Genomic DNA, 135,241 nt, shown 5'->3' on the forward strand with positions numbered 1-135,241 from the left:
TCGTTGATGAAGTGCTTAAAGACAAGAGGAAACTCACAGTCTGACAGCCAAGATATGCACTCATGTGTGTAGGATGATTGCAATTAGGTAGGAAATCCACACGTGGCCTGGTGTTGCTGGATTGTGGGCCATTTTTCTGTAGACTCCATCCTGGCTTGCTGTCTCAAACTTTCCAAAGCGGCTACAAAATGCATGCCTTGATTTTTTAAAATTAAAAACATCTGCTTGAAGCAAACACAACCTCCCCCACCCCTCCAGCAGGTGCTATAATAAAGACCAAATGAGGTCATCTTCCAAGGCTCCTTAGAAAGCAATGCCTAGGACAGAAGGCGAGAGACTCGAGGCCCTGGGAGGGGGTGGGGGGTCCCTCCTAGGGGCTGGGGCGAGACTCACCGCCTCCTTGCCCACCTCTCCCCTGGCCTCTGCTCCTGGTTCTTCCCTAAAGAACTTCCCTTCTGTTATTTGCTGGATGACAACCATGGCAAGTCTCCTTCTCTGGGTCTCAGTTTCCTCATCTGTAAAATGGGCGGGGAGGGGCGGGGCGGGGGCAGGAGGATTTTCTAAGGTTCCAGTCCTTCTCCTCTGAGGGTCACAGGCCAAAGAGAACTTTGTATCCAGCCCCCCATTTTTCTGAAAAGGAAACTGAGACTGGAGAGGAAGCTGCATATTAGCCAGAGGCTCAGCCAGGACATAGTGGGGCCAGAGCTTTGCATGTCTAGGCCCCAGAGGCGTTTCAACCACTTGTTTCTCCTCCGGGCCGGCTGGGGCTCTGGTGGAAAAGGTGGGTTGGGGGATGGGGTGTTCCTGAAACAGCTCAGATGGAGGAGCGTGGATGCCTGGGGCCGTGCAGGGCCTGCCCCTCACCCTCCTGCCTCCTGTGCCACCTGACCTTACCCCAGCCACCTGGCTCCTTGGAGGGAGGGGCATCTGAGATGTGTGGGGGGAGGGAGTGGCTAGGAAGAGACTTAGATGTGAGTGTCCGGGTCCTGGGGGGGAAACGACTGGCTGCTGATCGGCTCCTGAGCTGGGAGAGGAGTCGACTGGAAGGACGGGTATCTGCCAGGCAATTCTGATGTCAAGTCGGGAAAAGGTGAGCCGACAGCATCAATACATGGAACAGAGGTGGCCAAGGTCCTACAGGGGACAAAACGGTACCCAGACCCCATCTCCCGACTCCCAGTCCCGTGCTCCTTCCAAGACGCTGAGCTGTAAGAAGGTCCAAGGACGCTTCCTGGGTGGAGTCCCGGTCAGGAGGGCTGAGCCCAGGCAGGAGGCCGGCAGGACGGGCTGAGTGAGCTCCGGGTGCTCCAGAGGTGGGAGCCATGGTCTCAGCCCCAGGCCCAGCGAAGAGGCACCTCGGTCAGAGGAGCAATTCCACGGGGATGGTGGGTGGGCCCAGGGGCTGGCACAGCCAGGCCAGGTGACCCAGCACTGGCCCAGTGCTTGGGGAGGGCAGGCCACAGGCCTCTGACGAAGCCTCCTGCAGGCCCTGGGCCCGGCCCTGGGTCCGGCTGAGTGAGCTCTGGAGGCAGCTGGGACCCAGGTGGGGTCTGGGGAGGCGCCCGCTCACTGCGCCTCCAGTGAGAGTGCAGTCAGCCCGGAGGCCGGAGGCTCCAGCGGGAGCCGGGGCTGTGGGAGCTGGCCCTGGAGTGGGAATGGCGTCAGGGCTACAGGCACCGGAGCGTCAGCACAATCCAGGCTATTTCGTCGTCATCTTGTGTTAAATCCCAAAGCAAACCCATCCGCGGGCGTCTGGTCGGCGCGGCAGCCGCGTGCCTGGTGTAAAAGCGGGGCGGCTCTGAGGGTGAGTGTTCAAGAAACTCTAAACCGGCTCCAGAGTTTCATCCTCCCACGGGGTCCTTTTCCGAGACGCGGTCTGCGTGGCGGTGGCTTCCCCACTCAGAGTGGCCTCCTGCCAAAGGGCCCCGGCTGCTCAGCCACAGCCTGCGAGGCTCCTAGCACGGATGTGCGTCCGTCCGTCCGACACGGTGCCCCGGAACCAGTGTCTGCGGCCTGCAGGCTCAGCTGGGAGCAGCCGGGTTCCCAGAAAGGGGCGGGGGGACGCGGGGATGAAGAGCCGGATTCGACCTCCAGTCCCGTGGCCGATGGCCCCCAGGAGGCCAGGGCCACTCCTGCCCCTGCCATGGCTACTGCTGCTCAGGGCCGGCCGTCTTCGTGGTCACCAGCTCGGTGGAGCCCAGCTCCGTGGCTGGCACGGGGACGCTGTGGGCAGGGGGCATGGCGGCTGGGTTTTCTCCGGGTGGAGGCCAGACGGGCGCTGTGGCATCAAGGGGTCCGGAAGAGAGGACGATGACGCTGTCCAGGGGCTCTGAGGGGGGGACACAGGGTCAGGAATGGCCCAGCCTCCCCCGCCTGTCCTGGACCTCCCTGCAGGCCAGCCGCCCGGGAGGGAAGTGGATGAAGGCTCCCTGCGGTGACGTGATGGGCCCGCAGGACAGGAAGTGCTGAGAGGGCAGCAGAGTGGGGGTGCTGACGAGGAGAGAGGAAGTATGGCAGCCAGTCTGCCCACCCGGAGACCAGGACAGACCCTCTCACCGGGCCCCCCGCCTGGGACTTCCTCACGTGGGTCTGGTAGCCACAGCGGTCCCCCCCCCCCCAACACACACACATAGGACTCTCAGCCTGAGACCCTCAGAGCAGCTCTTCCCCCTGTTGGTACCCCCCCCCCCCCAGCCCTGCCGACCCCCTGGGCCCTCCCCACTCTCACCCCCATCCCCTCCGGCCGGGCAGTGCCCCTCGGGCCCCTGGCGCAGAACTTACCGTCCAGCTCCGTGTCCGGGGCCTTGGGGGGCGCGGGCCGGCGCAGCCGCCGCCAGCCCAGCGCGGCCACCAGCACCAGGGCCAGCGCCAGGCCCAGCAGCGCGGGGGCGCCCAGCAGCAGCGCGGGCAGCGGCAGCGCCTCGGCCCCGGCGCCCGCGCCCACCGACTCCTGCGGCTGCACCGCCGTCCCGGGCGCCGGGCTGCTCGGCTCGGCCGCTAGAGGGGGGGGCGGGGAGCGGGGGTAGGGGCCGGGGAGCGGGGAGGGGCGGGCGGGGAGGAGGCGGGGGTCGGAGGGAGGCGAGGCTGGACGAGGGAGGCAGGGGGGGGGGCGGGGGTGCACAGAGACGGGGAGAGGGACGGTGAGGGCCACGCGGGACGCTGGTCCCCACCCAGGCCCCGGCCCACGACCCCCCATTCGTCGCCCCCCCTCCGTTCTGGGACGAGGGGTGCTGTGCCTGGGCTCTGGCAGGGGGTGACCCCCCTCTCCCCTCTCCCGTTCCCCCCCCCCCCCCCAGGCCACCCGCGAGCAGCCGTCGCGGGGTCGCTCCTACCCGGCCGGGGCTCCGGCGTGCGGAGGAGGCTGCAGGCCACGCACACGCGGACCAGCGGGTCGAAGCACTGGGTCCGCACGCACTGCGGGGGCGCCGGCCCGCTCCGGCCCCGCCGGCTCCGCGCCCGCCCCATGCTGCCCGCCGCGCGCCCCGCTGGCACTGAGGCGCCTCGCTGCCCCGGGAGGAAACGGGGGGCCGCCAATCACTGCCCGGCCCCGCCCTCCTGCCTGCTGGGTGGGACCACTCGCGGCCGGGGCCCCGGGGCCCCGGGGCCCTGCACCCCAGGCCGTGCTACCTGTGGTTCCTCCATTCGAGCACTCAGCCATCACCCGGTGGGTCCCCACTGGCGGGGCCTCTGCGGGACCGGGCCCAGGGCCCAGGGACCGCGCTGGGCAGCAGAGGAAGGGCCTGCAGCCGGGACAGACTCCGGGTGGCCCCCTCAGTCCTGCTCCCAAGGCCAGCTGATGGCCACAGGCAATCTGCTGCAGCCAGCTCCCCCACCTGCCTCCTCCTCTGGGGAGCCCTCCTGCCTTTCCCAGGCAGAGCTGGCTCAGGTCATCCATCACAGCCCGAGGCCCACATGGATGTGCCCCCAGGGGACTCCCACACTGCCCGTGTGGCGGCCACGCTGCTGGTCACCACCACGGAGGGCGCAGGAGGGCTTCGTGGAGATGGAGAGGCGGGTGCTGGGTGGAGGGGGGTCTGGTTAGAGAAGTTTGATAGGGAAGGGGCCCCGGGTGCGCAAAGGCCTCCAGGCCCAAACACGAAGGCCAGGGAGTGCCAGGGAGGGTGGCCTGGGGCCTTGACGTCTGGCCGGAAGGCGCGGGAACTACCAGGCTTTAAGCAGGGAATGTCACACATTGTATGCCACGAGGAACCTCAGGCTGGAGCGGAGGGCACAGGGGGAGCGGGCAGCCAAGGGCCCAGAGAGAGCTGTCTCCAGACCCTAAGCAGGAGGGAGGCTCAGACCAACAGATGGACGTGCAGACCGAGACCCAGTAGGCGCCCCCCTCTCCCCCAACTGCTTTTTCCCGGGACTGTGTGCCCGGGCTGCTCACCCCTCTGCCTCACGGAGGTCCCTCAGGTCTGTCTTTCTTTCCCAGTGTTTGGATCCCCCACCTTGTCTCTCACCCCTCTCTCTCAGACTGAGTCTCACACACACACACACACACACACACACACACACGCACCCCCTCAGCCATCCTTCACTTCTGCTGCCCTCCCTGGGGCAGGGGCTGGCGGAGACCCTCGGCGTGGAGCTCAGCTTAGTGCCTCCTGGTGGGCCCACCAGCCCCTAAGCACCCAGGGCTGGAGACACAGAGGAAGGAGGAACTGCCAGGGGACGGGGAGCCAGCTTGGGGGCAGGAGTGGTTCTCTAGCAGATACGGGGGCCGGGGACCTGCCAGGCAGAGGGACTAGTGGGGGCAAAGGCCTGGAGTGGTGCAAGGGGCGCTCTCGGGGGACAGGCCTGGCCCCTGCCTCAGGCAATGCGGGGGGTGGGGTGGGCAGGGAGGGAAGGGGCCTGAGGGAGGAGCCCAGGAGGTGTCTGGCTGGAGGGACAGGCCCTCTGAGTTGTGCTTAGAAGGGACCGTGTCTCTGGCTGCCGTGGAGTTGGAGACTGGACAGGTGAGGAGGCTGGCACCAGGGTCCAGGGCAGAGAGCCATGTCCCCGTCCTTTAGGAGGAAGGGATGATGCTGTGGAGTAGGGGGAGCAAGACTCGCCCCAGGTTCTGTCTTGGGGGCCTCTAGGACTCACGCAGAACCCCAAGTGGGCCAACCTTGAGAAGCCCTGGTCCACTGCCTCCCCAGCCCCTGCCCACGGGCCAGCGACTCCGTGGCAGGAAGGTGTAGGTGGTGGAGCAGCTGCGAAGGAGAAGTGGGTGTGGGGTGGTGGGTGTGGGTGTGGGCGTGTGATGAGGGGGTGGAGGAGCCAGGAGCCTGCACAGGAACCAGGCAGGGAAGGCCCTCCGATAGGGCAGAGGAGTGGGGGTGAGGGGAGAAGACTGGGCCCCCCTCCCCACCCCCATCCCCACTGGTGTTATTACCCGTCACCCTCAGGCCTGCAGAGCCCTCACCTAAACCCCGTACCAGACACTGGGGCAGGGCAGGCGGAGGCCGATCCGGGAGAGGGTGGGCCCGGGCTGAGGTCACTCGTATGAGCACCTCTGACTCCCAGGCAGAGAGCAGAGGAGGGGGGCCCTCAGGGTCCCCAAGCCCGAGCGGGAGAGTTGGCCCGGGCAGCCCCGAGGGGGAAGCAGGGGCTCTCATTGGACACCGATGTCTGCGGTGCCTCCTTCTGCCCGCACAGGGCAGGTGCCAAGGACAAAGCGGGCAGCCCGGAAAGGCCTGTGGATTCGTGTGAGTGGTGTGTGCCGGCGCCTGACCCCCCACAACCCTTCTCACTGTGTCTCCTAAATGGGGGGGGGGGGGCTCGCAGCTCTGCTCGGACGCTTCGCAGTTAAGGGAAATGTCACCCTCAGCCGAAGGTGGGGAACGGGAGGTCACTCCTCAATGGAGTCTTTTCTTTTTCGTAGCAATTAAGTTTGTTCATTGCTTCGTTCACGTCTTCAACATCACCTTTTGATTGCGAGATGTGACCGAGAGGGAGGAGTTAAAGTTTCTAAAATTGATGTGGTTCTTGCAAATTTTCCTTGTTCTTTTAATAGTGTTGGCTTTAAATAACGGCGTCACCTCAACGCATTCTTGGGAAGACAATCAGGGACTTGGTTGCTGAAAAGCCCTTCGCACCGAATCTGTCTCCTCGTTTTCTCGAGTTTTCAGTCCCCGATGAAGTTTTTTTTTTATGAACTTGTTTAAAAGGATGATTCATTTGGGGTCTGTCAGGGAGAAGGGAGTCTCCCTTGGTCTCTGTCCCCAAATTCCCCTCAAAGCGCCCTCCCAGCGCCTCTGGCCCTGGCCCTGGAACGAGGCCTGTCTTTTCAGATGGGAAATGGGGCTCCGAGGGGCAGAGGGATGACCCAGCACATCTGAGGGGGCCCCCGGCTGGGGTCTGTGTTCAGCCAACTGTGTAGCGTGGCCTGCCCTTCATGCCTCAGGGACAGGGTGGGGAAGTGAGGAAACTCAGGGCCTGCTGGACAAGCTCGGTGTTATGGGGGGGCAGTCCCTCAGGGCAGAGCGGCCCAGCCCCCCAGATCTGGATATGAAAGCGCCGAGACCCGGATACACTGTGTACTTGGCTAAAAATACGTTTTGTATGTGATTCTGTGAGTAATACCTGAACACATTCTCATGGAAAAACCCTCCAACAGCACGGAGCCTGAGTAAGAGGGCATTCCCCTGGGCCCCCGCCCCCGTGGGAGCCTCTCCTCACGGTGAGGTCTTCCATCCCAGCCTGGGGTTGTGCGTGTAAACTCCGGGCCCTGCAGGCTCTGGCCCTGGGGGGGAGGGGGGTGCAGGGCAGGCTCCCCGTGCCGACACCGCCACTCATTCCCAAATACTCACCGACACCTACTCGCTCCGGCGCTGTCCCAGGCTCTGGGGACAGAGCAGGCAACCAGAGACCAAACCCAAACTGCCGCCCTTTAGCCTGTGAGGACCTGGGAGAAACGTTCCGGAGGGAAGGGTGCCTGGCCAGACCTTGGAACAGGAGGACAGAAATGAAGGTGACCCCTGAGGACACCTGGGGAGGAGGGGGCAAGGCCCGGGGCCACACCGTTCACGGAGAATCGAACCGCCCTGGCCCTGTGCCCGCACCCCTGGCCTCACCGATGTGGGGAGGTGGCATCAGATTCTACTTTATTTATTTTTTAAAAAATATATTTTTCTTATTGATTTTTTACTGAGAGGAAGGGAGAGGGATAGAGTTAGAAACATCGATCCGCTGCCTCCTGCACACCCACTACTGGGGATGTGCCCGCAACCAAGGTACATGCCCTTGACCGGAATTGAACCTGGGATCCTTGAGTCCACAGGCCGACGCTCTATCCACTGAGCCACACCGGTCAGGGCAGATCCTACTTTACAAAGAGGAAAGCAAGCTCAGAAGGATAAGGGCTGAGCCAGGCAGCCCCGGGGCCCTGTTCTCCCAACGCCCCTCAACCGACACCCGTCTGGGGTCCTCGCCCCCTCAGCAGAGGATGGCCCTGGAGGGGCCTGCGGCCGAGCATAGTAGAGGGGAACCCCTCTGGCCTTGGCTTTGCAGGGTCATCATCAGTCAAACCAGGCAAGTACCAGATGTTAGCCCCCTAACTCCCGCCCCAAGCGTTTGGCTTTAGCCCCAAGGAAGGCTGCCTCCCACCCAGGTCAGGGGCACTGGGGACTGCCCGCCCACTGTCCCTCCCAGAGCTGGTCCTCAGAGACCCCCAGTCCATAGGGTCACACTCGGGAGGGACTCAGCTTCGGGGGTGCAGGGCCTGGTAGCCCACCCGTCTCCTTCGGCCCCTCCTCCCCCACCCCTCGGGTCTGCAAGTGTCTGAATGAAGTCCTTTCACAATGACTCACTGCCTGCCCGCTAGGGCCCCCGGGGAGGCTGCGGGAAGGGGGTGACGCCAGCGGGGCACCGTGGAGAGGGTCCCTTTGTATCGGAGTCCCGCCAGGTGGGCCTGGCCCAGCACAAGCTGTGGGGGTGGGGTACACTGTGGCGGGGCTTCAGCTCTGAACTCCCAGCTCCCCTCGCCTACCACAGACCCTCCGGGGCCACTGTCTGCGGACAGACATGGGACAGCGGGCGGGGGGGTGGGTCAGACTCGGGCTTCCTGAGCCTCACAAGAACCTCGAGGCTCTGGGGTTCAGGGACGGGAAGTGGCTGCACCAGGTGACACTGCAGGTCGGCCAGACCCCGAGGGAGGCCCGGAGGCCAGGCCTTTCCCACTGCATCACTTCCCCTCCGACAGCCCAGGCTGCCCTGCCTTTGCCCGGGGCGGGGAGACAGGTGCCATGCTGAGCCCCCTCCTCACCGTGAGGCCCTGCCGCCTTAGCAGCTGGGAAGTACCCAAGGCCGGGATCCTTGGGCCTGGGCCGTCCTAGCAAACCCAGTCCTGGGCAGGCCTGGGCGGGGGGGGGGGGAGCTGCCCACACCAGGTGGCCGGAGGTGACAAAAGAACCTGTGACCCTGCCCGCCCGAGGCCCTGGCTGCGGGAGGGGGCTCAGCTCCATGGGAGGCGAGGTGGCTGCTGGGTCCCAGCCCGCAGGCTCACAGGTGCTGGCAGCAGGGACAGCATTGTGTCTCCCCTCCCCCCCCCGTCCCCCCCCTCCGCCTGACACTTGGATGGCTTCCAGGTCCTCGGCTGAGGTGCCACTTCTCTCGTTCCAGGGCACCAGGTGGCAAAGAAAACATGGCACAGGACTGGAGAGAGGTGTGCCCGCGCTGGCTGGGGAGCTGGGGAGGAGGGAAGCTCCCTGGTCTCCAGCAAAAAGTGACGCCCGGGGGCAGGCTGGCTGGTCCACCGTCTGGCTCGGGCTCCTTCCCTGCTCACCCTCTCTGCCTCGAAGGCTCCCCTGTGCCGGGGGCCCCGCAGTCCTGTCCTGGGGGGCAGACCCCCATGGGGGAGCGACGGTTAGACTGCCCCCCCCCCGCCCCAGCGGCCGCTTTCCCAGGCACAGGCCCCAGGCCCACGTCTCCACCTCTGTGTTCCCAGCTCAGGGCCTGCCGAGCAGATGCCCAAGCCTTGGTTCACCAGCCAGCCAAGTAAGACAGCAACTAGAGCCGGCCGGTGTGGCTCAGTGGCCGAGCTTCGACCTGTGAGCCAGGAGGTCACGGTTCAATTCCCAGTCAGGGCACACGCGGGTCGCGGGCTCGATCTCCAGGGTGGGGTGTGCGGGAGGCATGTGATAGAGAGAGGATTCTCTCTCGTCGTTGATGCTCCTATCTCCCTCTCCCTTTCTCTCTGAAATCAATACGAACGTTAAAAACTAACAAGAAAACAACTGCAGGAAAAAGCCGAGGGCTGCGGCCAGGGGGGGGGCTCTGCCGCCGAGCGGCTGAGGCTGTGGACACGCCTCTGATCACACGTCTCAGTTTCGCTCACTGTGAAATGGGGAACATCCAGCTCGCAGGCCTGCTGGGAGGAGACGGGTGACTGAGAAGGGCTCCGCAGAGCGTGACGTGCCCTCCGAGGTCCGGGGACATCGGGGCCTCAGCCGGAAGCCTACGCAGCTGAGGCGCTCGGCGGGGCGCAGGAGGCTGCCTCCGAGACAGGCAGGTGTCTGCAACCTGAGCACGGGGTGGGCGCGGGGCTGGTTCTGGAAGAACGCCATGGCGAGGGCAAGGCGGGCCCCACCCTCAGAACAGTTTCAAGTTGGCCCCTCCAATGAGACCACGAGCGCTGGCTGGGATGCTGCCGCCAGAGCAGGGCCCCTGCGGGGCTGGCACTGCCCGGGGCATCAAGCAGGATCCCTCCAGACGCCCGAGGGTGGAGGGCAGGTCCCGGCGCAGACCTCCTACCCGCCCCCGGCTCCGTCTGGCTGACAGGGTTCCTGACTCCAGCCCTGGCACTCCCCCAGGTTCTACTCAGACCCCAGGGGGAAGGCGGGCAGTGGTCCCGCACAGCCTCCCGCTGCCAACCCAGAAACCAGCTCCCCTCACTCCCCTCGCGCACCGGGGAACCCCACGTGCCATCCCGGGTTTGCACTTAGCTCTGTGTGAAACCAAATAATAGTCACCATTCGTCGAGTGCTTCCCTGGGCCCGTGCGAGGCATTAACAGTTTATCATCCGCACACGAGCAAGCACAGGGCACACCAGCTCGGGCCCGTGGCCGCTGTCATTTCATTCAGTCCCCACAGCGCGACAAGGGAGAACAAGCTCGTTTCACCCGGGGAAACTGAGGCTCCAAGGGGCAACAAGCAGGTTCTCCAAGAATGGCAGGGCCCGGGTGTGGCGTCAGCCTGGGCTCCTGGAGGCCGGGGTCCCCTCCCCGACCCTACGCGTAATTGTTCTCAGTCAGTTCATCTGCAAAATCAAAGCGGTGGATGAGACCAATGCATTTCTAACTGTTTTTAGTCACAGGCTCTTTGTTCAAATGAAGCCTTGAGTGGAAATGGACCGTGTCCGATGGATAGAGACAGGCTCCGCTGGAGAGAGCGTGGGAGTGGGGGTGGCCTGCTCCACCCGTGGGGCTCCCCGGCCCTCCTGCGGGAGCAGAGTTCGGGTCCTGTGGGGAAGTGACCGCTGCCCCCGGCCCTCACAGGTCCTCCAGGCAGGGGTTCTCTGAGCTCCTCATCAGGGACAGCAGGTTCAGGGCCGAGACGCCGGGCACGTGGCCCGCGCAGATCTGCAGCATGCGGACCAGGCGCTGCGCCATGGTGACTCGAAAGCTTTCCACCTGCGGGGAGAGCAGAGCAGGTCAGAGCGGCCACACAGGCTGCCCGAGGGGGCTGGGGTCGGAGACGTGGGGACAGCTCAGGGCACCACGGCCCATCACAGCCATGACCCTGTCCACAGCACACCTCTCCACGCAGCTTGCACCATCTCAGCTTGAGTCCCTCCAGCACCCTCAGGGACAGCTGAGACGACGAGCCCTTCTCTGCATGGACGACATGTCGGTCCGGCTCACTGCATTCTGAGAGGAGGCCAGTGCCTGACTCATTTGTGCTCTCAGGGAGCAGCACGGGGCCCTATGGGCGGGCTAGAACCTCATTTCACTGGGCGCATCCCACACCTCGCCGAGTGGGTTTCCTCATGTGTAAAATGGGGTGATAATTCTGCCACACAAAGGCCTCAAACGATGGCGAGGCCCAAACTTGGTTACGCAGAGGCGTGTGCCCGGAAAGACCACACGGGCAGGAGGGGAAGGCCGTCCCGCACTGGGGCTTCCTCCCGGGGAAGCCAGGTCCGTTCTCAGCGGTCTGCGGCTGCAAACAGACAGCAGGCCGCAGACCTGCTCTCAATTCTCAGGCGCAGGGTAGCCCAGGGCTGGCGTGGCCTGCCACCTACTGGCCACACACAGAACGGCACCACCCGCCACAAGGTCAGCACCCACATGCACCTGCCGTTTCTTTTGGCAAAAGTCACAGATTCTGCTAAAACTAACGACGGCTCTTGCCTACACCCAGGATGCTCAGTTTCACTGAGAGGTCAGTAAAGTAAAATAAGTTTTTCTCGCCCAAGTTCACAGGTCCCCTGAATTCTACTCTCAGATCAGAGGGGTCCACAGGCTCCAGAACCCCTGGTCCCCGATACTCGGGATCCTCCAAGCAGCCCCGAGCGCTGGCTGCCCGTTCCCTGCGCCCGGACCAGTCCTCACCTCCAGGTCACAGAAGAGCAGGGGGCTCCGGTAGGCTCGGGCCAGCTTCAGCACGGTGCTCCGGTGGACGCTGCAGTGGCTGTCCCGCCCGGCTGCAAAGAGGCGGAGAGGGCTACGCTGTGAGCGCCCCCTGCCGGCGGCCACTGAGGAACCCTGGGCAAAGCAGCCCATCTGACTAGTCAGGGGTGACAATCCTGTCACCTTCCCTTCAGGGCTCTGAGATCAAGTTAGCAGACAAGGCGGAAAGGGCTCTGAAAACATGGCTTCCTCGTCTATAAAGTGAGGATGGCAGCAGCCCCACTGAGTTACTATGGAGACTCGGTGAACTGATATATAAGTGACCTGGCACTCATTTATTCACCAACGCTTTTTATTTTCATTAAAAAATATTTTTTTAAATTGAGTTTTTTAGAGAGGGGGAAGGAACAGGGAGAGAGAGAGAAACGATGTGAAAGCGAAATATCCATTGGCTGCCTCCTGCACACCCCCTACTGGGGATCGAGCCCACAACCTGGGCATGTGCCCCGACCCGGAATGGAACCTGGTGCAAGGGATGATGCCCAACCAACTGTGCCACACTGGCCAGGGCTACCAATGCTTTTGAAAATAAACCGTGCCAGGCCCTCCCCAAAAGGGGCTCACAGTTCAGCTCAGACACACCATCCGTGCGGGACGGGTACCCGCAGGGCCCAGATTGCAGGGCTGGTCAGGGAGGCCTTCCCCAGGACGTGGAAAAGAGGGGTTAGCTAGACGGACGAGGAAGAGTGCCTGAGAGAAGCAGCATGGCTCAGGAATATGACTATGTAGGTGTGAACCTCAGCTCTCCCACTTTCTGCTCTGGGGCCCTGGGCAGGTTGCGTCACCTCCTGACCAGTCTCCTCAGCTTCAGAGGAGAGAGAACTCCCACTTCGAAGGGTTGCTTGTGAAGAGGAGTGACACAGAAGCACGTGCTCAGAGCAGTGTCTGGGCGGTGAGAGCTCAGGGAAGGTTAGCGGGCACTGTCCCCACTGCTAGGAACAGCCGCGGAGGCAGCAGGACTTGCTCAGAGAGCCACGGGCTGAACCAGAGCGGGAGAGTCAGGAGGGGAGGCGGGCGGGAAGGCAGAGGCCACGCTGCAGAACACGCTGCGCCTTGACAGGAGTTTGGGTTTTACTGAAACCACTCGGCCACTCCAAGCAAGGATCAGCAGAATTAACTCCGCGGAATGCCCTGCTCAGCGGTGCTCTTAGAAAGACCGACGGCAGGTCAGATTCCAAGGCCCGTTCCTCCCATCGGCCAGGCGCCTCAGCAAGGAGGGCACACGGCACACGGCCCTCGGCGGGCGAGGGGCGCACTTACCACCTGTGACCAGGAAGCCCACCTTCCCCAGGAAGAAGGTGGCGTCCACATGGCGCAGGGACTCCTCCACGTTCTGCAGGCTGGGAGGCCAGGCCAGGGCGAGAAAACAAACCTTACAACAGAGAAGGCAGTGCCCCACCCGTCCCCACCTCCTCTCATCCCATCCAGAGCGGCCAGAGACTGAGGAGGTGACAGGACTCTGCCCAGAGTATTGGAATACTGTCCTTTCATTGTGCCAAACTACTTTTAATTACACCTCCGTCTGCGTCCCCCAGGAGGGAGAGGGCCGACCTTCCCCCTGCGCTCCACAGGCCGGCTGCAGTCCTGTCCCCAGGGTTGCCAGCACCAGAGGGAGGCCAGGCCAGGCCACTCCTGCTGCCACGGCCATGGCCCCACACTAGACTGGGCTCCTGATCCCCCACAGGCCTTAATAGTCTTTCTTCTAAACACACTATCCTTTTTACATGAACTCTTCACCTGGAACATGGTGCTCACTCCCATCTTTACCTGGCCAAGTCCGTCTCATCTATCAGGTGTCACCTCCACCAGAAAGTCTACCCTGACTAAGTCCTGAGCGTCAGAGGTCTTGTGTGGGCTCTCACAAGTGTTCGAAAGTCCCGCCTCCTCCTGCAATGGACTAGGAGCACACTGAGGCCAGGGGTCTGTTTCTTTCATCTCTGTGCCCGCTGCCAGGGACCGAGTGAACCTCAGAGGGCATTAGTTAAACGACAGGGGACCCTGCTGGGATTCAGCAGTGTCTTCCAAACATCTTGCACTGGCCACTGGCTCCCCCTCCTCACCCTCTAGGTTAACCCCAGGCAGCCTCTCCCTCCTCTCCTTCCCACCATAAGTGACGTCGCTGTCCCAGCACACCCCTAAGCCAGGGCCACCTGAGCCCCGACAGCCCCACCGCCTGGCTCTCACCTGTATTTGCTGTGAAGGTTGATCACAAACACAATCAGGTCAATCCGGGGGCGGTTCACATTGGAGGGCAAAGGGAGGGAATGGGCCAAGTGGCTGAAAAACAAGAAACCGCGGGACTAGAGATACACGCACCCACATTCCCGTGACCTTTCACACGCTGTCCGAGGCGCCCGACCTCTTCAACGGATGCCCTTCTGGGCAAGGCTCCTCAGGCGAGCAGAGGGCAGGGCTGCTCCCCCCAGATTACTTTCTCCTGACGCCTCTGGCAGAAAGGAGTTCTGTTCAGTAGCCGCCTTGGTAAGAGGGAGCTTTGGGTAGAAGATGGCATGGGCTAGCCAGCAACGCTGCATGCTGGGAGGGAGGCCAGGCTCAGAGACGAGTGCTGAACTGTGAAGATTAGGGGCTGAGACTGAACTCCTTTGCAGGGCGACAGAAGGGGGGTCAAATCTCAGTTCTGCAAATTACCAGCTGTGTGACCTCGGATAAATCACCTCATCATTCTCCTGGACTTGGGCCCTGGCTGTCAGATGCCCAGCTGAAGGTTTCTCTTGAGCCCTCCATTTCTGTCTATTGCCCAGCTCCTCCCATCCCCTACCTTATAATTCAAGAAACATCAAAAAGGACTGCCCAGCCGGTCTGGCTCAGTGGTTGAGCCTGGTCACCTGAACCAGGAAGTCACAGTTCAATTTCTGGTCAGGGCACACACCTGGGTTGCCGGCTTGATCCCCAGTAGGGGGCATGTAGGAGGCAGCCAATTAATGATTCTCTCTCATCATTGATATTTCTCTCTCTCTCCCTCTCCTTTCCTCTCTGAAATCAATAAAAATATATTTAAAAAACGAACAAAAACACCACACACTCCTAAAGTCCAGTTACCTAGAAATTACTATTAATTAACATTAGAGCATTTTTCTAAACATCTCTTCATGTACACAACATACTATACACATTCAGACATTAGAATAGATATAATCTAAAAATAGGATAATAGGCCCTGATCCGTTTGGCTCAGTGGATAGAGCATCGGCCTGCGGACTGAAGGGTCGCAGGTTCGATTCCGGTCAAGGACATGTACCTTGGTTGCGGGCACATCCTCAGTAGGGGGTGTGCAGGAGGCAGTTGATAAATGTTTCTCTCTCTCATCGATGTTTATAATTCTCTCTCCCTCTCCCTTCCTCTCTGTAAAAAATTAATAAAATATAAAAAAATAGGATAATAGTATTAATTTAATTTTATTTGCATTTAATGAAAGCAAAATAACTAAAGTAGAACTGAAAAAATTACATGAACTTAGATAAGTTATTTTATTTTATTAAAAAAATATTTTATTGATTTTTTTAGAGAGGAAGGGAGAGAGATAGAGAGTTAGAAACATCGATGAGAGAGAAACATCGATCAGCTGCCTCCTGCACACCCCCTACCAGGGATGTGCCCGCAACCAAGGTACATGCCCTTGACCGGAATCGAACCTGGGACCCCTCAGTCCACAGGCTGACGCTCTATCCACTGAGCCAAACCGGTTTCGGCTAGATAAGTTATTTTTTAATCACAAAGATTGTTTCCTGAAAGAACTGAATTAAGAAAAAATTATGAAAAAAATTAATAACTCGTTATCTTTTGAAACTATGTTTCAATTTTATCTATATTGGCTTGAGTCTCTATTATGAAAAATGAGAGCTATTAGTATATATGCTTACATTTTGCTCTAGCTATAACCTTGGATCTAGGCTGATGAAGCTGCCACTCTGGAACACTGCTGGTCGCCATGGGAGAGGCAAAGGGCTCTGAGGAGGCTCTCACTATCAATTAAATAGCTCACCAATAAAGAGACGATCATTTTTCTTTTTATTTTTTTTTTAAATGAATCTTTATTGTTCAGATTACAATTGTTTCTCCTTTTTCCCCACATATCTACCCACCACCCAGTTCCTACCCCCCCCTCTTCCCTTACCTCCCCCCCCCGCTGTCCTTATCCATAGGTGTATGATTTTTGTCCAGTCTCTTCCCATACTCCCCACACAGACACCCCTTTCCCCCTGAGAATTATCAATCCACTCCCATTCTATGCCTGATTCTATTAAGTTCACCAGTTTATTCTGTTCCTCAGATTTTTAATTCACTTGACTTTTAGATTCACTTGTTGATAGATATGTATTTGTTGTTCATAATTTTTATCTTTCTTCTTCTTTTTCCTCTTTTTAAATAATACCTTTCAGCATTTCATATAATGCTGGTTTGGTGGTGATGAACTCCTTTAGCTTTTTCTTATCTGCGAAGCTCTTTATCTGCCCTTCAATTCTGAATGATAACTTTGCTGGGTAGAGTAGTCTTGGTTGTAGGTTCCTGCTATTCATCACTTTGAATATTTCTTGCCACTCCCGTCTGGCCTGCATGGTTTCTGTTGAGAAATTAGCTGATAATCGTATGGGAGCTCCCTTGTAGGTAACTAACTGTTTTTCTCTTGCTGCTTGTAAGATTCTCTCTTTGTCTTTTGCTCTTGGCATTTTAATTATGATGTGTCTTGGTGTGGTCCTCTTTGGATTCCTTTTGTTTGGGGTTCTGTGCGCTTCCTGGACTTGTAAGTCTATTTCTTTCATCAGGTGGGGGAAGTTTTCGTTCATTATTTCTTCAAATAGGTTTTCAGCATCTTGCTCTCTCTCTTCTTCTGGTACCCCCATAATTCTGATGTTGGTACGCTTGAAGTTGTCCCAGAGGCTTCTTACACTATCTTCAACTTTCTGAATTCTCTTCTCTTCATGCTTCTCTGGAGGAGTGTCCTTGGCCTCTTTGTATTCCAAATCTTTGAGTTGATTCTTGCAATCCTCTAGTCTGCTTTTAGGTCTCTGTATAATATTTTTTATCTCAGTCAGTGTATGTTTAATTTCTAGTTGGTCCTCATGGAATTTATCGGCCTTTTCCATGAAATTCTTAAAAAACCTTATAACCGTGGTTTTGAACTCTATGTCCAGTCGCTTGTTCTCCTCCATTTCTTTGGTTTGTGATCTGTTTCCTTGCCTTCTCATATTCTCTGCTTCCCTAAGTTGGTAGGGTAGTTTTGTGTACTAGGTGTCCTATTGGTTCAACGGGTCAGCCTCCCAGTTACTTGAGGTGGACACTCTTGGTGTACCCTTGTGTACTGTGTGTCCCCCAGCAGGAGCTACAGCAAGGGCTAGTTTTCTCCTCCTTTGCTTGGGCGGTTTTGGAGCAGTCTGACTGGAGCTGCAGTTGGTTAAGCTGCTCCAGAACAGGCCATTTATATGCAAAAGCCGCTGTGTGGAGCTGGGGCGGGTTTGTAGAATGTGCGGGGCGGGGCCTCAGGGAGGGGCCTCAGGGCTGGGCGGGGTCTCAGGGCGTCACTAGGCTGGGGCGTGGCCAACGGCAATGGCTGCCGTCAGCCGTCTCTGCCTTTCCACGTTTCCAAGTCCCTGCGCCCCGCGCTCCAGCGCAGTAAACAATGATTGCTGGGCGCACCTCTGCAAAAAAGTCACTCTCACTTTCCGACCCGATGGCCGAGAGTCCAGCTTCTCCCCGTAGGTGCCTGGGTCCCCCGAGTGTCCCCAGAAACTGGATTTCAGAGTGATCAGGAGCTTGTCTCCCTGCGGGTTGAAGAAAAGCCGCGCACCCAGCCGCCCGCCGCCGGCCCGATTTGCGTGCCTCCGTACCTCAGCTTTTCAGCGATTGTGCTTCTTTCTCTTCTTAGTTGTAAATCTTCCACTCAGCCAGCTTTCCCGTGGTTCTGGGTGGTAGATGTTATTGTCTTTTAGTTGTATTTTTGAAATTGTTGTGTGAGGCAGCAGATTAGTTGTTTAACTATGCCGCCATCTTGGTTCCTCCCCGAGACGATCATTTTTCTGCTTATACCTCATTGGCCAGAACCAGTCACATGGCTCCACACAACCACAAAAGGTCAAAAAGTGCAATTCCTAAACCTGCTACAGGCTCCAAATGCAGAAGCTGGGAATACCTGGCAACAGCATGAACAGATGATCACGTGGATGATTTGCCTTTCCTGCCGAAAAGTCTGAAGAATCATTTACCCTTGAAGTTCAACAATTTAACTTGACATAAATGCTGTGTCTGTTTTTCCTGGAATAAGATATATATTCCCTTTTTTAAATTACTTTTTGTTATATTCCCTTTTTAATGGAAAAATTAAACTCTTCACTCACTTCAGGGGAGTTTTCTTCTATTACATCTTTGAATACTTTTGCTGTGATTTTCTCAAATCTTCCTTCTTTGTAAGCAATTAAGTGCTCAACCACATCTATTCTGATTCTTGCTGTTCCTATTTGTTAGATCCCATAGGATATTATTTTTGGTCCTTTTTTGCCCTTAGCTCAGCAACCTCCCTTTTCCTCTCATTTCGTTGTTTTATTATTTGGTCTTTGAATGACTCTTAAACATCCAGGTTCGTATTACATTTCTCAATGGCACAAAATACTCAAAAAGGAGCTTTCTTCTTTTTCCAGAGTGGGTTCTTCATCAGATTTCTGCATGTCATGTGACTTACCCTTTTTGGCAAGAGTTTCCACGACACTTCTTTCCGTCTTGCTCAATGCAGGCAATTTTGTCCACATTTTCCATTTACCCTGATGCCAATTAAATGAATTATTTTTAAAAATCCTTTCCTATTTCTAAGCTATGGCTTTGAGGTTGTTGGTGGTGTTTGACGTTCTGCAGCCCAAGAGACTGGCAAGATGGGTCAAGAGCAGATACTTAGAAGATCATGTTCCCTCATCAGAGATCATTCAAGTGCTGTAACAGGTTTATTCTACCTAGCAAGGGCCATTTCCAGTTCCCATGGAGGAAATGCCCTTTAGATCTGGGTCATTCTCCTTCAACATGGACCTGGACGCTTATCTTCCTACCGGGGCAAACAACACCCACAGACATACTCACTTGACTCCCATAGTCTTCTACTTCCCCTCAGTTAGAAGAATGAAAACAAAGTATACTTCCTTAGTCATTTTTTCTCCAGATTTGGAGGGTACATCCACACTGCTCAAGACACTGGGGAGTCACCAGAGAACAAAAGTCAAAGTCCCTGCCCTCAAGGGACTGGCCTTGGGGTCCGTGGCCTGGTAGACTGGAAACAAATGAACAGCGACCAAGGAAGTTTCTTATGGTGCCGAGTGTTAGAGGAGAACCAGTGCGTGCCCGGGAGTGATGGAGGAGGATACCTTAGACAGGGCCCTACCAGGTGCGGGCAGGGTCAGCGAGGCAGACCGCGCGGCTCAGGAAGGTTAAGGGGTTGGCCCACCCGCTCCACCGGGGCCCACCTCTCCACCCGGGCGGCTCCTCGGCTCTCCCTCCCGCCCAGGCCAGAGCTCAGACCACAGCCGAGCGATCGGACACCCCCAGCCTCTGCTACTTACACCTTCAGCGAGGAGGCGCAGTCCTCCTTGAGCATCGAGTCGGCCAGCTGCTGCAGAAGAGCATCCTCCTTGCCCACCAGCTGCCCAGAGAGAGAAGGCGGCCGATGTCCCTCTGGAGGACATGGGGATCCGGGCACCGACCGAAGGTGGCCACGACCCCCGGCAATCTGGCTCCTGCGCACAGGGCGCCATTTACCGAAAGAAGACTCCGCCAGGCACAGGCTGAGCGCCTGAGGTCTACACTAAGGTGACCAGACGTCCCGCTTTTTAACAATTTGTCCCGCGTCCCGCGGCGTTTTAAAAACGTCCCGATTTTTGGAAAGAATGCACGACAAGCTAGGGAACAGCGGGAGAACGGGAAGGGAATATACGGTTTTCGGCGGCCTTGTGGCTATTTAGCCAGGATATGAGTTTTATATTATTTTTGTTAATTTTATAATGTTAAACTTAATAACAAATAATTGTTGAGAACTGATTATCGAGAACTGCTTATCAAAATTCGCATTGTTGATCAGTTGTTAGAATTCGACCACCATTGTTTGGACTTAATGACCAATGGCATTTTTTGGGATTGGCAACGACGAAAACACTTTGTAACTGTCTCTCAGACGATACACATCGTACTGCGTGCTAGTAAGCTCATTAAACAAGTGATGTCATTACAAATCAGCTATTCAGATAATTTAGGTAAGTAACTTATTTATTTATTTCATAAATACATAAATTTCCTTTAATTTAGCAGACAGTACTCGTATTATTTATATTTTATAGTGGCAGCAAAAAGTCTAGCGCTGGCCTTGAAAGTGACACTTACGACTTATGTTACGGCAAATTCATGACCTTTTATTTATTATTATTTTTAAAAAAATATATTTTATTGATCCTTCACAGAGAGGAAGAGAGAGGGATAGAGAGCCAGAAACATCAATCAGCTGCCTCTTGCACACCCCCTACTGGGGATGTGCCCACAACCAAGGTACATGCCCTTGACCGGAATCGAACCTGGGACCTTTCAGTCCGCAGGCTGACGCTCCATCCACTGAGCCAAACCGGTTTTGGCAAATTCATGACCTTTTAAACGACAGCAATCTACTAAAAAAAAAAATTCACTCAAATGAGAAATATGCCAAAGAATAAAATAATACCATACATAATTTTTTATTTATTATATTTTTAAATTGTACTTATGTTGAAATTAAAAAAAATATTACAATACTATTTTTGCGTTCTATGAAAATTTTTGTTGCTCCATATAGACCAAATTTTTAATCAAGAATCCCCCCCTCGTCCAATGGTGTCCCGCTTTACCAATGTTAAAATCTGGTCACCTTAGTCTACTCCCTCTCCGAGCCTTCCCGCTGGGCACTTGCTACTTTCCGGACCCTCCTCTGACAGCATGGCCGCTCAGGGAGGCCGGACTCAGACTCAGAAATAGCCTAGTCCCTGCCCGGCTTGGAACGCGGCCTCCGGGCCAGAAACCAACCAGAAACCGGGGAAAAAGCCCGCCGCGCACCTATTGGTGGGGGCGTCCTTCCGCCTCAGAGAGCGGCTATTCCGATTGGGGCAGAATATGGCTATTCCCGCCCACCACCTCTTCCGGAACAGCGCGCGCCCGCCTCCCGAAGAGCGCAGAGGACGGGGCCCCTGAAGCACCGCCAGGGAGGGGAGGCCCGCGGGGGAAGCGGGGCTGCTGGCGCCTACCAAGATGGTGGCCGCGTTCAGGCCAGGCAGCTGGTCCTGCGGCCGCAACACCGACATCCCAGCCGCTGGCCGAACCGCCGCTCCAGTCGTGCGTGCCTCACGTTCAAACCCCGCTGTGGCCCCGCCCTAGTGCTCCCGAGGGGCACGTGACCCTCCCGGGGCGGGGTTTCCCGTCGCGGCGCCCTTTAAAGGAACCGCTACCTCCTTTTCGGAGCCGGTGCTCCAGCCCTGGCCCCGACTCTGAAGGTGCTGTCCGTGGGGCAGGCCTTCTATTTCACGCCGCGGAGAAAGAAGGTGTGCGGTGACCCAGTCGTTCATTTATGCTCATCCACCGACCTTGCAGCTGCTCAGAACAAAACCGTGGGGTCGTTCTTGGCTCCTCTTCGCCTCAACCCACAACCAGTCCTTAATTAAGCCCGTGGACTCTCATCTTAAAATGGATCCAGAAGCTGACCATTTCTCACCGCCTCGCCTACGACCTCCACTACCACCAGGCAAGCCGCGGCCTTCGCCTACTGGGACTGTTATCACTGGCTCCCCGATTGCAGCCTGGTCCCCAGGGCTCCAGGCTGTTCTCCACACAGCAATCAGAGCCACACTTCTACCGCAGAAATCCGAATAGGCCACGTCTCTCATCAAAACCCACCAGGACTTCCCATCTCACAGTACACGCACTCACCGCTGCACAGGCTTTGAGGCTCCGCGTGTTCTGGCCGCAGCCTCATCTCCTGCTCATCTCCCTGACCTCGTCTTCAGCTCCTCTCTGTCTAACAGGCCCTCTAGCCACAGGGGCCATCCGGCTGTTTCTCAAATGTTCAGAGTGTCCTCTTACCTCAGGACCTTTGCCCCTGGGGTCCCCTCTGGCTGAAATGCTCTTCTCTCAGGTAGTCACATTGCTTGTTTCCTCACTTATTCATGCTTCCGCTGCAGTGTCACCTTATCAGAGGGGTCTTTCTTAATTACCTCTCTCTAATAGCAAGTCCCACGCCCTGGCCGGGTAGCCGAGTTGCTTAGAGCATCTTCTGAATAAGCCAAGGTTGTGGGTTCGATCCCCAGTCAGGGCACATATAAGAGTCAACCAATGAATGCATAAATAAGCGGAACAACAAACTTCTCACTCGCTCACTCTCTCCTCCTTTCTCTCTCTAAAATCAATTATGACTAAATAAATAAAATAGCAAGCAAGCCCCTCCATACTCCCTATCGACCCTTTTCTGCTCTGTTTTCTCAATAGCTCTAATCCCCACTTAATACATCATCAAAAACTGTGCAGCCTCTGAGACTTTACCATACTTACAAACTAACGAACTGCTCACTATGGTTTGGTCATGGTCTTACGATTCCAGGGATGCTGGCAGAAGCCATGCGGCTCCTTGGTAAGAGACAAAGGACTTTATTACTCGGTAAAAGCAGTAGCCAGGGCTTTGTGTTTGTGTCAGTTCCCCATGTCCTGCAGCCCCCACAAAGGACCCGTCACGGATGCCTGTGCACCTGTGGGTGACATTACAGGATCTGAGGGTCGCTGCTTTCATAGTGAGTGGGAGGCCTGTTCTTTTCCCCGGGGGAGACGTTACCTCATTCCTTAACGTTGCCGGCTGTAAACACAGCCCTGAGAAATGGCCTGGGCAAAGAGCTTTCAGGGTCTTGCTGGGGTTTGTTTTTTTTTAAATGTTTTTTAAAAATATATATTTTATTGACTTTTTACAGAGAGGAAGAGAGAGGGATAGAGAGCTAGAAACATCGATGAGAGAGAAACATCAATCAGCTGCCCCCTGCACACCTCCTATTGAGGATGTGCCCGCAACCAAGGTACATGCCCTTGACCGGAACTGAACCTGGGACCTTTCAGTCCGCAAGCCGACGCTCTATCCACTGAGCCACACCGGTTAGAGCAGGGGTCTTGCTTTTTTGGCAGACTCAGGGATGCTCAGGGCCCACGGCAGATGGCTCCTCCCAACAGTTATATAATTACTTGCTCCTTATCTTTGCAACGAGAGCACAAGAGGGCAGAGACTGTGCCAGTTTGTATGCCCAGCACTTTAAAAAGTGTCTGGTACAGCCCTGACCAGTGTGCTCAGTGGTTAGAGCGCTGAAAGGTCACTGATTCAATTCCTGGTCAAGGGCAAGTACCTGGGTTGCAGGTTTGATCCCTGGCCCCAGTTGGGGCTTGTTCAGTAGTCAACCAATTGATGTGTCTCTCTCACATCGATGTTTCTCTCTCTCCTCTGTCTCTCTTCCCCTCCCTCCCTTTTTTCTAATCTCTCTGAAAAGCAGTGTGTGGGGGGGATGTGTGTGTCTGATGCATGGTAGTTGCTCAATAAATATTTGTGGAATGAATGGATTGATTTATAGTCAATGCTCCGCCCTAAGAACACGGATGGATCGGACATTATTGTGCTGGGGAAGTCAGACCGAGACCTCCAGTGTGCGCATTGCTGTGACATCTGGGAGAGCAGATGCACCCTCTCGGTTGAACCTAAATTCTTCTCACTGCAGATGAAAGTAATACCTCGCTTAGAAAGAGCTGGAAGTTAATGGCTTCATGGAACCCAGCACAGAGGAGGCTTTGATTCCCTAATGGCAAGAGGGCCGGAGGGGACTCCGGGAGTCAGGTGGTCATGAGTGCTCTGAAAGTAAAGTAGGGCAGGCGAGGGGATAGGCAGAGGTGCGTGGGAAGACGCTGCGTTAGGTCCGAGGAGGCCTCTGGAAGCGGGTGACCTTGGAGCAGATGCCTGAACGCAGTGAGAGGAGCCAATGGCCTGTATTGAAGCAGCATCCTCAGGCTGAAGGAGCAGCCAGTGCTGAGACACCAGCGAGCATTCCTGACACTTTTGAGGAACAGCAAGGAGGCTGGGGCCGATGCCCAGGTGACTGAGGCCCTTAGAGAAAAACTCTGGACCCTGGTCAGCACTTTCTAGAAGGGACAGAGCTGAGAGCCCTGCAGTCGAAGTGTGCTGAGTGCCTGCTTTGGGCCAGGCCGGGTGCTGGGCGAGTGACCCTGGCACCAGAGGTGTCATCCCTGCTCCAGGGAGCTGTCGGTGTGGGCAGATGACGACAGCCAAATGCAGCACAGGGGTGACAGCCACCGGAGCAGCAGGGCGAAGACGTGTGACGGATCCCTTGGAGCCCCTGCAACACTGCGCTGGGAGCTGATGCTGGCTGAGGCGTCCAGGTGGCCTGGTGCTTGTCACATGGACAGTGCAACAGAAGACAGTTGTGTGTAGCATCCACTGCGATGGAAGGTAGGGATTGGCAGGAAGGCCAACCTAGGCCTGGAGGTTTAGTATCAAGAACACACTGAGCTGCCCGGCCGGCGTGGCTCAGTGGTTGAGCGTCAACCTCTGAACCAGGAGGTCACGGTTTGGTTCCCGGTCAGGGAATATGCCTGGGTTGCAGGCTCGGTTGTAGAGTGAGACATGCAGGAGGCAGCTGATCAGTGTTTCTCTCTCATCATTGATGTTTCTATCTCTCTCTCTCTCCCTTCCTCTCTGAGATCAATAAAAATATATATATATATTTTAAGAAAGAACATCCTGAGCTGGCCCTAGCTTGTTAGGCACAGTGGATAGAGTGTCGACCTGCAGACCAAAGGGTCCTGGGTTCGATTCTGATCAAGGGCAGGTACCTTGATTGCAGGCTCCTCCCTGGCCTGGGCCCTGGTCAGGGCTCATGCAGGAGGCAACCAATCAATGTGGTTCTCTCACATCGATGTTTCTCTCTGTCTTTCCCTCTCTCTTCTACCCTCCCTAAAAATCGATGGGAAAAATATCCTCAGGAGAAGATTAACAAAACAAAACAAAAAAAAAGGAATCATGAGGCTAAAAGAATATCTAAAGGCCACCAATTCAATTTTTTACAGATTTATTTAAGTACCAGAGCCTGGTGCACGAATTCGTGCATGGGTGGGGTCTGGTGGCCTGCCCCAATGGGGGCCATCGGGCCTGCGGGTAGGGGAGAGGGGCTGTGGGTGGTTGGCTGGCTGGCCCTGCCCCTGATCAGGATGGGGGGCCGGTCGGGGGTGGGGCTGGCCAGGGAAGGGGCCACAGGAGGTTGCAGGGAGGCCAACTGGGGCCCAGATCGGGCCGGTTGGTTGCCACAGTGTGCACCATAGCAACCGGTTTTTCTGCCATTCTGGTTGCTGGGCTTTTATATATATAGACTAGAGGCCCGGTGCACGAAATTCGTGCACGGAGGGGGGTTGTCCCTCAGCCCAGCCTGTACCCTCTCCAATCTGGGACCCCTCAAGGGATGTCCGACTGCCCGTTTAGGCCCGATCCCTGAGATCGTGCCTAAACGGGCAGTCGGACATCCCTCTCACAATCCAGGACTGCTGGCTCCCAACTGCTTGCCTGCCTGCCTTCCTGATTGCCCCTAACCGCTTCTGCCTGTCAGCCTGATCACCCCCTAACCACTCTGCTGCCAGCATGTTTGCCCCCAACTTCCCTCCTCTGCCGGCCTGGTCACCCCTAACTGCCCTCTCCTGCAGGGTTGATCACCTCCAACTGCCCTTCCTTGCAGGCCTGGTCCTTCTCAACTGCCCTCCCTTGCAGGCCGGGTGCCTCCCAACTGCCCTCTCCTGCTGGCCATCTTGTGGTGGCCATCTTGTGTCCACATGGGGGCAGGATCTTTGATCACATGGGGGCAGCTATATTGTGTGTTGCAGTGATGATCAATCTGCATATTACTCTTTTATTAGATAGGATAGAGGCCTGGTACAGGGGTGGGGGCCAGCTAGTTTGCCCTGAAGGGTGTCCTGGATCAGGTGGGGGTTCCCTTGGGGCGTGGGGCGGCCTGAGCTAGGGGCCTGTGGTGGTTTGCAGGCCGGCCACACCCCCTGGCAACGCAAGCAGAGGCCCTGGTATCTGGAATTTATTTTCATTCTACAATTGAAACTTTGTAGCCTGGAGCGGAGCCAAACCTGGGGCTCCCTCTGAGGCAGGCCGGCAGCCATTTGTGTTGGGGTTATAATTGAAACTTTGTTGCCTTAAGCGGGTGGGCCTGGCCAGGGTGTGTGGAAAGCTTTGCTTCCCCTGTTGCCGGCAGCAACCCTGGCCTGCCCTCTCAAGCTCCATTCTGCTGCCATTTGTTTGAATTTGTTTACCTTCTATAATTGAAACTTTGTAGCTTGAGTGGAGGCTTAGGCCTGCAACGGCTGGCAGAAAGCTTGGCTTCCTCCGTTACCTAGGAAACCTTGCTCTCTGTGGCTGTAGCCATCTTGGTTTGGGTTAATTTGCATAGTCGCTCTGATTGGGTGGTGGGCGTGGCTTCTGGGTGTATCGGAGGTATGGTCAATTTGCATATTTGTCTATTATTAGATTAGATAGTTGACATATAATAAGCTATACATATTTAAAGTATATACTTTGATAAGTTAGGACATATATATACACCTAGAAAGCTACCACTAAGGTCAGGATAATGAGCAAAACCATCTCCGCCCCCCCCCCCCCGAGTTTCTCTCTGCCCCTTTGTCATCCGTCCCCCAACTCCTCTCTGCCCTCCCACTCCAAGCTGTGGGAAAGCGCCGTGGCAGCTTTGCCCACAGTGGCCCAGCGCTGGAAACAGCCCAAACACCCTTCCATGGTGAAGAGAGAAGCAAGTTGTGGTACACTGATCCGTGCCTCATCAATGAGGGGAGAAGCATTGTGCCGAGCCACAAGCCAGACACCAAAGAGTGACCCCATGGATATGAAATTCCAATACAGGCAAAATTAATCTATGGTGATAGAAGTCAGATCAGCGAGTGCCTGTGGGAAGGAGGTATTGATTGGCAAAGGCAGGCGGGAGCTGCCTAGGGTGACGGAAACATACCAGACATTGATCTGGGTGGTGGTTGCACAAGTGCGTGCATTTAAGATTAGCATTTAAAAATTCATCACTGAAGATTTGCATTTTTTTGCCCTGGCTAGTTTGGCTCAGTGGTTAAATTGTCAGGCCCATGAACCAAAGGATCTCAGGTTCGAGTCCCAGTCAAGGTCACGGACCTGGGTTATTGGTTTGATCCCCAGCCCTGGTCGGTTGGAGTGGGTGCAAGAAGCAACCAATCGATGTGTTTCTTTTACATTGATGTTTTGTTTTTTTTTTCTCCCTCTCTCTCCCCCTCCCACTCTCTCTAAAAGTCAATGGAAAAACATCCTTGGATGAGGATTAACAAAAAAATAAAATAAAATAAAGATTTGCATTTTCCTGTATGCACCTTATATGTCAATGAAAATCTCTCTGTGAAAATCAACTTATTCTCTTTGCCCCACCGATGCTGGAGAGGACCCCCACCCTTGTAGGGGCCCAGATGCTCTCAGAGCTGGCAGGGTGTCTGTGGGTGGGGGACCCAGAGTCATCTCATTCACACCTTCCCCACCAGCCTTCCCTCACTGGCTGCACTGCTTGTGTCCCCACCACTTGCCAGGGCCCAATCTCTCCCTATTTTCAAAGGGCAAGCCTCCAGACCCTCCCAGTTATCTCAGTCGGGGTCCCCTCCTCTCCAGACCTCCAGCTGGAGGGCCCAGCGGCCTGCTGGGTGGCTCCCACTCCTGTCCGGATTCCCCCAAACCCGCCCTGCCTGTCATCTCTGTACCCCGTGCACAGTGCGAGGGATCCAGAAGAGAAGGCTGGTTGCCTGGGCAACGGAGGATAAAGCCCTTGCTCTGCTAGGCTGCTGATTGGCTGAGACAGGTCCCGCCTCCTGCCATCCTGAGGTTTGGGGCCAGAAGGAAGGGTCTCTGATGGACAGGGCGAGGTACCAGGGTGCCCAGCCAGTCCAGGACTGTCCCCTTCTGGCCTCCCCCCCGCCCCTGCCAAGCCCTGGGCCTGGGAAGCTCTATCTCCCGTGGGGGACATTGGCCTCGCCCTTTCTCTGCCTCCAGCACCCAGGATGGCCGCAGCCGGCAGTGACTCTGGGGATAGCAGCCGTGACTAAGTCCACGGGCCAGTGCCGAGCCGCTGAGCCAAGCCAAGGCGGTGTGCTGAGTGCAGAGCCCCCGGAACAGGCACCTGCAGGGCGTGAGGTGGGTCTGTGGGCACGCGGGGGGGTGGGGCGCCCCGTGGTGTCAATGGCTCGGGAGGCAGGGAGAGGGGCTCTGCCACCTCACACTGTTCTGTGCAGAACCGTGGCTGGAATGGGACTGGAAATTCCTTCTAGATCATCCGACAACCCCCACCCCTACCCGTCACCGTGCATGGGGAACCCTGGGGTCCAGAGAGGGTGAGGATCGGCCCAAGGTCACACAGGAGGCCTGTGAGTGTTCTGCTTCGACTCGGCCAGCCCACCGAGAGCCGGGCGCAGGGCCGGGGCCCCTCAGGCTGCCCCTGAGTGCCTGGGGTTCTGTTCCGAGGGCTGGAGAGGTTGGGGGACCCTGGGCTCCGCTCCACAGGGAATGACTTCTGCTCTGCGGGGCCCCCCTGCTCATGTTTAAGCTGAAAGGAGACTGGGGTCCTGGCTGGGGCCAGGGGAGGGGGCACCAACCACCTTGGTTTTAGTCAGGCTCGTTCGGAGCAGCCTGTCTGCTTGGGGACCCCCTGTCCCACCTCCCCCCACCCAGGCAGCACCAGGCAGCTCTGAACTTTCTCTGGGGTTCCAGCAAGGCAGCGGGAAAGGAGGCCGCCGTGCTGGCCTGACTCCGCGCCATCAAAGCTCTCTTCGCTTGATTGCTCCCTGAGCAGGGCACCTGGGGAACGTGAAGCCAGGCCTGCGCTTCAGACAGACAGCCGGGACCCCGGGGGCAGGGACGGGCTTCGATGGACGCAGGACAGGCAGGCAGCATCTCCCTCCTCTGGGTCACAGCCCACCTCGCAGACCCACCTGCAAGCAGGGTGCAAGGGGCCTGGAGCTTGGAGAGGAGCTCCCAGAAGTTGGGGCTGCACTCAGCCTGCCCTGGGGGCCATCCATGCCGCCCCTTCCCTCCCTGCAGGCCGAGGTGGGCCTCTGCTCGTGTCTTCCCCTCCCAGGAGGACTCAGACCTCAGGACGTCACCGGGGTTTGGGGTCTGGCTGTCGCCTCCCAGTTGGGTAACCCAGACCAAGTGAGGGAACCTCTCTGGGCCCGTTTCTGTGAGTGTGGACAGCCACACCCAGCCATCGGCCTTGGTCAGGGTAGTGAGCGCTTTCCCATAGTTTCTCCCTTCCCTGCGGGCGGGCGGCAGGCAGAGGGCTCCTCGCCCCCGCCCTTCCTTACAGCTCAGGAAGGGTTTGAGGGTGGGTCAAATGGTCCTGCTTTACCCCATTTCTGGAGATGATCTGTGATCTGGCTTTTGAAGTATGAATAGGAGTTTGCCAGGTGAACGTGAATGCAAAGGCCATTGCGGGGGGGGGGAGGGGGGGAAAGAAGGCACGTGCCGAGGCGGGGGCAGGGGACACACAGGTGCAGAGGTCTGAGCGCAGTTCCCCAGGACGGTGTTAGGATGGGCGGGGAGGCTGGGAGGTTGGCGGAGAGCGATGTGAGCACTCCGGGGCCGTCCTAACAGTCTGGGTGTCTGTAACGTTGGTTTGCCCGGCTCCTGACACCTGCTACCTCCCCCTTCCCTGCCTCTGGTTCCCTGGAAATGACAATACGGTAGCGACTCTTCATTGAGTGCTGGTTCCATGCCGGGCAGCTTGGTGCTCCATGCACTTCAGGCATTGTCTCGTGAAACATTCACGATGACCTTAGGAAGTGGGACCTACTTTGATACCCATTTTACAGGTAAGGAAACTGAGGCTCAGAGAATAAGAACAAACTTACTATATAACACTATGTGCCAGGCCCTGGCTCTAAGCATTTCACATAAATTAATTCGTTTAAAGGGTCACAATAGCCCTATGACCTTAGGTATTATTTTTGTTCCCATTTTACAGATGTGGAAACCAAGGCCCACGATTTTTGCCTGCATCCATACTCTCGTAATTATGAAATTGGGCATGGGCCTGAATTCCGGAGCCTCTGTGGCCCCTGTTAATCCCACCCTGGGGATGGGTGTTTTTTTCACCCCACTTTTACCAGCCACACCTGCCAGGATGTGTGGGTGGCCGGGGACCCACCATCTGTGAGGGCCTGGCAGGCGGCAGCTCCTGGGACTAACGGTGCAGTTGGGGCAGCTGAGAGGAGGCATCGCCCACGCTGTCCTTTACTGAGAGCTCTGAGGGGCAGTCACCTCCGTGACCCCCACGAGGCTCTGTTAGGGTCCCCTTCCTCGGGGAGGACTGAGGCCCAGAGAGGGCAGGCGCCTCGCCCGAGGCCATGTGCCCGAGCGGGCTGAGCCAGAGCCATCAGCCCCCCTTCACGGTGAGTAGGAGCCCGGGGGGCCCCTGTGATGGGGCAGCTCTGTGCTTGGTCAGGGGCCGGTCCTGATCAGACACTGCCCCCCACTCTCCTGAGCCTCGGCCTTCCCGTCTATGGAGTGACGCTCGGGCCCTGGCTCTGTGGACCTCGGATGGGCGGGCAGGACAAGGGTCGCTCTGCCGGCCCTCACCACCCGTGTCTCACAGCGAGGCCGCCGCGATGCCGCACTTCCTGGACTGGTTCGTGCCTGTGTACCTGGTCGTCTCTGTCCTCATCCTGGTGGGCTTCGGCGCCTGCATCTACTACTTCGAGCCCGGCCTGCAGGAGGCACACAAGTGGCGGATGCAGCGCCCCGTGGCGGACCGGGACCTCCGTAAGACACTGATGGTCCGCGACAACCTGGCCTTTGGTGGCCCGGAGGCCTGAGCTGCAGGCTCTGGGCTGGGGCTGGCACCGGGCACCCTCCCAGCCTGGAGGCCTGGGGCAGGGGGGGAACCACCTCAGGGCCCTAGGCCATCCCTCCGCAGATGGCCCTGGGTGCTCCGGGCAGACCCCGGCTGTGGAAAGATGGGCACCTAAGGTGTCACTGCCGCTGGCCCAGGGCTTGCTCCCCACCTCAAGCTAGCTCCCCCCTGCCCGCCTTCTCCAGCTCCGGGGACACCCCCAACTGCCCCCCAGTGCCTTTGTGCTGCCCAGCACTCCTGCCCCTCCCTCCACCTGAGTCCTGAGCCTCCCGGTCTCCCATTTCCCACCGAGTCCCCAGTTACCCTCAGATGGCACCCACCCCACAGCGGCCGCGCAGGCTGCCAAGCTCACCCAAGGAAAAGGCCCGCCTGGAGGGAGGTCGGCTGGGTCCAGACCAGCCCACCCCTCTGGACTCAGACTTGGCATAGGTGTGTGTGGAGGGGTGTGAGGGGGCAAGACCAGGGGGAAGGAGGAGTGTGTGTGTGTGTGTGTGTGTGTGTGTGTGAGAGAGAGAGAGAGAGAGAGAGAGAGAGAGAGAGAGAGAGAAAGAGAGGAGAGAGAGAGAGAGAGAGACCGAATAAAGTGGACAGACACGTGGCGGGGAGGCATGTGTGCAGGTGAGAGGGAAAGTGGGGGCCCCAGGCAAGGTGGGAGGTGTGGGGATGGGGTGGGCTCCGTGGGCAGTGTGGGGGCCAGCAGCAGCAGCTCCCCGCTCCCTCTGCTGGACTTCCCTATCCCTATTCTGCATTCCAGGGCTGAGCCCAGCACCCCTGAGCCAGGCCCCCAGCCCCCACCCCACCCTGGAGGCCCCCTCCCGTGTGGAGCCTCACGTGGCCCTCACTCTCCTCCTCGGGCTTCCATCTTAATTTATTGCAATAAAAGACTTGGCGCTGTCTTTGCGGGACTGTCTCCGTCCCTGAAGGTAGGGTCATGCCAATCATCTCGCTGGGTTGGACTCAGGATCGGGATGGATCTCCGAGGGGGCAGAGCAGAATTTCTCACAGCGGCACCGTGACGTTCCGGACCCGATCGCTCTCTGTCGTGGGGGCTGTCCCGGGTTGTAGGATGTTGAATACCTCGGGGTCTCCACCAGGAGCACTTGCCCCCCTCTCCCAGGAATCCCTGGGGTAGAGAACCCACTAGATTATAAATTCAGGAACAGAGATAAAAAAAAAAAAAACAGCAGGGCCCCATGGTACCCTCAGGGGGGGGCGGGCAGGGGAGGTTGTCCAGAGCTGGTGTAGTGGTCGGTTCCACGCAGTGGTCAGGGACCCGAGTGGCTCCCCTCTGGCTGCTTCACTGTACCGGGAAGTTGGCCCAATCCAGGGGCATCCTCTACATCCCCAGCAGCAGGGGGGTGGGGGATGGAATAGGCTGCCCCCTCCCTTGACAGACCCTCCCTGATAGGCCACACCCCCTACTTTCCCTTACTTTCCACTGTCAATACTTAGGCACGTGGCTACTCCTAGCTGCAAGGGAGGCTGGGAAGTGTAGTCTTTAGCTGGGTGGCTACATGTCCATGTGAAAAGTCCACTTCCTTGAGTGAGGGGGAACAGGTGAGACAGCTACCATTCCATTTGTGCAGGGGTTTGTCTGAGGCCACAGGGCAGTGGGCTGAGAGGGGGACTGGCTCTACTGACCCCAGACCAGGGCTCATTCTCACACATGTCCTCTAAGGAGCCAGGGAGGGCAGAGCTGCCTTCTCTCCCCTGGAGGGCCCTGCTGCTCTTCCTCCCTGGGGCAGAGGCAGGAGCTGTCTTACCGAGCAGGGTGAGGGTGAGGCCGAGGGGCCCTCAGGGTCACAGCTGAGCGTGTCCTTCAGTTCCCTGTCCTGGGCACCTCTCTGGCCGCACCCTGGCCGGCCCTGCTGCTCTGAGCCTCACAGCCGGGATCTCCTAACCCTCCCACCCCAGGCCGCGTCCCCTCACTACTGCCCGGGCTCTTACAGGCACACGAGACCAGACAGAAAACAGCGGGAATAAAAGGGGTCGGTTCTGGGCTCAAGCTGGACCTGGGGCTCCAGGCCGTCACCAGCTGCACCCTCTGTCCCTCTCAGTCCTGCTTCCTTCTCAGGTGGACCGTCTCCGCGCAGCTGCAGCCTAAGGTGTCCGGCCGTCCCAGCTCATGCAGACCTCAGAGCCTTGATTTCAGGGGATGGCACCTTGATTTCTTTCCTGCCAAAACCCAGGGTGTGGACTCCCATGGGCCCTCAGGGCTCATGAGCTCAGGGAATGGGGTGCCCAGATTGCCAGGCAGCTCTGGACCCCACGACTGTCACGAGCCTGAGGCTGTAGGTAGCGGCTACTACCTAAAGGAGGGAAGAGATGCTGGTGAAAAATGAGAAGTATTAGGTAAACACCTGAAACTAATATAATGATGTATGCCAATTGTAATGGAAAATAAGAAAATTATTTAAAAAAGAAAAAAAAACGCCCAAGAAGTATTGAGGACCCTGTTATATGGAGGAGGAAACCAGCACAGGGAGAAGCCGCCCAGGGTCCCCCGGGGTTACTGCCCCCCTGGGTTTGGGACTGGAAATCTGAAGCAGGGGGAGGGTAGACAGAAACCCCCCAAGTTTGGTGAGCATGTGAGCTGGGCTCTGAGTGCAGGCTGCCAGGTCGGGGTGTGGCAGAGGCAGGCGGGCAGGGGAGTGGGAACTCTGAGGAGCACCTTCCAGATCACCCCGCTCAGGAAGGGAGGGACCAGCCCAGCTCTGCCTCCGTTTCTCTTGCACTGCCGGCCCCAATGTATTCTGGGCTCCCGTCCCTGAAGGAATAAGCTTCTTACATTGGGAGGCTCTGGACTTGTGAGAGGCAACCGATTGACTGTCTCTCTCACATGGATGTTTTCTCTCTCTCTCCCCCTCCCTCCCTTCCCATCTCTCTAAAAATCAATGGGAAAAATATCCTTGGGTGAGGATTAACAACAACAAAGTCAACCAATGAATGCATCAGTAAGTGAAATAACAAATTGATGTTCCTCTCTCTCTCTGTCTCTCTTCCTCCCTCCTCCCTTCCTCTCTTTCTCTCTAAAATCAATAAAATAAAATAAGCAGAGAAGTGCCTAAGTTCTCCAAGGAAGAATGGGCGACAATCATAAGTAAATGAATGAGTGAATAGCATGACTTTGGGCGAGTTTCCTTAGCTCTCAGACTCATGAATTCACCCCTCAGTTCTGTGTGCCGGACACTGAGAATCACACACGATTAAAGTCCAGGAAAATGTCCCCTCCCAGAGCCTGGCATTGTGCTCAGCTCACGTCAACGTCTCCATAGAGACCTGGTGTTTGCCCATCGCTCCGGCCCCGCCTGCCTCACCGGGTTGTGGCAAATGTCAAAGGAGACGGGAAGAACGCCCTGTGTAGCCCTAACCGGTGTGGCTCAGTGGATAGAGCGTCGTCCTGCAGACTCAAGGGTCCCGGGTTCGATTCTGGTCAAGGGCATGTACCTTGGTTGCGGGCACCTACCCATAGTGGAGTGTGCAGGAGGCAGCTGATCAATGTTTCTAACTCTCTATCCCTCTCCCCTCCTCTCTGTAAAAAATCAATAAAATATATATATTTTTAAAAAAGAACGCCCTGTGTAGATGCGGTGCACATACAGCCCTGCACATACAGCCATGCAGAGGCGTGTCACGTACCTGCTCCACCCCAGCGCTCGGCCTGGCACCGAGAATGCAAAGACCAAGAAGACATGGCCCCTGAGTCAAAAGAGCTGACGAAGGGGAGGGGCAGATGGATGTGTGGACAAACTGTAAACCTGGTTGTAGCAGAGAAGCGTGTGTGAGGAACGGGAAAGCCCAGCTGAGGAGGTGCCTCACTCCGGGGGGGTGGGGGTGGGGACTCGCCCAGGAAGGCTGCCTGCAGGATGTAACTGCTGAGCTGGGTTTTGAAGGCTCAGTAAGAGTTTTCCCGGAAAGGGGCAAAGGAGCCGGCAAGAGACTAGAGAGAATCCCAGTCCTTTCTTAGACTGTGAGTGGTGTCCTGTGGGTGAAGCACGGAATGCCAGTAAGTGGTGGGAGGGGGAGACCGAACAGCCAGAAGGAAGGGTTAAGTCCAGGGAGAGGGCCTGCTGAACTCCCAGTTGCCACCTCTGCCAGGAGGCCTTCCGGACCCACCAGCAGCTCCCCCGACGCCAGCCTTAGTGTTGTGTTGTGAGTTTGCTCACGTGTCTGCGGAGAGCAGTGGCGGTGTCTTCCTGTCTCAGGGCAAAGCTCCTGGCACTGGGCTGGGCCTCCGGGAAGGAGTATGTTGGACGCCTGGGGCCAGTCTCTTTGGAAGTCTTGCCCAAAGCTACCCATCTGCGTAGAGACTGAGATTTAGAGAGACTTGCAGGCTTCCTGGGGGGTCAAGCTGTTGTGCAAGTTTTTAAAACGCCCTGGGCCCAGTCAGGGCACATGCCCGGGGTGTGGGCTCGATCCCTTGTAGGGGGCATGCAGGAGGCAGCCGACCATTGAGTCTCTCTCATCATTGATGTTTCCATCTCTCTCTTCCTCTCTGAAATCAATTAAAATGTATTAAAAAATAATAAAATGCCCTGGGGGGTTTTACAAAGTCCTGGGAGCTGTCGGGAAATGGTGGTTGTGTCTGGGCTGGGCCCAGAGCAGGAGGACAGGAGGGGGGATGTGCAGGGTCCCTGCCTAGGAATGGCTACAATGTTCGGACTCTGGCCTGTGGGGTGGCACAGGCTTCTCATTGTTCCGCCCCCTCGGCTCTCCACTCTGCCAGAGCCGAAGGGCTTGGGAAGGCTGAGAGACCAGCTCTGGGAGCAGGGCAGAGGGCCGTCCAATGTCCGTCAGCACCCTACAGAGAACCCGGGGCGGGGAAGACCCCCTCAGCCCCACCCGTCATGGGGGAGGGGCGCAGAATTCGGATCCTGGCGACTCGGTGTCCAGCAACTGGTTCACTGTGTGAACCTTGGCCAGTCCATGCCCCTCTCTGTCCTCAGCTGTGAACAGCCGGAATTGATCCCGAAGTCACAGGAAATCATGAGGATACATAAAAAAGGACATCAGAATTGCAAGGCAACGGTTTTAATGGCTCACATGGACTGAGCTCATTGCACCCCTCACCGCATTCTTACAACCATGGAGTGGGTCACCCAATACTGGCTCCTCAGCGCTCACACGCGGCAGGGTTACACCTCCTCGTGTTGGGTGGGGCCATGAGGCTAGTTCTCGCCAGCAAGTTGTGATCAGAAATGAACCCAGGCCAAAGCACCTAGTAGCTGGTGCGGGATTCAGCACTCTCCCTCCCCTCGGCCACAATGCCCAGCGGCTCCTGAAGGTGGCTGCTGGGCCCCAGAACGAAGATGACATGGAGCAGAGCCTCAGCTGTCCCAAACCACAGTGCACACGAAGCACGAATGAGAAGTAAACCTTAGTTGTTAAAAGCTACTGGGATTTGGGAATTGTTTGTTACTGCAGCATAATTTAACCCATCCTGACTGATACAATCCCCATTTCACAGACGGAGGAACTGGAGCTCAGAGAGACTGTGACTTGTTCAAAACCACACAGCTATAATAAACCCAGGTGTGAGACTCCACAACCTGTGCCACTTGTCTGGGAGGCCACCACAGTGATTTTTTTGCTTAGGTGGTCTGTCCTCCAAGGCCACTTCCAGGCATGTCAATCTTTTCTTGGGTGGGAAAGAAGGTTGTGTACACGAAGTAATTGTCACTTTGGGCCACTAGAGGGCAGCAGAACCCAGGTTTGTAATTACTGTGCTGGGCAGGTGCTGGAGGAGAGACCCAGGTGGGGGCGGGGCGGGGGAGGGTGGGGGGGATACAGAGATGAATGATACTCATTCCTTGCTCTTGAGGTCTTAACAGCCTGGCAGGGAGTGAGATGAAAGAATTCCAGAGTTCAAGCTAGAAGAGGCTACATGAGGACATCTGGTCCCTATTTGAAAAGGCAACTGAGGCCCAGAAGGGCAAGTGATCTGATAGAAGTTGCAGAATGAATTGTTGGCCAAAGTGGGGAGAGGACCAGGGCCCCTGGCTTCAGCTCAGGATTTCTGCACCTCTCCGGTCTCCCCTACCCTATCTGGCCAGGCCGCCCCTCCCTCAGACCCTCTGTTCTTCCTCAAGTCTGGCTGGCCCGCAGGCCTCAAAGCAAGAAGGGAAGGGGGTTAGAACTCCAGACGGCTCCCCTCCCCCACCCACTGGCCAGCCAGCAGGTTGCCCTGGTAACAAGAGCACAGGCAAGTTTGAAAACCTTTAGCTCCAATGGGAGGGAACGGATGAGGGGAAGGTCCTAGGTCCATATAGTCACCATTCATTCATTTATGGATTCATGGATTCTACAGAAATTTACTGAGGCTGATTCTTGCCAGGCCCTGGGACCCCGTGAAGAATGAATCCAGGCCCTTCAGAACTTCGCTGTGCAACATGATAGCCACTACATAAAACAAAATAAACAATTCACTCCCTCCCCGCGGTCGCCACATTGTAAGTGCTCAATTGCCACCTATGGCTAGCGCCTGTCGCATGGGACGGCATGGGTATAGAATATTTCCATTATCACAGAACGTTCCATTGGCCGGCGTGGCCCCAGCAGCGCCCTCGCTAAGGAGAGCAGTGCCCCGGGGAACAGACGGACCGCCCAGCGCGGTGTGGGCGGCGATGTCCTCGCCAGCACAAAGCAGGTGACAAGGCGGTGAGAGGAGATGCCGGGAGAACACAGCCCGGGCCCTGGTGCAGGGTGAGTGCCGGGAAGATGTGGCTGCGGTCCCCGGGGTCTGAGTTTCCGGAAGGAGCTGTCCACACGCCCGTCTTCTGAGCTCCTTCCCAGCCCTGGCACTTTGTAAGTGAAGCCAAGGGCAGCTCCGATCATCACCATCTTTATTTTCACGATTGCGTGGTCGAGGCAGAAGAGGGTGGCCAGCCCACAATGCCGAGCCAGGCGGGGTGGTCTTGTGGGCCCCACAGGCCAGGGCTGGGTTGTGCTCGGGTCCTCAGGGCCTCAGGGCAGGGGCCCTCGGAGCGAACAGGGCGGGGCTCAGGGAGCAGCCCCTCCTGTGGCCTCCAGGAGCTGGGGAAAGGCCTCAGCTGGCGGGCAAGGTGGCCCGAGGGTCACAGAACTGGGGATGTGGGGGCAATGCTGAGGGCAAGCAGAAGCGAGGTTGGCACTGGGATCACCTCACGGTATCAGGTTGGCCATGTTCGAAGTGTCCCCCTCTCCCTGCTGGAGGCATCCCTCCAGGCGACAGCGTCTGTGGGAGAGCAGATTCGGGGAGGGCAGGCAGCAGGCGCGGAGCCCCAGGTGGCCCTGACTCCAGGCAGCCCAGCCTGACTGTGAGGAGCCTCCATGGCCCTTCGGGATTCCAGAGCGCCATTCACGCCGCCCACTCCTGAGAGGCCAGCCTCTCCCTGCCCCGGAGCCCAGCCCAGCTGGGGTGCGGCTGCTGGGACAGGTCAGGAGAGGGCGGGGCCTCGGCCTGGAGACTGAGGGGACCACAGGGACAAGGCCCCTGAGCGTTGCCATGGCCACACTCGGGGCACAGAGCAGGTGAGGGGCCTGCACCAGCCTCAACTTCCCGGACCAAAGACCCGGGACCTTCTTGTTCTCTGATCAAGGTGGGTGGGGGTTTGTGTGTGTAGGGGGAGGGATAGGACCAAGACCAAGGGATCAATGAGGCGGGGGGGGGGGGGGCGGGGGGAGAGGAAAGGGGGTTGTGTCTGGAAATCCTGGCCTGGCCTGCTCGGTGTGGGTGTGCACCCTGAGGGCAGATGTTTACCGTGCAGGGTAAATGCATGTGCCCGGGTACGTGTGGTTGGGAATAAGGGCAGGAGGGCAGGGCTGCAGGGAAATGTCAAGCAGGGGGGCGATGGAGGTCAGCAGAGGGATGAAGGGTGAGGGATGGCGAAGGCCCCTGCTCCAGACCTTAGGGGTCTGGCTACAGCAGCCCCCTCTCCCAGCGCCCTCCTGCCGGCCCTGGCCTGGCCCCCGGCATCATGTTCCAGCCTCGTTCCAGAGGGAAGGGCTCTCATCCACGTAGACACCATCTGGAGCCCCCACCACCTCTTCTCTCCCCTACTCCCCACCTGCAGGCAGTCCTGTGGCTTCTCCCCGCGTTATGCCGCCTTCTCCGCCCCACTCCCAGCCCACAGTGTTTCCCAGTGTTCTTGCCGACCCCCTTGCCTCCACTCTGTTCCCCGTCCATGTCTCTGTCACACTGCTCCGGGGTGACGTTCCCACCTGCAGATCCGGCTGGTCAGCTCCCAGGACCTGAGCATCAGCGTGGCCTGGCCTGGGCTCCAGCGCACCTGCACCCCTGCCCTCCCCTCCCAGAGAGTCTGGAACCCCCAGGGTGGCTTTTCAGGAAGATGCCACCCTTCCTCACCTCTGGGCCTGCTGTGTGCACCACCCCACCCAGGCCCAGCCTCCCTGCCTTGACCCCAACACGCAGCTCTAGCATGGCCCTGCCTCTCCTCTGCCTGGCAGGTCCCCTGGGGGCAGGGACGGGGGCTGGCTCACTGCTCCTCCTGCGAGCACTTGTCACTTCTCCACTGAGGCCCACTTCCCCAGGGTCCTCCTCAGCTCAGGCTCCGGTCCCGGCTCCAGCAGCAGGCCAGCCCAGGGCTCTTTCCGGGTTCGGGGCAGGAGCCCCAGATGCAGACCCTGTTCCCAAGTAAATGCTCACCCCTCAGCCTCCTACCTGGACGCCTGACTCCTATTTTGGCTGCTGTGGGTGGGAACCCAGAGCCCTCTGGCACCTTCTAGAAGAGGCAGAGGTACATAACCATTGCCCTTCTCCGCAGTCCCCGAACACAGTGTGTGGCCTCCACGGAGTTGTCCATAGAGAGAGGGGACACGGCCCGGCCAGCGTGGCTCAGTAGTTGAGCACTGACCTATGAACCAGGAGGTCTGGGTTCGATTCCCAGTCAGGGCACATGCCTGGATTGTGGGCTCGATCCCCAGTAGGGGGCGTGCAGGAGGCAGCTAACTGATGATTCTCTCTCATCATTGATGTTTCTCTCTCTCTCTCACTCTCCCTTCCTCTCTGAAATCAATAAAAATATTTTTTAAAAAGAGAGGGGACACACTTGGGCCCCCAATCTCCCTCCTAACAGGAGCAGCCTGTTCCTGGAGGCCGTGTTGGTGGAACAGTCCGCATGTCCACGGTGTGGTACCTGGGCAGGTGTGTGAGGGCCGTGTGTGAGGTGTGCGGGTGGGTCACAGGCGGAGGCGGGAGGACTGCAGGAAGGGACATGTGTACTCCACCGAGGACCCCAGCGAGGCCCCTTCAGCCCTGCAGTGTGAGCTGCTGGCCAGGAGGGGAGGGCGGGCACTCCGAGCCCAGCCTCACGGCTGCCTGGCCCTCTCTGTTGACTGCCTCAGGGGAAGACGAACGTCCTGGAAGGACCACGACTTTGAGATGCAGCCACGTGGAGCTCCAGGGCCTGGACCCTCCTTCTCCCAAGGCAACCTGCTGGGGCGCCCTGCCCACCCCTCAAGGCTCCCCGGAAGGGTGTCCCCTCTCATCCCTGTCCTCAGGAAGACCGTCCGTCTGGATGCCTTCTCGCAAAGCTACATCCCACAGGCTCCCGGCCGGCCAGGTCTCGGAGCCCGGGCCCGGAGCGTGCTCCCGCAGGAGACGGGCAACAGCCTCGGGCCCAGGAAGCTCAGCTCCATCTCCTTAACGCTCCGGCCCAACAGCCAGGCCTGGGAAGAGGTGCCCACCCTGGGCAAGAAGGCTGCTGCCCATGGAAGAGGGACGATGCCCACTGCAGAGTCACCATCTCTGATCCTGGTGCCAGGGGGCAGGGTTCACTCTGAGGGCCCAGGGAACCCAGGGCTGGCCAAACCCAGCAGGATGCCCGTGATGGAGAAGCCCCTGGTGAGTTCCCACCTGGCCCTCCCCTTCCAACCCCGGCTGGCCCAGGATCCACCAGGCCCTGCAGGCCCAGGCCCAGCGGGCCAGAGGCACCCTGTCCCCGCGGCTGCCCAAGTGCCTGCCAGAGCTTCCCCAGGAAGAGGCAGGCCCAGGCCCAGGGGTACCCTGCGACCCCGGCTGCATCTCCAAAGGACCATCCCTACCATGGCGCCGGCGAGGGCCATGGATTTGGTGACTCTGGACACAATGGGAGGCACAGTCAGACATTCAGCCACTATGGCCACCAACAGCCCCAGCCTGGCTGTCAACTTAGCCACATCAAACACACCCAGACTGGACACAGGCACAGAGTTCCCTGCTCTGGATGCCAAACGGGGCACAGCCACAGAATTGGCTACAGAAGGCACAGCCAAGCAGGGCCTGGGCACGGATCCGGTAACGCCAGACCCAGACAAGCTGGGCAAAGCCATAGCCACAGCAGACACAGCCAAGCCATATACAACTACAGGGGCCACAGCCAAGGATTTGGCAACCCCAGACCCGGTCAAGTTGGGCACAGCCAGTCCAGACAGAGTCCTGGCTTTGGACAGAGCGGATCCAGCCAGGCGGGACATAACTACGGGTTCTCCTGCTTTGCACACAAGCAAGCTGGGCATACGCATGGGTTCCGTTGTGCCGGCCCCCCTAAACCCGGCCATTGGAGAGACCACACTTAACAGTGCCATTCACCTGACCACATTGGACACTACCACCTACCCACCGATGTCAAGCAGAGGCAGAGACTCAGCCCTGGGACATGCTACAGCAGATGCTGCCACAGACCCGGCCAGAAAAACCAAAGGTAAATGCACAGCACTTGGCTGGGATGCACTGGGCTACTGGGGGGAGGGGGGAAGGGACAGGACGGAGGTGGGAGAGTCTGGAGACAGATTACACTTGGATAGGTGGGAAAGTGGGGTGGACTCTAAAGTCAGAGTCAAATGCACTGGGGCGGGAGGGGGGGGGGCGGGGAGACAGGGTTGCAGGGCAGACCACAGGGGATGCACCAGGAGCCGGGTCCCAACCTGCCAGTCAGAATCAGGCTGAGGGAAGTCACCAGCAGGGAGGTTTACGGGGTAACTTGTGGAGGATCCATTGTGCCGAGTCCTTCCTTTAGCATCTTCCAGGGGAGGAGGGGGGGAGGGCGGCGGTGTAGGTGTTCCCAGGAGCTGGGTAATCAGGTGATTTATAGGTGAGCGCAGCTTTGAAGCAAACCAGCACGTCAATAAGTGGTGATTGACAGTTGTCACTGTGGCGTTCCTCCAGCTGTGAACAGGGACCTCCCCTGAGGCCTTCAGGGTTATTCGGGGCCAGCCTTTCAGGCAGACACCTGTTGCTTAAAGGCGCCTCACCTGGAATCCTCCCTTCCCTTTAGTCCTGAAAGGTGAGCTGGGAACTTGCACACATGGAAGTCCTACGCAGCAGGGCAATAGGTCAACACGAGCAGAGACCGCCACTGGGTCTCAGAGAGGCTGTGACATGCTCACAGTCATGAGCTGGCTGGTGGCAGTGAGTTAAGGGGGAACGCAGATGCTGGAATTCTGCTTCGGGCCATCTCATTCCCAACATTCCCAAGGCGCAGGGAGTCTGGATCTGGCGGATGCTGGGGAGGCACCCGTCCAACAGGCTCCCTGGGCTTCGGGTGCCAGACCCCTTCCCGTCACGCTGCACACTGGGTCTGGGGGAGCTCACCCAGCTTCAGTCTCCAGCCTCCCTCCGCGCCCGCAGCACTCGCTCCGCCTTCAGCCCCGCCCTCTCTCCTGAAGGGCAGGCGGCCAGGCCTGCTGGGCCCCTCTAGCCGGACGGCAGCCTTTTCTTCCAGAGCTACCTCCTGCCCTGCCTGGTCCCGCTCTCACCCAGAAACCTGGGTGTCCTCCTCCCGCCCCATCCAGTCTATTCCCAACGCTGTAGATTTACCACTGCTCCCCGCCCCCCCAAAAAACTGTCTGCCCCGCCTCTCCCTCGGTGTCGGTCCTGCCCTGCCACAGCCCCGCCCCCAGGGCGCTCCCTGCTGCTCACAGCGGCCACTCGGACTCCTGTGATGGCAGCGCTCACAGCTTAACAGGCTTCCCTTCAAGTCCAGCTCCGTAACCTGCTTCCAAGGCTGCGAACTCCCCGGCCTCTGAGCTCCATGTCCGCCTGGAGGTTCCCTGCGTCACTGCACCTGGGGGCGCTGAGCCCTGAGCCTCCACCCACACCGCGCAGCTCCCACCGCCGGCTCCTCACTCTGCCGCCCCCTCCGCAGAGCGCCCTTCCTTCTCCCCTCCCGCCTCCTCCCCTTCCGTCCAGGCCCTCGCTGCCTCCAAGAGGTCCTCCGCACGCCCTTCCTCAGGGTGCCCCCTCCATGCCCCACGGAACCCCGGGCATCCCCACCCCTGCATCAGGACAGTCCAGCTTTCTGTCTCCCCTCCCAGACCCGAGCCTTGGAGGACAGCGATGGTCACCCTCCTCCCGTCCCCCGGGGCCTGGCGCCGTGCTGGCATCAGTGCTGCTCGAATGCACAGCAGACTTTTCTGATGGGAAAATTAAGGCGCAGGGAAGTTCCCGAGCAGCGCAAGGTCACAGGCCCACCATCCCGGAGCCAGCCTGGAACCGGGGCCCCTGACTCAGAACCGCGGGCAGATCCGCGCCGACCCAGCGCCAGGTCCCAACCACCGCGTGACTCACGCGCGCGCCCCGCCGCCGCGGCCGCCACCGGTCCCTGCGCCGCCCGCCCCGCCCCAGCCCGGAGAGTAAGAGGCGGGAGCCGAGTCCAGGGAGGGGACCGGGGCCGGGATGCGGGCACTTTCCTGGGGCCGGCATCCCGAGCCTGCGAGTACAGCGCCCCCGGGTGCCTCCCGGGCCGCCTGCAGCCGGGGGCCCGCTCCCGCGTGCGGAGGCGCGGGGAGCGGGTGCCGGCGCGGGTGCGGTGGGCGGGGGAGGGGCTCTCGGCGGGGCCGGCGGGTCACGTGGTGCGGGTGGCAGCGGCGGCGGCGGCAGCGGCGGCGGCGGCAGCGGTGCGCGCGGGCAGGGGCAGCGCGGCGCCGAGAGAGCGGAGCGAGGTCCCGGGCGGGCGGGCGCGGCGGCACGGGGCGCAGGGGCAGCGCGGCCGGGCGCGGGCCGGGCGGGTGGGCAGAGCGCGCGGAGGGGCGAGGCCCGGCCGCAGGGGCGGCTCGGCCCGGGAGGAGCCCGCGCCCCGCTCAGCCTTGCAGCCCCGCGCCCTGAGCATCTCCCGGGAGGAACGGAGACAAAGGAGGATTCATGTCCAAAGGTAGGGCCTCTGGCCCGGCCACCGGCGCGCGCCGGGAAGAGGTTACGGCCCCCAAAAGCCCGGCTGGAGGTGCTACCAGGGGGAGGGGGGCTGCGCCGAGGAGCCCACGCGCGGTGACATATGCACGGGCACACGCACACACGGTGCACACACCCCGAGATAGACATTCCCGGAGAAATCCACCCACGGGAACGCGGGAGGCGCCGAGACCCTCCGACACACAAGTGGGGACCCAGATGCGCACAGCACGCCCCGCACTGGAGCACACCAAGACACGCACACACATGCACGCCACGCACAGGTATCAGGCCACCTGCACCAGATGCAGACCTGTGCGCTCACGCACAGACGACCCCTCCCCCCACACACCGCGGGCACCAGCTGGTGGTCTCCCGGGGAACCCGCTGGCCTCCAGAGAGCTGGGGTGGGGGAAGGGGGCACCCAGGGCCCTTCGCTCCTGCGAATAGGAAAGGACTAAGATAGCTTTTGTGATTCTTTTTCCGAGAGTGGGGGCTGGAGATGGGGTGGACTGGAATTGGCCTCTGCGGGTGCGGGTGCGGGTGCGGGTGGGGTCTGGGGAAGATCTTAAGCTCAGGAAGGAAGGAAGAGCCTCCCTACCCCCCACCCCACGAAGCGGAGGAGGCAGGTGCTCTTCCGGAAGGTCTCCTCCCCCTGCTGCCACCTTCCCAATTGAGGGGTGGGGTCCCCGTGCCAGACAAAGACAAAGCCACTCATTTGCCTGTAACGGAAAGCACCAGGTGCGCGCTGGGCAGGTGACGGAGGTGCTGTTTCTGGGGGGACTCAGAACGGAGTCAGGTGAACAACGCCTCTCCCGCCAGCGCGGATGGGGCAGGTGGCTCCTGGCAGGGGGTGCCGCAGGCAGATTCTCCTCCTCCGGGGCCCCTGGGACAGCTGGGAGCCTAGGCGGGGCTCCAAGGACCGTGGAGGCAGGGTGGCCTGCTTGAGCTATGTCCTGCTGTGACCCGGGCCTGAGCTCCACTCACCCTTGTTGTGGGGGAGGAAGCAGGTCTTGTACAGAGTCTACCCCTGGCCTGTGACCCACACACAGAGCCCGTGGCTGGCTGGGCGTCATCTGCTCCGCTAGAGGAGCTTCTGAGGGAGGAGAAAAGTGACACCTGACTCGCAGTGAGGCACTCATTCATTCATCATTCATTCATTCATTCATTCATTCATTCATTGCTGAGGACCTGTGTTATGCTAGGGACATTGGGGCACAGCGATGAGTATTTGCCCTGCACCCTGGAGGTCTTTGTGTACTTGTCAGGTACTCTCAGCAGAGAGTGGGCCCTCGGGGGCAATGACCTTGTCTGGGGTCCCAAAGTGTCCTTGACATTTAGTCTAGGGCTCGGCTGGAGTAGGCTCCCATCTGACAGCATGGGAAACGGCCTGGCGGGGATGGCTGGAATGCGTGATGCATGAACGAGTGGATGAGATGCGTACCGGGTGGGCTGAGGCAGCACAGAAGGGCGTCTGTACCCGGCGGGGGCGCAGCGGCGCTCCCGAGGGGTAGCCCTTGAGCTGACGGGGAAAGAGCAGGAATCGGCCAGCGGCTCAGTGGGCAGGTCCTTCAGCAAAGGCTGTGACACAGTGACGGCCCGGCCTTCCCAGTACTCATGGCTGGTGGTGGTTAGCATGTAACTGATGTGTAACTGGCATGTGTTGGGGGGACTTGCCAGCAGGTGCTCTTCACAGTGACACAGTAGGTGTTGGTGGGTACTTGCTGGGAGAAGGAAGGGGATGTCTGCTCACGTGGTGGCCCTGCCGCAGCCCCGAGGAGTTGCTGGGAATCTGGTCGGCGGGCCCCTCCTCGCAGCCAGGGTCTGTCTTCGGGGAATGCCCTTTTAGGAAGGTGCATTGACGGGCCAGGGCTAAGCAGACCACGGTGAGGACACCCACTTTATAAGGACACTTAGAAAAACTCCCATAAATAAGTGCAAGACTCACTTTCCAGGGTGTGAAATGGACTGCTCCCCCGGATCTCTCACAGCACAGGCTGAGGAGACCAGAGGGGCTCAGCTGAGAGGCACAAGGGAGTGGAAAGGGCTGCGTGTGAGCAGCCGGGCAGGAAAAATGCGCCTTGGCCCCAGCGCAGGGGTGCTGACTGGGAGCCACGTGTGGAGACTGGGGCACAGGCCGGGCCTGAGAGTCAGCTGCTGCGGGGCTGAGCCCATCTCTCGGCCAGCCGCCTGGCGAGCACCAGCTTCCTGGGAAGCAGGAGGGAGCCCAGCCAGGCCCTGGGGAGGCCCCGGAGCTTTGTCAGAGTTGGCTGTGTCTGAGAGTGACAAGGAAAGAACATTTTCCCATTGGGAGAGAGAGTCTTGCCAGGACCCAGGGAAGGACCAGGTGGTGGGGGATGAGAACAGACTCCTGGCTGGGTGTGGGGTACAGGAGGGCAGAGCTCCCATCCTCTTGCCCCCTGGCCCACCGGCTGTTCCATCAGCCCCCCTCCCCGGAAGCCTGAGCCTGCGGGGCGGGACCATCGGATTCTAGAATGGCAAACCGGAAGGGGTGCTGGAGCGAGCGTAGCGTCCAGTTAGCATCTGGATCCCTCCCTTGGACACGTGCTTTCACACGCACCACTTCACCGCCCCTCTGACAAGCCAGTGAACTTGAAAGTGGGAGGGGCAAGAGTGGCTGGAACTGGGAGGCGCTGTATGGGTGCTTCCAGGCATCATAGCTCATGTAATGCTCACCACAGCCTTAACCATGACCCTGAGCACTTTACAGACCAGGAAGTGGGCTCCTGGGGCAGGTGCCTCGCCCAAGCCCACAGAGCTGGCGAGTAGCTGAGCCAAGCTCTTCCCGCGTCACCACACACACCCCATCTTCTGGATGGGGAAATGGGGCTCCTGTCCGAAACCTAGCCTGGTGGACAGTGGTCCGATGGGGAAACGCCCAGGACCTGCCAGCCCCAGCGGGACGGGCGCCTCTCCCCACTGGAGCAGGGCTGTCCTCAGCGCCCCCTCTCTGCCACCCGCCATCCCAAGAACACACTGCGCCACCTCAGGCACGTGACTGCCCCTCCCTGGGTCTCCTCCTCTCCCTGCTGGTCAAAAGGGGAGACCTATTCTTCCCACAGATTCAAAACTCTAGGGAGGAGGGTGCCTGGGGCTCCTCAGGGCATAGACACCCTGATTTGCAGCGGTGCCCATGGAACAGAGGGCACGAGGCTGGGAGACAGGACTGACGCTCACTCTGCAGGGGGCTGGCGCTGTTGGCTTCTAAAGGACAAAGCTGCTGCGGTCCGTGGCAGGTGTCAGTTAAGTGAAGTCCAGCGTCCTAACTGGTCTTGGCCCTTTATTTGGGGAGGCAGGACTCAGGCAGGAACAACCCCAGATGTCTCTTAGACCAGGGGCTCTCCCCTCGGGCCACGCTGCCCCCGGGGACACTCGGCAGTGTCTAAATGGACCCTGGTTGTCACTCCTGGGGGGCTGTTCCATGTAGTAGAGGCCAGGGATGCCACTGAACATCCTACAAGGCGCAGGACAGCCCCCCGCAATAATCATCCTGCCCCAAATGGTCAGTGGTGCCAAGAGGACAGACCCCTGGGTCAGACCCCCAGATGTGGTGCTTCGGAGCGCGAGTGCGCGGGAGGCGGCCCCGGCAGCTGGAGAAGGGGCCTGGCCCAGACTCCGCACCGGACTTGCTCTGTGCCCTTAGGCAAGTCCTTTCCTCCAGGCCTCAGTTTCCTCGGGTGTGAAATGGACCCGCAGCGGATGACATCGAAGGCCCCTTCCAGTGCCCGCTCCGTGTGACCCGTATCGGTGAACAGCACTGCGGCTTCCGTGTGGCCTCCGCAGCCCACGCTCCCACCTTGGCTTTGCAGGGCTCCCAGAGACCAGGACGGACGCAGCCATGTCAGAGCTGGTGCCCGAGCCCAGGCCTAAGCCGGCAGTGCCCATGAAGCCCGTCAGCATCAACGCCAACCTGCTGGGCTACATCGGCATCGACACCATCATCGAGCAGATGCGGAAGAAGACCATGAAGACCGGGTTCGACTTCAACATCATGGTCGTCGGTATGGAAGGCCGCGGGGGGCCCCGGAGGCCCGGGTGGGGGTAGCACGGAGGATCCCGTTTCTGTCCCGGGGATGACCTCGGCCCTGGCTTCTGTAGGATGAGCTCCTTCTCGGAGGGAAGATTTCACTGCTGATCACAGAGGCTGACCCCCTCCTCCCCTTCAGGCTCGCTGACCTGGGGCGGGGAGCTGTGGGGGGTGGTCAGCCAGGCCCATCACCAGCTGGTGGACATCGGCAGCCGTTAGCCATGGTCAGCCTGCTTCCAGGGGTGTGCACGGGGGCTCATCAGTGTCCTCCCCCACCTTCGAGAGCCGGGGGAGGATCCGATGGAGGGTGGTCTCATTCCTGACCTTTAGTCGTGCTTTAAAGCTTAGGGGCTCTGAGCGGTCGCTAAGTAGTGTCACCAGGTCACAGGGCGATCTCAGTGAGGTACTCAGTCAGTTGCTGGGCTTCATCCTTCTTCCTTTGTGTCCTGATCCAATCGATCAAGTCCTGTGGGTTTTAGTTGTAACTCTCTCTCAAGTCTGCCTACTTCTCCCCATCGCCACTGCTGCCTCCCTGGCCGAGCCAGCCTCTCACCTGGCCCGCCACGGCCACCTGACTCAGTGCTGCTCAGAGTGGTTGCTAGTATGGCCCCGATGTGTGCTGGGCCAGAGTGCGAACATCTGGAAAACCGTGCTAATGTAAACACCGGCTAAACTGAACAGTGTACTTAGCGACATAGTTGACGTACTTTCTGGTGCAAACTTCTTCCCTCAAGAACCAGTAACAACTGGTTCACGGACCCTGGCTGCAAGCCACACTTTGAGGGGCATTGACCCCCTCCTGTCTCCCTTCCTGTTCAATCCATCGTCCACCAGAATCCGAATAATTTTTCCAACTGCGAGACTCATCAAGCCACCCATCAGCATGGTAAGTGTAAGGGTTTGAACTGCGAGGCTGGCCTGGTACTGCCTCTCCACACTTCTCTTACCACCTCCATGTAGCCTTCTACTCACAAGGGACAGTCCTCCGGGACGTTCTTGCCATACTCTTCCCTACCTCTGAGCCTTTGCACATGCTGTTCCCTCTGTCTAGAAACCCCTTCCGGCTTCTCATGGGTCATTCAAAGTCACTCTTCAGCTTTCGGCTTAGTCATCGCTTCTTCCTGGAAGTCCTCCTGGATCGCAGAGAGACTGGATTAGATTCCCTTCCCTTGGCTGTTGTAACATCCTGTGGTTATCGCGTTCGTAGTGGTCCTGGCAACATATTGTAATTGTCTGCGTATGTTTTGGTCTCTCTCACACTAAGGGGGTCCACTCTGTCTCCAACTCCAGCACAGCCCTCGGCACACAGGAATACCTAGTGAACAAACGACCTTAGAGGACGTCCGGGCGTGAATGGCGAGTGCAAGACGTGTGGGCCAGCTCTGTCCCCAGCAGCGCCACGGCAGACACTGCTGCTGAGTCCTGGCGCGTGTGCAGGCTGAGCCCAGGTGTAGCCTCTTTACCATACGGGTCTTGGTGGCTACCACCAGTCGATCAGCTGGAATGAGAAATGCAGCTTATTGGTGTTTGCCATCCTGGTCTCCTTCAGTCCCTTCCCTCCCATCACGTTATCAGTAAGGACACTAGAGGGGCAACCACGGCCGTCCCTAAGCACCCAGGAAACACAACAGCTGGGTCTGGAACTCGGGCTCTTGCCCCTGATCTCGAGCAGGAACGCCGACTCCCATCCGCCTGACTCTTCCGGAAGCCCGTTAAGATGCCGGTTCTGAAAATGCCAGGGCTGGGGGCCTGGGCTCCTGCGTTTCCTCCCAGCTCCAGGCGGTGCTGCGGCCACTCATGGGGGCAGGGCTTGCTGTGACCCTTGTGCGCGTTAGGATTTGAGAAGCACTGCTCAGACCAGGCACTTAAAAGGTTTCACATGCCTTTTGGTTGTGGAGCGCCTTTTCATTTGCACCCCGGAACGAAATCTGGAGACCTGTGCGTGTAAACGGGCAAAGGGGTGCCAGCGGGAAGGAGCGGAGGTGCGGGGCGGGCCCTGCCCCTGCCCACCCAGCTTCTTCCTCCTCTGGCAGGGCCCTCTCGGGCACTTCTCTCCATGAGATGCTAACCCTGCGCCATGGTGAAGGGTGGCTATGGGCCAGGAGGCCCCGTCTTGCATTTATGAGTGAGGTCGCCTTGCACATCTGTTACGTTAGGTGGGGCTCAATCTCTCCAGCACCCCTTCGGCGGGGATTGAAGGTGGCTCTGTTGTGGGATTTGCGGGGCTGAAGGAAGGCCGGGTGTGAAAGTGCGCACACACTGAGGCTGTATCGGTGCCAAGCAATTCCGCCATGACTTTTTGTATTAGTGAAGACGAGAAAGTTAAGCAAAAACACACACAAGTGCAGAGGTGGGCTCATTTTCTGACGGTCCTGGGGCTCCAGGAAGGAGCGTGTGGGCTCTACAGGTTGGCCCCAGGCCTTCTCCGCACACGGGAAACCATCCCCCCCAGTCTGCAATCCCCGCTCAGCCCCTCCTTCCCCGTCAAACAGGGCGTGGCCAGCTCCAGAATTCTGCAAACTCCTGGGAGAGAGAATGGGGCTCCGGACGCGGCCGTGGGGGACCCTGCCTTCTCACCCCCCTGTCTTGCTCAGGTCAGAGTGGACTGGGCAAGTCAACGCTGGTCAACACGCTCTTCAAATCCCAAGTGAGTCGCAAGTCCTCCAGCTGGAGCCGCGAGGAGAAGATCCCCAAGACCGTGGAGATCAAGGCTGTGGGGCACGGTGAGGGCGGGTGGGGACCCGGGGCATTGGCCAGAGGGGCCTCTGCCAGGGAGGCGGGAGAATGGGGCTTAGTGGGGAGTGAGGCAAATGAAAGGCAACCTGGACACAGAATAGAATTAAGCCCTAAACTGTATGGAGCCAACTCCTCAGACTGCAAGGCCAGAGCGCGGAGGAGGAGGGATTAGAAAGGGGAGCAGTGGGGCTCAGGCTGGACCCTAAGGCCAGCGTGGGATGTGGACAGGCAGAAGGAAGTAGGGAGGGATTGCAGGTGCAGGGAACAGCATGAACGAAGGCGTGGAGGTGAGGAAGTCGCCGAACTTGACTCTTCCAATGGTTGGTCATAAGAAGGAAGGAGCCCGGTCTCCCTGGCTGGGGTCTCCCTGGCGGGGGGGGGGGGGGGGGGGGGGGAGCGTGCAGCAGGAGTCCTGCGCCAGCTGGAGGAGTCACCCCCTGGTGCCTTTTCTGCTCGCCCCCCAGTGATAGAGGAAGGCGGTGTCAAAATGAAGCTGACCGTCATCGACACGCCTGGCTTTGGAGACCAGATCAACAATGAAAACTGGTACGTGTCTGCCTGTGCGCTCTCTGCCCTAAGGACCACAGGGCGGCGCTGGATGCGGTGCAGGCGCATCCACGTTGAGAACCATCTGCGCCAGCCCTCCACGCTGAGGGCTCCGTGTCTCCCTGGAGGATGGGAGAGGGGGTTGTAAGGAGGCGAGGGCAGAGGTCCGGAGGGGGGCTGGGCGAGGGGGTGGAGGGGACAGAGCAGAGGGAATTTTGGCGGAGGGATGGCCTGGAGGTGGCGGTGGGGCGGGCAGACGGAACAAGGGGACCTGGGCGCAAACCCAGGCTGTGCTGGGGCGGCTGCAGGCTGCTTGGCCTGGACAGGGGAGGGTGAGTGAGGAGCAGGAGGGAGGGGAGCGGCCATGAGGAGAGAGCCTCTGGGATCCACAGAGCAAAGCTGCAGTCTGCGAACCACCAAGAAGGGATGAGGGCGCTGCCCGGACGCAGATGGAAGGTTCCAGGCAGAAGTTTGCTTTCAGATAGGGACGGAGACCATGTGCTCCTGCAGGGAGCCGGGCCCTGCCGCTGACAGGCAGGGCCACCGAACAAGGCAGCTTAGAACAACCTTAGAGAAGTGACGGGTGCCCTCTGCTCTGGTTCACGCATGCTCCTTGATGCAGAGAAGTAATGACAGTGGCCGTGGTCATGACAGTGAGTCGTCGCCGTGACTGAGTACTTCTGCGTGCCACGGCTACGTTCCCCACTGCACAGCCTTTCTTTCTGAGCCTGCCTGCACCCCGCCGGTCACTCGTGAGAAATACGCAGGAGAAAGCAGCCCCAGAAAGGGCCAGCGCCCCCTCCAGACCCCCCGGCTGAGAAGGAAGGGAGCTGGGGAAAGTGTGTGGTGCTTTCTGGGGTGCGGCGGGGTCTGCAGGCTCCACAGCTGGGGAGAGGGCCAGGTCCCCGTGGGAGCGCCTGCCTTGCTAAGAAGGGAAGCCATGGGGGGCCGAGGGAGAATGGTCAGCGGGCACTCTAGCCCCCCAGGGGAAGTAGGAAATGCGACGCGTGAGGGCCCATGCCCACGATGAGCTCCTTCTGGGACGTGCATCTGCCGCTTCCCCCCGCAGCTGGGAGCCCATTGAGAAGTACATCAACGAGCAGTACGAGAAGTTCCTGAAGGAGGAGGTGAACATCGCCAGGAAGAAGCGCATCCCGGACACTCGTGTCCACTGCTGCCTCTACTTCATCTCCCCCACGGGACACTCGTATGTACCTGCCCCACCCCCACCGCGGGGCCCGGCTCTGCTTGGCACCTCCTGTGCCTGTTCTGTAATCGATAATCAATACCTGGACTCAGCTGGGGAGAGCCAGATGGGCCCCATATAGTCACGGCCCCATGATTCCCCACACGTTCCCCACGCACGTTTGGCTTCCTTGCCGGGAGAGTAAAGCTGGCCAGCACCAGCCCCGACGCTGCCCACTGGTATTCTGGCACCGTGGCACGATTGTGCCTGTGGAGAGAAGTTGGTCTATGTGAGCAGATGGCTCCTGTGTGTGTGTGTGTGTGTGTGTGTGTGTTAATCCTCACCCGAGGATATTTTCCCATAAAATCAATGAGAGAGTGGGAGAGAGGGAGGGGATCAGAGAGAGAGAGAGAGAGAGAGAGAGAGAGAGATTTTTGAAACATCAATGTGAAAGGAAAACATCAATTGGTTGCCTCCCGCACATGCCCCTAACCAGGCCGGGGTTCGAAACTGCAACCTGGGCCCTAGCTGGTTGGGCTCAGTGGATAGAGCATCAGTCTGTGGGTCCTGGGTTTGATTCCAGTCAAGGGCACATGCCCAGGTTGCAGGCTCGATCCCCAGTGTGGGGCGTGCAGGAGGCAGCTGGTCAATGATTCTCTCTCATCATTGATGTTTCTATCTTTCTCTCCTTCTCCCTTCCTCTCTGAAATCAATAAAAATATATTTTAAAAAAGAAAAAGAAACAAAACAAAAAAAGAAAGAAAGGAAGAAACTGCAACCTAGGGAGGTGCCCTTGGCTAGGAATCGAACCTGAGACCCTTTGGTGCACGGGCTGATGTTTTAACCGCTAAGCACACTGGCCAGGGCAGAGGGCTCCTTATTCATTCAGTAGATGCCTGCTTTGCACAAGGCTGGGGTGGGGGCAGCTAGAACGGTGAAGTGGGGGGCGGGGCAGGGCTACTGGATTGGGGCTGGTGTTTTGGGTGGGGAGTGGGATCCAGATGTAGGCATTTGGAGGGTGTCTAGAAATGAGGCTGGCAACAAGCAGGGCATGCTGGGAACTCTGGCTGTGCATGGCAGGTGGGGCTGCCTGGAAGGGAGGGGCCGGCAGAGGATGGAGGACCACGTGGGCAAGCAGACAACCTTCCTGTTGGGGGAGGTCTCATAACATCACTAAGCCCAGCCGCTGGGCCAGAGTTCATTCTGGAGAGGTTGGCCCGAGCAAGGCAGGCCCCAAATTTTGGAGGAACAGGGTACTCAGCGGGTTCCATGATGGGGCCCAGGGATTCAATAAAGTGGTTAGCTTTATCCCTCCCTGGAACCTGGGCTCAGGGTGCAAGGCAGCAGACAGCCTGACTTAGTAAGCCCCCTGGACTAAAAACTGGGGCCAGATGGGGGCCCTGGGGTCTGGAGGGAGCTGGGTCCTTAGCCAGGGGAGGGGCAAGGCCCCGTTGACCGCCCGCAGGACAAAGTGGGGCTGAGAGGAGGCCTGTAGGAACAAGATACACACAAATAACCATGACACAGGCCCTGCGGGTGGGGTGACTCCATAGCTGTTCCAGGTCAGAGAAGATGCCATGAGGGTGGTTTGAGGGGGCTTTGGGAGGGGCAGGACTCGAAGAGCAGGGCAGACGGTGGACCGTGTGTGGGCGGAGTCAGGGCTTGCTCTGTAGATGGTGAGACAGTGGTTGTGTGTGGGGAGAGAGAGCAGCGTCTTGGCCTCAGCCAGGTTCCCAGTCCTCCTGTCCTGTGGCTGCGTGGGGGAGGGCCAGGTGGCCTGACACTCTCCCTTCCCTGGCCCCAGCTTGCGACCGCTTGACCTGGAGTTCATGAAACACCTCAGCAAAGTGGTGAACATCATCCCCGTCATAGCCAAGGCTGACACCATGACGCTGGAGGAGAAGTCCGAGTTCAAGCAGAGGGTGAGACGGCCCCTCCTCCCCCCTCCCCCACCCCAGCCTTTCCCTCCTCCGGGTCAAGCCTCTCCCCTCCTCCACTATTACATCCGCTCCCCCCACTTCCACCCCGCTCCTACTGAGTCATGAAAGACACTGGCAGACAGTGTCTGGGGACCATGGTGAAGAGAAGTTAGTGACTCTTCTGGCTGCCTCGTCCCCACCCTCCAACTTACCCCTAAAGACTACTGAATACATAACTCACACGAACCTGAGAAACCACTCCTCATGTTAGGTGCTCGAAGGACTGGAGTGATCAATAAGGCTCTCTAGTCCTTATGGTGTCTTCTATAAACTCCTATGTGAGAAGCATCCAGGTGGGGATGGGGGTGGGGGGGGGGTGGGGGAGGCGAGAGAAGTATAGACAGTTGCTGCCTCCAAGTAGACCACCGAAGAGGTCCTGGATAGCTTCCTGGGGGCAAACAGAGAGGCTTGGGGCGGGGACTCCCTTCCTCCCTGCAAACAGGAATAGGACACGTGGTGGCATGAGCGCTGCCCTGTGAAATCTGTACTCAGCGGTGATGCTTATCAAAGTCCGAACCTCACAGACCCTGAGATGAGCAAGTTACACCCCCAGACTATTCCTCATCTCAGGCTGAGCTCCGGTAATTGTACGCCTGGGGTTCACACCTGTTCAGGATCATCCTGCTGCCCAGGCCTCCGAGTCCAGAGACGTGTGGATTCTCAAGGCTGTGTTCATCCTTCAGTGTGTGCACGCACATGCACACACACACACACACACACACACACACACACACGCACACGCGCGCGCGCGCGCGCCCCTCCCATTATCCTGGCACTTGGCTACCTGGCTTCTCTTCCTCACCTCTAGGTTCGCAAGGAGCTTGAAGTGCATGGCATTGAATTCTACCCACAGAAGGAATTTGATGAAGATTTGGAGGACAAGACGGAGAATGACAAAATCCGGGTGGGTGCCTGGGGCCCCGCTCCCATAGATGCCCCTGGGTGCCTGTGGGATGTGTATCACATGCTGCCTCTGGCTTCCCACCTACTTTCCCTCCCATTCTCCCTACCTCACCTGCCTGACCCAGACCAGCAGTGACAGGGAGAGGATGAGGACTAGGGGCCTCGGCCAGGACAGCGCGTCCTGCATCCAGAGCCGCTGTTCCCATCATCCCCACACCACACAGCAGCCCCTCCCCCCCACGGGGCTCAGCAAAACAGAGCCCTGCCTCAGTTTCCCCCTCTACAAAATGCAGAGGTCAGACCAAGTGAGTGGCTTATAGGTGTGTTTTTTTTTTTCTCTTGAAAGAACCCTTTAAAGAAATTAAATGCCAGACAGAACTCCAATATACAAACACAAAACCAGAGCTGCTTTGGCTAAGTGATGCAGGCACAGAGCCTTCTCAGCAGGCCCCGAGGTGTCTCCTGGGAAGCCTAGGGCTTCAGGGAACCTGCTTATAAGCCACCAGCCTGTGTGATTTCTAAGGTCTCTCAGTTCGAACCCTCTGCAACCTGGGGCTCTGCCTCGGAGTCCTGGGGTCTAGTCTGGCCTTTTCTGCTAACCCACTGTCACCCGGGACAAACCACTCACGTGCGTTGGTCTTGGGTCTCCTCCTCTGGCAGGTGTGGGCAAGCTACTAAAAGGCCCTTATCTGACGCAGAGGAGACAGGCAGTTGGTCAGTTAATTGACGAAATCATTTAAAAGATGCACACAAATCATGTTTTTAAATAGTTATTTTACTAAATCACTAAGTAAACATTCTCCTCTTCTTGGAGACTAAGTTTACTCCTCATGCAGAAGCAACTCACCTTTACCTAATTTTTCTAAAACATTCAACTTAATTTTCAGAGAAACAGTTCTCTACACACATAGACCCTCGGCTTCTATAATAGTTAATTTATCCAGTCATGACAGCGAGCACACATCAGGCATATGCATGTGGGAACAAACAGCTGCATCCGGTGAGCATGCAACCCACGTGGCAGAGCAGAGCGGCCTCCACACCAGAAAGTGGCCTCCCGGCTGACGTGGGCCTCTGCCCGTAGGTTTCATGGGAGACCGTGTGAAAGCATGTTCCTTTGGCTGTCCGCTGGGTGGCTGTCCATCCTAGCTAGCTCACAGGGCTGTTCAAGATCAAACCAAACGTGGACAGCGCTCTGAAAAGTCCCAAGCATTCTCCTGTTGAAGGAAAGCGATTACTGAGGCTGACCAGTGAGGCTGGGTGCAGTCCGGGTTGGATCCAGGACTTGGGACTCCCAGCCCAGTGCCCTTTAAAAAAATATATATATGATTGATTTCAGAGAGGAAGGGAGAGGGGAGATAGAAACGTCAATGATGAGGGAGAATCCCCTTCTGGGGATCGAGCCCGCAACCCAGGCATGTTCCCTGCCCAGGAATCAAACCCTGACCTCCTGGTTCCTAAGTCGATGCTCAACCACTGAGCCACACTGGCTGGGCTCCAGTGCTCTTTTGAAATGACAAGAGCCTTGCCCTTGCCATCAGTGGGGCCACTGAATGAACCTCAGAAGTGTGCAGTTCAAGGTTGGGGGCCGGATGCCATCCTGCCCTCGGAGGCCCAGATGGCAGAGGACGACGGGCGCGTGTGTCTGGTTTGTCAGCAGGAGAGCATGCCCTTTGCCGTGGTGGGAAGTGACAAGGAATACCAAGTGAACGGCAAGCGGGTCCTCGGCAGGAAGACGCCCTGGGGGATCATTGAAGGTAATCCAATGCACCTTTTTGAAGAACCGGCTGCTGGCCAGTTATGCTTATTTATTATGCATGTCTAGGTCAAGGCACTGTGCTAGGACGTAAGACAGAAAGAGTGCCAGGCAGACTCTGCGGTAAGGAGCTTACAGTCTAATTGAGAAACGAGACTCCCAAGGCAGGAAGCAATAAGACTGATTTAGCACCTGTCTGGGAGGCACCGACTCACATGTCAAAGGTCTTCAGACCGTGGGGAGATGAATAAGGACTGGAAACACCAGAGAAAGGCTTTCGCATGAAAGCTGATGTGACCTGACAAATTGCTGAAGGGCTGTGCAGATGTTGCCATTTTCGTTTTATTAGGAGTGGATGTGACCTTGAGAAGGTCATAACGATTCTGAAAGTTTTCAAAGAATTGCTTCAGTGATCTCATTCAATATGATAATCCTCTAGGGCAGTGGTTCTCAACCTTTCTGATGCCGCGACCCTTTAATACAGTTCCTCATGTTGTGGTGACCCCCCAACCATAAAATTATTTTCGTTGCTACTTCATAACCGTAATTTTGCTACTGTTATGAATTGTAATGTAAATATCTGTGTTTTCTGATGGTCTTAGGCGACTCTGCTAGCGGTTCTCAACCTGTGGGTCGCGACAGTAGCAAAATTACAGTTATGAAGTAGCAACGAAAATAATGTTATGGTTGGGGGTCACCACAACATGAGGAACTGTATTAAAGGGTCGCGGCATCAGAAAGGTTGAGAACCACTGCGTCTAGTGCATAGGCGATGCTCCAACCAACTGAGCCACACCAGCCAGGGCAGGGTAGATGTCTTAATCCTCTTCTGCTCCCACACTCGTTGGCAAGTGATTTGCAAATAGTAGGCACTCGATTTATGTTGAATTAGGTTTATCATGTAGCGCATGACCTTTTTTAAGATGGCTCGGTTGTTATTTTCTATGTGTCACTGTCTTCCAGTCTGATTATAAGCTCCTTAAGGATAGGAACTGTGTCTTAGACCTTGGGCAGCTTTCTTAGGCTCCCTGTGTATTTGCTTCCTTTTCTATAAAATGGGGCATGTAATAGTCCCTGCCAGTGTTATTCCACCGAGTCCAGAACAGTATTGGGCCATTGTAGCTGCTTAATAAATGTTTGTTCCGTGAATGAAATCGAGTGCACTGAAGGGCCAAGATAGGCCGACCTCTGACGGCCAGTCACTGTCCGTGGCTCTCTCTTAACTGCCTCCATGTCCTGAACAGAAGCGCACCTGCTGGGTTGCTGCGTCAGGGAAATGACCACCTGTTTTGCTTTGTTTCATTTTGTTCTGTTCACAGTGGAAAACCTCCACCACTGTGAGTTTGCCCTGCTTCGAGACTTTGTCATCAGGTAAGATGAACCCCTGCCCTCGATGGCAGGTTTCATGATTTGGGGTCAGGAGGCCATCTGTTCAGACCCAGGGCCTCAGTCTCCAGGTCTCTCTGACGTGCCGTCTGCCCGGGTTCCAGGCCCCCTCCTGAAGCACAAGGGGCGGAAGAGGCAGCGCTGGCTCTCCGAGTCAGTCCCAGTGGGTCCAGGCCATGGAAGGGAAGTGTTAACCCTGGATGGGGTCACCTCTTCCTCCTCCCACCCCTAATCGCATCCCTCTCTCTCCTCACCTGTGTCCCTCAGGACTCACCTCCAGGACCTCAAGGAAGTGACACACAACATCCACTATGAGACCTACAGGGCCAAGCGGCTCAATGACAACGGAGGCCTCCCTCCGGTGAGCGTGGACACAGAGGGAAGCCACGACAGTAACCCATGACGACCCTTTCTCTACATCATCACACATCCCCACTTCTCCACACACACATCCCAGTACCACCACCAACCACCTTCTTCCTTTCTACTCTGTCCCACAGGCCTGTCTGGTATTCGTGGAGCATTTTGTCTACAGCATGTGTGCGCTTGTGTGTGTGTGTTTCTGTGTGTGTGTGTGTGAGAGAGAGAGAGAGAGAGAGAGAGAGAGAGTGTGTGTGCCTGTTCAGGGGTGAGGTATTTTCACTGCCCTCCCTGGAAAGTCCCTTGTAAGTTTGGTTTCTCCATGGCTGTCCATTATCTGTCTCCTTTCCTTGTGTCCCAGAACCAAGCCGTGTGCCTCACTCAAGAGGTCTGGCGAGGTTTCACTTAAAAATGAGGGTGCAGGTGAGCCACAGGTAACTCTTTCTTATCTCTGAACCTGCCCGCACACTGGGTCTGCGGAGATTCTCCGAGAGGACAGGCAGCAGAGCTAGGCCTGGGAGGGGCCGAGGAGTTCGGGCTTACCCCTGCCTGGAGGCCAGGTGGTCAGTGTAAGGCCAGGACTTCCTGGGAAAAAGGAAGGTCAGGGGGCAGCAGAGAAGTAGGCCAAGCTGGGCGCCTGCAAGAATTAGTGCCTGGAAGTGGAGATGAGAACTCTAGCCTTTGGTCTGTGTTGCATTCACCGTCCAAGAGCTACTGCCTGTCCCTGTCGCAGCCTGCTGTTTTCCACATGTCACACTCGTCTCAGCTCCCATGTTCTCTCTTTCTCTCCTTTTCCCTCATTTCTTCATCCTGCTCCTCCCTCACTTCTTTAATTTCCTTGTAGACTAATCCACTTCAGCTACATTTCTATATTTAGAATTTATGCCCAGTCTACTTCCAAAAATGACTTAGGCCACCTTAAAATAAAATCACAGCTGGAAGCACGGGACGGTACAAACTGGGACTACGAGAGTGAGATCCATAGAGGGGAATGGGAACGCGTTTGTGCAGGCGAGCGCCAAGCCTGACGCTGAGCTTGTGGGCAGCGCGGGCAAAGGGCGAGGCACAGTGAGGTCTGTGCTTTCCAGTGTCTGGTTAAAGAAGCACGCAGCTGGTCAAGTGTGACACGGTTTTTAGGCATTAAGTTCCAGAAGAACTGAGTCTAAAGAAGTATCAATAACAAAATACTAGTACAATATTTGTCTTTCTTGATAGTTTGGCTTCAGAGACAAATTTAAAATTTTATTTTATTGATTTCAGAGAGAGGAAGGGAGAGGGAGAGAGAGAAACATCAATGAGAGAGAAACATTGATTAGCTGCCTCCTGCACGTCCCCTACTGGGGATCCAGCCTGCAACCTGAGCATGTCCCCTGACCAGGAATCCAACCGTGACCTCCTGGTGCATGGGACGACGCTCAACCAACTGGGCCACACCAGCCAGTCCAGAGACAAATTTTAAATGACACCTTCTTTCTCTCCATTAGGAATCTTCCTCCTTAAAGCTGGCTTCTCTGTTGCTTCCTTCTTCTCATATGAACTTGACCCCCTCTTCCCTCCTCTGTACTCACTTTTGTGCTGAAGCTAATTGCATTTTGGTTTGTCTGTCTTTCTCTGCTGCTTTCCCCTGTTCCCGCCCCTGACACCTGTAGACATTCCCAGTGACACCCACAATCATACATTTAGCCTTTTCTTGCCTCTCCTTCCAGCCCTGTATTTATTAATGCGTATACATCCCATTTGTTTTACAAACAAGCTACTCCTCCTTTAGTCAGTGAGGCGGCTAAAATGTGAGGGGCTGGGGAAACAATATAGCCTTAGGCAAGGGAAATCACCGAGGGACAGTTCACAGTGACCTCACGCAACCTCCTGGTCCATGTCCTGGTCCACCCTAGGTGTTCTGCAGGGCCCCTGCGAACCCCAGCATTTACAGTCCCTTTTCACTCAGGTGCTAGGAAAACACAAAGACTTAAGACCAAGAGTCAGTGCACCAGGTGAAAGAGGTGGGAGATCGATCGCCAATGACCCAAAACCTATGGCCTCAATCTTTCCTGGAGGCTCTTTACAAATCCAGCCCACATCCTCCCTTACCCACAAAGTTATTCCAGTGGAGGCACCTGTCAGGATAAAACAGCAATAGGGTTAGAGCCCAGAGGTTGCTGCATTTCAACTAAAGAGGGATCCCGGGCTTATCCAGTGAGCAGTCCTGTGCAGAAATGTGGGACTAGACCCCTAGGCCTATCAGGGAATATCTAAGGGTGGAGGGTGGGCATTGAAGAGGCTGAATAGGAAATGTGGCGTGGTGCCCCTAAACCATGATCTCAGCCTCCCTGGAGAAGCTGTTTTATATGTCTGGTGTCCACACCCTCAACCGTTCTCAACCCCCTGCAGGGAGAAGGCCTCCTGGGCTCTGTCCTTCCACCCGTGCCAGCCACCCCCTGCCCCACTGCTGAATGAAGGCCATTTCAAGCGCTGCTTCTCCCTCCATTCCTCTCAGCTGTTATTGCTGCAGGGCCATGACCTTTTAAGGGCTGTGTTTGTCCAGCCCACCTCCACAGCCCTTCTCTCTCTCAGGCCCTCAGCAGGTGGGAGGGGCCAGCCGCTTTAGGACAGTCGCCTTCTCCATTTATCCAAACACCCCTCTCCTCCCAGTGGAATGGAGCTCTCGACAGCACTGCCCTCCTCCATCGTCTGTGTCAGCTGGTCCCAGCCCATCTATAGGGTGAAAGAACTCATCAAGAGCTTCTTCTGCCCTTGCAAACCCATACCAGCTACTTGTTACCATCTCCAAGGGACATGGCATTGCTCCCTGTCCATCTGCATGAGCTACTCTTGGCTTCCTTAAAGGGTCAAGAAAGCCATTTTTCTGCTTGTCAGATTCATTGATGTCAGCTGTGTGAACCCTGATGTGGGACAAGGGTGTCTCCTTCATTGCTTAAAACTTATAAGGATGGGTCACTACAGATGTGGGGGAGTAAGGGCTAGGATCGCTCCTTTAAAAATCACCACTTGTGGCTGGCCCAGAGTGTGGTTACACACACTCCCCACCCCATAATGCAGCCACTTAGGAAGAGTGGTTTTCCGAAGAGACATTTCTGGGTTGACTCCCTTATCCTCAACCTTAAAAAACAAACAAACTAAACACAGACAAAAAACTCCAGATCCCCAGAAGATGTGAACTCTAGGAAGAAAAAAAAGCACCCATCTGTCTACTTAGCAATAAGAAGGATCTCTTCCCACCCACATTGACTATCCCTACCCCCCACCCAGTTAATGTGAGTAATGACTCAGTCTGGCCACAGTTGGTCACTGTAGGCTAGTGGAAAATACCCAATGGAGGGCAAAGGCCCTCCTCAGATGCATGAATGTTTGCGAATGTCGGCTGCCACTGCCCCACACACTGTGTCTTTATGGAACCTCTCCCTGCCCGCCCCTCCCCATCTCCACCTGGACACAACTTGCTCAAAGGCTGGTGACTTGTGGGCCATTCATCTACAACCAAGTCCTGATGGAGCAAGAGGCCCAAGCCTAGGGGATGCAAGAACGACCCATTTCTTAAATGTTACTGGTCCCAGCCAACCTTTTGGTGACATTATGGTTAAATTTCCCAATTGAAAACAAGCCAATGACACTCAAACTGGTTGTGTAAATGTTGCTAGACTTTATGTGTTGTACAACTAAACATTGCTGTTTGAACAATAACTGCCTGGCCTGTGTCTTATTTGTGCTCCACTCCTTGGCCAAACAGATATTACATCATCTCACCCATGTGTGGAGGGTGAGACAGGGACTGTCTTAATAAGAAGTAGCCACAGAAATTAAAGATAGAAATCATTTTGTCTGGTCAGTTCATCTTTAGTTGGACCCCAGTCATTATTCCCTGGGATTTTGTATCCAAAATAAGTGATGAAACTCTCACTCTTGATCTTGAGGGATGCATTGCATAGCCTGCTTCCTTCAATGAAAACAATGTTTTGTTTTCATTCAGCTAATTTTTCTAGCTTTTCCCCTCCTTTTTCCGGAAGGCATAAAAACCAAGTCTGTCAAAGGAATGAACCCATCTTGCCTAGAGACTTGCCTACTTTACAATAAATACTTTTAAGAGTTAAGAATTTAAAAAATTAAATTTAAATCACTAGCTTGTCTCTTTTTTGAACTTAAACCCATCCCGCCTCTCTTTGAGGTGTATCCTCTCCTTTGTAACCAGCAAATAGCACAACTCTCACCTGTATATTATTTCTCTAAATTTGGACATGATGGGTCCATACGTGCGATTGTGTTGGGGATGTCAATATTCTGTAAGGTGAGTGCAAGGTACAGATGAACAGTGAGGGGTCAAGACTGGAGGAAGACAAGTTCGGAGGCTGGCTCTTGGGAGTCATTCAGGTCAAATGATGAGGGCCAGAACTGGAGTGCGTCGCTCTGCCTGGATGGGGAGAAGTGTGAAGATTTGAGTGATAGAGCAGTTTTTCCAACTTAAGATATCACTAGAAGAAACCTAAGAGTTCTTCTAGTCCAATGCCTTCATTCGCATATGGAAACGTAAGTCCAGAGAGCGTAATTATCTTGTCTGAAGTTGCACACTTAAGTACCAATGCAAGAAGGAGACTAGATCTCAATTATTGTTCCACTGCTTCACACCATTCCTATTGTACTTCATTTATTCTCATGGTCTTGTACTTAAAATATATATATATATATTTCTGAAATCAGAATACAACTTACAACCGATGACATGTCAGTTTACTTGGCAACTTTTTTCCTTAGTGGTACGTTTAAATATGGTGCATCTTATAACTGACAGAATATTAAATTTGATGAAATACAGTAATCCAGAGGTTAACGTCCTTTCTCTTTGAAGCCCTCTGGTGCTATTTGTGATGTTTAAAGGAAATAAGAATATGTACAGCGTTTTAGTCTTCAAAGCAATTCTGTGTGATGTATCTCGCCGGGTCTCCACAACCGCCCTCTGGAGGTGGCAGGGCAGGTACGATGGACGACGCAGGCTCTCTCCACCTTGGAGCAGGCGCGGACACCCCTTTGACTTCCTGACCAGCTCACGCATCCTGTTCTGTAGGCCACGTCCTAAGAAACCGGCTCTGATTCCAGGCTTTCTCTGGTGGGAAAAAGTTTCCACCTTAGAAGCGAGATACCATTCTGGATCCTTTCTCCAAAGGGCAGAAGCTTCCTGACCCGGACCAGGGAGGACTGAGGAAACGCCTGCTTTTAACTTTGATTTCCTGTCAGGATCGGTTCAAGTTCGTGCTGATGATGCAGTGGCGGAGCAGGCAGGTGAAGGTCACGAAGGCCACTCACCCCTCCATGCCCTGGGGGCAGAGTCAACTCCCTGGACCCGCCTCCTTCCCTGTTGGGCGGGGTGTCTCACCTCTGATTCCACCTGGGCCTCCACCACTGCGGCTCACTAGGCCAGCCGCCCCGCTCACTCCTTGTCTTTGCGCCATAATCGCCACCCTCCGCTTTACAGCCCGGCCCCGTGGCTTGGTGCAGGCCCCGCCCCTTCCCATCTGCGGGGCAGCCGGAGGGGGGCCCCCCCCAGCAAGATGGCGGTGAACCAGAGCCACACGGAAAACCGCCGCAAGGCCTACGTCCCTTACGGCGAAAGGTGCCTAAGGGGAAGCGGGCGCTGTCGGAGGAGGGAGGGGACAGACCGGGCAGAGCTGGCGGCTTGCGAGCTCTCAGCCAATCAGGGACTTTCGCGCCTTTTCCGACGCTTCACGCTTAGCTCCGCCTCCGACGTTCGTGCGCGTGCGCGTCCTCACGCCTGTTCCGGGACTTGGAGGTGGCGCAAGCGGAAGCGTGTGGCCTCGCACGTGTGAAGGGCGGGAGCTTGCCTCTCGGTGACTGAGGGCGGGGCGGGATCTCCTGGAGAGGGGCGCGTCACCTCAGGAGAAAGGTGAGAGCGCCCTGGGGTGGCGGGGAGTCGCACCGCCCCTGCGGGTGTCGTGCAGCTGCTGTTGGGCGCGAGGTAGCGACCTTTGTAGGGTGCCGGCCACGGCCGCGCTCCCTCCCCCCACTGTGGGGAGCTAGGCCCTGGACTTCGGGAGGCGGAAGAGGCATTGTGTGGAAAATTCTAGAAAGACTCCAAACTCTTGGGGGGTGGGGGGCTCTCCTTCAGAACTCCCCAAAGCCCCCTTACTTTCTGGCCCCAGCCAGGGAGAACTGGATGGAAAAGGCTGGGACCAAAAGAAGAGACGCCTGGGAAGGAGGGCGCTCCCTCGGCCGGCCGGCCGCTTGCAGCTTGCACGGGTTGCTTTGCTCGGTGCCTGCAGTGTGGCTGCTCCCCTCCTTTGGCCGCTCTCAGGCTGTCTGGAGGGAGTGGGTTTATCGCCTCCACCTCATGCGCAACTCCCCTCCCTTAATTCCCCGCCCCCAGTTTCTCAGAGTCCTGCTTGTCTGCCCGCCTAATCCCCAAACCCCTCTCAGCTGGGATGGCCCTCGTTTTTCCTTTGCGGTCGCCTGGCAGTGCGGCCCTGAAACCAAGAGCTGTGCTCAGGTGCGACCGAGCCCCTGGGGATGCCAGGTAGCTCAGCGGGTTAGAGCATTGTCCCCACACGCTAAGGTTGTGGGTGCGATCCCTGGTCAGGGCACATACAAGAACCAACCAGTGCACACATAAGTAAGTGGAACAATAAATCGATGTTTGTTTCTTTCCTTTCGCACGTGCGGGAAGCAACCAATCCATGTTTCTCACAGCAATGTTTCTGTCTCTCCCCCTCGCTTCCACTCTCTCTAAAAATGAATGGAAAAATACCCTCGGGTGAGAATTAACCAAAAAAAGATCTTGAAACACTATTCACCTCTTAAGAATCAGCTCATATTTCAATCTTTCTATAGTCATTCCTAATTACTTCAACCAAAACTAACCTCTCCTTTCACTTAGTTGCCGTGCCATTTTTGTGCCATTTATGTGATGTGTGTCATATGTTGCTTGTGTTATTACCTGGATTCATGTATTCAGTTGTTCATTCTTTCAGTAAATATTTAGTAGCACTCACCACTTGCTAAGACTGCAGTGGCAAAGAAGGCAGACATGGTCCTTAGTGATCCTTAGGAAAGACATTGAACTAATCAACACATATGATAATTACTCAGGAAAAAACCAATAGGATTCTATGGATGAACCCAAGTTTTTCAGGTTAAGAGTGAGGGGAGAACATGAAAGGCAGAGGGAGCAACATGTGAGAGGATTCTGAAGCATTCTGCATGCCTCACCTTCTTGAACATTTCCTTTAGCACACTGTTTGATAGTTACTGCACAAGAAGTAAAGAATTCATGAATAAACAAAGAATACAAGTATTTTTACAAGAAAAATAATCCAGCCCTGGCTGGTGTGGCTCAGTTGGTTGTGCATCATCCTGAAAGTTGCTGGTTTGAGTCCTGGTCAGGGCATGTAACTAGGTTGCATGTTCGATCCTCGGTAGGGGGCGTGCAGGAGGCAGCCCATGGAGGTTTCGCTCTTACATTAATGTTTCTCTCTCTCTCAAAATCAATTTTTTAAAAAAAATCTTTAAAAAAAGATACAAGATTCCTGACTGATTTTCAATAAATACAATAGAAAAATTTAAAGAATGTAATCCAGAGATAAAGACGGAGAAGAATAAGTGTGAATTGTTAGGGGATAAAATAATTTAAATTCTTTTTATGTCAGTAAAGATAGTAGTAGTAGCAGCAGCTAACATTTATTGAGTGTTTGTCCAGGCTAGGAACTGTGCCAGGAGTTTTATGTTTGTCACTTTATGTAACGTCTAAATTGTGTGCTGTCTGCCCTTTCTTTTCTGCAGTGTCTTGAATCAGTGTTATGATGTGGACCTCTCCTTCCCAGAGCAACCACCAGGATCCAGTCTCTTTCATGGTACAAAGAGGGGAACATTGCTTCTCACTTCATACCGGGTAATTTCTCTTTCTACTTCAATTTTTTATTAACTACATTTGTTTTCCTTAAAATGGAGAGAGGGTAACCATTGAGTTTCAAAGTGTTTTAAAACATTTACACTTTTGAGATTTTCCATGTTGAAGAATGATAGAAGAAAATGGATGATGCTTTTCAATTAGGCCAGGATGCCAAAGCAACCTTAACCTTAGACATTTTTATGACTCAAACTATGGACAAATTGCATTCCTTTTTCAAAATTACTTTCCTTTCTTAGGTGATCTTCGTGACGTCACACTCAGTCAGTGATCCCATGCTTTCTTTTATGATGCCATTTGATCTGATGAGTAACTGTTCCCTCGAACAGCCAGTCTTTGCCCCCATCTACATTCAAGGAACCGTTCAGGCAGCTCCAGATGGTACGTGTTTACAGTCAGGAGTGTATTTTTTTTTTTTCTTAAAAGCTTCCAGAAGGTTTAAGATTCAGACTTGGCTCATGTTGGAATTCAAACAAAAGAAAGCCGCCTTGCTTCTTTGGGTAATGCTTCTGTCAGTGTTTGCGTTAGTCCAGTTATCAGCCGTGCCAGCCTGCCTCTTAGTGAGTGTGTGCCGTTTCTTCCCCCAGGTGGCTGGGAAGGACAGGCTACTTTTAAATTATCCTTCAGAAAAGGAGGTGCCATCAAATTTTTCCAGTTGATGATGAAAGCTGCCTCTGCTGGTGAGCGATAATGATAAAACTATTAAGCACTTTGGGTTTTTGAGGCTTGTGGAATTAAAGCAGGACTGTTACCCAGTTAGGATTTTTCTGGTCTCTGTGAGTAGGCACTTGGTAATTGCACATACGTGTATACAGCAAGCATTTCCTGAGCCTACATACTATGTGCTGAGTACAATACTACCTGCTGGGAAAACAGATGATTCAGTCCCTCCCTGTTCGGAAGGAGTTTGAAATCTAGTGGGAGCTTACCAGTCAGACACCTGAGTGACTAACTGTACCTCATAATCTTTTATCCATCTAACTGCGGGTCTCATATATCACTGGCTAGTCTCTTTTCACATCAGGGAGCCCGGTTGCCTTAGCTCTTCTTCCCCTGACATGCCTTTTTGTCATCTCTTCTCTGGCTTTGCCTTTGTTTCTCTTGGGCTCAGTCCCCATCTTTGATGAGAGGAGGGAAGAGGTAGCACTGCTCTAATGGATGGTATCAGAGAACTCTTTCCAATTTTGAATACAAATAATTTGTATGATATATTTTTATTCAGTCTAACCTCACTCCATGCTCTTCACTCTCTCACCTTTTGTACTCCAATCCAGCTGGACTTCTTTGTGCCTTGTTCTCTCATCTCTGAGCCTTCATGATACTTCCTCTCTCTGGAGTGCTCTTTCCCTTTCTCCCTTGCCTTCCATCCCCAACTTCAATCTAGTTGAGACTAACGTAAACTAGTAGAGACAGACATGCAAGTATGTTATCTCATAGCATGTGCTGTAATAGAGACTTGGACAAAGTGCTAGGACACACAGAAGGATGGAGTGAAGTTTCTAGCTTAGAAGACTGACTGGATCATGATTCTATAAACCATGGTCAAGAATATAAGAACTCTGGCTGGTGTTTCTCAGTGGTTAGAGCATCAGCTCGTGCACCAAAGGGTCGTGGGGTCGATTCAAGGGCACATACTTGGGTTGCAGGTTCACTCTCCGCCCCGACCAGGGCGCGTGCAGCAGGCAAATGGTTGGTGTGTCTCTCATATCGATATTTCTCCCCTCTCCCCTCTCCCCTCTCCGAAAAGCAAAGGAAAAAATAACCTTTGGTGAGGATTAACAAAACAAAACAAAAAGGATATAAGAGACAGTCTAAGTTGGAGAGGAAATGAGGTTTTTAAAAAATTATTTTTACTGATTTTTAGAGAGAGGGGGAGAGAGAGAGTGAAACATCGAGAGGGGAACATCGTTTGGCTGCCCCCTGCATGACTCACCCTGGGGATCCAGCCCACAACCTGGGCATGTGCCCTGACTGGGAATTGAACCAGCAACCTTCTTGTGCAGGGGATGATGCCCAATCAACTGAGCCACACTGGCCAGGGTGAGAGGAAATGAGTTTAATTTTAGACCTAGTAGTACTAGCTAGCATTTATTCAATGCTTACCATTTACTGGAGTGTTCCAAGCCCTTTACATGTGTCAGTTTGTTTAATCCTCACAAAAACCTTAAGATGTAGGCACTAATAAGTATCCCTAGCTGGGGAAACTGAGTCAGTGATGGTTACATAATTTCCCAAGACCATACAATTAGTAAGTGATGGAGCTGGACTTTAAAGCCTAAACCTACTCTTTCTCTCTTATTAAACATTTTATTTTGGGGGGGAAAATTAAATTGAAAAGTTATACAAATATTACAATGAACTCCTATGGACCCTTCATCTAGATTTACCCATTATTAACATTTTCCCACATTTGCTTTATCTTTTTTTTCCTCTTGTTTTTTTTTCCCTTCTTGTTTTTATTGAAATGTTTGGAAATCACAAAGATCATTTCCTTCATGCCTAAATATTCTAATGTGTATCTCTTAAGAACAAGGCCATTCTCTTATCTAGTCATTGTACTTATTAAATTCAGAAAATTTAACATTGAAGCAGTATTATTAATATAGTTTATATTCAAATCCAAATGATTGTTCCATTACTGTTCCTAATTCTAATAGCTCTTTTTTTCTGCAATGGAGGATCTAATCCTGAATCACACATTGAATTTAGTTGTCTTATTTCTTTGTTCTCATTTAATCTGGACTCAGCCTTTTTTTGTCTTTCATGACATTGAAATTATAAAACAAATACAGGCTTATTGTTTTGTAGAATGTCTCTTAATTTGGGTTTGTCTGTTCATTATGATTAAATTCAGATTATGTTTTGGTAAGAATACTATATAAGTGGCTTTGTGTCCTTTTGAGCCTAAACTCTTAATCCCTTAATACAGGTATGAGGTACATGGGAGTGCTAGAGGCCAGTGGGTATGTAGCTCAGAGCTCCAGAGATGAACTGTATCTAGAGACTGATTTGGAAATCTTTAGCACACTGGTCATCTTGGGAGCCATCTGATTGGTGGGCTCATTCAATGATTAAGGATGGTATTCCAAGGGTCCTCAACATTTAAGGAATGGGCAAGGAGGAGTGAGTGACCTGTAATGAAGATTGAGAAGGGGCTGACTGGGAGGTAGGAGGAGAATCAAGTGAGTTTATTATCCCGGAAGTCAAGAGAGGAGGAAGTCTCAAGCAATAGAGTGATCATCTGTGGCAGCTATTATAGAATTGCTTGGTAAAATGAAGACTGAAAAATGTGCATAGCGTGTGGAAATTTGAGTTTGCTGGTCTTAGCAAGGGAGATTTTAGTGAAGAGAGAGATCTGGAAGCCTGACAATGGATAACAGGGTGTCCTGGCAGATAAAGGGAGTACAACTATGGGGAACCTAGGGTCAGGGGACCCTTGGAAGTCCAATTTATCTTTGCTATAGATGTCTGGGGAACTCAGGGCAATTGCATACTGGGTCTTGAATTCCTCCTTAGTTTTGGCCTCATAGTACTGAGGGTGAGTTATTTTTAGGATTATGGGCTAAGGGTGAGGCAACTTTTGGGAATCTTCTTTGTGCTCACATTAAGATCTCCTTGCCCAGCTGGTATGGCTCAGTGTTTGATCATCGACCCATGCATGAACCAGAAGATTACAGTTTGTTCCCGGTCAGGACACATGCCTTGGTTTTGGGCTTGATCCCCAGTAAGGGGCGAGCAGGAGGCAGCCGATCAATGATTCTCATCATTGATGTTTCTGTCTCCCTCCCCCTTCTCCTTTCCTGTCTCTGAAATCAGTCAAAACATTTTATTTTAAAGAGATCTGCTCCTTGGCCTGCAAAGGTAGGCAATTGCACAGTCACTTGGAAGGATTTAGTCAACTTACATGAACTTGGTCCAGTGTCTGAACTGCTCTGGGTCTCATGGTATCATGGCTTAGGCTTGGGAACCTACCTCTGCTCCCCTGGCAAGAGTCAGGGCTTGTGAGATGGGCTTCCTTGAGGCCTTTGGAAGTAACTATCCATTGTGCTTCATGATCTGATTTATTGACCAGGAAAGATTCCCTTCCCCTCTGCAGAGTGGATTTGTCATTTGAATACTTACTGTGTGTCAAACACTAGGTGAGACGATTGGGAACACAACAGTGAATAAGACATACATGGTCCCTGCCTTTGTTAAACTTAGTCTAGTGAGAATCATATAAAAAATAAGCAAATATATAAGTGAATAAAATAATTACTTCTTCCAGAAAGGGCTACTAATAGGATATTGAAAAGGAGAAGATCAGGGGTAAGGAAGACAACTTTATATTTATAGTGAATTACTTAATGCCAGCTATTTAATCAGGTAATAGTTTAAGACAATAGTAGATATTAATGCTTATATAAAGGCCAATCAGCAGGGCTAAAAGGGGAATCTGTTTCACATAGCCCTTCACAGACCCAGGGTAATAGAGTATCTGCCATCTTTAACACATAACACATGGCCTGTTGGATAGCTGGCAGAGAGGAAATCTTACCTGGGAAGTTTTCAGGGGCCAGGCCTGGAACTGGTGTACATTACTTCTGGTCATATGTCATATGACCAGAAATCAGTGTGGCAGGCTGATAATGACTCCCAAAGATATATCCTTATCCTAATCCTCAGAACCTGTGAATGTCACCTTATTTGTAAAAAGCAGTCTTTTTGGATGTTATTAATTTAAGGATCTTGGATCTTGAGATGAGGAGATTACCCTCGATTATCTAGTGCAAGCATGTCAAACTCGTGGCCCGTGGGCCACATGCGTCATTTATTTGGCCCATGTTAGCCTTTCAGTTTGACATGCTTGATCTGGTGGGCCTCAGATGCCATCACAAGTGCCCTCAAAAGAAAGGGAGAAAAACAGAGGTGCTTTCCCCTGTACCACACAGCCATTAAATTGGTCTGTAATGGATATATCTTACCAACTTGATAGAATTTCTCACTTGGAAATTTTTTCTGAATACCTATCATGGTAGGTGCCATTATGCTAAACCCTAAATAAACACAGGCAAATAAGTCACAACCTCTATCCTCAAGAAGCATAGAGTTCAAGACAAGGGCGATGTATATTCTTTATCTTGTATCCTGGAAACATTGTTGAACACTCAAGTAAGGTGATAGTTAATATTTAGTTAATTATCTGATTGATAGTTGCTATACATTTGACTTAAAAAAGAATGTTGCCAATTTTTTTTTTTCAGCTGCCCGAGGAGCTCCACTTCAAAGTATAACTTACTGGTTTGGTGCTCCAGGACTGTTTATCGTTAGTGGGCAGGGGAGCATGACGTGCAACCACCACAGGTCTTCTCCAGGTAAGGTGTGGCGTAAGGTTCTTCCTGGGAGGTGGAAAAGTATGCAGGGGTTCAGAGATCTGTTCACTGCTAGCTTGCCTCCAACCCTGCTGGCAAGAGAAGCATCGGAGGTTTGGAGGTTGGAAAATGGTTGAGTACGTGACTTCATTTCCAGACTGAAACCCAGTGGCAAGTCAGTAAGTTCCAGGCTTATTTTTAATTAATAATATACAGATACGGGACATACTTAGGCAACTCTCAATATTGGAAACAGTCACTTCCTGTTTGCAGCCTGAGCAGAAAACATATGCTCCTGTTCACCTCCCCCTTCGCATTTCACACAAGCATAGCCATCAAGCTTGCACCATGCCCTTCAGCCTCACTAAGGATCCCAGCCCTGGGCTTTATGCCCTGTGCCCTTTAACAGTTGTGCCTGTCCACAGCTGCTGTCATGTTACTGGGAAGTGATCATTGATTCTCAAATGTCCACCACCTACTGGTAGACCACAAAGGGTCTCCTAATGGGCTGCCAACAGACCCCAAATTGTGGGCCCTTTCTTGGGTTCTTGGAGCATGACGTGTATGTCAATTGGCATTTAGGTTTGTATACAACTGAAGGATACTTATTTGTAACCCTAATAGTTACCTAGTTTTAAAAGGTTATCAAACTGTAATACTGTGCCCAAAATCTAAAATGTTGCTACGGTTTTATAAGTTTTTTTATTGAGTTGAAATTCATAGAACATAACATACAACAATTTTTAAATGTACAATTGGTATTTAGTATATTCACAATGTGGTGCAACCATCAGCTCTCTAGTTTCAAAATTTTTCATCACTCCATAAAATACTCCATAATTCCCCACTAAATAATAATTCCCCATTGTCTCCTCTCAACATCTCTTAATATACTCTAATCTGCTATTTGTCTCTGGATTTGGTTATTCTGAATATATCACATAAAAGGAATCATACAGTACATCACCTTTTTGTTTGGCTTATCTCACCTAGCATAATGTTTTCTAGGTTAATCCCAGTTACAGAATGCACTTTATTTTTTGTAGCTGAATACTATTTCACTGTACATATGTATCATAATCTATTGTCTTTCCTCATTCTTTAACTTTCAATTTATTTGTGTCTTTGTATCTAAAGTAAGTCTCTGATTAAGCCCTGGCCAGTGTGGCTCAGTTGTTTGTCATCTCTTGCACTGAAAGGTCGCTGGTTCGATTTCTAGTCAGGGCACATGCCTGCTCGATTCCCAATGTGGGGAGGTGTAGGAGGCAGCTGATAGATGATTCTCGTCATTGATGTTTCTATCTCTCTCTCCCTCTCTCTCCCTCTCTCTGAAATAAATAAAAACATTTAAAATAAATAAAAACTTGGACAGTTATAATCATGATTGCATAAACATATTAATAGATATTCTACAAAGAAGTACATTAAAATACTAAGTTTTTGTATGTTATGATTACATTATAGATGTCTTTTAAAAATTCATCTTTTTTCTATTTTCCAAATACATATTCCTCATTAAGCATGTATTACTTTTTTATAATCAAAACAAACTTTATTAAGTAAAACATGTATCTCTCTATATACAGCTATAATTAATGCAGAGATTAACTGTAGGGTTATTTTCATGTTTATTTTAATCCCTCCACAACAGGAAATGACAAAGTTTTCAATTGGTAGTGGCTGAAGGACCTGGCTTTACCATTATTCTGCCTGATTCTCTTCCTGTGTTAGTTTGCTTCAGCATAATTTTTTTCTTCTTCCTCCTTCTCATTTATTCCTTGTCCACTCTAAGAAATAAATAACTATTTTTTTTCTTTTCTTCTCAATTTACCCAGTTGTTGTCCATGGGCCCCAACCTGTGAGATATGGACCCCCACCAGCAGGATATGGAGTCCCACCAGCAGGATACGGAGCCCCACCAGCGGGATACGCACCCCCACCAGCGGGATACGCACCCCCACCAGCAGGATACGCACCCCCACCAGCAGGATACGCGCCCCCACCAGCAGGATATGCGCCCCCACCAGAGGGATCTGAAGCCCCACCTGTGGGATATGGAGCTCCACCTCCGAGATATGAAGCCCCACCTCCGGGATATGAAGCTCCACCTTCTGGAAATAGAACTGGGTCTCACAATCCTGTGGCAGCCCAGCCTGATGGATATGACGCTTCTCTTCCTTCCACCTCATCTCCTCAGCACCATTCACCACCTTCTAAGAACTAAACCCTGAAGATTCACCAACCAAAGTGGCACCCTAAAACTGAAGTCAGGATAAGAAGGAGGACTCAGGTATGTGTTTAAAGGCCTTTCTCAAGTAGTAGTCCCACCCTCTGGAAGGGCAGTCTTAGAGGGGAACTGATGCTTTACTTCCATGCCTAGATTTTAGAAGCAAAGTCAACTCTTGATTAGATGGGCTAAAGGAAAAGTAGACCGGTAGGGCTAATTCCCTAATAATTTGGTTGACATTGGGCTGCATTTTTTAAAAATACGTTTTTGTTGATTTTAGAGAGGAAGAGAGAGGGAGAGAGAGAGAGAAACATCGATTGCCTCCAGTATGCACCCAGACCAAGAAGTGAACCAGTGACCTTTCAGTGCACAGGACAATGCTCAACCAACTGAGTCACACTAGCCAGGGCTGAGCTGTATTTTTAAAATATATATTTTTTTATTGATTTCAGAGAGAAGAGAGAGGGAGAGAGAGATAGATAGAAACATCAATGATGAGAGAGTATCATTGATCTGCTGCCTCCTGCACACCCCCTACTGGGGATTGAGCCCACAATCCGGGCATGTGCCCTTGACCAGAATCCAACCTGGGACCCATGAGCAGGTGGATGCTCTATCCACTGAGTGAAACCGGGTAATCATGCCACTCTAATCTTGAACCATGAATCCTTCACATTTGTCCCATCTCTCCCTTGCTGACCCTCAGCAACTCTGCTTGAATTGGCTGGTCGCCAATAAAACTGATGAAGGAGGCAGGTCAGAGGGACACCGCTTAGACATTTTGCAGTGGGATCAGGATTCTTTTCTAAAGAGCTCCTAAGCTGCTAGAAAGTACATTCCAATGCAACCACTTAATAATTTATTTGAAGCCATTATTATTAACTAGAGGCCCGGTGCACGAAATTCGTGCACGGAGGGGGGTTGTCCCTCAGCCCAGCCTGTACCCTCTCCAATCTGGGACCCCTCAAGGGATGTCTGACTGCCCGTTTAGGCCCGACCCCAGTGGGATCGGGCCTAAACGGGCAGTCGGACATCCCTCTCACAATCCAGGACTGCTGGCTCCCAACTGCTTGCCTGCCTGCCTTCCTGATTGCCCCTAACCACTTCTGCCTGCCATCCTGATCACCCCCTAACCACTCTGCTGCCAGCCTGTTTACCCCCAGCTTCCCTCCTGTGCTGGCCTGGTTACCCCTAACTGCCCTCTCCTGCAGGGTTGATCACCTCCAACTTCCCTCCCTTGCAGGCCTGGTCCTTCTCAACTGCCCTCCCTTGCAGGCCGGGTGCCTCCCAACTGCCCTCTCCTGCTGGCCATCTTGTGTCCACATGGGGGCAGGATCTTTGACCACATGGGGGCAGCTATATTGTGTGTTGCAGTGATGATCAATCTGCATATTACTCTTTTATTAGATAGGATAGAGGCCTGGTACAGGGGTCAGCTGGTTTGCCCTGAAGGGCGTCCCGGATCAGGTGGGGGTTCCCTTGGGATGTGGGGCGGCCTGAGCGAGGGGCCTGTGGTGGTTTGCAGGCGGGCCACGCCCCCTGGCAACGCAAGCGGAGGCCCTGGTATCTGGAATTTATTTTCCTTCTACAATTGAAACTTTGTAGCCTGGAGCGGAGCCAAGCCTGGGGCTCCCTCCGAGGCGGTAGCCATTTGTGTTGGGGTTATAATTGAAACTTTGTTGCCTTAAGTGGGTGGGCCCGGCCAGGGTGTGCAGAAAGCTTTGCTTCCCCTGTTGCCGGCGGCAACCCTAGCCTGCTCTCTCAAGCTCCATTCTGCCGCCATTTGTTTGAATTTGTTACCTTCTATAATTGAAACTTTGTAGCTTGAGTGGAGGCTTAGGCCTGGCTGGCAAGGGCAGGCGGAAAGCTTGGCTTCCTCTGTTACCTAGGAAACCTTGCTCTCTGTGGCTGTAGCCATCTTGGTTTGGGTTAATTTGCATGCTTGCTCTGATTGGATGGTGGGCATGGCTTGTGGGTGTGTCGGAGGTATGGTCAATTTGCATATTTGTCTATTATTAAATAGGATAATCACGGAACTGCTTTTTTTTTTAACATATCTTGAATGTGACTGTGGAAAAAGCTTTCTGCCTTTTTCCTCTCCACTATCCAAGAAGCATTTATTCTCAGTTTTCTAGGCACTAAGATATATGTTAGAAATATCAAGTTGAACACTTATTTTTCACAGCATTCTTTATATTAATGAAAGGATGGGACAACCTAAATTTACAATAGTGACAGAGAATTTCATAAATTATGGTATATCCATACAGTGAAATATTATGAAGCCATTGAAAATGATGTCTAGAGGTAGAAAAGCCTTCTTTAAGAATACCAAAACCAATGAAGCAATCAAGTAAATATAATTTTGACTATCTTGATTTTTAAAGTAAATATAATTTTGACTATCTTGATTTTTTTTAAAATTCTGTATGACCAAAGTTAAAAGATAGGCAACAGACTAGGAGAAAGTAATTTCCAACATATATATTAAACAAATAACTTTTACTCAGAATATATGAACTCCTACAAATCAACCCAAAAGAAAAATGGACAAAAGATATAAATACCCTATTAACAGAGGCGATAGAGTGGCTGGCTAAGAAACATTTGAAAAGATGTTTGTTCCACTCAACTAGTGTTAGGGAAGTGCAACTTGAAAAGAGAAACACTTTTTTATTTCCAAAGATGTACAGATATTAAAAAGATTGAAAAACTTAAGTGTTGGGAAAGATGTGGGAAATGGTTATTGTTATAAATTGTTGGAGTTTTTCAGTAGGCCTTTTTTAAATATTACATTTTAAATATATTTTTATTGATTTCAGAGAGGAAGGGAGAGAGATAGAAACATGAATGGTGAGAAAGAATCATTGATAGGCTGCCTCCTGCACGCCCCTCACCAGGGATGGAGCCCACAAACTGAGCATGTGCCCTGACCGGGAATCAAACCGTGACCTCCTGGTTCATAAGTCAACACTCAACCATTGAGCCACGTCGGCTGAGCTCGGTATGTCTTTTTAGAATGAAATTCAGCAGTGCCTTTTATTATTTTCTAATCCTCACCTGAGGATATATTTTAACTGGTTTGAGAGAGAGGGAGAAAGAGAGAAAGAAAGAAACATCGATATGAAAACATCGATATGAGGGAGAAACATTGATCAGTTGCCTTCTATATGCACCCAACTGGGGAATGAACAAGCAATCTAGTTATGTGCCTTGACCAGAAATCGAGCCCACAACCTTTTGGTGTATGGGATGATGCTCCAACTGACTGAGGCATGCCCCCACCCCTGCTAGACTCAAAGTTAAAATGAGTCTACTCTTGATTTAGTGACTTGGCTTCTGGATATCTATTCTTGAGAAGTACTTGCATATGTACACAAAGATGTAAGTGGGGAGATTTCATTATGTTCATTGTTTCTAACAACACAAAATTAGAAATAACCTATAGGTTTATTAATAGTAAACATTTAAATAAACCAAGGTACACCCATACTACATATGCAAATCTTTTAAGTCTTATTGTTAAATGAGAAAAACAAGTTTTAGGAAGTGTATATATAATACAGAGATATATAATCCCATATAAAAATACAGATAATATATAATCCCATCAGACTGAATGCCCTCTTTCAGAACTAATATTTTATAATGTTTCCTTTACTTCATTGGGATAAAATTTTCAAGCAACTGCATGTGATTCCACACCATTTCAGCCAAAATCAATGTAAGACTATAAATGTGATAGAAGAAGGAATAATAGGCCCTGGCCAGTGGGGCTCAGTTGGTTGAGCTCTGTCCCATGCATCAAGAAAGGTCGCTGGTCAGAGACAAATGGTAGGGGACGGGGGGTTAGAGAGCAACCAAAGGACTTGTATGCATGCATATTAGCATATCCAATGGACACAGGCACTGGGGCAGTGGGGTGAGAATGGCTGTGGGGGGGCCAATTAGGGAAAAAGAAGACATATGTAAAACTTTAGACAATAATAAAAAATAAAAATAAAATAAATAAAAACAAATTAGGAAGAAAAAAAGAAAGGTCGCTGGTTAGATTTCCAGTCAGGGCACATGCCCAGGTTTTGGGTTCGATCCCTGCTTGGGTACAAAGGAGAGACAATCGATTAATGTTTCTCTCTCACATTGACTTTTTTTTCTCTCCCCATCTCCCTTCTTCTCTCTCTCAAATCAATTTAAAAAAAAGAAATAATAGAAAAATAGTTTGTAGTAAAATTGTAAGTATTTTAATATATAAATTCTCAGATTCCATGATACTAGAAGACTAACGAAGTAATCAAGTTCTTCTGGGCTGGGGAACTGCATAGCTGGGGAAAAGGAAGGAGAGGGAGACCTAGATTTTTCACTATAAATTATTTTAAGTGCATGTGTACTATATGTTTCTATATTGAGAAATTATTTTATTTTAAGTATTTTTATATATACTTTTATTGATTTCAGGGAGGAAGGGAGAGGGAGAGAGAGAGAGAGAGAATCATTGATTGGCTGCCTCCTGCACACCCCCTACTGGGGATGGAGCCCACAACCCAGGCATGTGCCCTTGACTGGAATCAAACCTGAGACCCTTCAGTCAGCAGGCCAACGCTCTGTCCACTGAGTCAAACCGACTAGGGTGGAATGAGTAATTTTAAAGCTAACTTAATAGCATGCTAGGCTCTACTTTGCTTATAAATTGTGCAGTGGCTCCTCACAGCCTTCAGGATAAAGTCCAAACTCCTAGTTTTCCCATATATGTGGATCATATATGCTCCTTTGTATTCAAGACCCTGCACAGACTGGCCCCTTCAGTGACCTCTTCAGCTGAGAGATCCAGCTGAGCAGAACTAAATGCAGAAGTGCATGGCCTCTGCCTCTGCCTTCCTCCCTACTGCATTCTACTCATTTTTCAAAACAGCCCAGAAGTTCTAAGAAGCTTGTTCTAAGCTACCCTTCTTTGCCCTTCTGCCAAGCTTATATTGTACCCTCAGCATGTTTCTGGCAAAATACTGTGCCAATCTGCCATGGCCAGGTGGCTCAGTTGGTTGGAGCGTCGACCCATACACCAAAAGGTTGTGGATTCGATTCCAGGTCAGGGCACATACCTGGGTTGCAGGTTTGATCCTCGGTTGGGGTGCATATGGGAGGCACTGATGGATGTTTCTCTCTCACATCTATCTCTCTCAAATCAATAAAAACATATCCTTGGGTGAGGATTAAAAAAACAACTGTGCCAATCCTATTGGGATTGTTTGCATGTTCATCTCCCCCACAACCTGTGAGCTCCTTGAAAACAGAGGCTGTGTCCCATTACAGGGACCTAGTAGAAGGCAAGGGGCACAATGGTGGCTTGGTAATATTTGTTGAGTGAGTGAAGACAAACAAATTACGATTCTTGATTTATTATACACATGTACAACACATATAAGCACTGTAAGTTCTGGCAACCAGCTGAAGATTATAGTTTTCAGAATCAGTTTTGTTAGGATTAGAAATTAAAATTTCAAAATTTAGAGAAAGCTGTCTCCTCTCTGGCTGGTTGAGTTGAACTGTCCTGAAGGCATGGTTATATTTCACCTCTTCCTACCTCACAGCCTTGGTTTATATGGTTCATATTGGCAAAGCCACCTCTGGCAAGGTGGTCCCAGAGCATTCACCTGGGGGTTTAAAGGGCTTTGAGTGAGCAAATGATCAGTATTGTAGGTGGGTGCCAGGCAGTGTGCTAAGGCACTTCATAAGCATATCTCACTTAATCCAATGAAGTGGGCACTGTTAATAGCTTCATTTTACAGCTAAGCATACTGAAGCTTGCAGACCTTAGGAAACCAATGAATTTGCAACTTTGAGTAGTGGAGGCAGAACTTGAACCCAGGCTGGCTCTAGAATCTGGGACCCTAGCCTCTGATTGGGGAACCTGCTCCCTAGCATTTTCTTTTTATCCCACAGGTGCCAAGCGGTAGGAGGAGTTTCCTGTGCATGTAGAGGCCTGATCCTCACCACACATCTGAGAGGTCCTGGTGAGCTCTGAGTCCCTTTTCCTGCTGCAGGCTTGATCCCTGGTGGTCAGAGGGTCTTGAAAATCGATGGTGTCAAAGGTGGTATAGTAGGTTAAAGGAGGGCTCAGATTTCTCATGAGTTCAGAAGATTGGTTCCAGATCTGCTGCTATGTAAATGAAGTGTGGGCATTGCTGGAAGCCTGAGACTAGCTTTTTCTTGAGCCGGCTCAGCTGGCACAGGAAAGAGAATCCTGACATCCTTGAGTTTTTCACGTCCTCATGGCCTCATCTCTTCATCACAGCCCCAGACCTGAAGGCTCCACCACATTACTTGCCCAAGTAAAGGGTACTTACGTATAACTATAATGGTAAAGACTTTGAGAGGGACAGTAATTATGTCAATTGGCTGGCCATTTATTAACTATGTTAGTGCTAAGCACCCAGCCAGACACTTTACATATAAAATTTAGCAAGGAGAGTGCTTGGATCCCAATCACATAGATGAAGACACTGAGGCTGACGGGGAAGCAAATTGCCTAAGGCACACAGCTGGCTAGTAGGTGACAGGGCAGGATCTGAACACAGGTTTCCCTTTTCATTCGCACACTCATTTTTGAGTGCCTTTTATGTGCTGTTTCTGTGTGCTTGGGGGATCAGTGAACAAAATAGATAAAAATCCTGCTCTTATGGAGCTTACATTCTAGTAATACTAAGATGCAGTCAATGCATATTATGTTATATGATATAATTAGGCATATCATATTCAAAGACAGAGATGTTGATAAAAGCTATAAAAAAGAACAAAGAGAGATTAGGAGTGCTGTGGGCTTGGCAGAGGGAGCAGTTTGCAATAGAGGTTTGTTGAGAAGGTGATAGTTGAGTGAAGATTTGAAGGATACAGGAGGGGAGGGAGCTAGCCACGCAGACCTGGGGAAGAGTGTTTTAGGCATAGGGAACAACTAGTGTGAAGGCAGCTTCATTCCAAGATGCCTTCCCTTACATCCAGTGCCGCAAAACAAATGGGTGTGAGAAGACTCCTCACGGGAGGAAAAGCTTGAAAATAGATTGTAGGCCAACCAGAGTGAGAGAGGTCTGAGCCAGTCCACATAGAACAGCTTGGGGATGGAGACTGATTTCTGGGTCCTCGTTAGAAAACAGGCCTCCTTCCTGCTACGTCCTGAAGACAAAAGAAGTTAAAGTAACCGAAGAGGCAAGGTCACCCTGGTTTCACACCCTCGATTAAACTCCGTTTGCTGTTGCACACCTCTGCTGTGGCCTTGGTCTCTGTTTCTGAGGGCATCTGTGATATGCATGGCCTAGTGCTGGCCCCTTGGGACCTCCCAGTAGTCAGCTTGGATGTGCCCAAGCTCTGTTTTCTGTCTGGGCTCTGCACTTGTCCTGCTTCAACTGTTCATCACCTGATTCCAAGAAAGATGGACCTTCTCATGCTCGCCTCAGTGCTCAAGTGCCCCTTGATGGAGCACTTGCCTAAGTTGAGGAAGCCTGTTCTCCAATTTTCCATGGAGGGAGAGCCAGAATAAATCAATATGAGAGCTTGTACGCTGACCAGTTGTTTGTTGTGCTACCCAGTATTGTGCTCTGGGCTTCCTGAGGATCAGTTCCGGTCGAGTATTTACTGAGGCTGCTCTGTGCCAACCCTGTGTTCTGAGAAAACTGACACCTGATCTCAAGCAGTACACAGACTGCCTCAGAGATAGACAATTTCATTATGTTTTGCAAGTGTCCACCCTGTCCTGTTCCCCCTCACCCCCCAAATATAGGATGGGAGCAGGTAGGTACTTCACCCTCTATGTGGTCCCCCTGGGGAAGCTGTGTGGACCCCCTCCTGTTGGCTTGCTGTGAAGGTCTTACTTTCCCTGGTTCTCAGCCTTCTGTTTGGGCCTTGGAGTACTTCATTTTGGGAACTATTTTAGAATCATTTATGCTCAAGCTTGTGCTTTTCCCTTGGACCCAATTCTGGCATTAGACTTCTGGCTTTCACCTGATGGCCAGTAAGAGAGAGGGATACTCCTAATTCCTGACAAAAGTGCAATGATAGAGGTCTGCACAGGGTTTAGAGGAGGGGCTCTGACCAGCTTGGGTGGTCTGTCAGCTTCCTGGAGAAGGGGATGTCTGCATTGTTTTGATGCCGCCACCAGGAAGGCCTTTGGTCTGAACATGTGGTCCGGCCTTAGTAAGAAGACCAGTTGTGCCCTTGTGCAATATTCCTTGCCGCAGATCTTCCTGCTCCCTTCTCTGATTGGTTCCTAAAAAGGAGGTTGAGGTTTTCTGCTCTGGCATGTAAGGGGGTTGGAAGTCAACACTTCCATCCCCACGAGAAAAAAAGCTGAATGAATTAAACATCAGTTACTCTTCTTAGATCCATTAGAAGTCATAGGGCAAACTGCTGCCTGCAAAATTATCGAGATAGGTGGATACAGAGAGTCACAACTCACCCAAAGCAAAAATCTCAGGACATGAACCTGTCGATAGAGCCAGTATCAGGGTAGGGTAATTTAAACTAATTGATGAATTGGGGGAGGCTTTGTGTAGACAAGCTTTAGAGGTAAAAATTTCTGGGTGGGGCCAGTCTTAGGGAGGAACCCAATAGTTATGTGGATTTTACCTCCAGGAGTCCCACCACTGGATCTAAGTTCCAATAAAGAGAGGAAAAATCCCCTTGTGCTTCTGGCAAGAGGAATGGAAGGAATAGCTATTTTGAAAATACAACTTTATCTATGATTATCCTATCCTGAACCTGAATTTCTGTTGCAAAAAAAACTTAATATATGGATCTAGCTTCTGAGATAGACCATTATAAGGACAATGTAATTTTTTTAATCCTCTCTTGAGGAGATAGATAGATAGATATAGATTTCAGAGAGGAAGCGAGAGGGAGAGAGAGATAGAAACATCAATGATGAGAGAATCATTGATCGGCTGCCTCTTACACACCCCCTACTGGGGATCGAGCCCACAACTCAGGCATGTGCCCTTGACTGGAATCAAACCCGGGACCCTTCAGTCCACAGACTGATGCTCTATCCACTGAGCCAGGGCTGAGGATATTTTTCCATTGCTTTTAGGTAAGAGTGGAAGGGGGGAAGGGAGAGAGAGAGAAAAAAGCATGGATGTGAGAGAGACACATCAATTGGTTGCCTCCCACCAGGGCTGGGGATTAAACCTGCAACCCAGGTACGTGCCCTTAATCGGGAATCAAACCCAAGACCCTTTAGTGAGCAGGCCAACTCTCTAACCACTGAGAACACTGGCAGGGCAGGAGAATAATTTTTTTTTTTTTTTGGTAGAAAAAGCATTTTATTTATATGGAAAAGCTACATTAAGATCTGTAAAAGGTGTCATAATATTTCCTATAAAGAAAAAATTTCATGCCGAAACCGGTTTGGCTCAGTGGATAGAGCATCAGCCTGTGGACTGAAAGGTCCCAGGTTCGATTCCGGTCAAGGGCATGTACCATGGTTGCGGGCACATCCCCAGGTGTGCAGGAGGCAGCTGATCGATGTTTCTCTCTCATCGATGTTTCTAACTCTCTATCTCGCTCCCTTCCTCTCTGTAAAAAATCAATAAAATATATTTAAAAAGAAAAAATTTCAAATGTGAATAACAACAAATAAAAGTTACACATCTTCCTACTTAGCAGTGCAATTCACATTGCAATAGAGTTAAGTATAACAAAATCAAGAAGTGTTTCTCCATAATCAGTATACTGAGAATTACAATGTAAAGATCATTCAGGTTTAATAAATCTGCAATTGATCTACACAGAAAACCCTAAGACAAGGGAGACAGACAGTTAATTCATTTAATTATCAGCTGTTCAGTTTTTTTCAATACTATTCACAGGAAAAAAGTAATGAGTTGACATACATGTAAGTAGAATATATTTAGTCTATACAGGAAAAAAAATACAAATTATAAAGTGAGCTAACAAAGAATGAAATCTGAATAGATATATAAAACGACACAGACAACACATACAGTATTTCTCATGTAAAAACATCAAAGTAATTTGGTTACTTTTCAGATGCTTTGTAGATCTTGTAAGCGGAAGATGCAGATGTCCAAGTATCTTAAAGTCCATAATAAATGTCTTCCTCAATGCTTACAAAATGATAAATGCTCTCCTCACAGTCTTAAGGGTATTTTTGGAAGTTTGTTTTGTCTTGCTTCAGAAATACATTTAAAATGGATAAAAATCAAAGGGTTTCATGATACAGTGAAACAAAAACAATGCTCAATTTACTGCTAAAATTGAAAAAACCTAGATTTTACAGTACTCTGGTATATATGAAATTTTATTATTTTACATTGCATATTTCTGAGTCCATTCTCTTGCGTGTCTGTTGTATTTTTCTTTGTCTGATTTATAGATTTGTGCAATATCTGGTACTAAGGGGTCCATCTGGATTAGGATCACAAAGTAGAAAACGTGGACAATAAAACTTTTGATATACAGTCAGAGCTGGTGACCATGTGACCTCAGGATATTAAGACAAATACTTCCATTACTGTTTATGTTTGGATGATAAATTTTTGTTGTGAAAGCAATCTTTGGTGGTTTAAAAGGATAGTCAGAAAATGTACAGTGAGAAAGAAGACTCCGCCTTGATATGCGCTATCAGGAGGCCCCATAACAGTTGCTTGCCAGTGGAACAAGTGGTCTCCCACAGGTCCGGGGGAGCAGTGAGCCGGTGGGTCACGCTGTAGATCACTTAATTCTTTCTGAATCTGCTTTAGTGCAGGGAGGATGGCGGGGACACTGGCCGGCGGGGGCGGCTGCGGGATTGGGCGGGGGGCGGGTACATGGGTCAGCGCAGGCATGGCTCACTGGCTCCTTGGCTGGCTCAGCGGTGCTGGGTCCCTGGCTTGCCACTCACTGGCTCCCTCCAGACGCCTGTGCCAGTTCGGTGTGCGCCCGAGCACAAGTGTGCGGGCAGGGACACAGGTGAGACTCTTGTTTCTGCTTTTTCGATAATAGAATTTTTGAAAATAAATTTAAAATAAGTGCTGGAGCCTGGCTGGTGTGGCTCTGTGGTTGAGCATCAACCTAAGAATCAGGAGGTCACTGTTCGATTCCGGTCATGGCACGTGCCCGGGTTTCGGGCTGATCCCCAGTGTGGGGCGTTGGGAAGCCGATTGATGATTCTCTCTCATCATTGATGTTTCTATCTCTCTCTCCCTCTCCCTTCCTCTCTCTGAAAACATAAAAAATACAATAATAAAATAAGTCCTGGAAAAGAAAAGAAAACACACCCAAAGCATTCTGTTCTCCTTAACATGGCCTAACCCTAACCCTAACCCTAACCCAACAATTGGGAAACACCAGAGAACGGCAAAGCCCTGGGGCAGAGTCTCACTAAAAGACTGACACCTAATCATTGGACTATAGAATGCTTCCCTTCCCCAACCCCTTGCTGCCACATCAGCCAGGCCCCTGCATAATAACGGGATTACAATGGAAAGAACTGCACACCTCAGACCTTATTTGAAAGGTCTCTAGGGGAATACAAAGCAGAGGAGACAAGAACCAGGACACAGAAGACATTTTAGCCTCTAACATCTACAGCTACAGCAAACAGTAAACACAGCCTAACTCCAAGCCAGATAAACATAAAGCCTCACACTAAAGGCCTACTTACCTCAGTTCCTTTTACATAGTGGCATTCATAAAACTATAAGGCATACTAAAAGACATCACAGCTTGGACAGAGGAAGTATCAGCACCAGATTTAGACATGGCAAAGATGTTGGAATGACCATACTGGGGATTTAAAACAACTGACTAATATGCTAAGGGCTCTAATTGAAAAAGTGGACAAGATGCAAGACTAGATGGCTAATGTAAGGAGAGAGATGGAAACTCTAAGGAACAATCAAAAGGAAATGCTAGCCCTAGCTGGTTTGGCTCAGTGGATTCAGCCTGCGGACTGAAGGGTGCCAGGTTCACTTCCGGTCAAGGGCACATGCCGGGTTGCGGGCTCGATCCCCAGTAGCAGGTGAGCGTGCAGGAGACAGCTGATCGATGATTCTCATCATTGATGTTTCTATCTCTCCCTCTCCCTCTATGAAATCAATAAAAATATTTTTTAAAATAAAAACAAACCAAAAAAAAAAAAGGAAATGCTAGAAATAAAAAACACTGTAGGTCTTTCCTAAAAACGAAGTAGAGGAATGCTAACTTTGGGAAACTGGAAGATGCCTATACTCACTGTTTGCAGTGACTCTAACGTTTTAAACTTTTTCATTTTGCAAGACTGAAACGCTATGTCCGTTGAACAACTCCTTATTCCCTCCTCCCACACACACCCCACACATGGAATTGCTGTGTCATAACACCTGGCTACTGTCTATGAAATTGACTACTTTAGATACCTCATATAAGTGAAATCATACAGTATTTGTTTTGATTTTTGGGACTGGCTTATTTCACTTAGCATAATATTCTCAAGATTCATCCATGCTGTAGAATGTGACAGCATTCCCTTTTAAAAAAATGTTTTATTTATTTCAGAGAGAGGAAGGGAGATGGAGAGAGAAAAACATCAATGATGAGAGAGAATCAATGGTCAGCTGCCTTCTGCACCTCCCCCTGCCCCCACTGGAGATCTAGGCTGCAACCGGGCATGTGCTCCCACTGGGAATCGAACTGTGACCTCCTGGTTCATAAGTCGAAGCTCAGCCACTGAGCAGCAGCCAGGCCCTTCGTTATTAAAGCTAATATTCTATTGTACGACTGGACCTCATTTTCTTTCTTTTTTATTTTTATTGTTGTTGAATCCTCACCCGAGGATATTTTTCCATTGATTTTTATTTTTTCCCATTGATTTTTAGAGTGCAAGGGAGGGTGAGAGACAGAGAAACATCAATGTTAGAGAGACACATTGGTTGGTTGCCTCCCGCAGCGCTCTGACCAGTGCCAGGGATCTACCCTGCAACCAAGGTACATGCCCTTAACCGTAATAGAACCTTGGGACCCTTCAGTCCTTGGGCTGACACTATCCACTGAGCCAAACCGGCTAGGGCTATACCTCATTTTCTTTATTCATCCATCGATGGACATTTGTGTTGCTTACACATCTTGGCTATTGTGAATAATAATACTGCAATGGACATAGGTGTGAAGGTTTTTTTTTAGCATCCTATCTAATAAGAGAAACATGCAAATTGACTGTATCCCCGCTATGTCCACAAGCCACGCCCACCAGCCAATCAGGAGCAGATATGCAAATGAACCCAACCACGATGGTGGTTAATTTGCATATCCAGGTGCAGAGCGAAGACTGAAGACAGCGTAGAAGGAAGCCAAGCGCTGCAGAAGGGAGCGAAGCTGTGGAGAAGCAAGCGGGGCGGCGGGGAAGCAGGCAGGGTGGCGGAGAAGGCCGCAGGAAGCCCTATTCTTGCAGGAATCCCTATTCTTGCAGGAATCTTCCTGCAATGGGCCTCTAGTTGATATATAATTCACATATCATATAATCCACCCACTTTAGTGTGTATAATACAGTGATTTTTAGTATATTCACATAATGTGCAGCCATCACTCCAGTCAATTTAGGAACATTTTCATCACCTTAGAAAGAAACCTTGTATCTTTTAGCTGCCATCCCCTCTACCCCCATCTTCCCCACCCAGCCTAAACATCCACTAATCTCTGTATAGATTTTCCTATCCAGGACTTCCATATGAATGGAATCATATAATATGTGGTCTTCGTGTCTAGTTTCTTTCCCTTAGCATGTTTTCAAGGTTCATCCATGTAGCTTGTCACACCATTTTGTGGCTGAATAATATTCCATTGTGTGGTTAACCATATTTTGTTTCTTCATCAGTTGGTGGGCATTTGGATTGTTTCCACCTTTTGGCTGATATAAATAGTGCTGCTATAAACTGTGGATTAATATTTGTTTACAAGGTTTTGTGTAGATATGGTTTCATTTCTTTAGGGTATATACCTAGATGTGAAATTGCTGTGTCATATCATAATTCTATGTTTAATCACTTGAAGAATTGCCAGACCATCTTACACAGTAGCTGTACCACTTTTACATTCTTACCAGCAGTGTATGAGATTCCAATCCATATCCTTGCCAACGCTTTTTACCTCACATTTTTATTTTAGCCACATTTTGGGTGTTAAGTGGTATCTCATTGTTTTATTTGCATTTCCCTAATGGTTAGTGATGTTGAGCATGGGCTTTTCATACCTTCTTTGGAAATGTGTCTATTCAGATTATTTGCCCATTTTTTATTGGGCTATTTGTTTTTATTATTGAGTGTTAAGAGTTCTTTATAGCCCTAGCCAGTTTGGCTCAGTAGATAGAGCATTGGCCCACAGACTGAAGGGCCCCAGGTTCGATTCTGGTCAAGGGCAAGTACTTCGGTTGCAGGCTTGATCCCTGGTCCCTATCAGGGCATGTGTGGAAGACAACCAATAAATGTGTGTCTCTCACATCAATGTTTCTCTCTTTCTCTCTCCCTTCTACTCTCTAAAAACCAATGCAAAGAATATCCTCAGGTGAAGATTAACAAAAAAAAAAGTTATTTATATATTTTAAATAGAAGTACCTTATCGGAAATATGAATTGCAGATATTTTCTCCCATTATGGATTGTCTTTACTCTTTTTAATATAGGCAAATTGCAGCTATAAATTTTCTCTGATTACTGCTTTCACTCCTAAGTTTTGGTATGTTGTATTTCAGTATTTTTGGTAGTTTGTATATTTATTTTCATTGATCTCAAAGTACTTTCTCTTGTATGTGATGAGTCGCTTCTGTCTTGCTGTTTTCAAAATTCTCCCTTTGTCTTTGTCTTATGAGAGTTTGAATATGATGTGTCTAGGTAGGGATTAATATTTGACATCAAATATGGAGTTTTGAGCCATTATTTTTTCAAATACTCTTTCTGCCTTTTCTTCTTTATATGTATGTTGGTATGTTGCATGGTGTCCCATGAGTCTCTATTTATTTATGTATTAATTGATTGATCCTAGAGACAGAAAGGAAGACGGGGGAGAGAGAAGAGAGAGATTTGTTGTTCCACTTACTTATGCATTCACTAGTCGATTCTTGTATGTGCCCTTAACAGGGATCAAATCCACAACCTTGGCGTATCAGAACAATGCTGTAACCAACTGAGCTACCCAAACAGAGCTGCTTATTTTTCTTCATTCTTTCTGTTTCTCAGTTAGGTTAATTTCAACGGACCCATCTTCAAGTTTGCTGACTTTCTGCTTGGTCATGTTTGCTGATCCACTGAGCTACTCTAGTGAAATGTTCATCTCTGTTATAGTACTTTTCAGGTCTAGAATTTATAATTGGTTCCTTTCTATAATTTCTGTCTCTTATATTCTCTATTTGGTGAGATATCATTCTTATTCTTTCCTTTACTTCTTTAGACATGGTTTCCTTTAGTTCTTTGAACATCTTAAAAGCTGATTTAAAATGTGATACTAGAGTAAGCGAAAACACTACAAAGCTTGCTATTCTTACCAAGATTCTACTATTTTTCTTGACCGAATGCTCTCTGGGTTGCTGCAAGCCTTTGGTTAATTTCCAGAAATCTGTGAAAGTTGATTCTGATAACATATGGCAAGTTGTTCATTGCTTTTGTGGAGGAAACAAACTTTCAGTAGTTCTTGGACCATTTTTGTTATTCCCTTCCTTGGATTTTGAGTCAAACTATAGATAGATATTTTTGAGACCAGTAGCAAAAACTGAACACAGTCTGTTTATTAGGTTATTAATATTTTAATTTTGTTGAGTAGGAAAATTGTTTACGGTCATACATATTTTAAAGACCCCATCTGTTAGAGCTACATAGTGGTGTTCAGAGTTTCCTTTGATTTGCTTTCAAATACTCCCAGCTCACAGGCAAAAAGGTATGTGTGGGAAGAGAGATAAGAAAGAATGGCACATGTTGCCTGTTGCTGGAGCTGTGTGATGGGTACATAGAGATTTACTGTACCACTTTACTTTTGTGTTTGAAAATTTCTATACTAAAAAGTTTAAAAAGAGAAAGGGTACTCAGGCCCAAACAAGGTTTCCTTGAAGTGGGAAAAAATATAATTGAGTCCCTCACTGGCCTCGGGAGAAGAGAGTTAAACAATGCCCTGGAAGATTGGCAGGGTGTGTGCTGAGAGAATTAAGGCTAAAGAGATAGAATCAATCAGACACCCCAGGATAAAAGGACAAGTTATATAGAAAGTAAAGAAATGTCACCATCTCTGGATCTAGAAGGCAAAGGAATTGACTGGTTAAGTCCAGGCTGACCCCTGACCCCAACTCCCAAGTCCATGGTCTCAACCACTCACAACATTCCACCACATCCCAGGGTGGTGGGAAAGACTTCTTTCCTGGGGCTGGAAAAAGAAGCATTCCTACCCGAGATCATTCTGTGACAAAGACCCAGAGCAGGAGGTGTGCATAGGGGGACAGGCCTCCAGGGGCAGAGGCCTGGGATGAGGTAGGGTTCTTTCCTCCTGAGTGAGCCACAGCCTCAAGACAGCAACTGGGAAAGGGAGCTTTCTCTGATGACCTGGACTCAATCAGCAAAGCTCCAGGAAGTTCAAATAATAGTGTAAAATGTGCACTTTGCACTCACTGTACATACCAGACAGACCCTCACACCCTGAGGGAGGGAGCGTGGAAGATCCACCCAGAAGGATTCCCACTGGGCAGGGCAGTGCAAGGCCGGGGGCACTGGGTGCTCCCACATTCAGAGCCCAAGGGAACCTACCTAGCTTGTTCTGCTGCCAGCTTTCCAAATGGGGACAAGAGCCAACAGGGAGACAGGTGCCCTGTCTCAGCCAAAGGAAGAGGGCTTAGGAAACAGGAACCAAAGGCAGGCAATTAAGAGCGTGCCATTCTTTTACTTTAAATCCCTGAGGAGGAACAGAAAACACGTTTTAAAACACAAAGTCTTTGGACACGGGATTTGAATCTCCTCTGCAGCCAGGTTAGGTGAGGAGGAACTAGGGGAGGGGGCAGGGGCACTGCAGGGCAGAGGACAAGCTGTAGGGGCCAGTGGGAGAAAGGCAGAGCCGAAGCCCCTCCCTCCCACCCAGGCCCTGAGAGCCACTGAATGAAGCCGTGTCAGAAAAGAGAGGAGGTGAAAGGTGCCTAGGACAACAATGCGAAGTTCTTTAGCAGATCAGGCCTTTCAGGGTGCAGCAGAGGGGCTGGTGAGTGGGGGTCATGGTCAGTAGAGCCTGGACCATCTGAATGGGGTGGGGAAGGGCAAGACAAAGAGGGCCTGGGACCGTTGCTGCTCCGCCTCACCGCGTAGTCACACCACCACCACTGTGTTGGGCAGAGCAGGATGGCTCCCCGGTGTGAGGCAAGTCTGGACTGTCTAAGAGTATACACTGAGTGGCCAGATTATTATAATCTCTGAATGCATAATAATCTGGCCACTCAGTGTATATCCTATATAATAAAAGGCTAATATGCAAATTGTCCCCTCGACCAGTTCGACCAGCAGGCAGGCCGGCCAACCGCCCATGTCCCCTCCCCCTGGCCAGGCTGCAGGCTGGCCGGACCCCACCCATGCACGAATTCATGCACCGGGCCTCTAATATATATATACACACATACACACACACACACACACACACACATACACACACACACACACACACACACACACACTGAGTGGCCAGATTATTATGCGTTCAGAGATCATAATAATCTGGCCACTCAGTGTAATCTGTAGGTCATTTTGGAAAATGAGGGACCAGATGCCCCACATCTTCCATGTGAGGTCAGATTTGAAACCAGCACCGTGTAGTGCCACTCAGAGTCCCTAACTGAAGGTGCCCATGGCCCCAGGTCCATGTTACAACTGTTTGACTAAAGAACAGCTTTATTGGTGACCTGAGGGAGCCAAGGTCACTCCCGTGGAGTATCAGCCTGCAAGGCCTCCTCCGGGCAGGAAAGCCAATGGTGGTTCATGGAAGTTCCTGACAAGAGGTCACATCTCCACTCCTAATTCTAAGAAAAATTCCAAATCTTGATTTCAGAGTCAACAGAAGGTCAGAGGCTGGAGTCCTGATGGGTATCAGTGCCCCTGCCTATGGCGGCTTAGGCTGCCGAGTGGTTCAGCAACATCTGTGGGGCTGTGCAGACAAGGTTAGAGGCCACAGGAAAGTGCCCAAGACACGTTTCCAAGAGGGTTCACACTTGGGCAGCACGTGGAACCGGCCCTTTGATTGCACTTTGGGTCCGATGGGGTCAGTCGCCAAGCGGGCCTGGGCAGCAGAGAACCTCGCCTACTGGCCCTCAGCGTGCCGAGGCTCCAGGGTCTGGGTGCCGCGGTGCTGCTACAGCCTGTCGCATGTCTTAGCTCCTCATTGCAGAGGTGTTCTCAGCTTCCCGATAGGATACAGGTACCACATCACCACCCCCGAAGGGTTGATGATCACTGTGAAGATGGTTTCAGTCCGGAGGCCACTGATGACGCCACCCGTGTAGACATCCTGGGCCTGCAGCAGGGAGGGACATAACCAGTGCCACCATAAGGATAGCCAGGCAGGGGACATAGAAGCCTGGCCTCTGGCCTGTCTGTGCTGGGCCTCCAGCGTGCACTGCAGAAGTGGGAGCCGTGACTCTGTCACTTCTCCACGGGTACAGCTGATGCCCAGATGTAGAAAGTGGCGAAAGCCTCGCCCACAGAGAACCTGAGCTCCGTGCCAGCGAGGGCTGACAGTGCGGGGAGGAGCATGGCCTCGGTGGGTAGCGGGACTCATTTGTACGCAGTAGTCCTGTTTGCTTGGCCTGAAGATGCCAGTGCAGAGCAGCACCAGCCTTGGCCCTCAGTGCCTGCCGCTGCCCTGGAGCACCTGCCACAGGACCCAAGGCCCACGGCTCAGGGGAGGCCTGTGTGAGGCCCACCCCCGGCAACGCCCTCCCAGGGAAACAAAGGGCACTCTACCGCCGGGCGCTCACCTCGTACAAGCTGGAGCTGGTGAAGTTGAGCTGGGAGAGGGAGCAGTGGAAGCGATAAGGCATATCTGTCCTGCGGCTGAAGAAGACCAAGGCGTAGGCATTATTGTCCAGGGGCCGCAGGAACACTTCAATGAGGGACTTCTCCTGGGACAGAAGATGGCTGCTGCTGGGGTTCCTGCTCAGGCAGGCCCTGAAGTCCCCTTCCTGGCCTGCCTTGAGCCCTGGGTCCCCCCCGCCCCCCAGCCCACAGTTTCATTCCACACAAAAGCTTAGGGGGGGCGGTGATACCACAGCCCTCCAGTACCCCAACTTATCTAACACTACTTTCCTTCCTTCCCTGACGTGGCAGATGCTCCCCAACGCTTCCTGTGTCCAGGCCCCATGCCAGGACACAGAGGCAATACTGCATGAGTCCTGCCTCAGCGCATAGGATGATGGGAGGGACAGGCGTGGACAGCTGCTGCACTGGAGTGGCTAGTGGGATGAGGCACTCTGCCCTGAGCAGCCAGGAGCGTGAACCCATCCTCCAGAAGGTCCCCGGCCTGGCAGGGATCAGTGACCTCCTCTGGGCCTCGCCACCTCCACAGGCGCACCTACAGGTGTGTAGGGTTTTTCTTACTAGAGAGGGAAGGAGTGTGCAGAGAGCACAAACTTGGGCAGCACTGGTGGAATCAGGTCCTGTTGTGCTGTTTACTAATTGTGGGGCCTTGAGCTAAGTTACTTAGACTCTTCAAATCTCCGTTTCCTCTTGTAAAACAGGGAAGGAGTATCGCCCTTGTGAGGAAATGTATCTAGAATGCCCAGCACACAGTAGGTGATCAATAAATAGTAGACACCGGTACGAGTAACAGTTGTATTCCTTGGCTCATACAACTCCTAAACACTGTAGGGAAGCCCTAGTTCTCTACCAGACATCACAGTTCTCTGCCAGACACCTATACTTCCAACCTGCGAGGCCTCACTGTCCCCTGTGCACTGCATGGTGACGTCTCGCTTCCCCAAATCCCATGAGCTGTCCTGCTCTGGCCCTGCCCTCACCAGGCAAGTGGGGGACAGTTGGAATAGCCCCCAGTAGAGTCTTCAACTGAATGCACCCAGCCTTGCAGACTTGTTCTCAGGGGAGCCTAGTCCCTCAGTCTCCCTTTCCTTCCCCCCACACCCCAATACCTTGAGAATCCTGCGTCCCTGGATGCCTAAGGGATCCTGGTTGATTTTGATCATGAGTGGATTCTGCAGAATGTCCATGTTCTGGGCGGAGATGGTACGCAGGTCTGTGGATATGAAGAGGGGGGCCGCCAGCACTGTCCACAGGGCCATCTGGGCCCGAGCTTGCTCGAAACTGAGGCCAAAGTTCCCAATGAGCAGCTAGGGGCAGAGGAGAGAAGTGGTCAGCCCTGCCCTCTTCAGTGGGGAGGGTACAGGCACCAACCCCAACCAACCCCAAGCTTGTAGCTGAAGCAAGAGAAGGTGGAGGTGGGAGGCATGGCCACATGGGGAGCCTGGTTTGGCAAACACCATTCCCTAGCAGTGTGGCCTCGGGATGAGTTGAGTCACTTTCCATTTGAGCCTCAGCTTCTTATTTCACAAAAAAGGGGGTGCTGGTCATGTCAGGTTGTTCAGATGATCCAATGGGATCTGTTGCCAAATGCATTTGTAAACTGAAACATGCAAGTCAAGAAACACTCCCAGGGTGGCAGTGGTAGGAAACCAGAACCAGAGCCGGACAGAGTCCCTGCTCTTGCCAGTAGCCACCACCTGCCCTAACCACCTGACCCAGGGCAACCAATCTAGACGGGACACAAACGATTACTGCTCACCCAACATTGTTACATACTGAGTGATACCAACTTAACTAAGCGTGTACATGTGCCAAGCTGTGCCATGCATTTTAAAGGGTCATCCATTTCACCCTCCAAACAGCCCTATATATAAGGTGGCTACTGTTAATATTTTCATTTTCCAATTGACAAAACTGAGGCACAAGGAGGCCGCCAGTCAATGTGTCATTCTCACATTGATGTTTCTCTCTCGCCCTCTCTCAAAATCAATAAAAATATTTTAAAAGACAAAAATTACTAAAATTAAACACACACACACAAACGGAGGCACAGAGAAAATTAGGTCACTTGCCTAAGGTACATGGCAGAGCTGGAGCTAGAACTCTAAGGCAGGCCGATTTCTCTTTCTCCAGATGCCCCACTAACGGGCCAGTATTTGTATTATTTTAATCATCACTGATATTAAATGCCTGATTAAATGAAGGCTCTGCAGGAGGTGACAGGGTACAGGGCATTGAAAGAAGGGTCAGAGGCAGCCTGGGTGAGGACAGGCTAGGGGAGGAATGGACAGAAGGTGTGAAATATTCATGTTTTTCACTCTGCAGAGGAGTAATGTCTCACTTAGAGTCACTGCAGACCAAGTTCTCAAGTTTCAAGCATCAGAATTGCCTGGGAAGACGGTCAACAATGGGCATTCCCAGGCCCTCTCCCAACATTCTGATCCAAAGGTGGGGGTGGGGCCGGGGGTGGGGTGGGGTGGGGCCCTGGGAACAGAATTGTAAAGAAGCTCCAAGGCAAGCCATGCAGCTGGTTCAGAGACACTGATCTAGAACCCGGCAGGGAGCAGCCAGAGAGAGGGAGCAAGTCCATCATGGGGATGGGTCCTGGGACACCCCCTCCATGTTGGTACCATGTCTGGGTCGTTCCAGTGTCCAGGGCCTGCCACTGGCTGCAGAATGTCCTGATGGTCCACAAACCAGTCCAGGACGGACAGCACACTGCTCCAGGAGTCCTGGATGTCGTCATAGTTGCGCCACAGGTTACAGATCTCTGCCAGCTGACTGTAGTTCACCTGGGTGTCAGGGAGGCAGAGTCCAGCACAGGAGTCCCCCTCTGCTGCCCGGAGGCTGCACAGGGGCTGGGGAGGCTCAGCAGGAGACAAGAGGGTGGGGAAGGCAGAGAACCAACCCTAGCTTGTTCAGGATGAGGAAGGCCTCAGAGAATGGCCCTGCTCTGGGGCTGCCCAAGCCTCCGCTCCATGGATGCTGGAGCCCGAAGCCTGTCCTGCCCTTCCATGCCAGCTGGGGTCAAGCCCAGGGTATGGGCTCAAGGTGGTACACCACCAACATCCCTGCTGCACACCCACCCTGTGTTCCCGCAATGAGGCTCACCCTCTGCCAGCGTGGTCTGCAGGTCTGACCGCACCCTTCCTGGTGTCCTAAGTCATGAGGGCCCCTGCTGAGGCGCCCACAGACCCTTCCGAGACTGGGGCCCCACCTGCCTATCCTCACCAGCCTTCTGGATCTCCTAGCCCACTCACTACAACCCAGGTTCTGACCACTTGATGGGTGCGGTGTGCCTGCACATCACGTGTGGTTCCCATGCCTTCAGCCCACCTAACAGGTGCCTCCTCTCTAAGACCCCGGGCTGGCTGAGGTGCCCTCTGGGGTACGTAGGACCTTCTCTCTAGACCTACAAATCAGCACGTGGGCAACTGTGGTGAGAGCAGCCCTGACTGCACAGGAGGGAGGAGGCAGGTGTGGGGAGCACTGCCAGGTGGGCACACAGGATGGCTTACCTTCGGGGGGAGGCCCCCTTCGTAGGCTGGCCAGCTGCAGGAGAAGGCGATGGGGCGGCCCGTGGCATTCAGGGCAGCAGCCATCATGGGGTACCCTGGAGAAGTCCAACCCCCACATTTCAGGCCCGAGGAGGTGCAGGAAGCAGCCTAGGGCCTCAACCCAAACATTCTCCCACCAAAGGTGAGAAAACTGGGGCTCAACAGAGGTGCTTCCCCCTGTGCCCAATGCCGCAAACACTTCCCCTGTGGGGCACGGTGCCCAGCCATCTTTAGGGAGCTGGGAGCCCCTGGGTGAGGGGACTGGGAAACACCACCTCCTAGGAGCCAGACAGCCAGACAGACAGACTCAGCCAGGTGGACACTGGGGCGCCTCCATGGCCATCCCTCCCGGTCTACCTGATGGCCCCCAGCCAGCTGTGCACCTCACCCTTGGCCCGTTCCTCCGGGGTCGAGAAGCAGCCATCCAGCTTCAGCATGTCCACCTTCCACTCGGCGAAGGTTTGAGCATCCTGGACCACCTTGTCTAGCGTGGTGCCTGGGAAACCCATGCAGGTGAAATTGCCCAGGTCCTCATAGATGCCCAGCTGGAGGCCCAGGGAGTGAGCCTGCGGGGGGAGCAAAGGACACAGTGGGCTCAGGCAGGACCCTCAGGGAGCCACCTCACAGACGCATCTGGCCCAGCCCCATTCAAACCTTCCACGGTGCCCCAGTGACAAAGGAGAGGGCTCCACAGCCTCGGCCAGCTGTGGTCTTCCCCTCCCTCCCACACACACTCTCCCACGGGCTGATTCTTGCCTCTAGGCCTTCGCTTCTGTCATCCCCTCTGCCTTAAATGTCATTTCTCCGGTATCAGCTCAAGAACTGCCTTCTCTTTGGAGAACCTTCCAGAAATCCCAGGTGGATGAGATGCCCTTCCAGGCTCCCCCCACCACCGTGGGCCAAAACTAGCGATTTGTTTGTTTCCCCAACAGACTTTCTCAGACAGGGATTGTGGAAATAGAGCCCTAAGCAGGGTGAGGTGGAAAGAGTGATCGGGCCCCCAGGCCCAGGGGCAGGGCTGGGGTGGGGCTCACATAGTCAGCCAGGAAGGCAATGCCGTTGGGGAAGCGCTTGGGACTAGGCACCAGGCGGCCTTTGGCATCGCGCCCACCAATCCAGCAGTCATCGATGTTAAGGTACGTGTAGCCCAGGTCCCGCCATCCGTCCTGTGCCAGCCGGTCAGCCATCTCCATGAAGAGCCGCTCACTGGCAAGAGGAGCAGGGGATGGAGCAGCTTAGCGGCCTAGCATGTTCCTCATCTAAGGCGCCTTCCTCGGAGCTTCTCAGATGCTCTGAGTGTGAATCCAGCCTACAAGAACCTTGGCCTTGGGGTCAGCTGCAGACTAAGTCAGGTGACAATTGTAAATGACCCCAGGCACAGTGTCAGGAGCCCTAAGCAGGGTGAAGTTGAAAGGGATGGTCTAGCCCCCGGGCCAAGGGGCAGGCCTGAGCCGGGGGAAGCACTGTGAGGTCTGGCCTAGCCTTCCCAGTTATCTCCTTTTGATTATCTCAGGGGCTGGGTCCTCGACAAGGTACCTGCCCCACAGACCTGACAGGCCCCACAGAGGCCCCAAGCATGTCACGAGGTTGTCAGATGTCCCAAAAGTCACCTCTGGCTGCAGCCTTTCTGGGATGGGAGGGGGGTGGGATTTGACCCTGTTCTCTTTTCTCGCGGACTCTCTCCTCCCTGCCCCACTCTGCAGGGCCCGGGCACAGCTGGTCAGGTGGTGTGGTGCTGACTCACCTGATGCAGTTCTCTGGGTCCTCTTCACAGTCAATGTTGCAGCGAAAGCGTTCCCAGGCCAGCCAGCCCATGGGCGGCCTCCGCAGGAGCCCGTTCTCCAGCACCAGCACCTGGCCCACCAGGGCTAGCAAGGGCGCTGCCGGAGGGGTGGGGATGACTATGAGTGGCTCCCATGGCCCCGGCCCTCGCCCGCCCCCTCCGCAGGCTGCCGGCCTGCACACGAGAGGAGCAACTCCTGGGCTTGAGGTGGACTTGGCTCTTCCTGCACCTGCTGGCTCCTGCGTGCAGTGAGCGAGCAGATGGTGCCGGGAGCAGGTCAGTATGTTTGGGGCCTGGGCACGTCCCCACTTGCTGCTGTTGCCACAGCAGTGCTAGAATTAGCAAAAACTAACAGCTAAGGTCATGTCCTCTCTATACCCAGACCAACTCCATTACACAGAACTGACAGTCCACTGTAGCCAGACTCCAGGTCTCCTGAGTCCCACCCGGGTCTTTGCTCTCCACCACAGATCCCCAAGAGACCTCGAAGGGCTAAAGAGATCAGCCAGGCCCTAGCTGATTTGGCTCGGTGGATAGAGCGTCAGCCTGCAGACTGAAGGGTCCTGGATTCGATTCTGGTCCAGGGCACGTGCCCAGGTTGCAGGCTTCATCCCCATTAGAGGGTGTGCAGGAGGCAGCCGATCGATGATCCTCTCATTGATGTTTCTCTCTCTCCCTCTCCCTTCCTCTCTGAAATCAATAAAAATATATTTAAAAGAAGAAGAAAAAAAAAGATCAGCCAGGTGGGACCTGCACACAGCCAGCTCCCCAGGGTGAGCCCTTTTCCTCTTGGGCCTCAGTTTCCTTATCTGTAAAATGGAGTTAATGTACCGACTTTACAGGGCTGTTCTCAGCACATGTTGATATCACCTAAGACTGGGCCTCTGCACTTTAGAGGGGAACTGATTCCTCAGGGGGGAGCAGTTCCTTCCTTCCCCGCCCAGCTCCAAGAGTAAGAGGAACAAGTCTCCCACACGGCATACCCACATCAGGGGAGGAGGCTCAGACACCAGAGGACTGGACTCCCCACATCAGGGGAGGAGGCTCAGACACCAGAGGACTGGACTCCCGCCAGGTAGCCCCCACCCCCAGCTGGTCACCTGCCCTCCCAAAGCCACCCCCTCCCATGTAGGTTACCTGTCTTCCACAACATTGCTCTGCACTCAGCGTCTCGGGAGCGGACCAGATCTGCTTTGCAGCTTTATATGTTGGGCTTTGGAAGCTAAGAAACGTTAGAAAAGTACGGGCGTCACCGCGGCCTTCAACCCTGGGCGGGGATTCCCCAAGCCGCCCTCACTGCCCCCGCTCCCTGCCCAGCCATCACTTCCCTCTTCCTTCAGAAATACTAAACAACGTGTCTCGGACATCAGACCTCACCCCCGTCCCCCGGCCCGCTCCCCCTGCAGTGTTGGGCGCCCCGAGAGCCCAAAGGCGGCCCTCCTCCGGCCGGGGCCCAACAGGCAGCGCCGGCTCCGGGTCGCCCAGGAAGAGGGGAGACGCCAGGCCGAGACCAGGCTCTGGACTCCTCCCGGGTCCGGGTGGCCGCCTCTGGCCGCCAAAGGCAGCAGTCACAGCGCGGGGACCCCCACCCCAGAGTGCCCGGCCCGCGGCACTCACCTGCCACCTCCTCCGTCCCCCCACAGCTTCTGCCCCCCAGAGCCGCGAAGCCCTGCACTCGCCGGATTCTCCGACCTCGTTCCAGAGGGGCGGGGCCTGGCGGCGGCCAGCCCTCCCCTGGAGCCTATCAGAACCCCTCCAGCCACGCCGTGCCCCGCCCCCTGAGGAACCTCCCACAGCCCCGCCCCCTGGGCTCCCTCCGACTCCGCCGGCCAAGGACGAACCTGCTGTGCCGCCTGCCCAGCTCCCCTGAGCTAGACCTTTCTCCTCTGCCGGGCGTGGGTATCTGCTGAGGGCTTTGTTAAGGGGGAATGAGCCTGGCTGGTTTGGCTCAGTGGATAGAGCATAGGCCTGCGGACTGAAGGGTCCCGGGTTTGATTCCGGGCTGGGGGCGTGCAGGAGGCAGCAGATCAATGATTTTTCTCTCATCATTTATGTTTTTCTCGCTCCCTCTCCCTTCCTCTCTGAAATCAATAAAAATATTTTTTTAAAAGAGGAAGTGAGGGGATACCCTGAAGCATGGTCTGCAGTAAGACTCAAAACCTGGAGCGGAAGATGGATACATAAGCTTGGGAGGAGAGTGGGTGGGGGAAACAAACCAGGTGGAGGGCACAGCTCTTGCCAAGCCAGGAGGCTTTCCTTCCCACCTGACACTGCGCACCTGTTACGCTAGCCCTGGGCACGCTGTATGTTTCTTCCCAGTTTCATTCATAAACTGTTATTGACCAACTACTAGGGTCAAACACTTCATTCCTGGCACCTTCACTGGGTTAGTCACGAGCATCTCAAACATAACGGACCCCAACCGAACACCTGCCACCTTCCCTATCTCAGGTAATGGCAACTGTCCCTCTAGGTGCTCAAGTCAAAGCTTTGGAGTCCTCCTTGCCTCCTCTTCCCTCACTCCCCACACTGTCTCTCCGCAAATCCTGTTCTCTACTTCAGAGCGAATTCTGAATCTGGGCATCTCGCTACTCCCAGCCCCATCCCATCTTGCCTGGATTAGTGTGGCCGCTTACATTTCAACCACATTTATTCTCTCCACAGCAGCCTGGCTAATCCTTTAAAACAGCTCACTCAAGACCCTGTGATGTCTGTTCATCTCAATCTGGAGTCACAGCCCTCACAGATTTACAAAGCCCCACCTACACATTCTGACCCCACCTCCTACTGCTCCTCCCCCACCACACTGCTGCCCAGCCACACTGGCCTCCTTGCCGTTCCTCAAACACAACAGGCCTCAGAGCCATTGCACTAGCTGCTCCCTCTGCCTGGAAGGCTCTTCCTCCAGATACTGGCGTGACTGGCTCTATCATTTCCTTTAAGTAGTTCTCAGATGTCACCTTCTCAATGAAGCCCACCCTGACTATCCTATTTAAAACTCAACCTCCCCATTCCCACAATTTCATCTCCCTTACCATGCTCTATATTTCCCACACCATGTATTATCTTCTAACACATTTATTATGGTTTATATTATTAATTGAATAAAATTTAGCGAGGGATATAGGTAATACACAGGAAATAAAAGCATGAGTGTAGGCAAGTTGTCTATAGTGGTGAGTGCTATGATGAGCATGCCATACAACCCCGGGATGTGATAGACTAAGGGTAGGTGAAAGGGTTCAGAGCAGGCCTCCCTATCATGTGCTACTTTGGCATGCGGATTATTTTGAGCTGAAGGCAACGCAAACCCTGTAGGCTCAGGAGAAACTCCTGCACCCCCACAACTACCTAGAAGAATTTTAATTAGGAGCCTTGCCCATAAAAAGGGTTATTACCAGATATAACGTTTTATGGCCTATCTCTATGGCAGGGCGAACATCTGCTCCTCTTATCAATCTGTGAACTCTTATAGCTCTCCTCCCCTCTGAAGCCCCAGGCCTCTTATCACATTCCTTAGCTCAGAATATCGTGGATACCGTATTTTACCTTTCTGTCTCTGAACCTCTATGTATGTGGAGTCTCTGAATCTCTCATGGATGTGGGAATGTCATTAAATTTGGTTCTTTTCTCTTGTTAACCTTTCTCGTGTTGATCTGATTATTTGACCAGCAGAAAGAACCTAGAAGGGTAGAGGAACTTTTCTTCCCCTCCCACATAGACTTCTTTACAGGTACGGTCCGGGAGGAGATGTTTGAGCTGAGACATAATTGGTATGAAGGAGTCCCGAGCAGTTACAGCTGAGGGGTAGGGATGAGCAGGAAGAGCATTCTGGGCTGCAGGAGCTGCAAGGGGGAAAGCTCTGAGGTGGGAACAAGTTCGCAGACATGGTTTGAGCTTACTGGCTTCCAGGGACATAGGGAAGTCCCAGTCTTCTGCATTTGGGGGGCAGGGGTGGGGACAGGCAGCAAACGTTATCCTTGAAGACTGATTCTGTCTTTGCCAACAATTTATTTAGCACAGGTTCATTGTGGGAATTATAATTTCAGAAGCCAATAGCATATCTCTTAATAAACCATACTCCAAAAAAAATGATAGATTAATCACACTAATGTTCCAGGCAAGGGGAGGTGGAGGAATAATGTCCGAATTTAATCTGAGGTGTGTCTTTTTTACGTGAGGAAACCCTCTGAAGAAGCAGCGACCAAAAAGCTGATTTCCAGCTGCCAGCCCAAAAGTAAAAGTCCCCGGCTGCTAGAGCACTGTTGCTAGGGAACCGGGAGGCCAGTGTTAGCTGGAAGGGTTGAGCTGCTGGAAGGATTAGCACTTCTGAGACCGCTGCAAGGTTTAACACCACAACCCCCACCACCCCCACCCTCAAGAGGCGGCTTGGCCACTGGTAGGAGCAAATGTCGCAAGGGTCTTTGGAGAGTTTTTAAGTTACAGAGTGTCGCTTTGCCCATCAGAATAGTCCTCACCTCCTCAATATTTATAGTAAATGTCCCCTTTTCCTAGTTGCTCCTCCACAGGTCCTTAAGGATAAGCCCCCAGTAGGGCCCATCCAGGCGGGGCTGCTGGCTGCTATGGACTCCACGTGTAGAATGATGCCATCCTGACTTCATACTTACAGCAAAGCAACTTTTTTGGGGGTCATAAACACGTGGATTAAAACCACTTCACTTAAGCCATAAGCAAGTGGGTTGACTTGAAATCATATTAAGCTAACACACAACACAGGCCTCCCCGTTGGGCCGGACCCAGGCAGAGCCTGGGGGTGGCGCGGGGGTTGCAGGCCCTTGGGAGTGGCACAAGGAGAAATAGAAAACCCCAGAAGCAAAGAACTGGTGACTCCAGGGGCCCAGCTGCGTGGCCAGGAAGCTCAGCCGGGCCTTGCAGGCTGAGTAGGAGCCCGCCCAGAGGAGGCGCCCGGGCGGGCGAGGCCTCCCCGGCTGGGCCTCCCGGGCTCGGCTCTGCGGAGAAGTGGGCGGGGCAGGGAGAGGGGGACTGGAGTGGGGAAGAGAAGGCCTCGGAGCCCTCGGGGCGGGGAGGGTGGGGGCGGAGGTGAGGGGTGGATGAGTATGTGGACGACAGACGGCCTGAGGCGGGGCCTTGGGTTCGAGGCCGCCAGCCACTGACCAGCTCGGGCCTCAGTTTCCTTCCCGCGAAGATCGAGGGGCATCTGGTGAGTCCTGGACGGGCAGGGAGGGGGCAGCAACTCGAGCCGCCCAGGCAGGTCCCCCGGCTGCCGCGGAAGCGCAGGGTCCGAGACGGCATGGCCCCGGGGAGCGGCCGCAGCCCAGCACCGGGCCACCCGCCTCGGCTCCGGGAGGAAGCGGCCCGGGGAAGGCGTGGCCGCGGGGACGTGGCGGGACAGCCCCTGTGCGCCCCCGGGAGACCGAGAGCGCGGCGGCGCCCGGGCTAAGGCGAGCGCGGGGAGTGCCCGGCGCCGCTGCCCTGCACAGGCTCTCCGCGGCGGCCACCGCCGGTCGGTCCTCGCCCCAGCCCGCTGCTCCTCGAAGAAAAGAAGCCGGGGAACCCGGAGCACCGGCCTCCCGCCGGGTGTGCGGCCGGGCTTCGCAATCCTGGGCGGGTTTTAGGGGGAGCATCCCCCCTGGCACGCGGCGGGGCGGGGAGGTCCGTGGGTTCCCGACCCCCTCCCTGCGCCCGGGGCTGGGCCCAGGACCTAGGCGAGGCCACTCCTCCGCGGACCCCCCCCCCCCCGCTTTTTGGGACGACCCCTCCCCACCCCAGGACCCAGTTAATTTCTCTCAGCCCTAATCGTGACCGGTCCTTACATAATTTAGTATTCAGTTATTTTTAATGAAAACATTATTGTTTTTGTGTTTGTTTACAGTGAGTCTCCCCTGCTGGAAGGTGGGCTGCGGGAGGGAGGGCCTTGGTGCTGCCCACCGTTGTATTCCCAGTTACTTCCACACACAGTTCCTGAGGGCCTCCCAGCCCTGTGCGGCGGGGTATGGGATTCTCCCTGGGGCCAAGCCAAGTCCCTGGCTAGGCATCCTGAGGCCGGGGACAGCTCTGTCAACAGCAGGGGGGTCTGTGGGATGAAGGAAATGAAAAGAAGGGGGCTGTGGTTGGGCCATCCTGGGTCAGACCCCCTGGCTGGTCAGGAGCCGCTTAGATAATGTGCTCAGGCAGGCCTCTCAGATGAGGGGATTCAATCAAAGCCCACAAGCAAACTGAGGAGTGCTGGAAGGGAATTAACCATGACGGAGCCTCAGAGGGCCAAGACAACAGGACCCCGCCCCTTTATGGCTCCGGGAGCCTGGCCCGGGTGGGTGGTTTGGTAGGGGATTATCAGGGGCCTGGGCAGGCTTCCTGGAGGAGGCGGTGGTTTTCCTGGGCCCCAAAGTTAAAGGGTTCTCGTCCTTTAGGAGAGGTTGACTGGGTGTGAGAATTATTTTGCAGGCGCACTGGAAATCACGTGGTCAAGTGGTTGAGCCTTGTGGCCAGACAAGAGGCCCCTGCCTGCCCCTAGGAAGCTCTGCTGGTAAGTGCGTCACTGCCGAGGCTGGTCCCCAGAAGGTGTGAGGGAGTGAGGAGACCATGTGGCTGTGTGCAGTTCACCTTCACTGCCCCCTGCTTCCGTTTTCCGTGCCCTGGAGGTCTGACCTCAGGGTTGGCACTAACGGGTCCCCAGATTAGGGGATGGTTTAAGTACAATGGTTTCAATGGACTTGGGGTCCGTTTCAGCTCAGCTGGGCCGGTTCCTTTGGATTTTAAAAAGCTGTGTCAAAACCCTGCCATACCTCCTGGTCTGATACGATCGCATTCTCCTTTTCTCTGAGTCCTCTGACGTCCAGACCCTTTGAGAGAAAGGCGGGGGAGACCAGCTATTTTCCCAGATGAAGCCACTGAGAGCCTCGAGCAAACAGCAAGGCAGTAGAGGCCACAGGCTGGGCCCCAGCCTCCTCCAGAACCAGCACTCCTCCCCACAGGGACACGGGGCGCCCTCCCTCTCTGACCCATGGCCACCTCTCTTGCCTCACAGTTTCTTATGGAGCCATGAAGCTGAACGAGAGGAGTGTGGCCCACTATGCACTGAGCAACTCCCCAGCAGACCACAGGGGCTTCCTGCGCACCTGGGGGGGCCCAGGGACGCCACCCACCCCCAGTGGCACTGGCCGAAGGTGCTGGTTTGTCCTCAAGGGCAACCTGCTGTTCTCCTTTGAGAGTCGAGAGGCCCGGGCCCCTCTGGGGCTGGTGGTGCTGGAGGGCTGCACGGTGGAACTGGCCGAGGCTCCCGTGCCCGAGGAGTTTGCCTTCACCATCTGCTTCAACGCCCCTGGTGTGCGTCCGTACCTGCTTGCTGCTGATGGACCGGCAGCCCAGGAGGCCTGGGTGAAGGCGCTGTCCCGGGCAAGCTTTGGCTACATGCGCCTGGTGGTGCGTGAGCTGGAGAACCAGTTGCGTGATGCCCGCCAGAGCCTGGCCTTGCATCGCCACTCATCCTGGAAGGCCGTTGCCAGCCCCTGTAAGACCCAGCCTCCTGACCAGCTGTCTCGGGGCCTGGAGAACGGCCACACCCTCTCCAGGGAGCACAGCCCTATGGGCTTGGTGGAAGCAGCGGGCAGCAGGCCAGCAGGGCGGAGCTTGGCAGAATGTGAGTTGCAGGGCCCTGCCAGCCTCCTCCTAGGCAGGGGCCAGAGCCCCGTGTCCCCTGAGACCTCTTGCTTCTCTACCCTGCACGACTGGTACGGCCAGGAGATCCTGGAGCTGAGGCGGGGGTGGCAGCAGAGGGCCCGGGGGAGCCAGCCCAAATGTGAGCAACAGGATAAGCCCTGAACCTGGACCCTTTGGGTTCTGCCCTTGTCCTGCTGGTCAGGACACCAGGGCCAATTCTTTTTTTTAGGAGTTTGATGTTTACTTATTTCCAAAGTTGCTTTTTTTGAGGGGGTTCTCCAGGTTCCAGATCCACCCTCATACCTGGAGAGAACTGAGGAATCATTACTTGTAACCCCTTTATTTCCTGAGGCCCAGAGAGCAAAGGTGGCTTGCTCAGCAGTCAAGGGGGTGCCCAAGTCTCCTGACACTGCGGGGGACTGCCCCTCTCTTAGGGGATGTGAATGAAATGGAGAAAGTAGGGAATATTACGTGCCTACAGGCCATCTTGCCTTTCACCTACAGGCCAGACTCAGCCACAGTTCCCAGCATGGGACGTTTTGTGTACATTTAAAAACGAGAAGTTGGCTTCAGACTGACAGTATCCTAGAAAGTGGATTTATTACATCCTGGGGTTTCTGGGGCTACGCTCTCCTGAGTGGTGGGGAGACGGGGCATGTGACCCCCATCTACAGTCTGGGAGGGTCCTTTGGTGGGAGAGGGCCTCCTGCCAACACAGAGGGATGTACTCTGCTCAGAAAGTGCTGGAGTCCCGTCCTCTCTCTCCTTCTGGCTATCCTGGCAACAGGCGGCGCTGGATGCTGACCCAGGAGGCACTGGTAGCTTTTATGGCAGCAGAAATCCTGACTGCATTCGGTACGCAGCTGCAGGCTCCTGGGGCTGCCCAGAGGGAGGCTGAAGAGGTGGGCAGGCAGTGTGGCTCCCCAGGGAAAGCCTGTCCGTTTTGTGTGGTTCTCAGTCCTGGGCATTCTAGGAGCTTGGGCACAGGCCTGCTGGTACCTGCCTGACTCCCAAAGAGGTGTTCCAGCTCCCGAAACCACCTGGGAACTTGTTCACAGTCCTGCTTGTCACCCAGTGGGCACCTGCCAAGACCCTCTCATTGCCACGCTCACTAGCAGGCCAAATGTTTTCTTTTTCAATTATTCTGGGAGGCAAAGTGGCTGGCTCTATAGAGCCAGAGGCCTGACTAGGCTGATGCCCTATGGGCATGGTGGCAGGGGCTAGATGGGAAATGCAGGGACTGCGCAGAGAACACCCCCACCCCCAATACACACCATCTGCCCTTAGCTTCTATCACTGGGGCCTCGGCAGCCTGACCAAGGCCCAACTAGCCCTAGAGCAGTGGTTCCCAACTTTTTCTTGGCCGTGCCCCCCCTAAGCATCTCTAAAGTCCTGATGCCCCCCTCCCTGTGACAGAATTCTTATTTTTCAAAAAGTGAACTCCTATGCACGTGGAGGAAGCCTAAAAGGCCACTAACTTGATCTAAACAGGCTTCCAAAGAACATGGCATCATGAAAGAAAAAAATAAAAGAACGAAAGGACAGTAGACATACTGAGGAAGAAATTACTAAGAAATTATTAAAAAAATAATATGAAGTGATATGAAAAAATAGCAAATAAAAGTTTCAAAACATAATAGAGAACTGAAATGCATAAATATGTCACAATATATATTTATAGACTGTATATGAGGTCCCTAGAACCATAAGAAATGCACAAAATTCACTGATAATAACTCTCGAATTGCCCCCCTTAAAAATCAAATTGCCCCCCTGTGGGGCGTGTGCCCCGCGTTGGGAACCACTGGCCTAGAGGCTGAGGCTCAGAGCCTCTACTAGGAAGGCCAGGAGGCTGAAATGCGGGCCCAGGGGCCAGGACCTGTTCCTGCCCGACTAGTTTCCCAAGAGGAGGGGCCGCCTTCCCAGCCCTAAGCGGAAGCTCCACAGCCTGGTTTTGTATAGACATTCCAGGCCTCTGTCTTTCTTATTGTTACAGTAATTTTTGTACGATTAAAACACTACGTTCTTTACGCCTCACTTCCGTTACTCAAGTTTACTTCAACCATCCCCTGAGGGCTGCTCTGCCAAGTCGTCCTGGGAGGGAAACTGAAAAAACCTGACGAGCTCCCCCCACCAACCCCAATCCGCGGCCCGCCTACCCCGCCTGGGCTTCGGCGGCGCCCTCGTGACGTCACGACGCCAGGCTGGCCCGTGACAAGTGCCTCCCGCCCACCGCCGCTGGAACTAGGCGCACTGCGCGACGGCGAGGCTGGGCCTCTCGGCTGCTCCGAAAGCCTCGCGATCATTGAGGCAGCGTTCTTTCGGAGGGCGTCGCCGGGGCCAGGCGCTGGGGTCCGGGTGCCGGGGATGGCGTCCGGAGCGGCTCGCTGGCTGGTCTTGGCATCTGGCCAATATGGGGCTCTCCGGAGAGGACCGAGCTTGAAGAAAGATGGAGATATCTCCGCCGGACTGGGCGGCTCAGGTCGGAGCCTGGTACCGTCGAGGTCAGTCATCGTTACTCGCAGCGGCGCCATTTTGCCCAAGCCGGTGAAAGTGAGTGTCTGCCTGGAGGCGGGGCAAAGGTGCCGAGGCCAATCGTAGTGGGAAATGTGTGCGGGTCGACTTTGATTGATAGGAGCAATGGCCAATCAAACGGTCGTCTTAGACCGGAAGCCGGATCAAGGACAGTTTTGCGCTAATGCGCTAATTTTGACAGGTGGGAAGTGGGGTTAGGTCCCAGTGAAGCCGGGTGTATATAGAGACTGAAGAAAACAGCATTTTGTACTAGCTATCTTTAGGAGCGCGGTGTCTGGGTCCATCTCTGGTGCCAGAAGACTCGGTTTTATGAGTCCAATATAGACAGATCCTGTAACCTCTGCCCCGTCTACCTCAGAGTTGATGGGATCACATAACGAATTATGAAAGGACTTTGCCTATGCTAGTTCACACAGACAGGTGAGTTCAGGGCTGTTTCATAGCAAGACGCAGGAAGGTGCAGGGTGCATGTTGGGGAAGAGATGCCTTATAAAAAGGCATAGCTGAAAAAATGTTTGAAACCCCATAGGAAAATACAAGAGGAAATGTTGAGATTTTACAAAACAACCCAGTCCATTTAAAAAGTTAGACTTCCAGTGTAAAGAACATGCTCACTTTTCAAAACACACCTGTTTCTAAATTTTAATTTGGTGAAATCAAATTTGCCACTAGGAAACCTGTTATTTCAAGAACTCTAAAGAATATCCCTTCACTGTACATCTTTTTTATAATCCATTTTCATGTATTTAGTGTCTTCAAGTAAAACTGAATTTTACTTCCAGAGTCTAGCCCTCTTAGTACTTTCTCACCTGTTTCTCTATAGGTATCTGCAAATAATTACCATATTGTGCTCCAATTTTTATTTTATTTTAAAATATATTTTTATTGATTTCAGAGGAAGGGAGAGGAAGAGAAAGATAGAATTATCAATGATGAGAGAGAATCATTGATCAGCTGCCTTCTGCACACCCCCACTGGGGATTAAACCCACAACTCTGGCATGTGCCTTGGCATGTGTTCATAGGTCGAAGCTCAACCACTGAGCCACACTGGCTGAGCTTTATTTTACTTTTCAATCCTCACCCAGGACATGCTTATTGATTTTAGAGAGGGGGGAAGAAGTAGAGAGAAACATCGATGTGAGAGCTAACATAGATTGGTTGCCTTCTGTAGGTGCCCCGGCTGGGAATCAAACCCACATTTCAGTATATGGACGCCGCCGGAGCCACACCAGCCAGGGCATGTGCTCCTGTTTTCAGATGTCTAGAATACCTTTATCTTTCCTTTCTGGTAGCCATTTTGATGGCCATAAAATGACTTTATCTCTTCTTCTGATTTTCGCTTTGAATTTTCCCAAGGACTTTAAAATCAAGTTGTTTATGATGGGGCTGGAGTCCCTAAGAGGGAATGACCCTGGGAGGGCCAGGCCTCTGCTGTCCTGCCACAGTGGGCCCTGGAGCTCACAGGCACCACTCTGACCCTCTGCAGATGTCCTTCGGCCTTCTCCGTGTGTTCTCCATTGTGATCCCCTTTCTCTATGTGGGGACGCTCATTAGCAAGAACTTTGCCGCGCTACTTGAGGAGCATGACATTTTTGTCCCAGAGGACGACGACGATGACGACTAACAGGTAAGACTTGCCGTTTCCCTACATGGACCAGGAGCAGGAAGGGGGTGGAGTCTGAACTGGTAGTTTGGCCTGGTGGACACTTGAAGAGAAGTGCAGACCTTTAATGAATTGACTCATTTGGTGGCTACTGTTGTTATTTTGCCTTTTCTCTATGTTGGATGAGGGAAACTGTCTTACTGACTTATAAATTCACTGGGGTTTCTTCCAGCTAGGTTGGACCACAGCCAGACTATCTATCTAATTTAATCTCTTATCTATTTATTTTTATCCTCACCCGAGGATATGTTTTTATTAATTTTTAAAAGATAGAGGAACAGTGTGAGAGGAAAACATTAATCAGTTGCCTCCCGTACCTACCCCAACTGGTGATCCACAAACTAGGTATGTGTCCTGACCAGGAATTGAACCTGCAACCTTTGGTTGTATGGGGTAACACTCCAACTGAGCCACCAGCCAGGGCTCATTTGCCCTTCATGTGCCTCGTTCTCACCACCCCAAAATTTTCTCGACAGTTTAATACGCTTACACACCCACCACAAACAGCTTCATTTCAGTGCTTCAAACTGAAATTTAGAAACTGTAGATTCTCACCATGGACAGCTCTGGTTACCAAGCTCTGCACCAGCACAGCCGGTACATGGTCATGCTCATAAACCCTTCCCCCAGTACAGGTCCCATTCAGCTTCCTTGTGTTGACTTCTGGTGCTGATATGTTGTGTGGCTGCGTTATTGTCATAGATAAAGACACTCCTGATTCTTTAGTCTGGCATTCAAAGCTTGCCATGATCTGGTCACACCTATTCTAGCCTCATCTTCCATATTCCCAACCTCACACCTATCCTTAGTACTCACCATTTCTGGAATTACTCACTCGCAAGCACTGGCTCATTGTTCCTCCCACTTAGAAGGCTATGTCCCACTGCTCCATTTCCACCAGTTCTTCATTATCTTTGATCAAGTCTTCCCACATTCCTCCATTTGAAAGCGACTGCTCCTTCTGACTGGCCAGTACCTCTCTGTTGACCCTCCATATTATGTGTTTAAACACATACACCCCAAACTCTACTAGACTATGAGCTTCTTGCTGGCAGGGAAATGATATTTATACATTTAGGGCCCCATGCCTGGTCTGTGGTGAATGCTCAGTAAATGTACGAATGAATAACCACATTTACTGAAAACCGCTTCTCTCCTGTTCGATGGAACCACTCTGGAATTCTCTGATTGTGGGTAAAGGGCTGCTCTGCTGCCCAGTTCACTGCTGCTCTCCTTTCTTACAGGTCCTGAAGCTCAGGAAAGAGAAAGCCCTGACTGAATCAAGAAATGGTGATGCTTAGCCTCTCCTCCTTGCCTATCAGCAGAAGGGACTAGGGAAAGCCCTCAGACTCCCAACTCCAGTGAAGCCTCCTGCAGGGCCCATGACCACAGCCCTTTGTCCCAGACTCTGGGAGGTTCCCCGAGATGTGCAATCCACTGAGCATAGCCAGATGATGAATAAACATGACAAATATCAACGGTGTATGAGTGATGGCTGGATTTCTCAGGATGAGTAGGTTCTAGCTGTTGCAGTTTGTCTCTGCTGTTTGTTCTCTAATAGGCCTTTGATTTACAACCCAGGGTCTCCAGGCCCTTATGGATCCATAATTATGGGGCCTGGCACCTATTTTCATGATTAGCAAAACGCCAACAGAAACTCTTTTCCCTCAGTAAAGCTGCACAGGCTAACTAAACCCTCACACTTTTTGTGTGTGGAATAACACTGGCTAATTGTCACATGCCAATCTATCATAGCTTTGGTTGTTAGTTTAAAACTACAAAATATTAAAATGATTTTTTTTAAACTTGGTTTCTTAGATGAAAAGAGAATCTTGGTGCTGAAAAATTTGGGAATCCTAAGGGTGACTATATAATGAGCCCTTCTCCGGCTTTTAGACCGTCCAGGGAAGGAACGAAGAAGACTGCCATCCAAAGCAGAGATCACTGCTTTCACCTGGTCCAACATTTACTGTCACTTGAAAGCTGCAACCGTGCAAAAACAGTTGGAATATTTGTTCTCCGGGTGTGCACTGAACATCTGTGTCCCTAGTGGGGAGTCTAATTGAGTAGGAAGTTAATTTCATGTTAAGGACCCGTGCTTGTTGCAAATAGAGAGGTTAGGCCTCTGATCAGCCACTTCCTTCAAAACCCAGGGGAAATAGCCCAGTTTGTGTTCTCTACTTCTGTGCCTTAGAGCTGCTCTCATCCCTCTCCAACAGCAAGAGCTGGCTAATTTTGGGTAATCTGTGTGGTGACACTAACCATCCAATCCTGGAGGCTGTAGAAACAGCTAAATTAACGAAGTCATCCAGCCTCATACCCAGTATGACAGTTTCTGAACAGATGGCCTGTATTTCCTGTTTACCACATGCAAGGCTCTGAGAAGAGAATCCACTCATTTACAGGCAACCCCACACTTCAGGAAAAGGGAACAGGTGGTGTGTATACCCCTACCGCACTTGTTCAGGCAAAAAGTAACAGACTGCAGAAACGGAGCCTCCCATTGGTTCACCAATGGAATCCTATCACGAAGTGACCATCATATACTGAGTTTATTTGTACTATAAAGTATTTAAATACCAACGTGCACCTTCCCACTGAATGACTTCATGGGTCGTGGCCAACATAGAACTTGGACAGGAAATCCTTTGGCCTTGGAGCTTCTGTTTCATGGAAGAACCGCATAACGTGTGTCCGCTGCTTCCACACTTTAATAGTTTCCTCCAGTTCCATCTTTCCCTGCACAGGTGAGGGGAGAGGTCTTCAGTCAAAGTGGTCCAGTGAAAGGAATACAACACTGAAGGCCAGGATTCTATTTTCTGCTCTGACACTGACTTGAGTGGCCTTGGGTAAGTAATGTACTCTGTCTAGACCAGTTTCTGCATCTGAAAACAGGTGTTGGACTAAGTGATCTCTGAGGGCTTTCAAATATCATTTAACTGTGGCTGACCGGTCTAAGGAGAGACTTCCAGGTCAATGGGCCCCTGCCCCATGACGCCTAACCTGACAGGCTTAACTTATATTTCTGCTTAACATGCTAAAGCTCCCTCCTGTTGATGCTCGTGACTGATCAGAGACAGAATCAGGGCCAGGATTTGACCCCATTTACACAGGACTCAGCCAACCGGCCAGCCTCTTCCAGCTGTAAGCTGGCAACCAGGTGAAGCAGTAACCTCTAGGGAAGGGTTGAAGAAGAGTTCAAACTTTCATCCCTATACCTTTTTTAGTTATAAAACGCAAGCCCTGATGGGTTTTCCCTTGAACAATCTTATAGTCTTTAACCAGGTGATAACCTCCAACTTCAACTGTTCCAGGCGATAGTTGCTGACCCAGCAGTTGCTTTTTAAACTTGGAAACAAAATATTCATCTGGGAAGACTGGAAAGCTCTGGACAAGTTGGGCATTCTTTTAAATCGGTCAGGGAGGGTCAGTTACCTTAATGACCAGAAGATCAACCACTCTGGGGTCTGTGACGTGGGCATTCTTCATAAACATTTCTCGGACTTTATCCCGTCCCTGTTTCACAGAGATGTCCAGCTGGAATAAGTTCACTAAAGAGAAAACATGACCAGGTACAAATTATATGGTTAAAACAAGTTTTTAAAATTTTGATCTATGGATATTCATTAAACACAGAGATTGCCCATTCAATTCACTTACCAAATACTAGCCTGACCCCAAGCTAGGTGCTTGAGGATGTGAAGAAGTGTGAGACTTGCCCTCAAAGAGCTTATATTTTATTTGGGGAGACAAGGCCACTGCATTTGAAGGGCAGTAAGAGCATAGGCCAAGAGTATGAAGGACCTGGGTTCAAAGTCCATCTCTGTCACTTACCAGCTACATATCCCGGTGTATGTTAACTTCTCTGGGCCTGAGAGCATTATAAATGATGAAGTGAGGACAATAATGGCACATTTAACTCCAGAGCTATTGGGAGGATTCTAACAATGCGAGGTGCTTAGAACAGTGCTTGGCATGGAATACACCCTCAATAAATTAGTATTATCATTTGCCAAAAGATAACAGGTTGGAATTAAGGTAAAATGATGTGGTGAGGGTTTGTGCAGGTAGGGAAGGCTTCGATCCAGCTAGCACTACCATGTTAGGTTACTGGGGGAAGAAGAGAGAAGTTTGACGTAGGTCCTGTTCTCTTGGTCTTAAATTCTAATTAGAGGGACTGCTACCCATGAATGCAAACATGAAATCACAATATTCAGCAATCCCTGGTTAAATATGTGCCTGAAAGAACGGCAGAGACTAAATGACCTGGACTTCATGTGAAGCACATGCTGGCCTTTGAAAATTAGATTGCAGTCATTTGTATTCCCATCCCAGGCAGTCAGCCTGCAGTGGATTTGCTGATAACAAGGGCATGAACGAAGCCTTGTGTGATAGGTGCAATCCTATCTAATAAAGAGGGAATATGCAAATTGACCATCACACCATCACAAAGATGGCGGCACTCACAGCAGAGGCTGGGTTTCCATAACACAAGATGGCTGTGCCCACAGCGGAAGTGTGAGGGCAGGGGGTGTTTTCTGTAACTCAAGATGGCTGCACCCACAACAGAGGCCAAGTTCCTGAAACAAGCCTTAACGAGCCATCAGCAGGGACCTGAGGCTGCGTGGTGCTGGGCCGGGGCAGGGGACCTGAGGCTGTGCCCCCCGCCCGGCAGGGCTTGACAAGGGTGGGGCCGGCCGGGTCTGGATCTCACCCAATGAGGGTGGAGCCGGCTGGGTCTGGGTCTCGCGCGATTTTGAGGCGCCACAGGTGGGTGGGGACTTGACTCTGGGCCCCCCGGCACACCCCAGACTCTGACAGGAGGAAGATTTTCATATACATTTTACTAATTTTCTTTCATCTCTGAAAATTCCATTATAGAGAAAGGGCAAATAGCAATATTAAAATATTTCCTCTAATTAATCACCTTTTAATGTGCACGAATTTTGTGCACCGGGCCACTAGTAAGGATAGAAGAGGAGCCCACCAGCTGAATGCACAGCACAAACCAGGCTCTCGGGATAGGCTGGGCAGAGTGCTCATTTGGTGAGGTACCTTGTGTGGTGGTCATTCCTGCAACATATCCATTCCAGTCTAGAGAACTGTCACAACCAGCTCTGAAAACCACTATTGAGAGCTAATTAGTGAATGACTGAATGAATAATAAAGCTTGAATTTTTAACTATACTCATAACTTAGAGTGACAGGAAAACAAAGCTTCTGCTGAGGAAATACTATCCCATGCTGCAAAGACAATGTTTCTGATCCAAACAGAATACACAATAGCAGAAATCCAATAGGAGGAACTGCATCCCAGCTTCATAGGTCAGTAAGTGTTCACAGAGCGGACAGGACTGAGGATCAGACAGTAGAAAGAACTCTGTATCCAGTGGCCGCTGGAGCAGTTTCCCATGGGGAGCCAGTTCTACACATATCTCCCCAAATCTGCTGCCTTCGCCGACTTCACTTCGGTAGCTTAACATCAGCCATGGTGGGAGTATTTCCGTGGAAAACGGAAAACATCATGCATCTAGGTTTCCCTCCAGAGAGTTGGCTGTTAAAACACTACAGTATCATATTAGGAATGTTAGAAAATGGTGACTAAAGGGACAATGAGAGACAGAAATAAACTAGTGTGGACCCTAGAATTTAGAATCTTACACTCAGGATAGGGGTGGGGGAGTGAGGCCTAGAGCAGCGGTTGCCAACTGGTAGTCCGTGGACCACAGGGGGTCCATGAGGTCCGAAAGGTTGGCAACCGCTCCCCTGGAGCACTGTGGGGACTTGCCTGAGGTCATACTACTGGTCCCCGGCAAACTTGGGCCTGGAATCCAGGGTGTTTCTTGTGTTGTTTTAAAATTTACAATTGGCACTCTTTGAAGGAAAGAAATAGGAAGACTCTTCCTCTGCTATCAGTATAACCCTTGCATCTTTATATTAGATTCCTCACTGTGGGAAAAAATCAAGGTGCCCCTAGGCATACGAGGGGAGCTGGTGCCCATCACTCCCATCCTCATGACCTCCTGAACCACCTGCCAGGAAAATGTCACGTGCACAAATGCAAAGTTTTGCTTACGATGCCAGTTCACAGATCCCTGAATGCCCCTCCTTCCAGCTTAAGAACCCTTGTTCTCAAGAGACAAATTCCATAGCTTTGTCCTAGGCGCCTTCCTGGCATCCTAACCCCTGAACACAACCTTCCACCAGTGAGCAAGGCCTTAGGAAGGCAAAAAGGAACAGCCTAAGCTATAGCCTGCTGAATTGTTCTTTGGTCTAAACCAGTGGTTCTCAAACCAGTGGTGACTGTGCCACCCCCTGCCCCATATATGGCAATGACTGGAGGTATTCTGGTTTGTCACAATTAGGGGGGAATGCTCTTGGCATCTAGTGGGTAGAGGCCAGGGATGTTGCTAACATCCTACAATGCACAGGGCAGCCCCCTAAAACAAAGGATTATCCAGCACAAATGTGGCTATTGAGAAACCCTGGTGTAAATCAATTTCAACTGTTCACTCCTCCCTATAACAAGAAAGGGTTCTGGGCACTCTAGGCAAGCATTATGTTTTGAAACATCTGGATTTAATACACACTCCCCATACCTATTATCCACCTGTCCCCTGAAGGCATTTGAATTTGCAATCCCTGAACCAGTAGTTAGTTCTCTCAAGTTCCTCCTTCCCTAGGGTCCTGTGGGTTTAAGTTCTGGTCATCCACAATTTCTCAAAGTCAGCCTGAGGACAGGGACAGTGTGGCGCAGTCACAGTTCCTATCCTTAGAGAGCTTCTACAGGGAGGCTTCTGTTAGGGTAAGCCCTATAAATAACAATAGTGATAATAACAACAATAACAAAACAGTAGCAGCCAACACTTAAGGAGTGCCAGGCCCTATCCTAAGCACTCTAGATATATTAACCTATTTAATATGGTAACTCTTGGAAGAAGGTACTATTATCCTCATTTGATAGATGAGGAAACTGAGGCACAGCAAGGTGAAATCACTTGCCCAAGGTCACACAGCGAGTAAGGGGCAAGGTCTGGAGGCAAGTTCAGCAGCCACCATTCTACTCCGAAGTAGCAGCCCGGAAGAGGTGCTATGGGGCTCCCGCTAGCTTAACAACGCCTTCCCTCTCAGACTAGCAGTGATGGTCGGCATTAACACACACACAGTCAATGAAATTAAACATCCAGGCCCTGACGTGAGTACCGACTGCCCTTGCCAGTTTGGAGGGCTTTCCCCCAACCTTCCTTTCATCGGGTACAGTGGGTGGGAAGCACTGAGGGGGGTGCCATGATAAGGAAACAGTCTCTGCACCCTGCGGTTTATACTTAATACCTCAGGTGAACAGACTGGTTCTCTGACAGCTAGGTGACTGCAGGAGTTCTGAAGTAGTGCAGGGCAGGCCACCTGGGGGTGGAGGGGGGGAGCTCCTAAGGATTACCAGGGGCAGAGAGAAACAGCATAGGGAGCAAGACCTGGAGGTTGAAGGGGGAGGGGCGAACACCGCACTGGAGGGAAAAGGCATCCCTGACATGGACGACCTTGGGAAAGTCACTTCCCTTCTCTGGCTCAGTTTCTTCTTTTGTGAGAGATGTGGGAACCAGATGATGGCCCAGCCTACAGCCACTCTGGCTATACAGGTAAGCCAGGGGCGTTGGACATGTTCTGTAAGCTAGAGTTGCCTTTGGGTTCCAGATCCACCAGGCCAGCTCTGGACTCTGGGCAGCCACTTCGCCTCTCCGTGCCTCAGTTCCCTCCCCTATACAGCGAGTATGTCATTGACAGTCCCTGCTCCCCCTCCCAGGGTTTCGTTTGGAATTACCGGGGGGGGGGGGGGTGAGGGAGGGAGGCGGGGGGGGGGGCATGGGAGTCAAAGCGCCGAGGGCGCCTATAAGCGATGCTGGACACAGGTGGTCTGACCCCGGCGCCACTGCCAGGTCGGGTCCACCAAGGCTCGGTGACCCTCCTCCCCTGAAACACGTGGGGTCGCCTGTGCCAGACCCGAGAGAAATCAGAGGCCGGAGGGCTGCGACCTTGAGCGGCTGCCTCCGGTGCCCCGCGTACGCCGATGCCTCTCACCAGTGGTCGGCACCTCCCGATACCAGGCGCGGTAGAGCTCGCGCACCCTCCGCTTGGCCTCGTTCATGTCCCGACTGAAAATGGGCTTCACCGAGGTGCTGGCCGCAGCAGCCGCCCGGCGTACGCCGCTCGCCGCCATCTTCCTAAAGAAACCACTTCCCAACCCCGCCCCCTTGCAACCCACTCGTGCGGCCGAAGGACGAAAGTCTTTGCTTATTGGCTAAAATTGAAGGCCACGCCCCTAAACCCCACGGGTGGGCGGGAGCGCGGCTTTAGGGCTCTCTGATTGGTTGGAGACCTGTAGCTCTGGGTGGAAGGAAATCGGTTGGTGGCTGCTCACGCTCATCAGCAGAAACGCAAACTTGTCGGCTGGAGGTCCTAACGGTCGCCCGACGGCGCCGCCAGGGGGCACTCGGTCCCCAGCCCGGCCGCCGAGCTGCCTGGTCTCCCAGCGACCCGCGTCCCGCGGCGCTCCCGGGATAGCGCGGTTGGCGCGCTGGCCTCACGGAGCTTCCTGGGTCGGCTCCCGCGGGCCGCGGGCTCCTAGGTGGCGGCTGAGGCAGATAATGGCGCCTGGACTGCTGTGGCGCCGGCTTGGCCCTCCTGTGGCTTTTCTGCAACCTTTTACCCCCATAAATCCACTCTGCGATATAGCTGTGAAAGCGCTTTCCTGGTGAAGTGTTTCTCGACGCTTCTCCACAGCCCGGGGAGGTAGGTTATATTTTCAGCCCCACTTTCGACAAGGACATTTGCATCCCAAACTGTGGATTTCTGTGAAAAACAGCCCAGGATTTTGGAGCTGGAGGAGCCCTGGGCTGTCCTTTCTGGGTCTCTCTTTTCTGGCATTTTCCTGCCGAGGTTCTCTCTGAGCACGAAGGGGACTGAGTGTGATGGAAAAACAGCCGACAGGACCGGCGGGGCTGCGCAGTTACCTGGCCTCCTTTAACCTCCTGGATCAGCGGGTGCAGTTAGCATCCCCATTTTACAGGTGAGGAAACTGAGGCGGCGCGGAGTCGAGGGCACTTGCCGCGTGAGGTCTCCCACCCCCACCTCCTGCCTGGGCTTCAGGGTCAGGTACCTTGTGAATGTCCCGGAAGGAGCCGGGCTGAGCTGAGCTCTGGGCCCCGGACCAGCATGGGGTATGGCCCTGCATCTAGCCCACTCTTTCTCATTTTATTTTATTTTTTAAAATATATTTTATTGATGTTTTTACAGAGAGGAAGGGAGAGGGATAGAGAGTTAGAAACATCGATCAGCTGCCTCCTGCACACCCCCCTCCCCCCCCACTGGAGATGTGCCTGCAAACAAGGTACATGCCCTTCACCGGAATCGAACCTGGGACCCTTCAGTCCGCAGGCCCACACTCTATCCACTGAGCCAAACCGGTCAGGACCTCTTTCTCATTTTAAAGGGTTAAAAGTGTGGCTATTATTCTCCTTTTATTTTAAAATGTATTTGTACATTTAAATGAGCTATACAAAAGAAAGCATGTAACATATAAATGATAAAGCATGATAATAAAACGAAACTTCTGAACCCCAGTACCCAACTTAAGAATTGGTAATAATCAAGGTTTCTATAAAGTACACTATATACCTGGTGACCACTGTTTTAAGTTCTCCAGGCACATTAACTCGCTTAAGCCTCACAACACACCTGTGAGATAAGTGTTGTTGAACCCATTTTACAGATGAGAAAACTGAGACACAGACGAAGTTACTTAACAGCATTGGGTTGAGACCTAGGTGGTGGCTCCAGAGTGTGTGCTCTGCCTCTCATAGCACCTACAGGATATCTGCCTGTGTAACTTCGTCCCTGCTCCTGCCTCCCCTAGGTGTAACCACTGTCATGAATTTAATGTTAATATTCCTTTTCATTAAAACAATAAAAGGCTTCTCAAACCACACACTGGGATAAAATATTTGCAAATCATATATTCCCTAAGGGACTTATATCTGGAATATGTAAAAGGCTCTTACAACTCAATAATAAAAAAGACAAATAGCTCAATTAAAAATGAGCAAAGGTGCTTGGTCAGTGTTGCTTAGTGGTTGAGCGTCGACCATGAACCAGGAGGTCACAGTTCCATTCCCAGTCAGGATATACAAGAAGCAACTGGTGAATGCATAAATAATTGGAGCAACTAATCAATGTTTCTCTCTCTCGCTCTTAAAAACACACACACACACACAAATGAGCAAAGGTGACACCAAATGCTGATGAGGATGTGAAGTAGCAGGAACTCTCATTCATTGCTGGTGAGAATGCAAAATCATACAGCCACTTTGGAAGACAGTGTGGCAGTTTCTTACAAAGCTAAACATACTCTTTTTTTTTTGTTGTTAAATATATTTTTATTGATTTCAGAGGGGAAGGGAGAGGGAGAGACCGAAACATCAATGATGAGAGAATCATTGATTGGCGGCCTCCTGCACGCCCCACACTAGAGATCAAGTCCACAACCATGACTACTTGGTTCATAGGTCGGTGCTCAACCACTGAGCCATGCCGGCTGGGCGAAACTAAACATACTCTGAACATATGATCCAGCAATCACACTCCTTGGTATTAGGTCCACAGAAAATCTGCACATGGATGTTTATATTCATAATTTCCAGAACTTGGAAGCAACCAAGAAGTCCTTTAGGAGGCGAATGAATAAATAAACAGTGGCATGTGCAGACATTAAGATATTCTTCAGCGCTAGGAAGAAATGAGCTATCAAGCCATAAAAAGACATGAAGGAAACTTAAACGGATATGCCTAAGTGAAAAAGCAATTCTGAAAAGGCGACATACTGTGTGGTTCCAGCTATATGACTTTCTGATAAAGGCAAAACTGTGGAGACAGTGAAAAGATCATTGGTTGCCAGAGGCTGGGAGGAGAAGGGGAAGAATAGGTGCAGCACAGAGGGCTTTGAGGGCAGTGGAACCATTCTATATGATACTGTGGTGGTGGATAATGCCATTATCCATGCTCAGACCCCTAGAGTGAACCCTAATGTAAATTACGGACTTTGGGTGACAATGATGTGTCAGTGTAGGTTCATTGTAACAATGTGTTACTCTGCTGAGGGACATTGATAGTGGGGAGGCTGTGAGTGTGTGTATGTTGGGGGTGGAGTAAGGGGTATATGGAAGTCAAAATTACTATAAAAAGTATTATTTTAATAGACAAAGGATTTGAATAGCTGTTTCTCCAAATTAGGTATACAAATGATCAATAAGTATGTGAAAAGACAATATCATTAGTCATTAGGTAAATGCAAGTCACAACCATAAGATACCACTCACCCACTAGAATGCCTAGAATAAAAAAGAGAAAACAGTGTTGTCGAGGATCTGGAGAAATTGGAACCCTCATACATTGCTGGTGGGAATATGAAACGGTGCAGCCACTTTGGATAACAGTCAGGCAGTTTCTTAAAAAGTTAAAAAGTTATTATATGATCCAGAAATTCCAGTTCTAGGTATCTACCTAGGAAAATAAAAAACATTTGTCCACACAGACAATTGTATATGAATGTTCATAGCAGCATTATTCATGATTGCCCAAAATAGAAACAACTCGAAAGTCCATCAACTGGATGGACAAGGAAAAAAGTGTATAAACGAAATATGGTGCATCCACACCACGGAATATTCTTCAGCCACCATGAACCTTGAAGACATGCTAAGTGAGACGAGCTAGACACAGCACATATCAGATAATTGCACTTGTGTGAAGGGTTCAGAAAAGGCAAATGTATACAAGCAGAAAGTAAATTATAGTTGTCAAGTGCTGAGGTGGAAATGGGGAGTGAATGTAGCATGAAGTTTCTATTTAGGCTGAAGGAAATGCTCTAAAATTAGTGTGTGATGCTAGTGCACAACTTTGTAAATATGCTAAAATTCACTGACTTACACACTCAAATGGGTGAAGGATAAATTTTATGGTATGTAAATTATATCTCAATAATACCGTAGGAAAAATGATCTCTGATGATTTTTCAAATGTGTAAAGTCCAGTGTGTGTGTGTATGTGTGTGTGTATATATATATATATATATATATATATATATTTTAAATATATTTTATTGATTTTTACAGAGAGGAAGGGAGAGGGATAGAGAGTTAGAAACATTGATGAGAGAGAAACATTGATCAGCTGCCTCCTGCACACCTCCCACTAGGGATGTGCCCACAACCAAGGTACATGCCCTTGACCGGAATCAAACCCGGGACCCTTCAGTCCGCATGCCGACGCTCTATCCACTGAGCCAAACCAGTTAGGGCAGTCCAGTATATTTTAATGATACCTTCTTACTGTCATCACCTTCACCTTAAAAAAGTAAAATGCCCTATTTGGCCCTAGCAGGTTTGGATAGAACGCGTTGGCCTTTGAACCAAAGGGTCTCAGGTTCGATTCTGGTAAAGGGCACATACCTCCGTTGCAGGCTCTTCCCCAAGCCTGGGCCCTGGTCAGGGCTCATGCAGGAGGCAACCAGTCCATGTGTTTTTCTCAATCGATATTTCTCTGTCTTTCCCTCTCTCTTCCATTCTCTCTAAAAATCAGTTGAAAAATATTCTTGGGTGAGGATTAAAAATAAATAAATAAAAATGCCCTATTTGTCCTTATAAAAAAAACAATGATTTTAGAAAATTGGAATAGCACAATACATGAAGTAAATATCCTCCATAGAATTAGAGGCAATGTTATATATAGTGAGAATTTAGAGCCAGTCCCTGATATCAGTTACAAGGTGTATGTCAAGTTACTATTAACATAACACTTCATTTCTCTAGTATAAGTACCCAGAACTATAATTGCTAGGTTATATGTTTGTGGCATATTTAGTTAAAAAATACCAAATTGTTTTCCAGGGCAACTGTACCATTATTCCCATTAGCAATGCATGAGTGAGACCCAGTTTCCCCACATCCTCTTCTGCATGTGGTAGAGCAACTTTTTTATTTTAGTCATTCTGATAGGTATGTAGCATTATCTCATTGTTGTTTTAATTTGCATTTCTCTAATGGCTGGTGATGTTAAACGGCCTCTCACATGCTTATTTCCCATCTGATATTCTCTCTAGTGAAATGTCTTTTCCCATTTGCCAATTAGATTGTTTACCTCTTGAGTTTTGAGAGTTCTTTATACAGGGGGTGGGCAAACGTAGGTTTGCAGTTGTGAATACACGAAACACAGAGTTTATTCTTGTATTATTATTTATTAACTAGGGGCCCAGTGCATGAATTCATGCACCTTGAAAGGAACTGTGAGGCTGTGGTGGGCACAGGAGTGGGTCTCAGCCCATCCTCCTCGCCCCTGTCTGGCCCCTCCCACTGTGGCCCCGGTCTCCTGTCCCCTGTCCGCTGACAGCCCTGCTCCCGCCGCCGTTACTCTCACATGCTGACAGTGCATGCCCCACTCGCACCTGCTGACTGCATGGAGCAATTGGGGCCGGTGCCAGCAGCGGGTACAAGTGGGGCCGGCGCCGTCAGTGGGGCGAGTGGCAGCTGCTGCCCTGATCAACCCTCAGGAGCAGGGGGAGGTGGAGAAGCCCTCAGGGGCGATCGGGGCTGGCAGCCACCGCTTGCACCCACTGATGGCGCCGAGTGATCAGGATCGGTGCCGGGCACTGGCAGCGGGTGCGAGTGGTGGCTCTGGCACCAGCTGCGGGTGCAAGCAGGGCCAGTGCTGGCAGTGGGTGCGAGCAGCGGCTTTGGTGCCAGCAGCGGGTGCGAGCACTGGACGGGACCTCAGTGCACGGGAGCAAAGAATTTTCAGTAATCACCAGAGGCTCACCCTGATGACAGTGACCGGCAGCCCACCTTGGTCTGGCACCCCTGCTCACCTCCACCATCCTGCTGCGGCCGACGCCCGCCATGTTCCGCACACGCCTCCTGGTGGTCAGCGCACGTCATAGCGATCGGTTGTTCAGTTGTTCCGGTTGTTCCACTGTTCGGTCTATTTGCATATTAGCCTTTTATTATATAGGATTGTAACGTTTCCCATACAAACAACTGTAAGCCTACCTTTGTCTACCCCATATATTCTAGATACTAGTCCTTTGTCAGATATGTGGTTTGCAAATATTTCCCCCACTCTGTAGCTTGTTTTTCAATCTTTTCAACAAGGTCTTTCACAGAGCAAAAGTGTTTAATTTTGATGAAAGCCAATTTATCAAATTTTTTTCCTTTTATGGATTGTGCTATTGCTGTCAAATTTAGGAACCTATAATTAAAAAGAAAACTTTTATGTTTTACATTTAAGTATGTGACCCATTTTTAGTTCATTTTTGTATAAGGTGTTAGATTTAGGTCAAGTTTCTTCTTCCTCTTCCTCTTTCTCCTCCTCCTCCTCCTCTTCTTCTTTCTTCTTTCTTTTCTTCTTTCTTCTTTCTTCTTTCTTCTTTCTTCTTCTTCTTCATTACTCCAGAATCGTTTGTTGAAAAGCCAACCCTCCTCCACTGAATTGCTTTTGCACCTTTATTAAATACGAAATTCGTGTGTGGGGTGTGTGTGTGTGTGTGTGTGTGTGTGTGTGTCCGTCCCTCAGCCCAGCCTGCACCCTCTCCAATCTGGGACCCCTCAAGGGACCCCTAAATGGGCAGTTGGACATCCCTCTCACAATCCAGGACTGCTGGCTCCCAACTGCTCACCTCCCTGCCTTCCTGATTGCCCCTATCTGCTTCTGCCTGCCAGCCTGATCACCCCCTAACCACTCCCCTGCCAGCCTGATTGATGCCTAACTGCTCCCCTGCCAGCCTGATTGCCCCTAACTGCCCTCCCCTGCAGTCCTGGATCCCGCCAAACTGCCCTTCCCTGCAGGCCCGGTCGCCCCCAACTTCCCTCCTCTGCTGGCCTGGTCACCCCTAACTGCCCTCCCCTGCAGGCTTGATTGCCCCCAACTGCCCTCCCTTGTAGGCCTGGTCCCTCCCAATTGCCCTCCCCTGCTGGCCATCTTGTGACGGCCATCTTATGTCCACCTGGGGGCAGCCATCTTTGACCACATGGGAGCAGCCATCTTGTGTGTTGGAGTGACAGTCAATTTGCATATTACTCTTTTATTGGCTAGGATAGAGGCCTGGTGCATGGGTGGGGGTCGGCTGGTTTGCCCTGAAGGGTGTCCCGGATCAGGGTGGGGGTTCCCTTGGGTCGTGGGGCAGCCTCGGTAAGGGGCCTGTGATGGTTTGCAGGCTGGCCACGCCCCCCAGCGACCCAAGTGGAGGCCCTGGTATCGGGATTTATTTATCTTCTATAATTAAAACTTTGTAGCCTTGAGCAGAGGCCAGGGCTGGCCAGAGTGGGCTGGAAGCTTGGCTTCCTCCATTGCCAGGGAAACCCAAGCCTCCTGCTCTCTCCGTGGCCACAGCCATCTTGGTTGGGGTAATTTGCATACTTGCTCCTGATTGGCTTGTGGGCGTGACAGAGGTACAGTCAATTTGCATGTTTCTCTTTTATTAGTGTAGACTAGAGGCCTGGTGCACGAATTCGTGCATGGGTGGGTTCCCTTGGGGTGGCCTGTGGGGATCGGACCCCGGCTCACACCCCCAGGCTCGCAGCCCTGCAGCCCCGCCTGGCACCCCACTTTAGCCTGGTGTCGCCCCCTCACCTGCTCTACCATCCCATCTACAGAGTGATCAATTGAGGCTGGGCCCCCCGCCGGGCTCCCTCAGTGCTTGGAAGCCAAACGGCGGCCCTGCCCCTCTCTGCTGCCGCTGGTCGCCATCTGTGGGGCAATCAGCAGGGCAATCGGGCCCCCGCTCCCACCCGCCTTGGCCTGGTGCCGCCTGCTCACCTGTTCCACCATCCTGCTGCGGTCCCACTCTCGTCAGGGCCCATCAGGGGGCAGCAGCACCTCCACTGCCACCCACTGCCAGCGTTACATCTCCGACGCCCACCATGTTCGCGCTGCCCTCTGGTGGTCAGTGCACATCATAGCAAGCGGTTGAATTCCTGGTCTCTGGTCGACCTAACGCCTGAGGGGACAATTTGCATATTAGGCTTTTATTATATAGGATCAATTGAGCATATCAGTGGGTGACAAATTCTCTTAGTTTTCCTTTATCTGATAATTTCCTGATTTCTTTCCAGCATTCTGAAGGACATTTTCATTGGATATGGGAGTCTGGGTTGACAATTCAACACTTAGAAAAATGTTGTGTCACTTTCTTCTAGCCTCTATAGTCAGTTGTTATTCAAATTGATTTGAATTTATCTTGCTTGGGGTTTACTCAGCTTCTTGGGACTGTCATGCCTTTTACACAATTTGGAAAATTTTCTTTCAGTATTTGTTCAGCCCTGCCTTTCTCCTCTCTTTCCAAGACTCTGATGACATGATGCTTGATTTTTTTAAAAATACAGTTTTATTGACTTCAGAGAGGAAGGGTGAGGGAGAGAGAGAGAGAAATATCAATGATGGAGAGAATCATTGATCAGCTGCCTCCCATACGCCCCCCACCGGGGATTGAGCCCACAACCCGGGCACGTGCCCTCGACCAGACTCGAACCTGGGACCCTTCAGTCCCCAGGCCGACTCTCCATCCACTGAGCCAGACTAGTCATGGTGATGCTTGATCTTTTTGTAGACCTACATCCCTGAGGATCTGTTCATTTTTCCTCAGTCTATTTTTTTCTGTTGTTCAAATTGAGTAATTTCTACTGTTTTATCTTCCAGGTCACTGGTTATTCTCTATTTTCTGCTTTTGAACCCATTCACTGAGCTTTTTATTTCAGTTCTAAAATTTCCATCTGGGCCCTGACTGGTTTGGCTCAGTGGATAGAGCGTCAGCCTGCGGATTGAAAGGTCCCAGGTTGGATTCCGGTCTAAGGGCACGTACCTTGGTTGCGGGCACATCCCCAGTAGGGAGTGTGCAGGAGGCAGCTAATCGATGTTTCTTTCTCATCGATGTTTCTAACTCTCTATCCCTCCCCCTTCCTCTCTGTAAAAAATTAATAAAATAAATAAATAAATAAATAAAATTTCCATCTGGTTCTTCCTTATATCTACTGTTTCTCTGCTGAGGTTATTTTATTATTTTATTTCAAGCATATTCATAATTGCTTGTTGAAGCATGTTTATAATGTCTGCTTTTAAATCTTTATCAGATAATTCTACCATTTCTGACCTCTCACTGCTGGGTCTCATTTATTTTATTTTATTTATTTTATTTTAATATATTTTTATTGATTTTTTACAGAGAGGAAGGGAGAGGGATAAAGAGCTAGAAACATTGATGAGAGAGAAACACCGATCAGCTGCCTCCTGCACACCCCCTACCGGGGATGTGCCTGCAACCAAGGTACATGCCCTTGACCGGAATCGAACCTGGGACCCTTCAGTCCACAGACCGACGCTCTATCCACCGAGCCAAACCGGTTTCGGCTGCTGGGTCTCATTTAAACTTTCTCCTTTAGCTGGCTTCCTTTGACACCAGCAGGGGAGGGGGAAGAGCTTCCTTGTTACTGTAAGTAGAAGTCCAGGTTCCCCACTCAGCCTCAGTTGACACTAAGGGGTTGGGGCTCTGCATAGTAATTAGCAGGAGTCAGAGTTCCAGCTCCCCACGGGTCTTCCCACGAGACCTCTCTATGGTCAAAGGTGAAAGTCCTGACTCTCTGTTAGGTCTCCTCTGATACTCCCCAGTAGGGAGGAGGTGGTATACCAAGCGAGGCCCTTCTGAGCCCGGGCCGTATGACTGCACAGATTGCAAGCCTAGGAAGCTGGCCCTGAAAATACCCTTATCACTTGAGGTTGCTGCCTGGAGAGGGAGCGCCTACGGAGCATGGGTCTAAATCATGGATGTCAGGCACAGAGGAGTGGGCGGGAATCTGGGACTCTGGCCCTGCCACTCACCCACGTGACCATGTTATGCATTTCTCATATTTCCGTGTGGTGTTCTCTGCCAACCATTGAGCCAAATACAGAGGACATAGAGAAGGTGGAGACACAGTCCTTGCCTTCATAAAGCCTTGGCAATGCATACGCTCCTAGAATCTGGACAGAATTCTGGGTCGGAGTGAGGGGCAACAATGCCTCAATCACTATGATTCATCTGAAGTCCCAGGTCATGGGGTCTGTGCCACTGTTTTAGGCACTTATTTAATCAGGGTTTGCTGACTATTGGAATTTCATGTTTGCATTCATGGATAGCAATCCCTCTAATGAGAATTAAAAATGTTTTTATTTATTGATTTTTGAGAGAGAGAAACATTGATTTATTGTTACACTTATTTATGCATTCATTGGTTGATTCTTGTATGTGACCTAATCAGGGATCAAACTCGCAACCTTGGCGTATCAGGATGATGTTCTAACCAACTGAGCCAGGGCCCCTTTTGACTTTTAATTTCACCCATATGTTATTTTTTTTTTTATAGCATTTCTTTTTTTTTTTAATATATTTTATTGATTTTTTACAGAGAGGAAGAGAGAGGGATAGAGAGTTAGAAACATCCATCAGCTGCCTCTTGCACACTCCCTACTGGGGATGTGCCCGCAACCAAGGTACATGCCCTTGACCGGAATCGAACCTGGGACCCTTCAGTCCGCAGGCCAACGCTCTATCCACTGAGCCAAACCGGTTTCGGCACCCATATGTTATTTAAAGGTATGTTGTTTAGTTCCAAATATTTGGGCATTTTTCCAGGGAGTTTTCTGTTACTGATTTCTAATTTAATTCCACTGTGGTCAAAGGACTTACTTGAAATAACTTTAGTCTTTTACAGTTTACTGAGTGTTTTATGGCTTATCTAAATGTTTCATGTAGATGTGGAACTCAGGCATTTGGTGGTTTTCACCATCCACAGTTTTGTAATTGTTACTCAGCGACATTTACAGTAATTTGGGGACGGTAGAAGTTATTGTCTTGAACCGGAAGATGTTTGATTTCTTCAAGCTCCCCAAGGGCAGGCTCTGTGTCCTATTACCTTTCTATCCCCTCTGCGCTATTCCTGGCCCCAATGGAAGCTCAGCAGACACTGATCAGATGACGGGGTGACACTTAGAAATTGTCAGGCTGTGTTCTTGTTTTTGATCCAGAAAATGTGCTTATTGTATTATCTGACAAGACTGAATCTTGTGGGAAACCGTGAGAGGCAATCAGGTGTATAATCCAGCAACCTTGTTTTCCCCACTTAGCTGAAACCTTTTGTTTCACGTATCTAGGTTTGAACAATGTGGCAGGGTCAAGAATGCAGTATGTTTTCCATAACAGGAACAAAGATGAGAAAGTTAGCGGAGTGAGAAGTTACGTAGTTACTCAGGGTTCTGCTCAGGTGGAAAGAACACGCTGCCCGTGCCTTGACCTCTATGCTTGCATACGCTGCTTCTGCTTATATAAAGAGCTGAGAAAGTAAACTCGGCGCTGCGGCAGAATCAAGCTGCACGCCCTCCCGGAAACTAATGTGTCTGTGTTCCTTAATCCTCACCCCCCTTTTCAGGTACCGTTGAACTGCAGTGCCGGCAGGCTCCGGCAGATGGCGCCCAACGTGGGGCACTGAACACAGGGGATTCGGTGAAGGAGCACCGCGGTAATCAAGGTAAGAGGACGTCCGAAGAAGTAGTGGGACGCGGTGACAGAGCAGACGGCGGGAGAAGCTAGTGAAGCGGGAGAAGCTAGTGAAAATGGGACAGACTAGCAGTAGCTTATTGTATGTGCACATGCTTAAGGGAATGCTCAGGGCTCGAGGTATAGACACGAGTCAAAAGCAAATAGAGCGCTTCATTATATTTATTAAAGAAGTGTGCCCATGGTTTCCTGAAGAGGGAACTGTGTGTTTAGAAACTTGGGAACAGGTAGGGAAAAGAATTCAAGGGCATTTCCAGGCTCACGGTCCCCGCCGAACACCGGTGGATGCTTTCTCTTTGTGGAGCCTGGTGAGGGACAGTTTAGCAGAACAGCATGAGGGACAAAAATGGAGAGAAGTGGGTTAGACGGCGACCCTCAAAGAAGAGGGAAAGGAGCCACCTGGATCTGGTTCTTACCGGTAAGAAACTTATTTCTGGTTCTGTTCTGTGGGCGCCCATCTGGGGTCTCTGGAAGGCTGGACGCAGCGCTACTTCCGAGACCAGATCCCGGTGCACGACGGTGCCCGGAGATCCTGTTGGTTGTCTTTGTCTTTGTTATTCTGTGTTATTGTGGTCTAATTGTCTTTATCATTAGAATGGGTCAGTCTGCTTCATGTGCTTCTGTCTGTACTCCCCTGCATTGTTTTTTGAAAAGTTTTCAGGAATTCAAGTGGCAAGCGGATGATTACGGAGCCTCCGTTAATGCTTTTGAATTACAGAAATTTTGTGAGCGGGAATGGCCAACTTTCCCATATCCCAGTGAGTGGAAGGGGGAGCTTGATCACCTCCCCTAGGTCAAAAACTCAGACTGTCTGATGTATAAATGTAAATATAAAAGTATTTGTTATCTCTTTCTGTTGTTTAATTTTAAAGATAGGGCGGACCTGCTGTGACAGAATGCAAAAGTCTTTAGCAGCTGCTGAGACACCTTTTTTCTCAGAGTCTTTTGTTCTCTGTCAGAGAGGGAATCAGCCCACTTAGTAATAAAAATTTCTGTCTATGTTTGTATAATTAAGCGTTTCAGTTTGCTCTGCTTTATAAATTTGCTGTATTAAATTAAAATTTTAGAATTCTAGGGTTAATTTGTGAAGGTTGCCAATCCAGAGAAGCAAGAGGGAACTTATTGGGTTAAAACTTCTCCGGAGCAGGTGTAGAAAGGATAGAGGCGGTAGAATTCACTCTTAGCCTGCTGAGATAGAGAAGTCCGAGGCTGGGGAACAGAGAATGTTTGGAGACATCAGAAGTGGTGAAGGTTGAGATCCTCTGGGACCTTAGAGTAAAGAAGGAAAATCTGGGAGGGAGAGCAGGGAGAGATAGGTTTTTGTTGATTTTGCTGGTTACAACCAGCTCTGCTGGCGTCCTTGGTTTCTTGCTTATCTGAACTCTGCTGGCAAAACACAGTGGATCTTCCTCTGCCCGTTTTCTTCTCTTTAACCCTTCCAGTACACATGAACACCGAGCCTGGCAGGGTGGGGTGACTGGGTACTTCTTGGGCGGTGTTGGAATATTCAGCAAAGGAACTTTAAGATATAATATCTTTAATATTTAAGTTTTAAAATATCTGTCTCTCAAAAGGAAATATTTTTACCTACTCTTGGTTTTATCACTGAAGGTCTAGTTATATTTTCTTGAAAAAGTACATTTAAAGTATGGTCATAAATATTAATCTAAGAAATTCTGGCTATTTAGTTTTTAGGATTCATTAAAGGATTGAAGTTTCAAAGAATAAAGAATACTAAGTAGAAGATCTGAGGCATAGTTATACATTTTTAAAAGACATAGAAAAAAGGTTTAAAGGCTAATTTAAAAATGTCTCAATAAAAGGTTATGTAGGTGTAAGAAGGAGAAGAAATATATTGTAAAGAAAGCAAATAATACAGGCCAGTAAGCCAGGAAGAGTAAATAATTTGCATTCTGCCTCCCTAAACAGAGGGTAAATAATTATACCAAAGTACCTTGTGAAAGTCTAATAAGAGAAATCTAACAGTTACTGTTTTTTATACCACTAACATATCAGGCAAGGTAACCTCTTTCCAGACGGGTCATAACTCCGCTCAGGTAGTAGAGTTACAGGCCGTTCTGGTAGTTCTGAAACAGCTGCCTACTCAAGCATTTCATCTGTATTCTAATAGCCATTGTGTTGTAAAAGCTTTAGAATTGATAGAGACTGTACCAACCATAGAAACCTCTAACCTTATAGTCCAACAATTGTTTGCAAGCATCCAGGGCCAGATACGGAGACGGCAAGTTTCTTGCTACTTTGGCCACCTCCGAGCTCACACAGGCCTCCCTGGTCCCCTTTCTGAAGGAAATGACCTAGCTGACATGGCCACCCGAGTGGCAATGCTAGTCCAAACACAGCCTACCCCAGAACAATTAGCTCGGCAGTCACATGCCATTCATCATCAAAATAGTAACAGCCTGCGCTTACAGTTTAAAATCACTAGAGAAGCAGCGCGGCAGATAGTTAAACAATGCGGTACTTGCCCCACTACCACTACTGTACCCTCCTATGGCGTAAACCCCAGAGGGTTAATGCCCAATCAGCTATGGCAGATAGATGTTACTCATGTTGCCCCTTTTGGGAAATTAAAATATGTACATGTCACTATAGATACATTTTCTGGATTTATCATGGCAACTGCCCAAACTGGAGAAGCCAGTAAGCATTGTATTGCCCATTGCTTGAAATGCTTTGCTACCATGGGGCAGCCCAAATGTATTAAAACAGATAATGGACCAGGATACACAGGTAAAAATTTCCAGGTATTTTGCAGTCAACTAAGAATCAGTCTTAAAACAGGAATTCCCTATAACCCTCAAGGACAGGGAATAGTAGAGAGAGCCAATGGGACTCTTAAAACTCAATTGCTAAAAATAAAAGAGGGGGAGTTATACCCTAGGTCAGCACATAACTATTTACATCATGCTCTCTTTATCCTTAATTTTTTAACTTTTGATGCTCATGGACAATCAGCTGCTCAGAGATTGTGGGGAGCCAGTAGTTCCCGCACTTATGCTCAGGTGCGCTGGAAAGATCCCCTAACAGGACAGTGGTATGGGCCCGATCCCGTATTAATCTGGGGGCGAGGCCATGTCTGTGTTTTCCCACAGGACGCCGAGGGGCCGCGCTGGTTACCAGAGAGGCTGGTTCGCCACGCAACAGTCCAGCCGTGTGGGAAGGGCGCAACGTCCCGGTTTATGTTAACAATACCAAGCTTCTTGGGAGGCCTTCGAATGGTCACCTCCAGGCGCACAGCCCAGTGCCATACAATTTTTCTGCTGTAGGAGAAGGCACTCCTATCTGTTTTTCCAAGAACGTGAGTACAACGGGCTGTGTCACCCTCCAGGGGGTCACTTTTAAGGTCAACAGCTCCACCGTCGGATGGAACATCAACGTAATGAGCCTCGGGGGCTCAGGAACAGGACTGAATGCCTCTCTCCCTCGAGACATCTTGCCATGTGAGAAACCATCTGATATACGAGAGCATTCAGTACCTTGGGAGCGGTGCTACACCAATCAAGCTGTTGCCTTCCCGATCCAGGGCACCAACTCGTCCATCATCAGTTGGTCCGTCTTTAATAAGACCAGTGGGACTCAAGGACTCTATGAGGGACTCTGGAGCGTGGCTGGCGGTCCAATCCAGCTACTACTCTGGAAACTGGCTGCCGCCCAGAATCTGGTCACAGCCGTAATGACACCCAAGAATGGGACCGCGATTAGCTGGACAGTTAATGTGACTGCCTGTGTGCCAGAGCCTTATGCCTTGCTGGTGGGGAAGGTGAATATTTCCCATCAAGGTCAGACCTTTAATGCTACTTGTGTAAATTGTCTGTTAACCAATTGTATTGCTAACATACCTTGGGGAGAACAGGTGGTTGTTCTCCACCAGCCTGCCTTTGTAATGGTCCCGGTAAATCTCTCTGAGCCTTGGTATAGTGACCATTCTCTCCAGGTGTGGAGGGAAATTACCTCAGTCCTCAGCAGACCCCGGAGGTTCATTGGGTTGCTGATAGCCGGTGTCACAGCCTTGATAACCCTCATTGCCACAGCTGCAGCTGCTACTGTGGCCCTTACTCAAGAGGTACAGACAGCTCATTTTGTCAATGACTTATCCAAAAATGTTAGCACAGCCTTAGGGACACAAGAGGTAATTGATAAAAAGATTGAGGAGAAGCTCAATGCTTTGTATGACATGGTTATGTACCTAGGGGAAGAAGTAGATGGGTTAAAAGTAAGAAACAAGCTACAATGCCATGCCAACTATCAATGGATATGTGTTACACCTCAGCCATACAATCGGTCTGCTCATGGCTGGAATAAGGTAAAGGCTCACTTATCAGGAATCTGGCACAGTGCTAATGATTCCATAGACCTACTAAAATTACATGAGGAGATTTTAGGTCTGCAAAGCGCAGACCCCCTTAAGGTGGATACAGCGGATACTGCCAAGGACTTTTTGAACCAGCTTATGCGCATGGTCCCTTCCACCTCTGACCTTCAACATGTGGCCCTTACCGTAGCCCTAGTAGGGGCCGTGGTGGTAGGGCTAGCATGCCTTTTGCCTTTTTTGGTGCGCAGAGGAATCAGCGCTTTGACGCTTCTCCAAGCAGACCTACACGAGGTCAAGCTCAAGGCCGGCCCACAAGGACCTCTACATGTTGTATAGAATCATATTTTTAAGCTTGATTGCCTCCATGGGAAGCAGACAGGTAGTCAGAGTGCTGCATCTCGCCGCAGGGCGAGACTGGGTACTGGCTAGGTGCAGAGCAAAGCATCTGCTAGGGAAGGCCTTATAGTAATTGGCCGCCTCTGACTTCCTCTGAAGGTATGTCTGATTTGCATAGAGGTTGGTATCATCTAATGAAAATATAAAAAGGGCTCTGCCTCTCCTCCCCAAAAGATACCAAGAGCCTAAGGAGTGGCTGAAGAGCCACGGGAGGAATCAGACCTCTACTTCCCTAGCCAGTTAAGGCCCACCCCGGTTCCTTTATTATAAAGGAAAGGGGGAGATGTGGGAAACCGTGAGAGGCAATCAGGTGTATAATCCAGCAACCTTGTTTTCCCCACTTAGCTGAAACCTTTTGTTTCACGTATCTAGGTTTGAACAATGTGGCAGGGTCAAGAATGCAGTATGTTTTCCATAACAGGAACAAAGATGAGAAAGTTAGCGGAGTGAGAAGTTACGTAGTTACTCAGGGTTCTGCTCAGGTGGAAAGAACACGCTGCCCGTGCCTTGACCTCTATGCTTGCATACGCTGCTTCTGCTTATATAAAGAGCTGAGAAA

At 52.3% G+C, this 135,241-nt stretch overlaps 9 protein-coding genes, 1 long non-coding RNA gene, 1 other non-coding gene and 1 pseudogene across 17 annotated transcripts; 6 read left to right on the forward strand and 6 right to left on the reverse strand.

Annotated features, from left to right (window-relative positions):
* Positions 1–2,147: 2,147 nt before the first annotated feature.
* Positions 2,148–3,465, reverse strand: TNFRSF13C (TNF receptor superfamily member 13C). Its single transcript, XM_054718567.1, has 3 exons — positions 3,333–3,465; positions 2,782–2,997; positions 2,148–2,329 (listed from the first exon to the last, which is right to left on the reverse strand). Exons 1-3 carry the CDS (start codon positions 3,463–3,465, stop codon positions 2,148–2,150), a joined length of 531 nt encoding a protein of 176 aa, XP_054574542.1.
* A 6,537-nt stretch (positions 3,466–10,002) lies between these two features.
* Positions 10,003–27,467, reverse strand: CENPM (centromere protein M). Of its 4 annotated transcripts, none has more exons than XM_054718570.1 (6): positions 27,448–27,467; positions 19,173–19,252; positions 13,798–13,890; positions 12,874–12,953; positions 11,536–11,627; positions 10,003–10,614 (listed from the first exon to the last, which is right to left on the reverse strand). In XM_054718570.1, the coding sequence occupies exons 2-6, from the start codon at positions 19,205–19,207 to the stop codon at positions 10,474–10,476; spliced, it is 441 nt and encodes a 146-aa protein (XP_054574545.1). In that variant the 5' UTR covers positions 19,208–19,252; positions 27,448–27,467; the 3' UTR covers positions 10,003–10,473. The 4 variants fall into 4 exon arrangements, with proteins under 4 accessions (XP_054574545.1, XP_008142785.2, XP_054574544.1 ...); XM_008144563.3 differs by lacking the exon at positions 27,448–27,467 and adding an exon at positions 20,874–20,972; XM_054718569.1 differs by lacking the exon at positions 27,448–27,467 and adding an exon at positions 20,686–20,720.
* Positions 27,468–27,804: 337 nt separating this feature from the next.
* On the forward strand, positions 27,805–30,692 carry SMIM45 (small integral membrane protein 45). Its single transcript, XM_054718571.1, has 2 exons — positions 27,805–27,877; positions 30,333–30,692. The coding sequence occupies exon 2, from the start codon at positions 30,346–30,348 to the stop codon at positions 30,550–30,552; it is 207 nt and encodes a 68-aa protein (XP_054574546.1). The 5' UTR covers positions 27,805–27,877; positions 30,333–30,345; the 3' UTR covers positions 30,553–30,692.
* Positions 30,693–41,179: 10,487 nt separating this feature from the next.
* On the forward strand, positions 41,180–63,051 carry SEPTIN3 (septin 3). Its single transcript, XM_054719584.1, has 11 exons — positions 41,180–41,269; positions 47,565–47,756; positions 50,377–50,505; positions 50,983–51,064; positions 52,134–52,271; positions 54,055–54,172; positions 55,038–55,133; positions 56,793–56,889; positions 58,208–58,259; positions 58,542–58,635; positions 61,023–63,051. Exons 1-11 carry the CDS (start codon positions 41,191–41,193, stop codon positions 61,086–61,088), a joined length of 1,143 nt encoding a protein of 380 aa, XP_054575559.1. The 5' UTR covers positions 41,180–41,190; the 3' UTR covers positions 61,089–63,051.
* A 223-nt stretch (positions 63,052–63,274) lies between these two features.
* Positions 63,275–64,098, reverse strand: LOC129149861 (uncharacterized). The gene is made up of 2 exons (XR_008556676.1): positions 64,018–64,098; positions 63,275–63,747 (listed from the first exon to the last, which is right to left on the reverse strand). It is a non-coding gene; the product is annotated as an uncharacterized LOC129149861 (long non-coding RNA).
* A 21-nt stretch (positions 64,099–64,119) lies between these two features.
* WBP2NL (WBP2 N-terminal like) lies at positions 64,120–80,307 on the forward strand. Of its 3 annotated transcripts, XM_054719585.1 has the most exons (8): positions 64,120–64,254; positions 66,435–66,543; positions 66,801–66,942; positions 67,149–67,241; positions 71,805–71,915; positions 73,748–74,202; positions 76,962–77,143; positions 80,077–80,307. In XM_054719585.1, the coding sequence occupies exons 1-6, from the start codon at positions 64,193–64,195 to the stop codon at positions 74,134–74,136; spliced, it is 906 nt and encodes a 301-aa protein (XP_054575560.1). In that variant the 5' UTR covers positions 64,120–64,192; the 3' UTR covers positions 74,137–74,202; positions 76,962–77,143; positions 80,077–80,307. The 3 variants fall into 3 exon arrangements, with proteins under 3 accessions (XP_054575560.1, XP_008143119.2, XP_028005704.2); XM_008144897.3 differs by lacking the exon at positions 76,962–77,143; XM_028149903.2 differs by lacking the exons at positions 67,149–67,241; positions 76,962–77,143.
* A 2,552-nt stretch (positions 80,308–82,859) lies between these two features.
* On the forward strand, positions 82,860–82,935 carry LOC114232714 (small nucleolar RNA SNORD50). The gene has a single exon (XR_003618805.1). It is a non-coding gene; the product is annotated as a small nucleolar RNA SNORD50 (small nucleolar RNA).
* Positions 82,936–84,443: 1,508 nt separating this feature from the next.
* On the reverse strand, positions 84,444–84,968 carry LOC103289055 (ubiquitin-conjugating enzyme E2 D1-like; annotated as a pseudogene).
* A 6,844-nt stretch (positions 84,969–91,812) lies between these two features.
* Positions 91,813–100,188, reverse strand: NAGA (alpha-N-acetylgalactosaminidase). Of its 2 annotated transcripts, none has more exons than XM_054719586.1 (10): positions 100,103–100,188; positions 99,623–99,707; positions 98,447–98,582; positions 97,737–97,908; positions 97,091–97,268; positions 96,664–96,758; positions 95,776–95,937; positions 94,255–94,452; positions 93,088–93,228; positions 91,813–92,624 (listed from the first exon to the last, which is right to left on the reverse strand). In XM_054719586.1, exons 2-10 carry the CDS (start codon positions 99,636–99,638, stop codon positions 92,490–92,492), a joined length of 1,233 nt encoding a protein of 410 aa, XP_054575561.1. In that variant the 5' UTR covers positions 99,639–99,707; positions 100,103–100,188; the 3' UTR covers positions 91,813–92,489. The 2 variants fall into 2 exon arrangements, with proteins under 2 accessions (XP_054575561.1, XP_028005700.1); XM_028149899.2 differs by having other exon boundaries at positions 91,814–92,624; positions 93,088–93,231.
* Positions 100,189–103,556: 3,368 nt separating this feature from the next.
* PHETA2 (PH domain containing endocytic trafficking adaptor 2) lies at positions 103,557–108,163 on the forward strand. The gene is made up of 3 exons (XM_054719587.1): positions 103,557–103,667; positions 104,912–104,993; positions 105,495–108,163. The coding sequence occupies exon 3, from the start codon at positions 105,509–105,511 to the stop codon at positions 106,286–106,288; it is 780 nt and encodes a 259-aa protein (XP_054575562.1). The 5' UTR covers positions 103,557–103,667; positions 104,912–104,993; positions 105,495–105,508; the 3' UTR covers positions 106,289–108,163.
* A 168-nt stretch (positions 108,164–108,331) lies between these two features.
* SMDT1 (single-pass membrane protein with aspartate rich tail 1) lies at positions 108,332–111,809 on the forward strand. The gene is made up of 3 exons (XM_008144561.3): positions 108,332–108,679; positions 110,150–110,290; positions 111,571–111,809. The coding sequence occupies exons 1-2, from the start codon at positions 108,494–108,496 to the stop codon at positions 110,285–110,287; spliced, it is 324 nt and encodes a 107-aa protein (XP_008142783.2). The 5' UTR covers positions 108,332–108,493; the 3' UTR covers positions 110,288–110,290; positions 111,571–111,809.
* A 1,050-nt stretch (positions 111,810–112,859) lies between these two features.
* On the reverse strand, positions 112,860–118,571 carry NDUFA6 (NADH:ubiquinone oxidoreductase subunit A6). The gene is made up of 3 exons (XM_008144560.3): positions 118,403–118,571; positions 113,762–113,877; positions 112,860–113,065 (listed from the first exon to the last, which is right to left on the reverse strand). Exons 1-3 carry the CDS (start codon positions 118,539–118,541, stop codon positions 112,934–112,936), a joined length of 387 nt encoding a protein of 128 aa, XP_008142782.1. The 5' UTR covers positions 118,542–118,571; the 3' UTR covers positions 112,860–112,933.
* Positions 118,572–135,241: the final 16,670 nt, after the last annotated feature.

The sequence above is a fragment of the Eptesicus fuscus genome, chromosome 7, assembly GCF_027574615.1.
Source record: "Eptesicus fuscus isolate TK198812 chromosome 7, DD_ASM_mEF_20220401, whole genome shotgun sequence".
Classification (NCBI taxonomy): Eukaryota; Metazoa; Chordata; class Mammalia; order Chiroptera; family Vespertilionidae; genus Eptesicus; species Eptesicus fuscus.

Bases quoted from the DNA above. Each gene is read 5' to 3' on its own strand.
- TNFRSF13C (XM_054718567.1), bottom strand. From the start codon at position 3,465: ATGGGGCGGGCGCGGAGCCGGCGGGGCCGGAGCGGGCCGGCGCCCCCG. The intron at 2,998-3,332 runs GTAGGAGCGACC...CCCCCCCTCTAG, and splicing joins CACGCCGGAGCCCCGGCCGG to CGGCCGAGCCGAGCAGCCCG. The intron at 2,330-2,781 runs GTAAGTTCTGCG...TCCCCCCCTCAG, and splicing joins CCCGGACACGGAGCTGGACG to AGCCCCTGGACAGCGTCATC.
- CENPM (XM_008144563.3), bottom strand. From the start codon at position 20,930: ATGTCGGTGTTGCGGCCGCAGGACCAGCTGCCTGGCCTGAACGCGGCC. The intron at 19,253-20,873 runs GTAGGCGCCAGC...CTCTCTGGGCAG, and splicing joins TGAACGCGGCCACCATCTTG to CTGGTGGGCAAGGAGGATGC. The intron at 13,891-19,172 runs GTAAGTAGCAGA...CTTGTTTTTCAG, and splicing joins TGCGCCTCCTCGCTGAAGGT to CCACTTGGCCCATTCCCTCC.
- SMIM45 (XM_054718571.1), top strand. From the start codon at position 30,346: ATGCCGCACTTCCTGGACTGGTTCGTGCCTGTGTACCTGGTCGTCTCT.
- SEPTIN3 (XM_054719584.1), top strand. From the start codon at position 41,191: ATGTCAAGCAGAGGCAGAGACTCAGCCCTGGGACATGCTACAGCAGAT. The intron at 50,506-50,982 runs GTGAGGGCGGGT...CTCGCCCCCCAG, and splicing joins GATCAAGGCTGTGGGGCACG to TGATAGAGGAAGGCGGTGTC. The intron at 55,134-56,792 runs GTGGGTGCCTGG...GTTTGTCAGCAG, and splicing joins CGGAGAATGACAAAATCCGG to GAGAGCATGCCCTTTGCCGT.
- WBP2NL (XM_054719585.1), top strand. From the start codon at position 64,193: ATGGCGGTGAACCAGAGCCACACGGAAAACCGCCGCAAGGCCTACGTC. The intron at 64,255-66,434 runs GTGCCTAAGGGG...TCTTTTCTGCAG, and splicing joins TACGTCCCTTACGGCGAAAG to TGTCTTGAATCAGTGTTATG. The intron at 66,943-67,148 runs GTACGTGTTTAC...TTCTTCCCCCAG, and splicing joins CGTTCAGGCAGCTCCAGATG to GTGGCTGGGAAGGACAGGCT.
- NAGA (XM_028149899.2), bottom strand. The intron at 97,909-98,446 runs GTGAGTCAGCAC...TCCTCTTGCCAG, and splicing joins GACCCAGAGAACTGCATCAG to TGAGCGGCTCTTCATGGAGA. The intron at 93,232-94,254 runs GTATTGGGGTGT...CTTCTGTCCCAG, and splicing joins AGGGACGCAGGATTCTCAAG to GAGAAGTCCCTCATTGAAGT.
- PHETA2 (XM_054719587.1), top strand. From the start codon at position 105,509: ATGAAGCTGAACGAGAGGAGTGTGGCCCACTATGCACTGAGCAACTCC.
- SMDT1 (XM_008144561.3), top strand. From the start codon at position 108,494: ATGGCGTCCGGAGCGGCTCGCTGGCTGGTCTTGGCATCTGGCCAATAT. The intron at 108,680-110,149 runs GTGAGTGTCTGC...GACCCTCTGCAG, and splicing joins TTTTGCCCAAGCCGGTGAAA to ATGTCCTTCGGCCTTCTCCG.
- NDUFA6 (XM_008144560.3), bottom strand. From the start codon at position 118,541: ATGGCGGCGAGCGGCGTACGCCGGGCGGCTGCTGCGGCCAGCACCTCG. The intron at 113,878-118,402 runs GTGAGAGGCATC...TTTTCTCTTTAG, and splicing joins TCGGGAGGTGCCGACCACTG to TGAACTTATTCCAGCTGGAC. The intron at 113,066-113,761 runs GTAACTGACCCT...TCACCTGTGCAG, and splicing joins TTGATCTTCTGGTCATTAAG to GGAAAGATGGAACTGGAGGA.